The sequence below is a fragment of the Syzygium oleosum genome, unplaced genomic scaffold (genome assembly GCF_021117445.2).
Source record: "Syzygium oleosum isolate NSW1041296 unplaced genomic scaffold, Sole_v2.1 Sole_v2.20, whole genome shotgun sequence".
NCBI classification, from domain to species: Eukaryota; Viridiplantae; Streptophyta; class Magnoliopsida; order Myrtales; family Myrtaceae; genus Syzygium; species Syzygium oleosum.
This window is the reverse complement of record NW_026607504.1, coordinates 1,923,151-2,048,570: the sequence shown is the minus strand read 5'-3', so window position 1 is coordinate 2,048,570 and position 125,420 is coordinate 1,923,151. Positions and strand designations below refer to the sequence as shown.

The 125,420-nt window shown below is 41.6% G+C and overlaps 9 protein-coding genes, 2 long non-coding RNA genes and 1 pseudogene across 12 annotated transcripts; 4 read left to right on the top strand and 8 right to left on the bottom strand.

Annotated features, from left to right (window-relative positions):
- Positions 1-12,695: 12,695 nt before the first annotated feature.
- On the top strand, positions 12,696-18,060 carry LOC115684031 (lysM domain receptor-like kinase 3). The gene is made up of 11 exons (XM_030608719.2): positions 12,696-13,804; positions 14,430-14,507; positions 15,029-15,328; positions 15,712-15,857; positions 15,950-16,039; positions 16,134-16,239; positions 16,453-16,604; positions 16,696-16,793; positions 16,870-17,017; positions 17,264-17,371; positions 17,592-18,060. Exons 1-11 carry the CDS (start codon positions 13,210-13,212, stop codon positions 17,754-17,756), a joined length of 1,986 nt encoding a protein of 661 aa, XP_030464579.1. The 5' UTR covers positions 12,696-13,209; the 3' UTR covers positions 17,757-18,060.
- Positions 18,061-18,189: 129 nt separating this feature from the next.
- Positions 18,190-20,203, bottom strand: LOC115684033 (clavaminate synthase-like protein At3g21360). Its single transcript, XM_030608720.2, has 3 exons — positions 19,689-20,203; positions 19,009-19,262; positions 18,190-18,735 (listed from the first exon to the last, which is right to left on the bottom strand). The coding sequence occupies exons 1-3, from the start codon at positions 20,055-20,057 to the stop codon at positions 18,375-18,377; spliced, it is 984 nt and encodes a 327-aa protein (XP_030464580.1). The 5' UTR covers positions 20,058-20,203; the 3' UTR covers positions 18,190-18,374.
- A 615-nt stretch (positions 20,204-20,818) lies between these two features.
- LOC115684044 (uncharacterized) lies at positions 20,819-23,628 on the top strand. Its single transcript, XM_030608736.2, has 4 exons — positions 20,819-21,133; positions 21,890-22,000; positions 22,085-23,027; positions 23,124-23,628. Exons 1-4 carry the CDS (start codon positions 20,837-20,839, stop codon positions 23,375-23,377), a joined length of 1,605 nt encoding a protein of 534 aa, XP_030464596.1. The 5' UTR covers positions 20,819-20,836; the 3' UTR covers positions 23,378-23,628.
- An 893-nt stretch (positions 23,629-24,521) lies between these two features.
- LOC115684045 (transcription factor MYBS3-like) lies at positions 24,522-27,782 on the bottom strand. Its single transcript, XM_030608737.2, has 3 exons — positions 27,300-27,782; positions 25,661-25,869; positions 24,522-25,289 (listed from the first exon to the last, which is right to left on the bottom strand). Exons 1-3 carry the CDS (start codon positions 27,670-27,672, stop codon positions 24,765-24,767), a joined length of 1,107 nt encoding a protein of 368 aa, XP_030464597.1. The 5' UTR covers positions 27,673-27,782; the 3' UTR covers positions 24,522-24,764.
- A 2,623-nt stretch (positions 27,783-30,405) lies between these two features.
- Positions 30,406-36,932, bottom strand: LOC115684043 (NADP-dependent malic enzyme-like). Its single transcript, XM_030608735.2, has 20 exons — positions 36,612-36,932; positions 35,865-36,163; positions 34,632-34,752; positions 34,428-34,502; positions 34,059-34,210; positions 33,841-33,946; positions 33,629-33,694; positions 33,314-33,409; positions 33,139-33,210; positions 32,979-33,062; positions 32,800-32,898; positions 32,388-32,435; positions 32,220-32,273; positions 32,014-32,112; positions 31,778-31,867; positions 31,609-31,686; positions 31,366-31,440; positions 31,190-31,280; positions 30,949-31,077; positions 30,406-30,854 (listed from the first exon to the last, which is right to left on the bottom strand). The coding sequence occupies exons 1-20, from the start codon at positions 36,639-36,641 to the stop codon at positions 30,766-30,768; spliced, it is 1,953 nt and encodes a 650-aa protein (XP_030464595.1). The 5' UTR covers positions 36,642-36,932; the 3' UTR covers positions 30,406-30,765.
- A 6,074-nt stretch (positions 36,933-43,006) lies between these two features.
- LOC115684052 (ABC transporter G family member 35-like) lies at positions 43,007-91,176 on the bottom strand. Of its 2 annotated transcripts, none has more exons than XM_030608747.2 (23): positions 91,056-91,176; positions 90,409-90,849; positions 89,223-89,432; positions 89,004-89,088; positions 88,731-88,890; positions 88,518-88,594; positions 88,346-88,399; positions 87,561-87,651; positions 87,046-87,347; positions 86,135-86,733; positions 85,398-85,558; positions 85,165-85,274; positions 84,761-84,911; positions 84,489-84,647; positions 84,227-84,402; positions 83,780-84,112; positions 83,390-83,680; positions 83,214-83,297; positions 82,974-83,107; positions 82,647-82,874; positions 82,381-82,552; positions 82,039-82,293; positions 43,007-43,581 (listed from the first exon to the last, which is right to left on the bottom strand). In XM_030608747.2, the coding sequence occupies exons 2-23, from the start codon at positions 90,804-90,806 to the stop codon at positions 43,312-43,314; spliced, it is 4,500 nt and encodes a 1,499-aa protein (XP_030464607.2). In that variant the 5' UTR covers positions 90,807-90,849; positions 91,056-91,176; the 3' UTR covers positions 43,007-43,311. The 2 variants fall into 2 exon arrangements, with proteins under 2 accessions (XP_030464607.2, XP_030464606.2); XM_030608746.2 differs by lacking the exon at positions 43,007-43,581 and adding an exon at positions 81,309-81,939.
- Positions 55,348-65,284, bottom strand: LOC115684053 (ABC transporter G family member 29-like; annotated as a pseudogene).
- A 7,858-nt stretch (positions 91,177-99,034) lies between the features above and the next one.
- LOC130140635 (pyridoxal 5'-phosphate synthase-like subunit PDX1.2) lies at positions 99,035-99,865 on the bottom strand. Its single transcript, XM_056320556.1, has one exon. The coding sequence runs from the start codon at positions 99,863-99,865 to the stop codon at positions 99,035-99,037; it is 831 nt and encodes a 276-aa protein (XP_056176531.1).
- Positions 99,866-101,911: 2,046 nt separating this feature from the next.
- Positions 101,912-102,671, top strand: LOC130140643 (uncharacterized). The gene is made up of 3 exons (XR_008818638.1): positions 101,912-102,074; positions 102,225-102,319; positions 102,404-102,671. It is a non-coding gene; the product is annotated as an uncharacterized LOC130140643 (long non-coding RNA).
- A 7,046-nt stretch (positions 102,672-109,717) lies between these two features.
- Positions 109,718-110,548, bottom strand: LOC115683997 (pyridoxal 5'-phosphate synthase-like subunit PDX1.2). Its single transcript, XM_030608674.1, has one exon. The coding sequence runs from the start codon at positions 110,546-110,548 to the stop codon at positions 109,718-109,720; it is 831 nt and encodes a 276-aa protein (XP_030464534.1).
- A 2,065-nt stretch (positions 110,549-112,613) lies between these two features.
- LOC115683998 (uncharacterized) lies at positions 112,614-113,373 on the top strand. Its single transcript, XR_008818639.1, has 3 exons — positions 112,614-112,776; positions 112,927-113,021; positions 113,106-113,373. It is a non-coding gene; the product is annotated as an uncharacterized LOC115683998 (long non-coding RNA).
- A 2,582-nt stretch (positions 113,374-115,955) lies between these two features.
- On the bottom strand, positions 115,956-116,942 carry LOC115684105 (pyridoxal 5'-phosphate synthase-like subunit PDX1.2). The gene is made up of 2 exons (XM_030608808.2): positions 116,823-116,942; positions 115,956-116,746 (listed from the first exon to the last, which is right to left on the bottom strand). The coding sequence occupies exon 2, from the start codon at positions 116,724-116,726 to the stop codon at positions 115,956-115,958; it is 771 nt and encodes a 256-aa protein (XP_030464668.1). The 5' UTR covers positions 116,727-116,746; positions 116,823-116,942.
- Between the last annotated feature and the right edge of the window lie 8,478 nt (positions 116,943-125,420).

The window sequence follows — 125,420 nt, the reverse complement described above, 5'->3', positions numbered from 1 at the left end:
TTGACTTAGGATCTCTGGTCGGCCATTAAGATTCGCTGAGGGTAATATTCTCAAAGTATGATTCGAAACTTTCTGACTAGAGATTGAGAGATGATACGTGTTAGAAACCTCATCGTGCTAAATTACTTGGTAATTTAGTGGTCGCCAGGGTACGACTGAATTCAATCAGACAACGAATGGCACGAAAAGACGTGGCGAGAGAAATTTCGTCGCATTTCAATTGTTTGATGACTTTGGGGGCAGGAATTGAAGGATGGATGTTGTGAAATTTCCAACACACACTTTAAGAAAGTTCAGGTAGATTACAGAAAACAAATGTGAACGAACGAACATAAAAAATTCTCGAGTTTAATTTATAGGGTGAAATGAAAAATATCAAAAGGTGCGGGATGGTCAATGTAACTCGCTCCATAGTCTAAAGAGTTAAAGTGCATGTGGACCCGAAATCTTAGAAAACAAACTAGGAGTGCAATCGATGCCATGATATCAAATAGATTCTCATGTTCTATGAATCTGCCTCGCATTGGCATACCATATGTCGTAGCAAGAAATTAACTATTTTAAAGTGGGAAAAGAATTCTTGATTTGATAACTCCTGAGGACCCTTTGTCGAGATTTTCTCGTTAGTTATTGGTCAAGAATGAGACTAGTCCACGGTGCATCGGTGCGTTTTCCTTTTCCAATAGCTTTCAACATTCGATGACCCGAGTTCAATCATCATTTCTAAAGCTCTTTTCCTCATCTCGAATCATATGAATGGAGGAGGGTTTTGAAGTTTCTAAAACCGTGATGATTAGGGTTTTAAGGACGGTCTTCTTGCATATTCCAACTTCAATCATGACGTAGGTACGACCGGGGAGTCAAGATCACATTGAAAGCGTGAGAAATCACCCTCCCTATCTTGGGTTAACAAAGGAATCATCCACGCAAGGATGATGCAGGATGATCAAAAAGTGTGGATCAGTTGTCGTATTTCTTAATCAAGCATGCTAATGCAAGATTACTGGTTGTGTGACAAAACTAGGTTAACCCTTATCTTGTCATGCCGCAATAATCTATATAGAGATTTCGTATGGGACTTTGTCAGAAAAGGTCATGTTAGAAGAAGGTTCTAACCCCCATCCATCCATCTCGAGATTATAAAATGTTTTAAGTGTTAATTGATTGGTGTGTAGCAAGACTTTTGTTGTGCTAATCTTTAAAGCTGATTAAGATCATTCACAATCTTCATGATGCAATAAACTTAAAAGTCCATCTCCTTCTTTACACTTCATTAATAGAAACCTTTTGCCCTCATGCATGACATTCTTTTCTGAGTGACACCTCCATCTACTCATCAACCATCGCTATTTATTGCTGATTAAGGGTACGTTGCTCACGTGAGCGAAATAAAAACATTCCCGTCTTCCATCATCGGGTTTATATCGAGTTTAGCATGCTCAATTTCCTCCACGGCCCTCTTTTCTCTCTCTCTCTCGTGTCGTCGAACGACAATATCCCGTCGTCGCGAAACGAAAGAAAGAAGAAGGAAAATCGAAGAAGTGAGATATGTAGTTGATGCTTGTGAACATGGAGAGCTACAGCGAGGTCGGCATTGGAGACAAATTGGAGAATCTGTCGATGTTGTATGTGGGGATATGATTCAAAAGGAGCCCATCACACATCACTTCCCCCTCTCTGATCGAAATTGGAAAGTGCTCCTTGTCAAGTCCACCAATCTAGTCTTGGCAAGAAAAAGCCCTTATGCCCGGAATCACCCAAATGTGAACACTTCATGCGCCGCGAAAGCCAAGACATCTTACTATTTCCATGAGGTTCATATTTTGTACCTTTGGCCAAACGATAATGCCATTTGAGGGGTGAAAAAGCCACATGCCTAGGTCCACCTCTTCTGTTTGCTGCAGGATTGATCTTGTCTTCATCGCCAATCTCTTTCTAACCCTTGAATCTCGCTCCCGATTCGATGTTTTCTTGGGGGAAATATTGGTTAGTGCATTCAAAGCATGACGTTTCGATTCATCGTGCTAAACAGTAAATAGTAGTGAATACGGTCGTCGTTGCTCAATAGAAATGAAGAATTGCGTAACCACTTGATATACTTGTGGGGATTAGCTTGAGAACCCACTTGCAAACCCTTGAAAAAATGGATTTTGAGGTCGAAAGAGGCCTCGGTCGAGTTCTGCCAAGATGATGAGATTTAGTAGGGCTCTAAACGTTCCAACATCACATTTATGAACTCCATAACTGCATTCAGATAGGGAGATTATTACCACTCTAATTAACAACAGTATGCGAATTCTAATTTTCGAGCTTGCTCTTTGGATCTGTGTTTATTTGAACCCTCTTAAAAAACTTATCCGCAGCCACATCCGTTTCGAAATTTTCACGTTTTCATCTTAGCCCATTCTGTAAAACGGATTGTTCATCGTTTACCTACCGTATTAGCCAAATAGAATATAAACGACGAGAAGAATTGCTTCCATTCCCATTCATTAGTAGAAATCAAGAAGTTGTTGATCAAGATATAACCCTAGCACAAAGTTTTTGGTTATCACGTCCTGGAGCCTTGATTACACAACTTGATGTCCACCAAGAGCAAAGGCAGAACACAAAGGAGACCCAAACGAAAGTCACAAGAAAAGGGCACTACACCAAGCCTCGGTGATGAAGAAGAGGGGGGGGGGTCCCAATCTGGCAACTTTCCTTAAAATCGAAACGTGGGCAATTTAATGTGGACAATGAATTGGAATGTCATTGGGACAGTCTCAATGTCCCCAACTAGCGAAGAGATATAGATGTCCTTCTCAACTATTGCAATCCCAACCACCCATATAAGCATTGACAAAAAGAAAACTCTCTTACATCAACTACTACCATCTTTGGTGTTTTGACCCCACCCCTTGTGCTCTTTGGGTCCTAAAGTAAAAGCTCTTGAGGACCCTCTCTATGCTTTAAAGCAAAAAAGCTCACCCCCAAGCACTAGTTTTCTTGGTCAATCTTGAAGGGCGATTTCTAGTCCCTATGTGGATGAAACACGTAAAGATTTCATAGACCATAGAGTACGCAACCTATCCGTTTAAAGGGTTTGACTGTTCTTAGTCCGGCGACCTCATCGAATTGTTTGTTACTTTCTATGTGAGCATGCATTGGCCATCACCTCACATTATTTGGAGCAGATATATCTATATATAACCTGTTTATATGAGAGGCTGATCCGTTTAAATGGAACGATTAAGTTATTTAGACGCTAGATGAGTGAGAACTTGTGACGGGTTGTTGTGTGTTTGTGACAGTTGCAAAATACACAAAAAACTACGGATCAATATGATCCTATACATAGAGCCGGAAGAATGAGGATCAAGATGAGTTATACTCAGATATACACAATATAACACTCAAGGAGTTTCAAGGAAATGAAACATAACCTTGATATGACGACATGAACCAAAATCGACTCGTTTTCAAAAACAAAATTCCACATTACAAACGCCAAGATCGGTTATTTCGAACGGTTTAGCGAAACATATCGAAAAGCACTCTGTTTTAGCTTGGACATATCTCTGAGATCTAGGAGAGGCAAAGCCATCCAATTCGACGAAAAGAAAAATCTCCATATCAATATCCGAAATGCTTGTGCATGGCCAGTCCCGTGCCAGCAAAATCAACAATGTCATCAATACTCATTCAACGCGTTTTTTGCCCATGTTGCCACGTTTCGCTAGTCTTCCAACGTTAGAAATTGGGTTTGGGTTGTGCTCTTGATTGAATACTTGGGCCTAACAAAGGCCTCTCCTATTGGGCCTTTCGTCTCATCTTACTTTAAAACTCAGAGATATCCATCGCCTGTCATCTTCGTTTTGAACTACTTCTCCATCTGTATTAATGAAAGATTAATAGGCACACACACGCACACACTTGAGTATGTCCATACCACTTTCCTAAACAAGTCATCTGCTGTCGGCAACATCGCCCATGAACATCGTCCCCTACTTAATTCCTGCGTAACGATCAATCAATAACTAAAGAATCGACCTACATCGGCGATAGAGTTTAATGAGCTCCTCGAATGCATGCGCCTGATGGAATGATGCAAAACCTTGGGGACCAAGATCAATTATGAAGGTCTAGAAATGAGGTGATGATGCGCAGAAGTTGACAACGGGGAGGAGAAAAGGAGAAAAGGGCATCTTTTGCAGTCTCTTAAGAGATTGAAATCATTAATTATCCCTCAATTATGGAAGCCGTGCAAAAGCTTCCTCTTTTATTTTACCAACTATGGTCTCGAGGAATGTCATCAATGTCATAATTGAATTAGGGGGAGGGTCCACCGGAGATGCGACTTAGGTGTTTAGAATGGATATGGCTCATTAGCATGCAAATGGATTAGCCCTAGAAAGAGAGCTATGATGTTAGATCAATGTCGAGGACTCTTGTAAAAAGCACAGAAAGTGTAGACATAGGTTGAAGTGATTTTTGGGTTTTCAAATGTAGCCTTTTTCCTATGCTAAAGCTTGGTCTCCCCCTCGATTCTCGCGATTTAGGTGGTGTGCCGAAGAAGTCGTGGAAAGTGCGGAACCGACACCGACGTGGTTGAGTAGATTTCGCGATGGGTTGCTGGTAACTGGAAAAAAAGAAGTAGATAAAATGTAAGTAAATAGCTCGAATGAGAGTTGGTAACTCGAACTTAATTAGTATTTACTTGACTGAAGTTTTTAAGTCACTCTACAATTTAGGTTTATTATTTAAACAAGAGTTGGTAAATTCAAAAAGTCGATAAGTAAATTCAAAATGTCAGTAAATTATGCAAATAAAAATTGGTAAGCTGGTACAAAAATCGGTAAAGGTCATAATATAAAAATTGGTAATTTCATAAAGTATTGGATTTCACCAGCAAATTACCTGAAAGAAAAAGTCATCGGTATTTTCGTTCAGCAAAAAAAAAAACCCCGTAATTTTAGGCATGGGACAGAGTTTTAGTAATAGACATGTTGTCAATAATGAGAGTTTTGGTTACATTTATAGAGCAAGAAATAAATCACGTGCCAGAGTTCCAAAATTAGTAGGGAAATTGTCAAATTAGTCCTAAACTTATTATATGAATGCCAATTCAAATTTAAACTGTTAGATTTTGTCAATTCAGCTCTAAATCTTTACACGAAATTTCATTATAGCCCCTCTGGCCAATTTTTACCAGAAATTATTGACGTAGTAGCGTATCGCATAGGACAGTCAGAGATAACTAGACCATGGTATTTCTGGCGAAAATTGATCAGAAGAACTGTATTGGAATTCTCTCTAAAATTTAGGGCTAAATTTACAAAATCAAAAAGTTTAAAACTGAATTGACATCCGCATAATAGGTTCGAGACCGATTGGATAATTTTCCTCAAAATTAGCAATAAAGGATATAGAGTTTTCCCAAGTAAGCCAGCTATTTTGGCCTCGAAAATGCCCCAAAAAAAAAAGAGAGAGAGAAGAAATTGTTAGAAATTGGATCATGTCAAGCTAGTAATATATTGCAAACATACTAGCCATACACGCAATGGGCAATGGGCAATGGGGTTGGACACAACATGGTTGCCCCGCAAATCCAGTCTGGATGCGGGTCTACCAATCACTATATAAAAAATCACACAATAAAAAAGAAAGGAATATCATTAGAAGAAGATTTAATCAGCTATATATTATATAGTTCGAGCAGCCTGTCATACGGATAAAATCGCAAATTTTAGCATACTATAATTAGAGAAAGCTTTTTTTTTTTAATGTAACGAAAAAATTCGATAATAAATAAAGAACGAATAAGAGAGTTTTGGGGACATGCACGCGCGGAGCCGACGTGGGGACTCGGGGCCCCACGTGTCCCGGCCGAGCCTTTTGGGTGTTATTGAAAAGGTTAAACGAGATTAGGTTTTCTAATTATGGAAGTTTATGGCACATAATACTTACTCCCTCGTCCTTCCTCCTACTCCAACTAATGTGAAGTGTCCGGCATTATTTTTATAATAATAATAATAACAATAATAATTGTGATTTGTAACAATAATTATTCATAATTATTGACCTAAGCTTAGGTGGTTTTGGGCAATGGCAGCAGAAATCATGGTTTGTCAGGTTTTATGCGAGCTCATCTCGTGATTAAAATTAGGTCAAGGTCCACCAACCAAGCCAAAAAGATCAAATAGGTGAAGGTCCAAAGACTATAATTTCGTTTCTTTTTACGATGTGAATGAACCAAGCAAGCGGCGAACCAGGATGCGGACGTCGACAGTGATGACATCGTTTTGCTCCGGCGTCTCGTCTGCTCCATAATGAGCATCGTGCGAATCACGGGGCGGTGACGGAAGCCTTGCGCGAGGAAAAGAAGGGGCCTTCTCGATACCCGTTTGTTTGTACGTCCGTTGTTTGCAGGCGCGATTGCTAAACGAGATTGATCCGGCGGATCATAGCTTAACATAGTGAGATACGTACAGTCAAAATGCATTGTACCACACCACTAATTAGATTCTTAACCTACAATCTCACTGCATTATTCAAGATGCTCTCTCTCTCTCTCTCTCTTCAAGATGGCAACATTGCTTCCACAGACCACCACCACCACCTCCCTTATGAGAAAGAACTCTGGAGCTCATCTGACAAGAAAATTCTCCCTGCCTCAGTTAAAAAAAACTGTACGGACTTGGACCACGAGGCGTAAAAATGAAGTCGGGTATTATCGGAGTTGGGACAAGAAAAAAAAAATTTTGACCCAAAAAAGGAGGATGGGGCGTGCAGGCACCGGCACATTAAAATAAGGAAACACACGAGTGCAGCTCATCCAGATCGCTGTATCGGTGGCTTTGGCCCTAGACTAAGAATAAGATCTTCGGGCATAACCCGTGAATTAGAACGGTAAAGAAAAGGGGCATGTCTATGAGTAATTATAATCATCACTGCCTGACAGAGAAGACCTGTGCCTGAAACAGAGGAGAGAGAGAGAGATTAAGGAGAGAGAGATCAAGGGTTTAAGATTAATGAATGTGGATTAATCAAGAGCTAATTAAAGCGAAAAAGGATGGCTTTCTGGGGGGGTGGGGAGAGGGTAGGTTTTGGCGTTTCCTCCAGGTATGTTTAGATCTCTGTGTGTTTGCGTGTGTGTGTGTCTACTACCGAGGGACAAAATTATCATAGTTATCTTTTACAGTTGTCTCCCAGTCCCCACACGTGCGGTCCCACCCCCCTCCTCCCGTCAAAATTTCCCCGAGTCTCCGATTTTTCTCCACCATTTCCACGCCGCTTCAATCCATCGGTCTACCAACGGGGGAAACGAGGCAGCGAGGAATTGAAAAATCTTTGCGAGGCAACGTAGGGTATGTTGAATTAATTTCCCGGCAATCCCAGTCCTACTAACCGTAGGGTATTCAATGTGTTCGACGATGCCGTGTAGATCTTTTTGATTGTTTTTTTTTTTTGATAATGACATCGATGGCCCTTGAATCTTGGCTCTGTGTGCGATGTGGTCCCTGTACTTTTTAATTTATTTGATATGATCTACGAACTTTGGCTTCATGTGCGATGCAGTCCCCGAACTTCTAATATGTTCAATGTGGTTTATGAAATTTTGATACATGCTCGTATCATTCATGTATTAAATTAAACATGTACCAAAATTTTATGAGCCACATTGAACATGTAACATCCCCAATCTGGACCGAGATAACCAAAGGAAATGGCTATGGAATCAGTGGGCGGACCGAACCGAGGGTTGGTCATGGATCGGCTGGTCTGGTAAGAAGGGTATTTAAAAGATCGGTCATGGTTCAATCGAAGGATCGTTCATAGATCGGCTAAGGGATCGCCAATGAAATGACTTCCTGATTATGCAAGTCGATTAGAGTGATTTGACTATGGATCAACCATTCGACCATAAAGGTCGGTAGTGGGACGATCCCGGGCGGCCGTGGATCGACGTCGTGCAGACGTGTATCGATCGCGGGTGATTCCGCTTGACCATGCACCGGTCACGAGCGACCCTAGACCGACTTCGTTGAGTTCAATTCCACGCGACTACATGACAACGGAGGGTCAACTATGAATCATTGATGCTCGAACATGGATCGGTCACGAATCAGTTATGGATCGTTACGTTGAATTGGGTAAGCCATGGACAGGCCATGTGCTAGGCCTTGCGCCCGGCCATGCACCAGCTGTGTGCCCGTAAGTTAGGCCACGGGCTGGCCTTGTACTTGTCCGTGTGCCGACCATTGTGCTTTACCTTTGTGCTGGGCTTTGTGCCCATGGGTTCCGGTCCGAACCTAGTTTTGTGCTCGCCAGACTTGACCACGGGCCGTGCATTGTGCCGTTCATGAGCCAATGCGTACGTCTGATCTATGAATCAATCCCTCATCCATGCATCTCGTCTATACGCACGGCACGCTGCTCGTGTGGCCCGGCTTTGCGCTGGCACGCCATCCGTGTGGCCCGGTGTTATGCTCATGCACTCGGCTCAATGCCTATGCAGCAGGCCGTGTGCCCGTGTGGCCCGGCCGTGTGCTAGGCCTCGTGCTTGGTCAGTTTGGCTGGTCCGGCCTTGTGCCATTCAGCCTGGTCTTTGGCTCGGTTATGTCCAATCACACTCGGACATATTTTTACACCTAACCTTGGTTCCAAATGGGATGGTTAATCGTTGATGGCAATTGAAACCCCTAATTACCTTAGTTCCTTATTAAGTCAAGTTTTAGTGAAAATAGGGTGTTCAAAGAAAGATATGCCATTAGAATTAGCAAGGACCTCAATTATTGAGTGTTAATGATAGGGTCACATGATTCACGCCTATAATACTTCTTGGGACAAGAAGGCAAGTTGATTTAGTCAAGTCCATGGCTTTATTAGAAACTTACATTGCAAGTTAGCTTAGATAACTTACCTTGCAAGTTGGCTTGGTTAACTTACCTTACAAGTTGGCTTGGATAACTTACATTGAAAGTTGGCTAATTTCTCTAGCAAGTTGGCAAGAGGCATATAAATAGAGGAGCCTTCTCTTGCATTTTCACCTCTTTGGCTCACCATTCCACCATCACCTCTCTCTCTCTCTCTCTCTCTCTCTCTCTCTCTCTCTCTCTCTCTCTCTCTTACACCCTCACTCTCTCTTGGCCACTCTCTCTTTCTCGGTCGCACCCTTGCCCGCGCCCATGCCCGTGCCGCACCGTGTCCTTGCCATAACCTTGTCGCTCGGCTCACCCCTAGGCCACACTCAGCCACAATCTTTGAGAGTAGTACATAGACCTACTAAACTTTGGTTAGGGCGATGTGTGTACGTTGGTTGAACGGGTCATGTTCTTGTTGTGTTTGTATGGTATAGTAAGTAGACCTACTAAACTTTGGTTAAGGCAATGTGTTACGTTGGTTGAACGAGTCATGTTCTTGTTGTGCTTGTGTAATATAGTAAGTAGATTTACTAAACCTTGGCTAGAGTGTCGTGTTTCGTTGTTAGACGAGTCATATTCTTGTTGTGCTTGTGTGGTATAGTAAGTAGACTTACTAAACCTTGGCTACGGTGTCGTGTTACGTTGTTAGGCGAGTCGTATTCTTGTTGGACTTGCTTGATTTCCGTTGTTTGTGGAATGTTTGTTATAGCTTGCCCTGCATGTTTATGCATTTTGTAAGGTTTGCTCATGTATAAATGCACGCCCCGGGCCATGGATGAATCTCGCTTGGTTCATATCAGTGTCGAGGTGTGTCAGAACGAGCCTTGCTTGGAAGGTCGATATTGAGGCGTACCGATCCAAGCCTTGCTTGGTGTAGGTCAGCGCCATGACCGGTCGGTTCAGACCACGAGCTTAGTTTCGTGCCCGGCATGACTTAAGACTTTAGATGCAACATGGGATGATACACACTTTATGTGAAGTACTCAAGTTGGTATGATGCTTGTTGGCATGGTCGCACGAGGGAAAAGAATAGCCGTCGCTTTTGATTGGGGACGTTGCCCAATGGATTTCGGATGAATAGCCATCGCCCTTGATTAGGAGACGTTGCCTGATTAAGTTCGAATGAAAAGCTATCAGCCTCGGATTAGGGGACGTTGCTCGGAGAATTTCCGAAAGAACCCTACCAACGGTTGAGATAATGAATCTCTCGTGTGCATGCTTTTGGTTGAGATGTTGTTGCTTGAATAGAATGACAAGTTGAGATCATCTTATGCGCAAAAACGAGTGTGTTTGAAGCATATTTGCTATTGATCTGCTATCAATTGATGTGGCTATGACATGTGCTTAGTTTGATGGTGATGTGTCCTCCGATCCGGAGTTTAATGAGTTTTACTTACCGAGTCCTTAACTCACTCTGTTATTTTTTAGATTTATAGGCATGGAAGTCTCATACCAGTTTTGGGAGCTGTAGTCGTGCTAGAGGAGATAGGAATTTCCTCTAGCCTACGCGGATACATGTAATATGTTGAAAAGGGAAAAAGGCCCGTAGAAAGGGGTTTGTAGAATACACTCATGTAATAAATATGCCATCCTGTAAATATAAGGTTTGCTCATGGTGTTTGTCTTAACCCCATTGTTTGTTTGATTGTCCTGAGTTTATGCTTCCGCTTGTTTGTAACGATAAGATAAAATTGAATGGGACGTCATGCTCTTAATGAGAAGATAAAAGAAACGGGACGGTGACGCGCCTATAACGTCGCATTAATAACCCCGAGGTGAGGATGTGACAGAACAAATTAGAAATTTGGGGACCGCATAGCACATTTGGCATAGTTCGAATATCATATTGAACAAATTAAAAGTCCATGGATTACATTACATATTTGACAAAATTTAAATGACCATTTATCTCATTATCCCTTGTTTTTTTATTTGGTAGATTGATCTACTCAGAAAAGTCACGAGTTAAGTCTATCCGAGTCCACCGTCCATAAGTTTTTTTGTGAATGCTGAAGAATGAAATTCCCGCGTTAAGATTCAGATGAAGACCATCGAGATTTAGGTTTGAATTTACATGCAAAATGAACTTTTCAAACCAAATACAACATTTATCGATCGGAAAAGGGACGAGAAAAGAGCTGGCACGCTCGGTTTCCCATCTAGACGTCCCGCTCTTTAATTTTTGCAAGATGACGCATGACTTTGAGATGCTATCAGGACATAGAATGAACTCGTTAATTTCGCTCGAACGTAAAGTCACATTCGAAAGAAGAAAGAACACACGACTCTTGTAAATCGAAAAGAAAAATAAAAACCATTTTCCAACAAAATAACGGTTTCTTTTTTCCTTATTAAGCAAGAAATATATTTTTACTCAGTTTTTGGCCCTTCCCTCCCTCTCTCTTAACGGTTGACAAATGGGTGTTTATCAGACAAATCAAACAACCTTAACCTTATGTTTTTTGCTCCTAGTACTACTCAAGTAGTTGTAGTAGCAAGTAGTAGTAGACTAGTAGTACTTTGCTAGTGTTGTGGTGTCGGTTACCGGGGAGTCGCGACCTTTTCGGTCAACGTCTTTTTCTTGCCCTTCTTGCCTGACCCGCGAATTCAACGATTAATCGGCAAACATCGTGGGGGCACTTGGCGCCATATTCAAATGGGCCCCAACCGTCCTCTCTCTTCTTTTTTATTTTTTTTAATTTTTTAATCTTATTATTTGATTTTCGGTATTATATATTATTTATTTTCGCAATTCGTGCACCCACTTTTCCCAAAAACCGCTATCGGCCACACCCACCCTTAAACTACTACTTTTCGATCCCACGAAATTTCCCAAGATGTAACCCCCCGCAATGATGAGAAAATAATCTTTTTTTTTTTTTATAAATTAATTTTTCCAAATTTTGAAATTCTTTTTCCCCTTCCCCTATCTCTATTTCCATATCGAGAAAGATGCTTTCTCTCCTATTCTTGCTCTCTTGCTCAGAAGAAGACCTTTCTAAATTGTAGATTTAACAGAGAGCTTACCCCTTTTTTTCTCTTTTCCCTTGACTCAAATAAAGAAATCCCGTCGTTTTTAAAATGACGTTTTTCTCGTGTTTGTGCGCGATAAATCGCGTCGAAAATGAAAATATGTTTTCATTGGGCATGCTCAACAAGAACTCCTTATTTACAAATGACTCATAACGGGGCTTTTTTTCTTATGTGGGAAGAGGAGATTGTTCTTGTTCATTCAAAGACCAGTTGCTGTTTTGGTCGGTAAAGATCCAATCTTACAATTTTTTTTTTGCAGTGGCCATATATTATGATGCGAAAAATTTAAAAAAAAATTTGTCCTTCATTCTTTTTAATACCATTTTTCTTCGCTCCGAATAATATGATGTGGAAAAAAAGGAAAAAAAAAACAGAGATATTTGGAAAATGCTAGGCTGGAGAGAGTGAGATCCGGGGGGGTCAGGACAGCAAATGGGACCTGTAATCAAAGCCTCTTCTGCATAACTTGTGGGCAACGGAACTTCTCCAAGCACCTCCCGTTGAAATCCATCGCCCCCTCCCCCCAAGAAAAGATAAATTAAAGAAAGATTTGTTTTTTTTTTGTTTTTGCTAATTTCCAACATCACAAATTCCACAATCAAGAGACTTTAGGAGAAAGAAATTTCAAGAAATGGGTCATATGATCAAGACGGTGGGCAGATTGCTAAAACCAGCACGAAGAGGTCACGGAAATATCTGTGCCGCGCAATGTGTCCTCGTCTCTTCTCCAAAGTTACCCATGTCGCTTTCCCTTTTTCCACTGTCGTGTGCTGCGAACAGTTTCGGCAGAGTTGGAGAGAGAGAGAGAGAGGAAGAGAAAAGCGAAAAGAAAATGAAAGGAAGTGCTCTGCTCTCTGTGCTCTCCTTATGAGTCTCTTCTTCATTCCTTTCTTCCTTCTGTGTCCTTCCGCAAATCCAAAAGCCTCTCACCCAACAGGACTCCTCTCTTGTTTTGGCAAAATCTGCATTCGGAGACCCCGCTCTTTCTATGCTTCGTCTTCCCCGTTTCTTCTTGTTTTCTTGCTGTGGTTTCTGGGTTTCGCCCCTCCCCTGCTTCTTGATTCTTGATTGTGTGAGTCTCTCTGGAAGCTCCTGAAAAACCCACCAAGTTTCAGCTTCGGCTTCTCAGTTTCACTTCCAGCTTCTTGCTTCTCCTCTCGCATGTCGTTCGCTTCTTCGCTGTCCCTGTGAAAATTCGCCTCAAATTTCATGCATCGCATTCGCGAAGTTCGCATTTTTCACCAGACTTAGCTTCCCACCCATCAAAAGCATGGATTTTTCGCAGACACGTCTTCTGATTCCCCTCCTCTGCTTGCTTCTCTTCATTGATCCTCTCTGCTCGTACCCGACACCCATGAACTGTACGGACACATCTCGGTTGTGCGCATCGTTTCTAGCCTTCAAGCCCGAGCAGAATGAGACCCTCGGCGTCATCCAGTCCATGTTCGACGTATTGCCGGCGGACGTAACCGTGGAAAACTCCAATCTTGACTACGTATTCATAAGAAAGAACTGTTCTTGCTTGTCCACGACGAGGAAATACGCCACCACCACCACCTACACCTTGAAATCCGATGAAGGGTATGTTTACGACACCGTGATCGAGGCCTACGACGGGCTTGCGCTCTTGCCGAATTCGACGCGGAGAGCGAAGGCTGGCGCGGTCGTGTCTCTGAGGTTGTTCTGTGGGTGTTCGAGTGGCCTGTGGAATTACTTAATGAGTTACGTGTTGAAGGAAGGGGATAGTGTGGAGTCATTAGCCAGTAGGTTTGGTGTGAGCATGGATAGCATTGAGCAAGTGAATGGGATTAGTGACCCAGATAATGTCACTGTCGGTGATCTCTACTATATACCCCTCAATTCAGGTAATTTCTTGTGTTTCCATCTGATTTTGGTTCTGAAGCATGAGGGAAAGGGGAGGTGTGGTTTAGTGAACTGTTTTGGGACACGGTTATGTTGTTGTGTTTTGAGTACGTGACGACATCTGCTGCCTAACGTTTGCGCATTCGATTGGGGAAATTGACTTTAATTTGCGGATAGTTGCCATCCGGTGGGATGAATACGAGTCGTAGTCATGTTCTTGGCCAATTTCCAAATTCTGAAGTTGTCTTTTTCGCCTTAAGTTTCTTGCCAATGTTTCAAGCTTTTGATCGGTAGTAGTAGCATTTAATTCCAGTTTGAAGTCCTGGTTCGTAGGTTATACCAACACAGTGTCAAATTACTTTGAGCTAAACACAATGTATTGACACTTTTACAGCCTGAGCTAATGTGTTTGAAGATGTTGCCTTATCTCTCAATGTTGCCTTATCCCAGATAGATGATTTCAGGGCCTAAGTAATCTGATTGGCTGTATTAAGTAAGATCCACGTGTGATTTTCTGGTTGGGATTTTGATTTGTTTCCAGTCTTTGGTTATGCAGTGAAAATTTCACACTGTACACCTTATGATTGCTCTTCGTTGTTAACTTCATCGTTTGATTCAACGCTGCAGTTCCTGGCGAGCCTTATCCTTTGGAGAATGATGTTACTCCAGCCCCTGCTCCAGCACCATCTGTGGACAGCATTTCAGGTGTGTATAACTTATCTGAGTTCCAAGTATTGGGCTGCATGTAGGTAGCTATTCCGTGTTTCCTTTTCCTCGTTCCTCTATTTGTGAACATGGGAGCATAAATATAGGGATGGATCACTTAGAACTGGATTTATTCAAAGTAATTTTTGTGCACGATGCTGAATTTTTTTTTGGCATAGATTATCTTCACATGGTCCAAATAAATTTGCAATTGACACAAAAGCATTGTATAAATTTCTGGAAGTAACCTCTTCTCCTTCATGAATAGATATGCTTGATATTAGTGTCAACTTTGTTCTTTTTCCATTTTGAGGAAGAGGATCAGAATTCTGCTGTGGAAGCAACCATGAATTGTTCACTCTATTTGGTCTTACAGGGGGAGCTTCCTCTTTCTGCTGTTATCTTTCTTACGGCATTCCCTTTACATGCATATCACACTGATTTCTTTCCGAAGTCAACGTCTGTCTTCGGGCTTCATAGATACAAAAATTTTGATGTGATTACCTCCTATTTGTTTGCAGATAGTAAAGAGAATCACAAGGCTCATGTCCCATACCGCTGGATAATAGGGAGTTTGGGGATTGGCCTTGCTGTTATTGTAGTATGCGCGGTTGTTTTCCTGTCATTGAGGTCATCAAGCTGCTTTACTGAACCCCGGGGAAACCGTGGAAAGGATCATGATGAAAAAAGTCCACATAAGTTTCACATCCTTCGGAACCCAAGTTTCCTTTGTGGTTCGGGAAGATATATCTGCTGCAAACCAGGGGATTGGAGGCAAACCAATGGTGAACCCAGTAGTCACCCGATAAATATTCCAAAAGGTACAGCACTCTCAGTCGCCTCTGTAGCCTTCCCCTTAGATTACCCCTAGAGCTGAACACCATTAAAGTGCTTGCACTTTCTCTAGATTTCTTTGGAACTTTAGCACATAAATTTGCAAAATATGATAATGCTGAAAGTAGTCTCCACCTTCTTCCCCAGTTTCAATGAAATTGGTGCCGCAAGTAACTTGCTATTCTCTCAGCTTCAACTGCCCAATTGGATGGTGTGGATTGGAGACTTTTCTTTTATATAAATTATTGGAACCGTTTTTTTTCTCTATTGCACTAAGTTTGCTCAAGCAATTATTTTGCCCATACCTTCTTCAAGCGTTTGTGGTATTCTTTTCCATTCATATGCTAAGGTGCTTCTCTGTATTTTGCAGTTCTGGGAGCTGATGCGTTTGATGTTGAGAAGCCTGTAGTTTTCAGTTATGAAGATGTCACGTTCTCAGCTGATGGATTCTCTGACGCTAGCCTTCTTGGCCATGGCACATATGGTTCTGTCTATCACGGAGTCTTGCATGACCAGGTACACAACCACCTAATCTTAATAGCAAATGTTTTCACTCACAGGGTAATGTTCTTTACCCGAGAGCTTTCTTGTTTGCTAAATTATTTTAGGAAGTTGCAATCAAAAGAATGACTGCCACAAATACGAAAGAATTTCTGGCGGAGATGAAGGTTTTATGCAAAGTCCATCATGCAAATTTGGTAAGGTCCTTTTCTTCATCGAAATAAGGAAACAAAATTTCCTGTCCTAATCTTGTTCATCGGTTTGAAGATGGCGCCGCTTTGGTTTCTGCAGGTGGAGTTGATTGGTTACGCAGCCACCAATAATGAGTTATTCCTTATTTATGAGTATTCGCAGAAGGGTACACTGAAGAATCACTTACATGACCCACAAAGCAAAGGTAACATTCTGCTTGATGCTTTGTGCTTGTGCATGCGCTTCATTGGGTACTTTCTGCTTGATAATATATTCTTGTCAATTCTGTCGACCGTACTTGGAGAAGGAAGTATAATATTTGGTTCTTGTTCATTCCGATGTGCTAAATATGTTCTTACATGTTTCAGCTGAGACCAGTCTGTTTGAGTTTTTGATGATGTGCAAATACTGTTGCTAGGTCATACTTCTCTTTCATGGATTATGAGGGTACAGATTGCGCTTGATGCTGCTAGAGGTCTAGAATACATTCATGAGCATGCTAAGAATCATTATGTTCATCGAGATATCAAGACGAACAACATCTTACTTGATGGTTCCTTTAGGGCGAAGGTATTTTTTGTTTTTTGACTTTCTTAATGAGATCCCATTGGTCATTTGATGTACCTTGCTGACTTAAGCGCTTTCCTCTTGCTTCCGTTAGATTTCAGATTTCGGTTTGGCTAAGCTTGTTGGAAAAACAGGCGAAGGAGAAGCCACAGTCACAAAAGTTGTTGGCACATTTGGTTACTTGGCTCCGGAGTAAGATGTCAAACTTTTATGTGGCCACCCTGTCCATCCTTAGTCAGCTGTGTGTTAATTTTGCTGGTGGTTTTAGGTATTTGAGTAATGGCCTTGCCACTACCAAGAGCGACGTATACGCATTTGGTGTTGTCCTTTTCGAGATCATATCTGGAAAGGAGGCCACAATACGCACTGAAGGCACAGGGACAAAAAGTACGGAAAGACGTTCACTGGTGTCCATAGTAAGTTCTCATGGAAAGTTCTCCGGCACATATCCGATCTCGATATACAGTCTGTTCAATCTTAGATTATATTATATACTTGAATAGAGATTTTTTGCTTCTTTCTGAAATTGGTCTCAAGTCATCATTCTGTTGGCTTGCCCATTGGGCACGACTCTATGTATGCAGAAATGTCAAATAGTGCTCTGCAGAAGGAAAGAAAGATGACCTTGAATTGTACTAATCATATTGCTAACACAACTGCAGATGTTAGCAGCTCTTAGGAACTCACCAGACTCCATGAACATGTCAAGTATGAAAGACTGCATCGATCCCAATCTGATGGATTTGTATCCCCACGATTGTGTATACAAGGTAATTTGTAGTTGCCTTGCGATCTTTATACAAGTTCTTTATCGGGCATTACTAGCGCACGAATAGTGTAAAGCTATGAAGCATCACCGTGACATCACTAGATCACTATGCATGGTCTGGAAAAGAATTCAAGTTCTTTTTGCGTCTAACTAGGCTCTCAAACTTCAAACAATGGAGGTGATGGTTTCTTATAGAAACTTTTGGTGGGCTCTTTTATTAGATGGCCATGTTGGCGAAGCATTGCGTGGAAGACGATCCCATCCTGAGGCCAGACATGAAGCAAGTCGTGATTACCCTCTCTCAAATCCTCTTGTCATCGGTGGAGTGGGAAGCTACTCTTGCTGGTAACAGCCAAGTGTTCAGTGGCCTCGTCCAAGGAAGATAGTGAGGGTTCAAAAAGTCTCTCGTTCCCATGGCGTAAGGGCGCCTCTCGTGACTTATTCTAGCGGTGTGTATACAAAATGCGGATATGCACGGTTGTTTCTATACGTCCTATCGTTCGTTCTTGCCAGTCTTACTTTTTTCTTTATCTAGGTGCGTTGTCATCCGGAAGTATAAATCTTTTTTGGCACGAAAATTAGTTCTAGTGTAAATTGTTACTGTGAAGTGAGGACGAATTGCCCTGCTTATTTTTCCAGCAAGCTGTTTTGTTTTGTTGATGTGAATATTCACTATCAACCGAGTTCAAATATGGTTCTCGACCCACTTTGCCATCTCTACTTAATGTGGATTCTCGCATCCTCAGATTACTTCCAGACAGAAACAGTGCTTGGGGATTCATTTAGTTAAAAGTTAACATTAACGTGCAGTTTTGAGGATTGAAGGAAGATGCCGATATGTTTATTGTAGATCCACTATGTGCAAGTCTCAAGTGATGATCATATGCACCAATCATCATGGCTGAGATCAGGGATTTGACCATACACTAGAATTATCCAGTTGATGTACTATATAGCTCATACTCACCACCTCTCTATCCCAGTGTGATAGCCTAGTGCTTGATTTACTTGCAAAGTGAAGCTAACACACGGCGTGGCGGATCAAACGACCTCCGAGAATGAAGGACGGCCCAGTTGTCCAGCAGCAAGACGTCGCCTTTCTTCCAGGGAATCGCGACGCACTCTTCTTCGAGGATATTGAGACAGTCGAGAACCACGTCGCGGGGCAAGGGATTGCCGTCGCCGAACGTCACTGCCTTGACGGGGTCGTTCCTCGCGTCTTTCCAGCCGGTGTACGCCGCCACCATGCTGTTGAACCAGATCTTGCGGTTCCGTGACTCATCGAGTTTGATTGCCGGGATAGGACCCATGATCGTCTTCACGCTGTCTTCTGTCCACTCCAGCTTCATACCCAACCGAGCAGCCCTGGCAAAATGTTTTATGAGAGGTCAAAATGAGAATGTCTCGTTAAACCATTGCTGCAAAACATGTCCAGATCAAGAAGGTTACTGAAAGTGACGCATTTTAAATACAAGAGAGACCAACGATCAAGGTAACAACCACCCAGATCACTCTCCACAAAATTTTAGAAAACAAACGATACGCGACGAACTCGTGATACAATCTCAATGGCCGCTCGATTAGTCGCCGAGTCGAATCATGTCTGCACAGCCATGAAAGCTCTATGTCGGCACAAACCTTTTCTCGGCTAAGCTCTTGTCATCGGTCAAGAACGTCGATTTCCATCCGCGGCCGATCGGGGAGGAGGGATCGTCCTCTTCCCCTAGTACCCGAGTGTAGATCAATCCGTGCTCTTCCAGCTGCTGCACGAAATCCGGGTACTTCTCTCTCATCCTCTCGTAGACGACATGGCTGAGCACAATAGGCGTCTCCCCGCCGCTCCCCGGTTCGACCTCGCAGAAGAAGAAAAGCTTGGATGGGAATTCAGGAACCTGTTGATGATGATCGGATCGACCCATTAAACAAGGAAGGAACTAATACTACTGAACATTAACAGAGGATCAGGGGACTAAGAACTTTCCATGCTACAGAAATAGCAACAACATAACAACATCATAGTAATTGGAACAAGAACAAAGAGGAAAATCGATAAGCATGGTGACGATTCTAGCTGTTCAGAGCAACTAGAATGTTTCCACAAAAGTCTACACTCGAATTACAGAGCACTCAATGAAATCTACACTCGAATTACACTGAAACTGGAAGCGAAAATACCTCGCCATGATCAAACATGTCAATCCAAGAACTGCAAAAGTCACAGACCCAGTGATTTACAACTTGGGAGCAAAACAATGGTGGAGAGAGAGAGAGAGAGAGAGAGAGAGAGAGAGAGAGAGAGACAGAGAGAGTGCCCTTGCCTGAGCCATCTCATGGTGGAAGGGGATCTTCTGATCGGGCGGCGACTCGTTGGCCGTGAAGACCCGCCCCACGACGTTGGTCCTCGGGGCGGCTCCCCCGACGTACGGCAGCTCCTCGTACCCGAACGCCCCGACCACGTCGTTGAAGTCGGAAGCGGAGCTCACCGGGAAGCCCCGGAGCAGCAGGGCCCCGGCCTCATGGATCAGGGACTCGAGGTACGGCTTCTGGGTCTCGATGGCTCGGGTCAGGAGCGGCAGCGAAGGTCGGATCCCGGCGCTCGGAGCCAGGACCGAAGGGAAGAGGACGCCGCCGCCGCACGGTCTCTGGTGCGGCAGGCGGGCCTCCGCGAAAAGGGTCGTCTCCGCCATGGTCGGAGGGGGGGGGCTCGGGCTTCGTTTCTGGTTCGCGATTCTTTGATCGAGGATGACGAGGAAGTAGGAGAAGGTGGTCTGCGCGCGCCTGCCCGGCCGCCGTTTGTCGGGAAGCGTCGGGCTTTCTTCTCCTCTTCCCCCCCACCTGGACGGGTTCTGCGACCAGGTTCAGAAATTTCCGGCGGTTCCGTCTGGGATCCGGCGATCATGGGCTCGAGCAGAACTCGGCCCATGATCTCGGCCCAATCCAAAGAAAATTAGCCAAATTTCAAAGAAAATAACACAAATGATTCACGAAATTTGGCCCAACGTGCAATGTCGTTCCTGAACTTTTAACTCGTTCGATATAATCTTTGAACTTTAACCCGATTTGCAATATAATCTCGGAACTTTTAATTTATTTAATATGATTCCTAGATTGTTGGTACATATTCAATTGAGTCTCTGGACTATATGAAGATGTTCGATGATGTTCTTAAACTTTGATTGATGGAAGGATGGCCTTAAATGTTTTTACATAGTTTAAGGATTAAATTGAATATTTACTAAAAGTTCGAAGATCAAATTGAACAAATCAAATATTCATGTTGCACATTAAACTAAAATTCATGGATCATGTTAAACAAGTTAAAAAAGTTTAGATACGATATTTTAGATTTGGCTAAAGTTTAAACACCATTTGTGTAATTATCCAAAATTTAAATGCAATATTTGCCCGCCTATTCGAGAACCGAAACTGGAATTCGAAAAAAGCAGAGAGAGAGAGAGAGAGAGAGATGCAGCGATGCCGAGGGCGATCTGGAAGGAAGGCGTTGAAGGAACTACCCAACAACAACTGCACCAATGGCTGCGCCGCCGCCGCCGGCGATTGCGCGAAGAGCGCCGGAGCGAAGCGCGGATCCAAATCATCGGCGGACCAGAGTGAGAAACCGCTCCCTCCGTCCGCCGCGCCCATGGGAATCGACAATCGCAGCATCGAGGACGAAGTGCGAGAAGAAGGCGACGGCGGCGACGACGACTCGCTCGACCGGTTGCTGCTTGTCCAGTCCGATATCTCCGGCGTCGTGCATCAGGTAATGTCGGGATGAGAAAGGTGATTCCTGTTCCTTGGCCTTTTCGTTGTGGCTCCGGGAAACCCTAGGAGTTTGGCTATGATCGATTCGGGTTCGGTCGGAAGCGGTTTTTGGAGCTGTTCGTTGGTTGGATTGGAATTTTTTCCTGTAATCGGTGTCGGTGTCGATTGCTGTCGGGTCTCACTGTGTGGCGATAGGACCGGAAGAAAGTAGACCGGAAGTTCGCGGTGGAATCGAGTGGCGTGAGATGATGAAAATAGGCTGCTTTGTGCAGGCTCTTCAGTTGTGATTAGTCTTCAAGGTCTCAACACCAAAACAACGCCATTTACGTTTTCTGAGTATATGAGGAGGATGGCAATGCGAGGTTCGGATTTGCCGGGCGCTGAATTGTCAGGGGGGGGTGAGGGTGGAACTTGCAGTGTGATGAATTTGCTTGAGCTCTAGATGAAATCTGCAGTGGAGTATAGTCATAGGATTGATTCAAGTTCATGATCATCAAGCCAATTTTGGTGATGTTCCACTGGAATGTTTATGAACCATTTCGCTGCTTCACCTGAAAACTGTACTTATCAGCAATTTTTTTCCCTTTTCTTATGGAGAACTTCATAGGGATGTTCACGTTGGTTTTCTCCATTGACAGTCAGGATATAGCCAACCGAGTGATGAGTTTTTCATATAAAAGTATACTATGCCATATCCATTATTAGACTCTCTTCCTTTTGGTAATTAATGATCATGTTCAATGCTTTCTTCCAGATCGATGAACTTGTAGCCCAAGCATTCAAACTCAAAGAAATGAGCAAGCACGGAAAAAAAGAAGTCGAGTCTTTGGCACTCTTCCTGTCTGAAATGCTGTCTTCATTGAAGGTCTGATTGTCGAGGTTTCTTATGGTAGAATTCTGTTGGTATACTGTATTCCCCAATTAAGCTGCTGATAATATTTGTCTGCAGCCATGGCCTTCCAGATTGCAGAAGGCTTTCTCCAGTCCTCCCATTGAGCTTACGAATGTGGTCGAACCGTCTCCTGCAGTCTTAGCTTCTCCTGTCCAAGACGATGAAAGCATTGTGATTCAAAGTCCAGAGCAAGACAAAATGGATTCGCTGATTTCTCCTTCTCCCCTTGTATCCTGGCGCGCTAATTGTACAGTTGAAAGAGGTCGGCAAGTGTTCATGCTCACACCTTTGCCAATATCAAGAGCATTGTCATCCAAATGCCAGGAATCATCTAGATCTCTACTGGAGAAGATAACTTCGGCCGCTGCTCCACCACCTTCCCTCACTCTAACTCAAGAAATTAAAGACGACTCGCTGATAGATGTGGCTATATATCCAACGCCAAATAAACCCTTTGATACTCTTGTGAGGAGGAAGGACAACACTGAAGAGCTGGGTTTTGCTTCTCCAATGGTGCTGTCAAAGAGGGACTGCTCCTTGCTCATGATGACGCCTTGCTTTAAAGGGTCACCACCAAAGTCCTGTTCATTGCTCGAACCCATCTCTGAATCTTCTCACTGGGGAAATGTGAATGTCCGTAAGTCTACTCCGTTTCCTGTGGGAGTCAATAAGTACAGTGAGTCAGAATTGTCGGAATCCTCCGGAGATGGAGCTTCAGATGGTCTGGCCACAAGGTATCCAGAGCTTCTGGGGATACGACAGGCTATTAAACTGGGAATTGGGAAGGAGAAAAAGGCGTCTTCGCCAGATTGGTTTATGTCTCCCCCCAAGTCTTGTATTTTGATGGAGCCCCTCGATGAGAAACAGCTGACTATTGCAACCACTAATAGCCAGTTCACAAAAAGCATACCTGTTCTGGCCCAGCAAGCTGACTCTCCCTTATCACAAGGAAATGCTGTTCTAGAAAGCCATCGAGCAATTGAGAAATCTAGAAAGCAAGGTTTGTGTCTTATGAACTCTTCTAAAAAATGATCATAGTAGCACAGGCAATGTGCCTATATGAAAATGTATGGAATGACTTTTTTCTTTTTTGCAGAACCAGTTGGCGGTACCATGGCACTCATTGAAAATACTCCAGTTTGGAAGGAACCGGAGAGTATCCGGATGGGCAAAAGACCAGGCGAAAACACGCTTAAGAGAGAACTGTGGACGAAGTTTGAAGCGGCATCTGCATATGGTTTCCGGGTCAACAGCTCGGCACTGTTAGAGACAGAAGGGATAGGATTTCTTGATAGATTAGATGAGGTTTCCCTTGATGGAGGAAGTCCAGCTCCGCAGGCCTTCAGCTGACATAAAGTATCCCTGGAAATTTTGACTTGTAAATTGGGTATCTGTATTCTATTGCTTTGATGGCCTTACCGGGAGATTTTATGCCTCCACAGCATCAAACCCCGAGGTGAGAAAACACAAGAGAGGAAGAGAATAGCCATGTATCTGCTGTCTCAGATTTTGCTCGTGCTGTATCTTGCAGGTTTCTTTGTCAACATATGGGACGCGTAACTTGTTTTCTGTTTCATGTACAATTTTCGATAGTTTGATCAGTCATGGTGGCATTTTCTTTTGGGTGCCCCAAGAGAAGTATTATCACTGTTGCAAATAGTCGAAGGTATTGCAGTTGATGGGCAGATAGGAAAATGTAGCGGTTCTTGAATACTTATATTTAACTCGTTCGGCAAAAGCAAAACCGTGCAAAAAGCTCTAGTTGGAAAGATGTAGATGGAGATGTATCCCGTTGAGTACCCTGTAGCGTCTGTTCCCATGAATGTTCTGTCTTGACATAGCATTTCTCATGATTCTCCCAACATTAGTTTTCGCTTTTCTTAACTGTGTAAGGAACGAGTTGGGGATTCCTCTAGAAACGCGGTCATGTTCTCAGTAAGCTGATCTGATTCGTTCCAATTACTACGATACAATCCTCAAGACGACGAGGCTGTCAGTTTCTTTCTTTCTTGGCCTTCAATCTGCAGGCTCATTGGATGCTCAAGTTCTGTTTGGCCTCAAATCTAGCTCATGCTTCTGCAAGATGATATATCCTCTCCGTTCTATAGCTATTGAAGAGCTGCAAGTGACTGTTAAGGAGCTGTAAACAGAAAATAAATTATAGAAAAAAGGCAAAATAAAGAGGTTCTAGCCAAATTACAAAATTGGAAAGAAAACAGAGGGCAGATTAGCCTATTATCTCAGATCACAACCTTACTGACTTGTTTCTGGGAAAACAAAAGAATGCTTTTGTTCATTGGAGTTCAAATTCTGCCCGAAACTTGTGGTGATATAAGTAATCAAGTTCGTGAAATTGTTTATATTAGGTAGAATCATCGTGGTGGGAAGATTCATTTGATTTTAATGATTCGAACTCCCAGTCGACTTTAATGCGTACTAGCCGCTAAATTTGCCCCCAAAGAATGAAGGGAAAAAAAAAGAAAGGAGCAGAGGATTAACGAGCACAAACATGATGGATCCAAATTAGAGTCTGGATGTAAATCAGTCAAAATAAGAGCATACATGATTACAGATGAATAGAATAAATATGAATTACAATCTATCTATGCTTATCTAACAACTGGGGCTCTAAGGACCATAAAGCATAATGTTAAGGAAAACAAGCTGTTTAAAGAAGGGACAAGATGACAAAGGGTTCTTCCCCTTAAGAGCCTAAGTACCATGCCCTTTCTGAAAATCAAACTGCTTGGATTGGATTGTTCTTGCTCTTGCTTAAATCTGGTGAAGCAACCGGGTTAGCATGAAAAGCTGATTGGCGCGAGGGCTCACCAAGCAATTTCAAAGAGAGAGTTGGACAATCCCTGGAGCCGTTCTCGGTCTCTAAAAGACTCAGCTGAGACATACCAACTAGTTCATCTACATTGACGGGCTCCTTAGGAAGCAAGGGAATTGGCTTCAGGACCTGATGATGACATATCTCTGCAGTCTTATTTTCCACAGAGGTTTTATTCGATGGCCAGATTGAAAGAGGTACTTGCTTGTAATAAGTTGGGAAATGTTCAGGAATCGTAGACGGAAACACGATAGGCGCCATTGCAGTTTTGGCAACATCTTTAGATGTTTCATGAGAAGAGGTTTCCATTGGCTTAGATTCTGAGGCCAGCGAGAGATCCAGCGAAGGCATTAAATCTGGTCGATCAGTATCTCTTGCAAAAGGAGGAGGCAAGGTTGTTTCTTTGGGTATTAGTGGACGATCAGTGGCCTAAAATCACAAAATAGATTAATCAGGAAAGGCGCAGCATCAAGTACCGTAAAATAACAACATTAATAGACAGAAAGTAAACGAGACAAGTCAACCTTGAAAGGTAACAGACCAAGCTATTAGTAAAGTTTCTCCCAGGTGCCTTCATAATTTCTATTGGTTGAATTTTTAAGGACACATACATACTGATGAATTCACTTTTGCTATCGAGATATCTTCGCAAAAGCACTTCTTCGCCATTTGTCCCCTATGGGGTTATTAATTGACAGAGCAAGATGTGCTTCACTGAGTTAGTGCCAAACATCGGAAACGCCTTAATTGTCCGTGGAATACATGGAAAAAGTGGGCATGTTGTAGAAGGAAAAGCATACCATATCTGGAGCCATGTCAAAAAGGCTGGAGCGTCTCTTTCTACGGCTAGCAGTAGTCTGCCGAATGAAGTACTTCTGGGCATGGCTAGCCACTTGAGTAGGAGTTCTCGATGTAACATAACTGCGCGCTATACCACGCCAGTCTCCTTTACCTAGTTTCTGCAGACCAATCAAAAAAAGCCGGTGTTCCTCCTCTGTCCAAGGGACACCTAGAAACCAAATCCAACATGGTTCAGATGTTACACAATACTTCACCTAATGCCGCTATTTAAAAACTTTTGACCAAAAAGAAAGTTTATTCACAATCAAGCAGGTCATAGCATGTAGCAATACCAAAAATTAGCCTTGCAGATTCAATAAGGATGGCATCTTGAAGAACGCTTAATTGATAATAAAATGACAGGTAATGGATTATAGCTATTACTGCAGTTACAAAAGGATGTTCTAAATGACAATATATAGAATGGATCATGTAGTTGTCAGCTTTTTTTTTCCTGCTATTAACTACCAAAAGAAACAGAATAAGATGGACATCAAGTCAATAAACCAGCTTGTATGAGCAGTCAAGCATGACTCAACGAAGAATAGGCGAAAATTAATCCACGAAACAAAGATAAGCTGTTTCTGACACCAAGTTTAATATACAGCATCCCCGGAAAGTAGTCTCAGCTTTGTTTTTCTGAATACCATGTGCTCTCTGCTCTCAGTTTTCTCACTAATGTCATCCCACTTTGAAAGACTTAGACGTTGGTTTCAATTTTAATCCTCACATTGACTAACCTTAGAATACCGGATTTTCTCCGACTGCAACAACCAGGACGCAACAAGAATCAAATGGTCCAAGAAACTTAAATCTCCGGGACAATAGGTGACAGAATGCGGTCAAAATGGAATATCTGCGATTGACTTTCCCCCTAGGCCACTCATTCAGCAATCCAAATTGCTGCTCGACTCGGGAATGAGATCGAGAGCCGCCTTCATAAAATCTAATAAACCGTGCACGATTTCTTAACATCTATGAAAACACTAAGAAAGGGATCATTATAGACGTAAACAAAATTCTCCTCTCTTTTGCCTTTACCAACAGAAATGAAGAAAAGGACCGAAAAAAAGCAGAGCTGTCGGCGCAAGAAAACAAGCTGAAAAAACCTCGTGCACTACATCGAAAACACAGAACTAGTACGCTATTATAACGCAAACGATAGGCGACGATGACAAAACCATCACATCGACCCAAAAAATGGAGAATACGATATTCCCTCTGCAACATCAAGCGATTTCTCTGTTCTTTCTTGTTTTTTTTTTTTTTCTTTCGTTTGTGATGCGTAAAAATGTGATCTTTAATCTCACCACCACAAGTTGTTTACCATAAACCACCCAAAGGCCAAAGAGACAACATGAACAAGCCAATCAATTCGCATATACACGCTATTCCGGAACGTAAAAATTACATTTTTAGCGCAAGTTTTAGAAGAGAAAAAAATATTCCGTCTGCCTCGACCTCAAATTTACGTGGCGGGCATCTCAGCATACACTCTGATGCTGATAAACTACACATGGAAAGCGCGGCTTCCATCGCCAAATCGAACGAAAACGTGAACGAGGCAAGCCGCATAACATCAGGCCAGAAAGCGAATACCTTTCTTCCTCTCCCCACGGCGATTGGACGCGCAAGCGCCCCGCGCGGGATCATCGGACAAGCAACCGTCCGGGTCGCGGTGGTGATGGTGGCGGTGGCGGCGGTCGGACGACGGCGGCGGCGGCAGAGGGGGGGGAGGCGGAGGCGACCCGGCGGTCGGCGACGGCGACGGCGACGAGGAGAAGGAGGAGGAGGAGAGGAGGTGCGACGAGAGGCTGCTGGTGCTCGCGCTCTTCTTGATGATCGACCCGTCCGTCAGCCTCACCCCGAAGAGCTTCACCCCGCCGCCGCCGCCCCCGCCGCCAACGCCGCGGGCGGGGCAGGTGCGGGAGTTGTGGCCGTTGTTGCTGCAGTGGGAGCACCGCCGCGCCATGGCGGCGAGCGCCTCGACCCGACCCGACCCGAACCCGGCCCGTTCGCCCGCGGATGGGAAGGATGGAGCAATTTCTGCGATCGAAGGCACAGCGGAGAGAGAGAGAGAGAGAGAGAGAGAGGGAGTGTAGAAAAACGCGGGGGGGAGGTTCGTTAAAGAGGATGAAGCGGGGTGGGGTGGCGAAATGACCGTTTTGGGCTTCGGCGCCGCTCCTCTTCGGCTCGCTCCCGGAGCGTCTTTTGGGCGGGGGTAGTTTCGGTGTTTCGCGCGCGCGGGGGGACGCTGCTTCGGTGTTTTAAGACTCTTTTTTTTTGCGCATTTTTATCGTTCCCAACGGACGGGAAAAAATATAAAAAAAAGCAATCATTAGTTTGAAACTTTTTCAAAAGATCCATTTTTTTTTATAAAAAAAAAAGGTGTGTTTATTTCGAGTAAAGGAGAACGCTTTCTATGGAAAATCGTTTTCGGAGGAGATGTTTCGATTTTTCGTTTTTTGGCTTGAAAACTTGCTGGGAAAAAGCCAAAGGCAAACAATTCCATTTTAGCAGAACGAGTCCAACTTCCATTTCAACACGGGTATCACGTCGCCTATCGATTGACATCGGAGCGGTCCGGGATCCTTTCTCCCCCCAAATCGTCCTACCTTTTCGATTGGTTAATTGAATGTGCATTTGAATCAAAAGGATTATAACGCGCTTTTTACAAGAAAAATGCGACATTTTCCCATCAAGATGGAACCAAATTTGACCCCCTACCCCCCCCCCCTAAAGAGAATAAGATTTCGTTTGGTATCGTGGAATTTTTCAGTCGCGTCCTTCCATCGAAATCAAATCGACGTCCTTCCAAGTGGGCACGTTGCTTTTCCACAAACATCGCGCCACGTGGAGGGACGCCGGGGGGGCCCCACGCCTGCTTTCGTGGGGTTTGAGGAAGATCTTAGTCGCGCGCCGCCCGCCGTACACGTGTCCGGGGGTGGGGGCCCCCCTTGCCGCCAATCGCGATCCGCGCTTTTCCTCATCCCACAAAGGAATAATGAAATCTAATCTGCTCCTCCAATTTTTGTCCTCATCCTTGACAAAGATGTCCTTTTCCCTTCCGTAGATCCGATTTATAATAGGAACCTTAATTTGTACCCCCAAAAAAAATAAAAAAAACAAAAAAAGATTGGACCCTTCAGATTATCTAAAGACATTGGTATAGAAAGCACGTGAAGACATACGAGTTTGCTTTTTGGTCGAAAAAGACCTATGATTGAAATGCCTAAGATGGTTCTGAGGGACTGATCTTTTGCCGGTCACAAACCCTTTGAACGGTCGTCGGCAAGAGCCTCGCGAATCTTGCCGCATTGCTTGTCGTACCCGTTTTCCACGCGTCGCCGCCCTCGATCGGTACATCTGGAAGCACGGCGTTCCTGATTTTCGCTGGCCCTGAAAGTACGTCGTCGGAAATTGGGAAAATAATCTGGATCGATATTGCTCCAACTGCAAAAATGGGCAGCGCTGGTTGTTAAAATCCGACGGGCAAGACATGTAAGCTCACGTGCAAATATAGTGCCGAATACCCACTTCCTCGTTGCATGGGAAGGCGAATGGATCGATACACATGTGAAATGATGTCAGTTATTTTTAGGGAAAAGTGCCGAATATCCAGTTTCTCATTTCATATGAAAGTGAATAGGTTTATGATTTTTCTGACACATTTTCTCTCTATTTTTATCTACAGCCGATAAATTCTTTATCATTTTTAAATGTCTAGTTGAAGATTATGGAGTCATTTAATATGTCAAACATCAATCCTGTAAAACCAAATTTGTTGCATCCAAAGATATCAAATTGCGCATGTGGAGAACGAGTCGCGAGATGAGGGACTGGGGGAAGCCAAGTCAAACATGGCTCCGGATATTCCGTTATCTCTTATCTCCAAAGATAAAACCATAAAGCTGCCCACTTTGGTTTATCTCTTTGCCCGAAAAGAACAGAAGATAATATAAAATAAAAAAGACATTATCTCGAATGTTATCTTCGCTGTAATTTCTGAAAGCGACACCTTTCTTTTTCAAGATTTTGCTAAAATTTTAAAAAAAAGAAGAAAAAGAAAAAGAAAAGAAGATTTAAACGATGAATATCGTGGAAATTTAGTATTGCATGCAGCAGCCAAATTGCATGGCGTTTCACACCTCTCTTTCTCTCTCTCTCTCTCTCTCTCTCTCACGTGCACGCATCAGTTCGGACAAACCCTTTTCTTCTTGGCTTTTCGTGATCTCAACCCAATCGAATCTTTGTACGTTCCTGCATGATTTTTACACGGCATCTGGTCGTGCTTTGGGAGGATGCGTTTCTTAGCAAAGTCAATAATAGCCAGCTCCCACATTGTGAAGCCTGAGGGACCGCAAGTCTTGGCTTGGCTTGGCTTGGCTTTGGATTTCGCTATCTTTTCAGTCGTGTAATGCGCAGACCGTCCGTTTTTACCGGGCCCCCGGGGAATTCGGCACGACAGAATTACCGGGCAACACCCGATCGTCGATCGGAGAAGAATTTGATCTAGGAGGTGAGGATTAGCTCGTCGTCTCCCGAGGCTACGAGACGGGGGCGCGACCAAGGCATTAACAACCATTAAAATCATTATTATATCTCCAAGTTGCAACATGACTAAGGCATGAGGTTTCGTTGGGCGCAAGGTAAGCGGACAAGGGATGCTGTCCTGACGAAACATTCACAGCAAGAACAAGCGACGGATGAAATCATCTTCAGGCATGAAGGTTGTCAGAACTGTCTCCATATTGAACTGATCCAGCCCAAAAGCTCCAACAATATTTGAGATTGGTTCTTGGTCAGGTCTGGGAAACTTTTAACATAAAAAAGTAACATCACACAAGCCCTGAACTTTCCCCCACTCAGATATAGTTATGATCCCTCTTTCATCTTTCCCTATTGTATGGCCTAAATTCTTCCACTTTCTATTCGTAGAACATCTCTCCTAGGTAGTGACAGGGTATAAATAAGCAATGAGGCGAACACAAAACAGAAAGATTGATAAAGTACTATGCTCCAATAGCAAACATGAAGCGGCAAAACTTCGGCATTTCTCGCAGGTTCACCGATAATTTCGGTAGGCGGGGCTGTACATGCAGCTCTCCGCATACTTCACCAGATCATCCGGTTGAGGAAGGCGAGTTGCCAAACCTGAAAATGATTTATCCTCCAATAAGTTCACGATGACGAATTAGTGCAATTATGAAAAATTCTAGGTATTTACTAATACGTAAAGAGCGCTCACCCAGTTCGTAAGCTTTGGCAGCCACCTTGGCCGCAATATGCGCGGAAATCTTTCTGATATTAGCGAAAGGTGGGTATATGAGTCCCTTGTCATAATTTTCCTGACTCACCTCTGCAGCCAGGGCCTCAGCTGTTCCCAAGGAAAAAAGAGACTCAGAAAAGAAGACAGCTACAGAAATTGAGGATTCGAAAAACGTGCATTTGAAATTGCAAGTACAGAACGCTGAGATAAGAGCACTCACAGGCAGCCAAAAGCATATCATCGTGAACTCGAATTGCGCCAGACATTATCAAGCCCAGCCCAAGTCCAGGAAAGATATAAGCATTATTTGCCTAAAGAAGAGAAATATCACAAACGAGTCAGCCTTTTCATGATCTCATGCATCTGTACGTGACAGTCAGTTTACATGAATCAAACCTGGCCAGGGACGAAAACCTTCCCTCCATACTCAACAGGAGCAAACGGGCTTCCACTTGCAAAGATAGCACGGCCCTGCAGGTAATCAGGGGGTAACATGAACAGTCATATTCGATCCATCGTAGCACGAATTGACATATACTTGTCAGTTGATAAAGAATCACATTATGGACCAGAAGGGAAAAATTGAGATAAATGATAGGAGTGTAGACTTTGATATAAAAGTTGTGTTTTTCAAGTTACCTGACTCCATGTGTATGCATCTTCTGCCGTACATTCTGATTGTGAAGTCGGGTTTGAAAGAGCAAGAATTATTGGTTTCTGCAGTCACCCATATGATTAAATTTCAGCCACTCATGTTTACAGAGAAGATCCTTCAATTACAAATGAATATACACAGATTAGAAATTACCTGATTTATAGCGGCCATGGCCTCAACCACTTCTTTGGTGAAAGTTCTTCCCACTCCAGATGTTCCAATCAGCACAGTTGGCTTGATTGACTGACGAGGTCGAAGAAGTGAGGTGAGTAAAAAATCCCTTTATAGATAAAGGACCATTTCCAACCACACATATATGCATTTATTTTGTGTGTGTGTGTGTGTTTGTGTGAGAGAGAGAGAGAGAGAGAGTGAGAGTGAGAGCACACTTTAACAGCATCCACGAGTTCCTTAATGGGTTCATGCTCATGAGCCCAGGGCTTCTTGAAGTGCTGCAGAGACTCCTTGCGGGAGTAAACAATCAATCCCTGAGAAATTATTCATCACTATGTCAGCTCATAGCCAATTGACAGGACTAAAGAATAACTAAAAGCAACTTAGTTCACATGATAAGTGAAATGATGTGTTTCACTACCTTTGAGTCGACAAGCCATATGTTCTTACGAGTCTCTTCCAAAGGAGCACCTGTCTGCATATAGCACAGTGAATAAACCGCAGCAATTTAGAATTGTTTTCTGTCCAAAAACCTCAAATCAAGATTTGAAAGAATATATGGATAAATAATTCGATCTAGAGGATAAACCTGTTTTGACATCTCAAGGGCTATGAGTTCTGCTATTCCAGTACCAGCCTGCAAGCACAATCAATCAGGCTGAGACAGTTGGACTACATGGGATAAAATGATACAACTAGATTAGAAAACGTGTGGTATGCTTTTTCCCTCCCTTTGGTAGATAAAATTGTTCAAATAGTGCCGCAAATATGCTAAATCCCAAATAGTGGACGCTCAAGAGGAATCATCTAGACTAATAGCTAGCAGGTATCCATACGAAAACAGTCACATTGTGAGAAAAAGGGGTTCCATTCCTTTCCCTAGGGCAGCTTAACCAGCGTTTGTCTAATCTCTTTTGTCAATTGCTCCAGGATGTCCTTTCACTCAACAATTAGAAGGGCGACAAACAAAACAAAGTGTGATAGCACAGGTGGGATCCAACCTCTCCAGCTCCCAGGAATAAGAACCTATGATCAGCTAATGTTCCGCCAACTAGTTTTTGAGCTGCAACAAGCCCAGCAAGGACCACTGATGCCGTTCCCTGTAGAGAAAAGAAATTATAAGCACAGAATTAAGGCATTTTCGACAAATTCCTCAATATCACCATGTTATGTCCGTTACCTGAATGTCATCATTGAAAACGAGATGAGTTGTGCCATACTTCTCGAGTAAATCAAATGCATTATGGTTTGCGAAGTCTTCAAACTGCAATACATTTAACAGAATCAGAGAACTGAACAGGCTTCACAGATCAAAGTACTGCTAAATTCCGCAGCACAACCTGGATGAGGACTTTTTCCCCGTAGTTCTGCTTGACTGCAGTCATGAATTCATGTAGAAGTTCAGCATACTCCTACGGAAATGAAAGGCCAGCATCAGTCAGTAAAACAGTGTGACATATTATGATAACCAAACTCCAAGTAGGTCAAAGAAAGCAATCGAAACAATTTAGAAACCTGTCCAGTAGCCCTCCTCTGCCTGAGCCCAATGTAGAACTCGTCGTTCAACAGTTTCTCATTGTTTGTCCCCACATCAATGGTTACAGGCAAGCACTGTGCAGGAAGGTACATGGTAACGATTTCAACTAATAGGAGATTGAATCAAAATCAAAGAGATTGCACGCAAAAGGAGGAAAAAAGTATTTTATTCCAGTGGAAGTACAAGGAGTGAATACAATGTCACAATAAGCATTAGCAAGTAACTATATCCAACTGGATGAAATTTTGATTAAGATTCTTTTCCAGACAATTTATGATTCAGGGGCAACTTACAGCTGAAGGACGGACTCCTCCAAGAGCAGTGTATAATGAAAGCTTTCCCACTGGTATCCCCATTCCCTGAGAAGTGCATATTTGAATAATTATGAATCATGTGGGTTCTCAGAAAGAGAGATTTTGTTCACTAAATTATATGGTTTAGTTACACGTCCACCACCAAACTTATTAAGAGTTGCCCCAACAAAGATGGTAGATATGTGTTATACCTGACAACCAAGATCTCCGAGTCCCAAGATCCGCTCACCATCAGTCACAACTATAACCTGAATACTCCTCTCTGGCCAATTCTTTAAAACCTCAAGAATCCTCCCCCTAGCAAAAGATAACCCGCCGCCATTCAGCACTTTCACAGAATGCCAACGTAATATGCACCAGGAATACTTAAGAACCCTCGAAATAAAGTGACACCGACAGTTAAGCTCACTTTTCTTTCAAGCTAATAAACAGGCCCTGAGGACGCCTGAAGATGCTCCCATATTTTTGGCAAGCTTCACCAACAGTTGGAGTGTAGACAACAGGCAGTAGCTCCTCGACATTTTCTACGAGAAGCTTGTAAAATAATCTTTCATTCATTTCCTGCGAAGGCGGTAAATTTCCAAGCATTAACTATCTGTTTCATCACAGCACTACTCCATCAGGAAACCACTTTCATTTGGTATTGGGAAAGTTGTGTATGAAGAAGATTTAAGGCATTTAATTATAAACCAATAATTCAATTTTGGAAATTGAGTTTGTTCCGAATTAGTTTTTAGCTATTTTAAAAGTTAAAAACTGAATATAGGTGGACAATTACCTGAAGATCCATCATGGCCATGTACTTCTGCAAGGGAACTTGATATTGGCGAATGTTGTGCATCATTTTCTTCACCTGGCGAGTAGAATAGGCAGACAAAAAATAAAGTGAAATGCAAGGTAATAAATAAATCTGTCAACAGTAGTGAGAAAAAACATTTAACATTGCAAATATTGTTGGCAATGATAAGGCTTATCTGATAACCTGAAGATCCTGAGAAACAACTGTTGGAGGGAGGAGGCCACGCAGATAGTGTGCATCCCTCTCTTTCTCAGAGAAGGCCAGTCCTTTATTATGGTGTGGATCTCGCAACAAACTATATCCACTGAACCCAAAAGATGGGGAAAAAAGTATATCAATATAAAGCCGAAGGAAAACAAGGAATGTCGAGCAATGAATCACAAATGACCATACAACTTCAGGAAGGAACTATGATTATAGTCAAAAGACCAGCAAACTACAGAAAAGTGACTTGGAAGGGTTACCACAATTCAAAGGAAAGAATGAATGAATAAAATCTCAGACAGTATTAAGCAATTAAGAATTTTACAACTCTCAACAACCCTAACCAATTTTACCACGAGTTATTCCAGTACGTTCTTGTAAGATCATAATAATATTTTTTTTCACGAAAATTGACCAGCTAGGAATGTTGACAGCCATGGAGTCACCAATCAATCGACTTCTCAGACCGTCATACATACTCAAATGGCATTATAAAAGGAAACCAATACAAGACAATCAACCGCATTAAATTGGGTGGTGAAATTGAACATTCATGACTCCAAAGAACTAATATACCATGTCAGAAGAAAAAATATGTTTGCTAGAGCTAGGTATTGAATTTATCATATGGTAAGAGCCAATGTACAAACTTAGCTACCAATCTACCTGCTTTCAGAAAAGGAAAGCGGAAACTAATCGAAACACATTTAACCAAAAAAAAAAAAAAAAACTAATCGAAACATTAAAGAACAGCAAAAGGAAAAGAAGTTTTATATGATATATGGCAGTGTAATCCATACATGAATCATATTAGTGGAAAGAAACATGGAACTCAAGCCTAGGAGCCTAAAATCATAAAGGCATTCAAAACGAGACAAAACAGCGCTGAACACCTTATCCCGAAACAGGATAACTACAGAACACTTTAAAGTCTCCTATCATTCCACCACATCATCCCATTTAAAGAGAAAACGAAAGATAACATCTGAATAAGGCTTCAATAAAAGAAGAATTTTATGAAATAGCCATACAAAAAATGAAGTTCAAATCCAAGCCACTCTTTTTTTTTTAATTCCTTCAAATATAATTTACGATGCAAAGGCCAAAGCAACAAAACCATCAATCTACAACCTTTTAACATGAAAGACCAATCACACGACAAATAACACATGTATATCAGGGTAAGAAAAGAAATGCAAACTTCTGCAATACCTAGCCACAGACACAGCCCAGGGAGTCACGAGCTGATCCTCCGTGGCGCTATCTTCACCGTACACGTCCTTGACGCCGCCGCCGACGGTGGAATCGGGGTCGACCCTGACGTGCGAAGGCGGAGCATGGTCCTTCATTTCCTTCAACGTGCTCTCCACCAAAGCGCTGCCGCTTCGTTCGCTGGTTGCCCTCCCTTTCTGATCCTGATTTGAGCGCGAAGCAACCACCTTCACGTAAGCTGGGGGAGGTCTTCTCTGTCTCTGGGCATTTATACCCGACCCATTAACGCCTGCGTTGCTCTGTAACGAAAGAACCAGCAACAAATCATTTAAAATTTCGTAGGAAATTTTCAATTGTGGCAATTAAAGAGGATGAATTAGGCGCTGAAATATCGACGCAAATCCCCCAGAACTTGCGCAATGCAGAAGAAGAGGGGACAAAACAGCGAAGGAACTCATGTTTCGTGAAAACCGATGTGGATGAAAACATTCGACGCGAGGAAAAAAGTTTCAAGAAATCTTCGAAAGGAGCTTGCGATATACGAGTCGAAGCAGCTGACGAGACCCAAGAAAAAAAACACAAGAAAACCAAATACGTCGTGACGAGAAATGTTCGAACTTTACTCAAAGATTGCAAAGAGAAAGCGGACCCAGATACGAAAATCCACCGAAGATCGGAACTTGATGCGGGAAAGAGGCAGGCAAGATGAAGAAATGGGGGAATGGGATAACCGGACGAACGAATTACCAGGAAAGAGGTGCGGTTCAAGGAGATCATGATGGAATAGCTGTCGGAAGAGTAGAGAGTCTTCCGCTTCCAAGCAAACGTATGCGCGAGAGAGAGAAGCCGGCGAAAGAGGAAGAATGAAAGAAAGGGTCTCGCTCCCCTCCACCTTTGGGCACAGCCCCCTCTCGCCCCGCTCTCTCTCTCTCTCTCTCTCTCTCTCCTGAATCGGGTGGTGACTGGTGAGGGAAGAGGGAGATGCGAGTTTGGTAAGAAAGCAAGGGCTGTTATACGCGGCTACCTCCATTCCATTTTATATTCATTTCATTCGTTTCTCGTTTCCAGGAAGCCGCTTTGTCTGTCCTTGGCGCTCGGAAATGTTTATGTTATTACCAGCTCCATCGATCCGCATGTTTTTTGACGATCACGAGCTACGCTTGAACTTTTGAGCAAAGGGATGTTCCCAAAATCACAACTTTTTGGGGGCCCCCGTAAAAAATTGTGTGACGCAAGCTTGGGAGATTCATGGCTCCAACAATGCATTGGTTTTACAAGTCGATTCATGTCAAATTCCACGTAAAAATCAATCTCTTGGGTCGGTTTTTTCGTTTGGATACGTCATCGAGACTTGGAGAACGTTTAGTATACTTCATTAAGCGCGCATTAAGCTTGGAAGTCAAACTCGATCGAGCTCGTGTAGGCTTTTCTAAGAGAGTCGAGTCGAGTAATTACAATTTATGCTATCGGTTGGATTGCCATTTTTCTTATGTTTCTTTTTGTTTTCGTGTTTTGCATTGGGCCATGCAATTAGGTCAATTAGTTTTGACAAAGAGTGGAACTTGAATTGCACTCTTAAATGTTTGCAAAATGTGGAGAAGGTGTATCCTTTTTCAAGCAGATGATGCATCTGCCTAGAAAGGGTCAATTTGCAAGTTAGCATGTTGTCAGTTGAGTTTTAGCGACAATTTGACAATATGCAATCGCTTTGCTATAACAAGATCAACTTACCATATTATATATATTAAAACTCAACTGTGAAATCTGTGAAATCGATTTTTTTTGTTGCAATTTAGTCTTTTTGCAGCGAAAAATTCTCTTTGAGATTGATAAATCAGAAGGTCCGTTTCCAACTTGCTGGACATTCCAACGATTTGGGAGCATATAAAATGTAGTGACGCAAAATAATATGCTAGGATCATTTTTTTTATCCTTTTCTTTTATTGTCATTACCTGGTGTCTCGATCCGTATTAATTTTTATTTTCGCAATCTTTATTCACTTATCGAATTCAGAAATTCACTTATATATTTTTTTCGGCCACCTTCTTTTATATGGTGGGAGTTTGTTCTTGTTTTCTCCAGCATTGTTGAGATCTCTCTCTGTCTCTCTCTAAGGAAGATTATCCTGGATTTTGTCAATAAGTTGAGCATGATGTCTCAACCGGTATCCGTTGGATTAAGACCGCAATCGGACAATGACCGGTTCACATGAATTCGATAGGAGATTTCTGATTTTTCCCTTTTCGAAAAATAAATTTCGAGAGCTGTCAATGCGCGAGAGTTTGCATCGAAGACCTTGTCTTTTATGTAGAATTTCAATTCGACCTCTCTGTGATCACCAGATTTCCTCGGCTATTTATTATGCACAGGCCAGGCATTAACTTTGGAACAAAAAATACATCATCCCGAGCACCAAAATTACAAATCATATGTGTTTTTTTTAGTATTACAAAGTATATTTAGATTAATTTATGAGATTTTTTTTTGGAAATTATGTGATAAGTAGATTTTTACCCTGTCATTTAGGAAATTCATTTTATAAATCAGTCATACAATATATGGTACTATTATATTGAAGGAGGCTTATGAATTATCTATTTTCGAATGCACTTGGTATATTTACTTTTCTTAGATAATGCAATTATTATTTGGGGAAAGAACGAGGCCATTGGAGGACTTTCTCTTTCCACTTTCAAATGAACATAATATCACGCCTCACGCACGAGATAACATATGCAATGCTTAATATCACATTTCGTAAATCGAAGGTGCTCGCGCGCATACAGCTAGTAGATATCGAAGTTCCTAAAAAATAAAGTCGAGAATTAAATCTCGGGTAAAACAAAGTCCCTGCATGGCCGCCATTTACAAGATAGAAAAGTTTGCAATCATGATTTTTTTTCTTTGGGCAGGAGAGTAGCGATGTGAATTTTAAATGTGAGATACGTGCTATATAAAAGTAGGAGATTTGTTAGGTAACTATTCAGAGATATTAGAAACAAAACACATTTACTCGTTACTTTTTTTATATCGGAAATAAGGATATATTAGTCATTTGAAGAGTGGACATCAAATTTGGAAGTAGGTTTCATGTGTAGAATTGAGAGATGCAAGAAACTTATGACTCAAACTAGTCTAATAATCTGTCACTTCAAGGCAATGGGAAAAGGCTGTGATTGGCCTCAATTTGAAATTAAAAATGGCAATAAATCAAGAAAATGCAAAGTTTCCTTTTCCCACTATTGCAATTATATCTCCATGACTATGCTGGCAAGTAATGCAAGGTCCACAACTCAAGAGATCCCACCGACAACACGTTGTGCACTCCTCCCCTCTTTGTAGTCCCTACAAAGCATGTCAATAATGGTGAGCACTAGTGACCATCCAAATTTTTCCGACAGTTAGGACAATAACATGACAAGCATTTGCATTGAGCAATTACATGTGCTTGTGGTTGTGGCGGATTTGCTTGTACAAAGGGTCATGTTAACGAGTATTCCGAGATGTCGATAGGCATGTGGTCTTACTGGTGAAGGGATTAAGAGGGTAGGGCCGGAGAATATCATGTCTAGGGTTTGATCCGCGTAAGCACCGCACACACATGTGTATAGAAGAGGGAAGTGAGACAAAAAAAAACGAGTATTCTCAGATCATATGTTAATAAAAATTCATATAAAAAAGAGAGTAAAAAATGACCTCTTTACTTTTTCTAAATAATTCAAGTATTGCATGTTAATCTTTATACTCGGAAAGCTTTTCAGTGTTTCGCGTCATATGAGAATCATTAAAAAATGTGCGCGCTGGAACATATATAAAAATGAAAAGTAAAACTGATGAGATGGGTTTCTTTAATGATAATAATTTGATAGATGCACCAAAACGTGTTTTTCCATGAACGTGGACTTGTTCCAAGATTGGTGAGATTTTGATTGTTTCTTGGTTGGCGAAATTAGTGGTTGGTTGAGGGTAGGTGAGGTGACATCTATAGCTCAAGGGGAAAAGAAAAAAATGATGATCAAATGGGAAATGCTCCATCATCTTGGTCAACCAATTACATCTCTCCTTTTGTTCATAACCTTTAAGAGCCACTCTCTTGATGGCATCAATTTACGTTCCAAGTTTTTCTAGGTGATGCTACTACAAATCGACACGTGTCATCTGAACGTCGTTTACGCCATGTCGATGGTGATTTTCCGCGTACGTTTTATTTGTATGCGTGTCGTCTGGAAAGCAAGCGCTATATTGTCAAAGGCGTAATTCTATCAAAAGCACTTATCTGAAAAGAATGAAGTGACGTGTACATAAAAATGGATGTTAACAACTAATTAATTATGGTTATTTGAGAAAAATTATCCAAAAAGTCATAAATATATTGTACGATGATCAATTCAGTCTCGAATCTTTCAATTATATCACTTTAGTCCTAAACCTTTTTACAATTTGCAATATAGTCCTTCCGGGCACTTTTGGCCGGGAATTGCTTGCATATTTTCGACGGGAAAATCAATCAACCAGTCATAGATCTATTATACGAATGCTAATTCATTCCCAAACTTTCCAATTTGATTGTCCGTCCTATCGACCATTGCCGACAAAAATTGACCGGAAGGATTGTATTTTGGCCGGGAATCGCTTGCATATTTTCATCGGGAAAATCAACCAATCAGTCATAGACCTATTATACGGGTGCTAATTTTTTCCTGAACTTTCCAATTTGATTGTCCGTGCTACCGACCATTGCCGACAAAAATTGACCGGAAGGACTGTATTGGAATTTTGCACAAATGTTAATGACTCAATCGGTAAAATTGAAAAAGTTTAGGATCGAATTGGCATCGGTACAATAAGTTCAGGACCGATTGGACAATTTCCCCTAGTTTCGCCAAAAGAGAACAAGACACAGAATCTGCAAATTATATCCGGAAAGTGGTCCAAGTTTGGTGGTCATACACCAAGAAATTTGAAGCTAAGGATAAAGATTTAAGTAAGAGAGAGAGAGAGAGAGAGAGAGAGAGGCATATCCAGCGGGGGTGGTGGAAGGAGAGCCGCGTCGACTCGCTGCGTCTCGCGGAAAAAGAAATAATAATTAATATTAATGTTATTAGGGTTTGGTCCAAAAAATGTGCGTCCATTTTCTATTGCTATTGGCAACCACCACACGCTTTGCTTTTGCATTAATTGACCTCACCAATTTTGCGGACCCTTTCCCTCTCTTATTTTCCCCTATTTATAATTAAAAGAATATTTCGATTTTCAAAGTGCCGATTAAAACATCGCCACGAATAAATCGATGTATGAAAAATTATGAGTTTATTATTAATTACTTTTCTTGATAAGTTACCTTAGAAGCATTTTTAGCGAAGTGGGATTTCTCTTTTGAAATTCCAATGTAATGAATCTACAAAACAAAAATTTAGAAAATGTCCCACCGCGTTAATTTTTATCAATAGTGGAAGGCTTAAAAATGTTCGAAGTGAAATAAAAATCATCTTACAAAATGTTATAAGAAAAACATAGTGAGAATCGGTCCAAACAGCAGCACGTCACAGTTTTTAAATGAATAGTCGAGCTTTCTTCATTTCTTATTGTTTTGGGAAAAAGCCACAAAAAAACCTAAACTATATTCACTATAATACATTTACCTTGAATTTTTTTTGTAATATTAAAAATCCAAAATTATACCCACTGTGACATATTTACCCTAAACTTTTTCTTATGACATAAAAGACTTTAAACTTGTATAGATGATTTTTCAGTCAAAGTCTAAAGTCACGTGGACACATGTCAATATATTTGCTTTTTGGCATCCATGTGGGCAAATTAATTTTGATGGTGGATAAATGTGTTACACGGGTACAAATTTGATAATTTTGGTGTCACGGAAAATTGTTTAGAGTAAATATATCATGGTGGCCATGATTTAGAGTTTTTTTTGTGACTTTTGCTTTTTTTTTTTTGCTCAGTCTTCGTTTCTTTTTCATTTTCTGGTTTTTTGATGTTTCAATTCAATTTTTACTGAAAAGGATTGGTATTGAAAAGTCAATGGAGGTATCCACGTCCACAAGATGCCATGACCCACTTTTGGATTAATAGACGTCGATCATATTTTTCAACAGTTTTGTCGCAATTATCATATTTTCTTTTCCTCTGAATTTTCCTGATTCTTCTTACACGCCAGAATTTTCATGGAAACCGAATAGGAAAATGACGTAAACAATTTCCGAACTTTGGTCAAATATTTAATGTGATCCTTAAATTTTTAATTTTTTCAATATAGTCTCTAAATTTTAATCAAATGTTAATTTGTTCAATGTGGTCCCTAGACTTTTGGTACATGTTTAATTTAGTCCCTGAACTATATGAAAATGTTCAATGTAGTCTTTCCATTAATTCAAGTTCAGGGACTACATTGAACATTTTCATATAGTTCAGGGGCTAAATTGAATATGTACCAAAAGTCCAGGGACCACATTGAACAAATTAAAAGTTCAGGGACTAAATTAAACATTAGGCTAAAGTTTAGGGACTACATTGAACAAATTGAAAGTTTATGGGGCCAAAGTTCAGAGACTATTTGTGTCATTATCCCAAACTGAATCTCGACTTTTCCAAAAAGAAAAGAAGAGTTCCATCAATATGATACTAGGAAGATCTTGCAACTGCAGCTATGAAGTTCCCTCACAGCGCAACTATGATCCTTGCAAGTTAGACCCATTTATTCAAGCTTGTCTGATTAATGTCCTTCTACATTTTTCTTTTTAATTTTTGCTAAAATGGGATTAAGAACACATTCCAAAGGTTGCATTCAATCTGCTGATCTTACGAGCCTTGCGATTGTAAGTTAGCGAAAGTCGGCGTTCTCTGTTTTTCGCCGCTGTTCCGAAACGAGGTTTGATTGCTCTAGTAATTCATTTTTGGTTTCTCATACCACTCTTTTGCAAGTTTTTTTTATCCCTGCATTGAATGGAGGCTACATCCTCTCCTTGCTAGGCTCTTGAAGTCAACAAGAAGCAACGATGTATAATTTAAGGATTGGTGTTTTCCTCCATCATATCCAAAAACAAAAAAAGAAAAACACATGGAGATTGAAAACAGAAAGAGGACTTGCCCAGAGATTTTCAAGGCAATGAAATCACATCCAGGGCCGAATTTTAAGGGGGGATGATGATGCATTGTACAGTATTTCATCGCACTTAAATCAGCTCTACTTCAGTTACTTGTTCTGCAAATGGTCTTTACAGTTGCGTTTTTTCCTCTATACTTGCTAGCTTTACGTACTAATCATGTATCTGTAGCCAGCACCAGATGCCGTAGCCTGGTCTTTCTCTAGAAATCAATCAGTCCCACGCACAATCTTGACACGCCGCGTTTTGTGCCGATGTTTTTATGCGTACACAATGATCAGAGCAAGAGCTTGGCTTCATCTTCAAGAGCATCATCATAGCCTCATCTCGTCTGGAAGTTGAGTGCTTTGATGCAAAAAGCAAACAAGCTGGCAAAGAAGACTGCGAAAGCAACCAGGACTCCAGCAACAGGTCCCATGAAGTTTGGGTCATACCCTAAAGTTTCTTTAACGTATTGCTTAATGGGTATTTCACCTTGGCCAGGGACTTGGATCTTGTGCTCGACGTCACCATACTGTGATACTATGCATCCATACACGGTCCATGCCACGGGACAGATCCAGTAGTACCACACCCACCATTTCGGTATCCTCTGAAAAAGAATTGAGAACTTACGTCGTGCGTGGAAACATATGACCGGATGGTCGTAAGGGAGTTGAGATTCTGAGGACTAAAAAAAACTCACTGGTTTTGGGATGAAGAATCCAGAGAAAAGATTGAAAAGAGCATAGAAAGCGCCCGCGAAGATGGCCGCGACTTGCAGGTTGGGCGTGAGTGAGACTGTCATCATGCCGTAGTATGTGAAGTAGAGGAAGGAGAAGAAGCAGACGAAGAAGAACCAGAAGAATTTTGCCACTGTCCACTCGAAGCATACCATTGCATACACAATCACCGTGTAATATGTGGTCTGAAAGAGCACATACGGCACTTCGCATATCACCTGCACATAGCGAATCGCTAAAGTTTAATGAATCGAGTGGAAGATGTATCGGGATAAAGAAATGAGGCATAGCATGGCAATTAATTCCCACCTGTGCAAGCGCATAAGGCAGAGCAGAATACATTCCAGCCGCTCTTTCTCGATAAAACACGGTTCTCTCGACAGCTATCACGGGTTGTACAGTCGCACAATTATTAATGCCGACAAACAAGACCGTAGCGTACATAGCTCCAATAATCATGGCCAGATCAGACAGATTGTCCCTGGAAATGTGACATAATGCAGCAAGCATGAATTGGATGGAAAGAGCGAATTTTAACCTCTATGTTTTATGAAAAACCATGTCGCTGAAAGTTCACCCGGTAGGACAAGGAGGCACGTACCTTCTGGTGCCAACCCTCCAGAAAAGTGTCCCAACCATCAGGGCACATGCTAATGTGAAAACTAATCTCACAAGGTTATAATCAGGACTTCTCCAATAAGTCCACCATTGTTTCCAAAGACAAGATTTGAATTGTCCCCATGAGGACTGCGAGTATTGCGTCGGGAAGTACAGATCCTTCGCTCCTGGAGGCGGCATACTCAGCTCCTTCACTAGTTCCTTGTTCCTCCTGCACAAAGGCATAGAATGTTAGCAGGTCAGCGACAAACTTTTCATTGACTACATGAAAAGATTTAGTTTGATCTCAAGTCTCGGAACTTTACTTACTTAAACAAGGATGACGATTTGTAATGCTCAGCAAAGTCCATCTTGAGCCGTATTTCAGCTGCTATTGAGCTCACCTCGAGCATCCATGTTGCGGGATTGAGCTTCTCCTTGATTTTTGGGACTCCGGGAATTGACTGAAATAAGCAAAAAAGGAGAGTGAGACCAGATTTTTCTGCCTTGTCTTGTCAATACGTATCATTCCGGATCCGTTAAAAGGAATTTGTATAAGTGTACAAGATTAGTACCTCAAAGTATTCAATGACCTTGTGGGAATTCTGACCCAGGGGTCCGGAATATATCACTTGCCCTCCTCTCTTCATCAACAGCAGCTGAAGCAAAAGTAACCAATAAATTTTAGGAACTTCTATAAGTCATTGCTTGCTTGTACAGGAAGAAAGGGAAAAAAAGTTTCATATTAGTTACCTCATCAAAGGATTCAAAGATGTCAATGCTAGGCTGGTGAATCGTGCATACCACAGTCCGACCAGTATCCACTGTGTTCCTCACCGTTCTCATAACAATGGCAGCGGCTCGTGCATCAAGACCTGATGTTGGCTCATCCATGAATATTATGGATGGATTAGCAACAAGCTCTACTGCTATAGTCAATCTTTTCCTTTGTTCTGTCGATAAACCCGTACATCCTGGAAGACCAACTAGTGCATCCTTGAGATTATCCAATTCTACCAATTCCATCACTTCATCGACAAAAATCTGACAGCACAAACATTTCAAGATAAAATCATCAAGTGTCACTGACTTCTTTGTATTGTTCTTCCAGTCTTTCTATCAAAACTTGAATAAATAGGCGAAAGGCAGAAAATGAGTGTATTCATACCATTTTTTCTTCTTTCCCAATGTCTTTTGGTAGACGTAGGAAAGCCGAGTAGATTAAAGACTCTCTCACGGTGACTTGTGGCGAGTGAATATCATTTTGTTCACAGTATCCTGAAATTCGGGAAAAGGTTTCTTGTTTCTTGGGATATCCCGAAATTCTGATGTCGCCTTCAATGTAGCCACTCGTCTTCCGCCCAGCTAAAACATCCATTAACGTAGTCTTTCCAGCTCCGCTTACTCCCATTAGTGCAGTCAACACTCCAGGTCTAAATGCACCTGTTACTTCCCTGAGTAACTGGAGTTTGTTATCCATGACCCCTTGTTCCTTCATTTCCTGTTGAATAAAGCTTACAGCAATGAGTGCTTGAGTAGCTTTCACCATCTCAAATCACTATACGTTGATGTGATGTTGACTTAAAAAAAGCAGGAAAGCTAGGGATTACGTACCAGAGGCATGTCTACATAATAATTTACGCTATCGAAGGACATTGCTAGAGGAGTGAAAGGCAGAACCATTCCTCTCTTCGCAGCAACAACTCTTGCCAATTCAAGTTTGGAATCTGCATTTCTGCTCAGGCCACTGGCATTTGTTCGGCTACTCATCCTTCGGAGTTCCATGCCTCCTGAAAGATTCAGAAGCAAATGCTCATATCAAAACCAGTAACATTTTCTCGGGATGGAGTAATTTGTCCTCTGTTTTTGTTTACTTGTGTTCTTGCTATCGACCGTAGATAAGGGCCCGCTAAAAGATTCTCTCATAATCGAAGAAAGTCTCCTCATTCGAGATTCATCCTTCAATTCTGATTGTTCGTCCTCTTCATCTTTGGCTGCTTCTTCAGATACTGTAGCTTGAGGTTTACCGATGGCTGCAGTACCATGTATATCATTAAACAAGAGAGTTAAAAAGTTGATGCCCTCTTAGGGAGCATGTCAGGGGAAATGAAACTCAGTACTTTTTACATTTTGAGCTAGAGCTTACGATTTAGGTACGTGATCGCGAGGGTAAAGAGCACATTGAAGAGAATTACGAATCCAGTAAGAGCTGCTGCACCAATCCAATACCAATTCTCATTGGAGAGACCATAGGTCTTGAGCACTGCCAAACCTAAAGTCGTATTACCGCTGCTAGCCTGTAAGACAACTGATTATTTGTTGGTTTCTTGTAAAGGAAAAAAAAGGAACAAAAAGATGTGTATGTCTCCTATTTCATAGGACAAGTTTGACAGTGATAAATGCTGTCTTTGGTCATGCTTCTTTTTAACTTATGTTAATTAAGTACGCAAAAACCATAAAAATATGAAGCATAAGCAGAACAAAATGTCAGTCAAATTGCTATAATGACACAGAACTAACAGCAGGCCCTGAAATGCTAATTCAACAGAATATGGGAGGACAGTACGAGATTTACCGGTTTATTCATCCAACGAGGAGCAAACATCTCATTCACAGCCAGGGCATTGAAAGCATAAGTTAAAGGCGATGCCCAGTAACCCCACTTCCACCAACGAGGTATACTACCTGCCACATCCGAACAAGCTCTTAGTTCTCTTCTATTGCACTACCCTGCTTGCTAAGTACTAGTGGGAGCACCATTCCCTTAACTGAGTATATTATGTCCTTTCCCTTTTAGGGAACACTTACCTTGAGGAATAATGAAACCTCCAAGCATAAAAACGAGGAGGAGCATTAAATTACCGCCTGAACTAGCAATAACCATGGTCCTACAAGTGCCTGCAATGAACCGAAATAGCCCAGCAGCCATTTGTTGGATCAAGAATATCAATAGAAGTTGCTTGAAGAACCTGCATGTAGTAAAACCACAGTATGGTCCCTCAGTACATACTTTGAGGCGTCATTCCTTGAAGTCTACCGTGATTAATGAAGTTCATCATTGTGCAGTTAGATTTAGGGTTATGCAATATTTCCTTAATCAAGGAAAGAATTGCGGCTATCTCTAATAAAGATTCAAATTGGGCAATACATAGCCGTGACTTCACTGAGTAACTGCAACCCAATGCAAAGTCTGCCTGCTTTACTAGTAAACAGTATCGAATTTCAGGTAATTGATACATTCTAGCAGGAAAAGTGACACTAAGCGATTCTTCGAAACTAAGTGACCGAAGCAATTTTCCTCAATCGAGAAGAAGCTCTTGAGAAATATCATTTCTTTGATGGCTAAAACTGAGAGAGAAACTAGTTTATTAGATTGAATGATTAGTAGACTTTTTCGTGGTAGATTGTGAAGAGTCAAGTCAGGAAGGACATTGCAAACTCCCCCAGAACTTTAGGGCGCGCAAAGCAATTGACCCTTGCAACTTATGGTGATATGGTTAGGTTTCCTTGTGATGCTTCTGCAACTTCGGCTCACATACCTGCTAGCTTCAGGTGCGAATCCCTCGGAATAGTACGTAATGGCCATCCAAATGATGGACTCCAACACGGACATGGGAATTGTGAGCAAGAAATTGGGCAATGTGAAGGTCCAAGGAGGGTGAAACAGAAGGTCTCTGTGCTTGTAGAAAACTGGAAGCCTTATTATAGCCATGCCCAGCTCAATAAAACCATTGAACGTGTTGATGAGCAACGAGAACAGGAGAGCGCCAATATACAGTTGCCCATCCGTTTCATTCTGAGTGTGCATCCTGCTCCTGATGAACACCGTCGACGCAATGACTGCAACGATAATCATCTGGACAGTCTTGAAAATGTACACGAATGCGTTTTTGTTTATCATCAACCATTCCTTGTCGAAACAGGCCTTAACTAGCTCCATCATAGGGACCGAGTATTTTGTGAAGACTAGAGCCGCTTGGTGATTCCTGCTCCTATCGAACGGGATGGAGATCTCGTTGTCGAGCCTCATGCCGACATGAAATTGCTCGAATCTATTTGCGAACTGGCTAACTGATATGTACTTGTATGGTTTGGTTTTGTCTGCCCAGTATTGCTCTTGGTCCTTTCTTGAGGTAACCTGTTGTAGTGGCACACATCAAGCTAGACCATCAGATTCATAGGGGCGATGATATCAGACACGACGTGATGACATCACTTTACCTAATATACACATTTTAAAAGCAGCCTGAGTCTAACACAGTTTGAACGCGTTTAACACTAATTCACATGAAATTCCTAGACACTGACCTGACCTGACCGATAATCATTCTACCATATAACGACACTCAAAGTTGGAGAACACAACGTACGAAAATCTATTAAATTAAGCATCCCATTATTGCTGATTTTTTTTACCTCTTGCAAGAAATCAGCAGCACCCTTTCTCTCAGGGCACCTGAACCCACATTGCTCAAAGAACTTGAGAATGTGTTCTCGTGGTCCCTGGTACACAATCTGGCCTTCTGATAAGAGAATGATATCGTCAAACAAATCGAATGTCTCTGGTGCAGGTTGCAGCAATGACATCAAGATTGTGGCATCAGTGAGATGTGCCACTTGTTGCAGGCATTTCACAATTTGGTATGTCGTCGAACTGTCAAGGCCAGTTGATATGTCATCCATGAACAATGTTTTTGTAGGCCCAACAATCATCTCTCCTGTATTTACATGAATTTGAGCATATTCGTTACTTCTTCCAACGAGGCTTGTCGTTTAAGTTTAACATTGCCTCATGGAAATTATCTTTTCGCACGGCACGCTCACAGTAAAAGTGTCATGACTACTTATTCAAGCTCTGTAAATATGGACATGCAGTCGATAACTACAAGGACTTATAACTAAGAGATGCTAAAAGTAAAACCTGTTGTTACTCTTTTCTTCTGTCCACCGGATATCCCACGCTGCATTTCGTCTCCGACAATCGTATCTCGACATATGTCGAGCCCTAAGATCTGTTTCATTTATTAATGGAAAAAAGAAACAAAAAGAAAAAGAAAAAGAAAAAGAGATAGACATAGTGAGACCGGAAGAGGCCACTTATGCAGAGAAACTGATCAGTAGTACTGAGGGTTCATCAACTTTAACAATTCCTTCGGAGTAAGGCTGACTCAGTTTCTGACTGCACATTTGATTTGAAAAAAAGTCAAAAGTCTCCGAAGTTTTACCATGATGAACATGTTCTTGATTACCAATTTGCTGGAAATTTTAACAAACGGGAAATTGAATCTTCCAAAAGGAAGGTGAGAAAGAGAAAATAACATAAATTTACGTTTTTATCTTGTTGGTGGACAGGTTCATAATCGACTTAGTTTAAATGTCTGTATATACCAACAAAAAATCTAGAATCCAATAAAACGGCTTGGCCGGCTTGCAAGTAAACATTCAACAAAGTCGAGAAATTCAGGAAAAAAGGAGACTGTGCTTCCAACAAGCATAAATCCAAAATTTCCCAGAAAGTGATGTGCATAATTAACGTTTTACTTACCTTCAAGGTGTAATCTGTAATTAAGCTGCTCTCAACACCTTCAATGGCTGTTGCCTGTAAGTGAAATTAATCATTCAATCATCAAGAATCACTAATTTTGTAATATGAAAAGGAAGTGACCTGGCAATCAAAACAAGTTCAAGAAGAGATATTGAACTCAATTACCTTCATGAAAAGATCAACCTCCGGCTCTGGGAAAATCCCAGCATCTTTTTCCCTCTTTGCAAGCTCAGAGAGCAGCTCTGTGACAGCAAGACCAATTATACTTGTGTTTGATTACTAATTTACTTATGGTTCACATATATTTAAACATATTAATAATTTGATAGTTATTTGATAAAATCAAAATTACCATATCTAGTTCCAACCCCTTGGCACCTTGCAGAGAAATCTAGGGTTTCTTTCACGGTCAACACACCCAAATGCACATCATTTTGGCTGATATATGCAGATGTCTTTTGGGGCACAAATTCATTAAGCCTGTACCCATTGTATGATATTTCTCCTTTAACCTGCTCAATCAGGACAATTTCACAAATTACATTTCAGACTCACATTTATTCCATTAATCAATTGGTAAATCCTCACTAGGGTTATGATCTGAGATCAGTCCTATACCTTCAAGGTTGGGTCCAATTTTCCTGCAAGAGCCAGCAAAAGGGTGGTCTTCCCTGAGGATGGTGGGCCTAATAGAAGGGCCATCCTGTAATTAATTCATAACAAATGTTAAACCAAGAAATTTGAGTTTCAAATACCGATCCAGACTGATTAATTAAATCCTAACAATAATTTCCCTAATTGAAACGAATTCTTTTTTGGGGGGTGTCCTTGGTTCACCTTGATGGCTTGACAATGCCAGAGACATCTTTGAGGATGGCGAGTTTTGTCCTCTTGGCCCGTCTAATCCCAACCAAGCCAAGAGCTGATTCAGCAATGTTTAGGGCAACATTGTTGAGTGTTGGAAGAGCTCTGCTTCCAATGTGACAATCTGCTTCCACATATAGATGCTCAAATCGCACCTCCACCGTCGGAAGTTGGATACCCACCCTGCAAGAAATCATCCAAATCAACTCAATTACGAGATAAATATTCAACTATAATTCACATCAATTCATGATTAATTAGTTGGCTGAGTTGACTAATTCTTGTCCCTAGGAGGCTAGTCCTTATCAGCTGACCTTGTCAACTGTCAACATGGTGGGATGTCAGTCATTGAATAATATACAAATTAATCGGCAACATATACATCAATAGTTGTGTGTGGAGAAGCATGACTCAACCTTAGCTATAAATCACAATGTACAAATCTTTAAAATATTCTCATGAGTTAATGAAGAAGGCAATGCGTGCCACTTTCTCGTCCTTTTTTAACCCCAACATAAGTGCTTGTATTAAACACTTGTTTTCTTGTTTTTGGTTGATTTCGTTGTCGGTTTGTTGGGGAAAAAATAGACAAGTTGAAAATGCAAAGGTAATATGGCCTAGAAAGTCGAGTATTATTACACAGATCATCAGTCCTGATATGCACATGAGTTGATAAAGAAGGCAATGCATGTCGCTCTCATCTTTTTTGACCCCCACCACAGATCCAGCAATCCTAATAAGTACATGAGCTGTTTGCATTTGCAATCAACACTAGCAGCATGGCAATAAATAACCAAAACCTAAGTCAACGATATGAGTTATCAAATCAGCGGGTTGGTGATGATCATGAGGCTGGCCATTTTTTCTGCTCATGTTCATCTGCATTGCTGGAAGATACCACTAAATGAAAAAAAAAAGATTGTTATAATTCTTCAGGATTTATTTTATTCAATGTCTACTATGGTTACATATTCTTCATGGAAAAAAACCGAAGAAAAAGAAATTGAGAAAGAACCCATGTAATTGCAAGACATTGTTCCCAGACAACCTCATTGTTATTTATCATTTAAAAAGCATCGCCGAGAAAACAAGGGCCAAAATATTTGGTGAAGCATTTTATTTGCATCCAATTTGAAAATGAAAGTGAAACTTACTTGTCAATCCTGTTTCTAAGCTTCACCAAGAACCTCTCATTATCTTCTTCAGCCACTTTGAAGATCCTATCAATGAACTGTTGCCTATCATTCAGGTCCATCTTCCTCACATCCAGCACAAACTTCTGTTCGTGGTTGTGCTCATCGGTCTCAACGAAAGTTTGGAAGATGCTTGTCCGTAGCCGGTCGTACGTTGGCAATCTCTCGATCGCGGCCCATTTGAGAGCTTCTTCATCTTCATTGATGCCGCTTGTCCGACTCGATTGCCTAGCACCAGCGAACATGTCCAATCCCCAGTTAGTCTTGCTCCTGCTCCTGCTTAGGCTCCGGCTCATGTTTTGGCTCGTTTGCCTCCAGGATCGCACTCGTTCGAATCCCTCCATATTTCCTGGAACTGTTCCTCGTATTCTAATTCTTATTCTTGCTCTGTATGAAGTAAATGGTAGCAAGATCTTGACGCAAAATTCTCATATGTTCACTTCAAAAGTCTGAATGAATAGACAGAAAACCAAATGAGTCATGCTTAGTGCTGCTAGTGCTCGGTCGAAGCTCGTGAAAGAAAGAAAGCATGCATATTAGCAAAACCATTTTCATTACGTAGTTTCCCAACGAAAATAGAAAAGAAAGAAGAAGAAGAAGCAGAAACGTTCACCTCAAATTCTCAAGAAGAGTTTTCGAGGCCAAGGCACTTCCCCATAAATCAAAACAAGCCTCCTTGTTCTTCTTCAATCTTCTTTAGAGGGAGAGAGAGAGAGAGAGACCAAATGATGGAGGCCTGGAGAACTAATGCATGTGAACATACAAGCGGCATCCTTGATGATTCTTCGTGTACATATACACAAATGATCAATAATGATCAAGTCCTTGACCAAAAGGTAGGTAGGGGTTAGAGTATTCCTCGAATGATATTTCCGGTTTTCTTAAGCCAGATGAAGTAGGTGACCTCGCATGGTCATTGGTATACGTTGACATGTCCTGGAGGTGTCTGGTGCGGCAGAGGGAAACTAGTATTATAAGCTCAACGTTTCATCAAGTTCATATATTCTACTCAAGGAAGTGTATACATAAAAGCCTCCATCTTTGCCAGTGGGCATCATTAGAGACAATAATATCTGGACAAACATATCTCGATGAACATGTATATGGAGGTTAAATAATAATTAAAAAGAACATAATTAAGCTGGTTAATCTCTTCTGACCAAAAAAAAAAAAAGCTGGTTAATCTCTCACCTTCGACATCTAATTATGCTAAGGCTCCAAATAATCTAGTAACAAGTCGTTCGGTTTTTGATTGCGACATGTTCCAACATCCCATCCTTCATGCTAAGGCCGATCCCACATTATTCATGGTGTTGGCTCAAACTGTACTTTGTTTGATTCTGCTTCGCCTGCTAATAACCTTGTTGGAATCGTGCTAAGAAGTCGTATAGCAGAAACGTTAATCATCGTTCCCGAATCTATTCAAATTAAAGTCTAATGCTTCTTTAGTGCTTGTTCTTTCCTGTATTTTCCAAATCTGGGTGATGGATCGCGAATTTAACGCACCTAGTGCCAAATATCCGGCCAAAAAGACCTAGTTATTCCCGTGATTAGATTGTCGTGCCAACTGAGATTTCCTAATGTGTTACGGTCAACCCACAACCGGATGATGGAGGGAACAAAGATGGCGACTTAGTGACAACTGAAGCCGGCGAAAGACTCCTCTTAGATAATCTGAATCTCTCTTGTAATAAACAAGATTAGGGAGGCTAATCATAAGTAATTAAAGCAAAACAGCGGAGGACATCATGCCTTACTCGGGTCTTTATTAGAATTATGGGTTGCGCATATTCGAATAATCGTCGGTAGATCAAAGCAAATATCGGCATATTTCCTACGATAATTTGATCGATAGAGTGTATCTAAAGCATTAAGGAAAAATATACGTGCATCCTCGCCTTTACAGGTCTAGTTATCCCTCTTGTTTTTCTCTGACAGATGAATAGGTTCTGGAACACATAGTAACTCCAGTTAGCCCTGTAGATTTATGAAGTGTATATGTCTATATAATGAATTATTATCTTAAACTAATGGTGTCTGACTTCATTGACGATGTTACGTAATTCCGTAATTACTAGAAAGATACTTACACAAAAGCAATTCTAATTTCCGAGGTTTGAAAATCCTTATCCATTTTTCATTTCTTATGCAGTTACCCACGGAATGCATGCAATACAAACTAGTTAGAGGAAAAATTACCAGAAAAGTCCTAAATCTATTGCATTTGTGTCAATTTAGTCCTAATCTTTTTGACGATTCTTCAATTTAGTCATTTCGGTCAATTTTGGCTGGAAATTATTGATGTGGACGCCGAGAGCGCCATATAGGACGGTTAGCGCTGATATAGACATTTTTTTTAGTAGTTTTTGAAATTTTTAATGTTTTTTATTTTTATTTTTCTTTCTTTCTTTTCTTTTTTTTCTACGAAGTCTAGCAAGGGTCACTAGCCGGCCCTCGCTGGTCATAGGCGAGGGTAGCTGGCCCTTGCTTGCGGTCGGGGAGGATCAACCAGCCCTCGCCTGTAACCAGAGAGGGTCGGTTGGAGACCATCGTTAGGCTTAGAAGAAAAAAAAAAGGAAATGAAATAAGAGAAGAAAATAATAAAAAATCAGAAAATTTTTATAAAAATTGTCTATGTCAGCGCCAGCTATATCACATAGGACGCCCGATGTCCACGTTAGCAATTTATGGTCAAAATTGGCATTCATCAAAAAGTTTGTGACTAAATTGGCTAAATTGAAGGATTATGATTGAACTGGCACAAACGTAATAGGTTTAGAACTATTCTGGTAATTTCCCCCTAAATTAGATGTATGAGATCAAAACTAGTATTAACTGTTGTTCAATACGATAGATGTTGCTCAAGTCTACTTTAAACTGCGATGGATTTCTATGGCAAAAAATGAAAAAAATGTGAGATGAGCAAGCAAATTTTTTCATTCGCGTAACATGCAGTTTTTCCACAGTTTTGTTGCAATTATCATATTGTTTCTCTGAATTTTCCTGATCCTTACATGCCGAAACTTTCATGGCACATGAATATTGACCTTTTCAAAAAGGAAACAGAGTGAGGGAATCCATTAATATGATACTAGGAAGATGTTGCTACTACATCTATAAAGTTCGCCCAGAAAGCAACTATAATCTCTTCAAATTTGACCAATTATGCAAGTTTGTCCAAATACACGTCGCTCTACATTTGCGCAGTATCCTCGAACCTTGCTAACTTCTACGTTTTTCGACCCAAAAAAAAAAAAATTCTATGTTTTTCTATGTATCTGAAGCCTGTACCGTATACCGTAGCCTAATCTTTCTCTCAAAATCAATCAATGCCTTGCAGAACCTTCCCGGGCTGCATTTCGTGCCCATTTTTTACATGTACACAACGATCAGAGCAAGTGCTTGCCTTCATCTTCAAGAGCATCATCATAGCCTCATCATCTCATTTGGAAGTTGAGTGCTTTGATGCAATAAGCAAACTTGAAGGCAAAGAAGACCGTGAAAGCAACCAGGACTCCAGCAACAGGTACCATGAAGTTTGGGTCATACCCAAACGTGTCTTGAATGTATTTCTTGATGGGTACTTCATCTTGTCCAGTGACTTGGATATTGTGCTCGACATCACCATACTGTGACACTATGAATCCATACACGGTCCATGACACGGGGCAGATCCAGTAGTACCATACCCACCATTTCGGTATCCTCTGAAAAGAATGGAGAACAAATGGTTGTCCTGTGCGATAAGTATGACCAGATGGTCGTAAAAGAGTTAAACCTTTGAGGACTAAAAGGAACCCACTGGTCTATAAATGAAGAATCTGAAGAAAAGATTGAAAAGACCATAGAAAGTGGCGGCGAAGATGGTGGCTACTTGCTGGTTGGGCGTGAGGGAGACTGTCATCATGCCGTAGCATGTGAAGTAGAGAAAGGAGAAGAAGCAGATGAAGAAGAACCAGAAGAATTTTGCCACTGTCCACTCGAAGCAGATCATTGCATACACAATCACCGTGTAATATGTGGTCTGAAAGAGCACATATGGCAATTCGCATATCACCTACACAGAGGCAAATTAAATTTTAACGAATTGAGTGAAGATGTATCGCCAATAAAGAATTGAGGTATAACTTAGTTGTTGATTCTCACCTGTGCCATTGCGTAAGGCAAAGCCGAATACATTCCCGCCGATCTTTCTTGATAAAACATGGTTCTCTCAACAGCTATCACAGGTTGTCCGGTCGAACAATTATTAATGCCTACAAACAAGACCGCAGCGTACATAGCTCCAATAATCATGGTCAGATCAGACTGATCTTCCCTGGAAAGTGACATAATGAAGCAGGCATAAATTGGATGAAATATTGATTTTAACCTCACTGTTCTATGAAAAAGCACATTGCCGAAAGTTTACTCACTAGGACATGGAGGCACGTACCTTCTGGTGCCAACCCTCCAGAAAATTGTACCCACCATTAGGGCACACGCTAATGTGAAAAAGTATCTCACAAGGTTATAGTCAGGACTTCTCCAATAAGTCCACCATTGTTTCCACAGACAAGATTTGAACTGTCCCCATGAGGACTGCGAGTATTGCGTTGGGAAATACAGATCCTTGGTTCCTGGAGGCGGCGTACTCTGCTCCTTCACTAGTTCCTTGTTCCTCCTGCACAAAGGCATATAATTTTAGCAGGTCAGCAACAAAGTTTTCATTGACAACATGGAAAGGATTGTACTTCACTTACTTAAACAAGGATGACAATCTGTAATGCTCAGCAAAGTCCATCTTGAGCCGCATTTCAGCTGCTATCGAGCTCACCTCGAGCATCCATGTTGCCGGATTGTACTTTTCCTTGATTTTCAGGACTCCGGGAATAGACTAAAATTAGTAAAAAGGATAGTGACACCAGATGTTTCTACCTGTCTTGTCCATATGTATCACACCAGATGTGTAAAAAGAAATTTGTGTAAGTGTACAACATTGGTACCTCAAAGGATTCAATGACCGTGTGGGAAAATTGACTGAGGGGTCCAGAATATGTCACTTGCCCTCCTGTCTTCATCAGCAGTAGCTGAAGCAAAGGTAAACCAGTTAAATACGTGAACTTTTATTGGTCATTGCTTGCTTGTACAGGAAGAAAGCAACAAGAGTTTCAAATTAGTTACCTCATCAAATGCTTCGAAGATGTCAATGCTAGGCTGGTGAATCGTGCAGACTACGGTCCGACCAGTATCCACCGTGTTCCTCACAGTCCTCATGACAGTGGCAGCGGCTCGTGCATCAAGACCTGATGTTGGCTCATCCATGAATATTATGGATGGATTAGTGACAAGCTCTACTGCTATAGTCAATCTTTTCCTTTGTTCTGTCGATAGACCCATAATTCCTGGAAGACCAACTAGTGCTTCCTTGAGATTATCCAATTCTACGAATTCCATCACTTCATTGACAAAAATCTGGTGGCACGACAATTTCAAGATAAACTTACTAAATTTCATCGACATCTAATTATCATTCTTAGAGTCTTTCTATCACAACTTGAATAAATAGGCGAAGGCCATAATATAAAATAAACTCATACCATTTTTCTTCTTTCCTGAATTCTTCTGGTAGACGTAGGACAGCTGAGTAGATTAAAGACTCTCTCATGGTGACTTGTGGTGAGTGGATATCATTTTGTTCACAGTATCCTGAAATTCTGGCGAAGGTTTCTTGTTTCTTGGGAAATCCCAAAATTCTGATGTCGCCTTCAATGTAGCCATCCGTCTTCCGCCCTGCTAAAACATCCATTAAGGTAGTCTTTGCAGCTCCGCTTACTCCCATTAGTGCAGTCAACACTCCAGGTCTGAATGCACCTGTTACTTCCCTGAGTAACTGGAGTTTGTCATCCAGGACCCCTTGTTCCTTCATTTTCTGTTGTATAAAGCTCACACATTGAGTACTTGAGTAGCTTCGCCATCTCAAATCACTATAGATTATGTGATGTTGACTTAAGACAAGCACGAAAGGTACAGATTACATACCGCAGGCATGTCTACATAATAATTTACACTATCAAAGGACATTGCTAGAGGAGCGAAAGGCAGAACCATTCCTCTCTTTGCAGCAACACCTCTTTGCGATCCAAGACAGGAATCTGCATTTCTGCTCAGGCCATTGGCGTTTGTTTGGCTGCTCATCCATCCGAGCTCCATGCCTCCTGAAATATTCAGATGCAAATGCTCATATCACAACCAGTAACATTTTCTCGGGAAGGAGTACTTTTCTGTCTGAAGTTTTATTTACTTGTATTGCTCCCATCGAATGTAGATAAGGGCCCACTAAAAGACTCTCTCATAATCGAAGAAAGTTTCTTCATTCTAGAGTTGTCCTTTGATTCTGATTGCTCGTCCTCCTCATCTTTGTCTGTTTCTTCAGATATTGCAGCTTGAGGTTTTCCGAGGGCTGCAGTATTATGCATTTTATTAAACAAAAGACTAAAAAAGTTGACACCCTCTGAGAGAGTTATGTCAGGGGAAACGAAAGTCAGAACGTTTTACGTTTTGAGCTAGAGTTTACGATTTAGGTACGTAAGGGCAAGGGTATGGAGCACATTCAAGAGGATTACGAATCCAATAAGAGCTGATGCACCAATCCAATATCAATTCTCATTGGAGAGACCATAGGTCTTGAGCACTGCCAAACCTAAAGTCGAATTACCACTGCTAGCCTGCAAGACAACTGATTATTTGTTGGTTTCTTGTAAAGATGAAAAAGGAAATTAAAGATGTACATGTCCCTATTTCACAGGACAAGAAGTTCGACAGTGATAAATGCTGTACTTTGGTCGTGCTTCTTTTAACACATGTGAATTAACTACGGAAAAAGCTTAAAACTATGAAACATAAGTTGAACAAAATGTCTCAGTCAAATTGCTGTAATTACACCAAACTAATAGCATTTCCGGGCCCGCTATTAGTTCTGTGTAATTACAGCAATTTGACTGATAGCAGGACCGTAAATGCTAATTCAACGGAACATGGGAGGACAGCAGGAGATTTACCAGTTTATTCATCCAACGAGGGGCAAACATCTCATTCACAGCAATGGCATTGAAAGCATAAGTTAAGGGCGATGCCCAGTAACCCCACTTCCACCAACTAGGTATATTACCTGCAACATCCGAACAAGCTCTCAGCTCTCTGCTATTGCTCCACCTTGCTTGCAAAGTACTAGTCAGCACCTATACTTTTAATGAGTCCTTTTTCTTTTATGGAACACTTACCTCGAGGAATAATGAAACCTCCAAGCAAAAACACGAGGAGAAGCATTAAAGCACCACCTGTGTTAGCGATGATCACGGTCCTACAAGCACCTGATATGAAATGAAATAGCCCAGCAGCCATTTGTTGGATTAAGAATATCAATTGGAGTTGCTTGAAGAACCTGCAAGTAGTAAAACCACAGTATGGTCATTCAGTACATTATTTTGAGGCGTCATTCCTTGAAGTCTACTGTGATTAATGAATTTTATCATTGTGCGGTAAGATGGTCAATTGCAATTTTGCCTTAAGTAAGGAAAGAATTGCAGCAATCACCAATAAAATTCAACTTTAGCTATATATGGCAGCGACGTCCCTGAGTAACTGCAAATCAATAGAAAGTCTGTCTGCTTTATTAATTAACAGAAACAATTTCAGGTAAGATGATACATTCTAGCAGGAAAAGCGACACTGAACAATTCTTCCAAACTCAGTGACCTGAGCTATTTTCCTTGATCAAGAAGAAGCTCTTGAGAATTATCATTCTTTTGATGGCTAAAACTGAGTGAGAACCTAGCTTCTTAGATCGAATGATCTGTTGACTTTTTGGGGGTAGATTGTGAAGAGCCAAAGTCAGGAAGGACATTGCCAACTCCCCCAAAACTTTAAAGCGGGCAAGAGGCAATTGACCCTTGCAACTTATAGTGATATCGTTAAGGCTCCGTGTGATGCTTCTGCAACTTCAGCTCACATACCTGCTTGCTTCAGGTGCAAATCCCATGGAATAGTACGTGATGACCATCCAAACGACGGACTCAATCATGGACATGGGAATCATGAGCAAGAAATTAGGCAATGTGAAGGTCCGAGGTGGGTAAAACAGAAGGTCTCTCTGCTTATAGAAAACCGGAAGCCTAGTAATAGCCATGCTCAGCTCAGCAAAACCATTGAACATGTTGATGATCATCGAGAACAGGAGAGCGCCAATATACAGTTGCCCATCCATTTCATTCTGAGTGTGCATCCTACTCCTGATGAACACCGTCGACCCAATGACTGCCAAGATAATGCTCTGGACGGTCTTGAAAATGTACACAAATGCATTTTTCTTTATCAGCAGCCATTCCTTGTCAAAACAGGCCTTAACAAGCTCTATCATAGGGACTGAGTATTTCGTAAAGACTAGAGCCACTTGGTGATTCCTGCTCCTATCAAATGGGATGGAGAGCTGCTTGTCGAGCCTCATGCCGACATGAAATTGCTTGAATCTGTTGGCGAACTCACCGACTGATATGTGCCTGTACGGTTTGGTTTTGTCTGCCCAGTATTGCTCTTGGTCCTTTCTCGAGGTAACCTGTGGTAGTAGCACCCATCAAGCTAGACTGTCAGATTCATAGGGGGGACTGTATCAGATACGACTTGATAACTTAGCTGTCACCTAATATACAGATTTAAAAGCAGCCTAAGTCTAGCACAGTTTGAACACGTTTAACACTAATTCACATGAAGATCCTACACACCGACCTGGCCTGACTAATGATCATTCTACCATATAATGACACTCAAAGTTAAAGCACAAAATGCACCAAAAGCTATAATATTAAGCATCCCATTGTTGCTGACTTTTTCTTTTTTTACCTCTCGCAAGAAATCAGCAGTATCCTTTCTCTCAGGGCACCTGACCCGCATTGCTCGAAGAACTCGATGACGTGTTCTCATGGTCCTTGGTACACAATCTGGCCTTCTGATAAGAGAATGATACCGTCAAACAAATCGAATGTCCCCGGTGCTGGTTGCAGCAACGACATCAAGATTGTGGCATCAGTGAGATGTGCCACTTGTTGCAGGCATTTCACAATTTGGTATGTTGTCGAACTGTCAAGGCCGGTTGATATCTCATCCATGAACAATGTTTTTGTAGGCCCAACAATCATCTCTCCTGTATTTACATGAATTTGAGCATATTAGTTACTTCTTCCATAATGATCTTACAAGGCTTGTCATTAGTTTGACATTGCCTCACCCACAGTAAAATTGTCATGACTTCTTATTCAGGCTCTATAAACACGGACATAGAGTCGATAATTAGAAGGATATTTACTAAGAGAAGCTAAAAGCAAAACCTGTCGTTACTCTCTTCTTCTGTCCACCGGATATCCCACGCTGCATTTCATCTCCGACAATCATATCTCGACATATGTCGAGCCCGAAGATCTGTTTCATATATTAACGGAAAAAAGAAACAAAAAAACAGAGACATAGTGAGATTGGAAGAGGCCATTTATGTAGAGAAATTCATCAGTACTATTGAGGATTCATCAACTTTAACAATTCCTGCGGATTAAGGCAGAGTCTTTTTCTGAGTGCACTTAATAAGTAGTCTCCAAAGGTATATCATGATGAACACGTTCATGGTCAGCAATTTGCTATGAATTTTAACAAACAGGAAAATGAACCTTCCAAAACCAAGGTGAGAGAGTGGAGGACATAAATTCACTTATTTTCATGTGGATGGACAGATTGATAATCTAGTTGGTTCAAATGTCTTATAAACCAACAAAAAGGTCTAGAATCATATAAAAGAGCTTGGCCATATTGAAGAATAGTTATCAATATTAGTAAGTAGTTAGTAGGTGGTCATAAATAAGGTAATTAGGGTTTTCGGGTGTCTTTCATTTTTTCTAAATAGAGCCATATACGTACTCTTTTATTTAGTCAATTGCGTAAAAGTGTAATCTTTACCGATTCTCTCTCCCTCTTTCTTAATGATCCTAGAATATTTACCGGCCAACTTGCAAGTAAACACTCGACCAATTGAAGAAATTCAGGAAAAAAAGAAGACTTTGCTTCCAACTAGCATAAAATTTCAAAATTTGCCAAAAAGTGACGTGCATACTCAACGTTTCTCTTACCTTCATGGTGTAATCTGTAATTAAACTGCTCTCAACACCTTTCATGGCTGGGGCCTGTGAGTGAAATTAATAATTCAATCATCAATTATCAAGAATTTCTTAATATTAAAATGCGGTGACCACGGGATTAAAATTAGTTCGAAAACTAAAGAGATATTGAAACTCATTACCTTCATGAAAAGATCAACCTCCGGCTCTGGGAAAATCGCAGCATCTTTTTCCCTCTTTGCAAGCTCAGAGAGCAGCTGTGTGACAGTAAAGATCAATTATACTGTGTTTGATTACTAAAATACAATAATGGGTCAGATATATCTAAACATACTTTTTAAAGAAAAAGAATACATTAATAATTCAACAATTACTTGATAAAATCAAAATTACCATATATAGTTCCAACTCCTTGGCACCTTGCAGAGAAATCTAAGGTTTCTTTCACGGTCAACACACCCAAATGCACATCATTTTGGCTGATATATGCAGATGTCTTTTGTGGCACAAATTCATTGAGCCTGTACCCATTGTATGATATTTCCCCTGCAACCTGCTCAATCATGACAATTTCACAAATTACTTTTCAGCCTCGCCTTTATTATACTAATTATTTAGTAAATCCTTAATAGGGTCATGAAATTTTATCCGAGTTCAGTCCTATAGACCTTCAAGGTTGGGTCCAATCTTCCTGCCAGAGCCAGCAAAAGGGTAGTCTTCCCTGGGGATGGTGGGCCTAATAGAAGGGTCATCCTGTAATTAAGTCATGAAAATTGTCCAATCAAGACATTATTGTTTTAAAAACACAATCCGAACGGATTAATTAAATCCCAATAATAATTTCCCCACTTAAGAAGAAATTTTTTTGGGGGGTGTCTTTGGTTCACCTTGATGGCTTGACAATGCCAGAGACATCTTTGAGGATGGTGAGTTTTCTCCTCTTGGCCCGTCTAATCCCAGCCAAACCAAGAGCTGATTCAGCAATGTTTAGGGCAACATTGGTGAGTGTTGGAAGAGCTCTGCTTCCAATGTAACAATCTGCTTCCACAATTAGATGCTGAAACCTCACCTCCACCGTCGGAAGTTGGATAACTACCCTGCAAAAAATCATCCAAATCAACTCAATTACAAGACAAATATTCAACTATTATTCACATCAATTCATGATTAATTAGTTGGCTGAGTTGACTAATTCTTGTCCCTAGGAGGCCAGTCCTTGTCAGCTGACCTTGTCAACTATCAACATGGTGGGATGTCAGTCATTGAATAATATACAAATTAATCGGCGACATATACATCAATAAGTTGTGTATGGAGAAGCATGACTCAAACTTAGCTAAATCACAATGTACAAATCTTTAAAATATTCACATGAGTTAATGAAGAAGGCAATGCATGTCACTTTCTTGTCCTTTTTTTAACCCTAACAGAAGTGCTTGTATTAAACGCTTGTTTTCTGTTTTTTTGGTTGATTTCGCTGTCGGTTTGTTGGGGAAAATATAGACGGGCTGAAAATGCAAAAGGACATATGGCCTAGAAACTTTCTTTACAGAAGAAAATATCAACTTTTAGTTATTATGAACAAGTAAGAGACTTAGTCAATGAGAGTTGACTGGTGAATAGCAGAAGTCATCGATGAAACAAACAATCAACAGCTTGATGAGTAGCGACACTTTTTAGGAAATTTAAGCTCTTTTAGATAAATGTCGACAATTTGAAGAGTATCGACAACCAAGGAAGTTATTGACAACAAACGTCGCTTATCTAGGATGAAGTCATCGACATCGATATTGACGTGTATCTGTGTAGTAGCGATATTTTCGGATATTTGAGCTTCATGTTGTAACTTCTTGTAACCGCTCATAAAATGACGAAATTATTCATTTGAATCTAGTAACCACGTGGAGATGAGAAGTCGTGGCAATATGAAGACATGGAACCTAAAGTTCCAGAGATGTGAAGGGTTGGCTAAAACTTCTGAAGAAGCTGATGGGCAATTATGTTGTGAACAATATAAATACTAGTGTTTGTGTACCGTAGAACAAACAAATATGTTATCTTTCAATTTCTACACTGCATTTCCAGATTCGCGTCATCGATTAAATTCCGACGTGTTTTTTAGCTATAGTTTCTAGATCCTCATTGTCGATCAAATTCTGCCGTGTAACTTTGCTGTAGTTCTTGGGTGCCTTGTCGTCGATTAACTTCGGGTGTTGTATCTTTACGTTTTTGGGCTTTGTCATCTATTAAATTCCGGCACAGTTTGTGTACGATTAGTTTTGTTTGAAATGAAGTTATCGGTTCCCTTGTCTACCTATAATATTTTTTGTCTAGAATTGCCACATAACCAGTCTCCTTTGATAAAAATCGACCAATGTATTTCGGTAAAAGTATTTCGTCACGGGATTGAATTCCGACATAACAGTACTGTTACACAGATCAGCAGTCCTGATATGCATATGAGTTAATAAAGAAGGCAATGCATGCCACTCTGCTGTTTTTCCCCCCACCACAGATCCAGTAGTCCTGATATGTATATGACCTACTTGCATGCACAATCAACACGAACAGCATGGTAATAAAAAACCAAACATTGAGTCAACGATATGCGTTATCAAATCAGAGGTTGGTGGTGCTCATGAGGTTGGCCATTCTTTTGCACGTTTGCACATGTTCATCTACATTGCTGGAAGAGATAACTAAATGAAAAAGAATATAGTTATGACTCGTCACGATATATCTCTTACAAAGAAAGAGAATGAGATTGAGCCCATGTCATTGCAAGACATGGTTCCAGACAACCTCATCGTCATTTATCATCAGTGAAACCCGGCTGAGAAAACTAGGGCCAAAATATCTCGTGAAGCATTTCATTTGCATCCAATTTGAAAATGAAAGTGAACTTACCTGTCAATCCTGTTTCTAAGCTTCCTCAAGAACCTCTCATTATCTTCTTCAGCCACTTTGAAGATCCTATCGTTGAACTGTTGGCTATCATTCAGGTCCATCTTCCTCGCATCCACAGCCAACTTCTGTTGTACGTCGGCAATCCCTCAATTGCAGCCCCTTTGAGAGCTTCTTCGTCTTCATCGATGCGGCTCATCCCACTTGATTGCCTAGCACCAGCGAACACGTTATCGATGCCCCGGTTAGTCTTGCTCCTGCTCCTACTTAAGCTCCAGCTCATGTTTTGGCTTGTTTGCCTCTACGATCGCGCTCGTTTGAATCCCTCCATATCTCCTAGAGCTATTCCTCGCCTTCTAGTTCTTTTATTCTTGTTCTGTATCAAGTAAATGGTAGCAAAATCATGATGCAAAATTCTAATTAAGAGCCAATATGCTAACTTCAAAAGTTTGAATGAATAGACAGATGACCAAATGAGTCGTGCTTAGTGCAGCTAGTGCTCAGTCGAAGCTCATGAAAGAAAGAAAGCATGCATATTAGCAAAACCATTTTCATTACGTAGTTTCCCAAAGAAAATAGAAAAGAAAAAAGAAGAAGAAGAAGAAGAAACACGCACCTCAAATTCTCAAGAAGAGCTTATGACGCCAAGGCACTGTCTCATAGATTAAAACAAAGCTTCTTCTTCTTCCTCTTCTTCTTTAGAGAGAGAGAGAGAGAGAGAGAGAGAGAGTAAATGATGGAGGTCTAGAGAACTTGTTGGATCAATAAGAAGATCACTTAATACAAATCAAGCTCACACGACAGAAACAATACGTAAAACAGAGGAGATTATGAAAGTGGAGGACTTTTATTCAGCGCACTTTTTGAAAATACAAAATAGCAATAAATAGAATTCACAAAACGTAAAATCAGCAACTAAGCCAGATATGGCTCCTAAGAATCTGCTAACAATCTGATTTATTGTTGACTACGTAACTAGCTAACTGCCTCCTAAAAGCAAGGAACTCAGCTTTGAATCATTTCTTAACATCCCCCCTTGATTCAAAGTTGGTTAAACCAAGTTGACTTCTAAGTTCTTCAAACCTCCCACATGATAAAGCTTTAGTTAACACATCAGCTACCTGCTCTTCTGTCCCACAAAAATCCAGCTTAACTTCATCTCTAGCTACCAGCTCCCTCAAAAAATGATGCTTAATCTCTATGTGCTTGGATCGACCATGGAAGACTGGATTTCGACTCAAAGCTATGGCTGAAGCACTATCACACTTTATAACAGTGGCCTCTACTTGTTCCTGACCCAGCTCAGTCAAGACCTTCCTCAACCAAATTGCCTCACAAGCTGCTCCTGCTCCAGCTATATATTCAGCTTCACAAGTGGACAAGGCAACTGTTGTCTGCTTCTTAGAACTCCATGCTACTGCTCCTGAGCCCAAGGTGAAGCAGTAACCGGATGTGCTTCTTCTATCTTCAACGCATCCAGCCCAATCACTGTCTGTATACCCCAGCAACTTCAATTCAGACCCTTGCTTGTATAAAATTCCAAGATCAGTAGTACCAGCAACATACTTAAGAATCCTCTTTACTGCTCCTAAGTGATGTTGTGAAGGATTATGCATGAACCTCGATACAACACCTACAGGAAAGGCTATATCTGGCCTAGTACGAGTCAGATAAGTAAGCCCTCCTACAGGACTCCTAAACATGCTTCCATCAGCTGCTGGTGAACCATCCTCCATCTGCAACTTCTTGTTCATATTCATAGGGGTTGTAGACCATTTGCAGTTGCTCATGTTGAATTTGTTGAGCATATCTTTTGCATACTTTCTCTGGGTTATGAATATGCCACCTTCCATTTGCTGAACTTCAATTCCCAAAAAATAATGAAGAAGGCCTAGATCCGTCATCTCAAATCTACTCTTCATTGCTTGCTTAAAGTCTGAAATTGCAGTAGCATTTGACCCATAATATACCATATCATCCACATAAATACACACCACCAACAGATCTTTGACTCCATTTCTCTTCACATACAACGTTGGTTCGCTGCAACTTCTCACAAAGCCACACTCCATGAAATATTCATGGATTTTCAGGTACCATGCTCTTGGTGCCTGTTTTAAACCATATAGAGCCTTGTGAAGTTTGTGCACTTTGTCCTTCTTTTCCTTCACAACAAATCCTTCAGGTTGTGTGACAAATACCTCTTCCATTAACTCACCATTAAGAAAGGCAGATTTGACATCAAACTGATACACCTTCCATCTCATATGAGCTGCTAACGCCAGGACTAATCTTACTGTTTCAAATCTGGCTACAGGTGAAAACGTCTCCTCTACATCTACACTTGGGATCTGTGAGTACCCTTTGGCCACCAACCTTGCCTTGTGCTTATGAATTCTCCCATCCGCATGAAACTTTGTCTTGAAAATCCACTTTAACCCAATTGGTTGTTTTCCTTGTGGCAAATTCGTAAGTTCCCATGTGTGATTCCTCTCAATAGCTTCTAACTCTTCCTTCATTACATCTTCCCATTCTTTTATACCAACTGCATCTTCATAAGAGCCCGGATCAGCTGTAAAGAGAGCAAATGTGCAAGACTCAAAGATTTCCCTCAAGGAGCGCACCTTTTGTGGAGGTGTCTCTTCTGAACTGGAAGTTGCTGCTTCTTCGATTCTTCTTGAGCTTCTTGTGGTCATCCTTCTTGGTGGTGTTTCATCTGAACTCGTTGTATCCGAGCTTATTGAAGATCCACCTGCACCTACGCTGCTGTGTGCATGTGCACTTTCTGACTGAGTTTCATGCTCCTCATCTTCGGTACCTTCTTCATCCATCAGGTGTATCACTTCCCTCTTCTCCTTTCCCTTCCAATTCCATCCTTCCTCCTCATTGAACTTCACATTTCTACTAATGAACACTTTTTTAGTTACAGGATTGTACAATCGGTATGCTTTACTTTCTGTACAATACCCAATGAACACACACTTTTCTGATTTTTCATCCAACTTCTTTCTATCCTGCTGATTTTTCATAGCATATGCCACACATCCAAAAATTCTCAAATGACTAACAGTAGGTTTAAAGCCATACCACATTTCAAATGGGGTCTTCTTTGTCACTGCCTTGGTTGGGGATACGTTGAGAATGTAGACAGCAACGTGAACTGCCTCTGCCCAAAAGAGATTAGGCATGTCTCTCGATTTCAGCAAGACCCTGGCCATCTCCACCACTGTTCTATTTTTCCTCTCCACCACACCATTTTGTTCTGGTGTATAAGGTGCTGTAAGTTGCCTCTTTATGCCTGCTTCTTCACAAAATGATTGAATTCTGTGGAAAGAAATTCACCTCCCCTATCTGATCTTATCCCTTTGATATTTTTCCCACTTTGCTTCTCAACAAAAGCTTTAAACTTCTTAAATGTTTCAAGCGCTTTAGACTTAACTTTGAGGCAGAAAACCCAACTCATTCTACTAAAATCATCAATCAACATCATGAAATACTTACTTCCACCCAATGAGGTTGTACTCATTGGTCCACAAAGATCCATGTGCACCAGCTCCAATACGTCGGTGGCTCTCCAGGCTTCTTCTTTTGGAAAGGATTTCTTGCTGTGTTTTGCAAAAATACATTCCTCGCACTGCTTGTATTTGTCACCTATCGTTGGCATCCCACTGACCATTTCATCTATTGACAGCTCCTTCATACTCCTATAATTCAGGTGGCCGTATCTCATGTGTCATAGTTCTGAGGAATTGATTGCTACCATACTGAGCTCTTCTACTGCTGTAACCTCAAAAGGAAACATAAGATTTTCTGTCATTGCTACTCGAGCCACCAGTTGTCCTCCTTCTTTGTCTCTAATGGTGCAAGTGTTGTTGTCAAAGAGAACTATAAATCCTGACTTCAGCAATTGGCCTACACTCAACAGGTTGTGAGCCAATTGCGGTGCGTACAAGACATCCCTGATCAGCTTGCTTCTTCCTTGATGTGTCTTGATAAGTATTGTGCCTTTTCCCTCCACCTGAATTTTGTAGTTGTTCCCAAGACTGATCATTCGTTTCTGAGACTCATCCAAGTCCTTGAACATTTCTTTCACTCCGGTTATGTGATTGGAGCAACCACTGTCCACAAACCAAATGGACCTCTTGTTCTGTGTTGTCTCCTCATGTGCCATAAACAGGTAACACTCTTCTTCCTCCTCTTCTTGTTCCTCAGCATCAGCAAATTCTGCCTGGTTAACCTTAACCTTGCAATCTTTTGCAAGATGTCCCACTCTGTTACAATTGAAGCATCTTCTCGTTTCTTGTTGTGCGTTTCTGCCTCTGCCTCTGCCTCGCGTCCCACTTCTTCCGTTTCCTCTCCCTGAGCTTCCTGATCCTCTCCAATTTCCTCTTGAATTGCAGTTAGCTTGGAACGCCCTTTCATCAATTCTCTCTTCAGCTCTGTTGATTCTATCTTCATGAGCAAGAAGAGAACCCATCAAGGCATCGACAGACATGGTTGTTAAGTCTTGTGATTCCTCAATTGCTGCCACTACATGATCAAATCTTGTTGTCAAGCTTCTGAGTATTTTGCAAACAATGGTTTCATCTGAGATCTCTTCTCCATACGATCTCATTTGATTTACCACTGTCATGCCTCTTGAAAAGAAATCTTGAATGGACTCTCCACCATTCATCTGCAATGTCTCAAAATTTCTCCTCAAGGTTTGCAGCTTCACTGCCTTGACCTTGGTTGTCCCCTGAAACTCATTTCTCAAAGCTTCCCATGCTTCTTTTGCTGTTTCCGCGGTTGAAACTCTAGAGAAGACAGTTTCATGCAGCCCCTGTTGGATAAAAAAAAGAGCTTTGGCGTCTCTTTTTTTCAGCTCCCGCATTCTGCCGTCTTCTTCATTCTTTGGCACACCATCTTCCACAATCTCCCATAGGTCTTGAGACCTAAAGAGAGTCTTCATCTTAATACTCCAAAACTCATAGTTTTCACCCTTGAAAATGGGTATCATCGATTGCTGCGAGTTAGATCCATTTGCTGCCATGTTGATTTGCAGTAGAGACCTTCAACCTGGCTCTGATACCACAATGTTGGATCAATAAGAAGATCACTTAATACAAATCAAGCTCACACGACAGAAACAATACGTAAAACAGAGGAGATTATGAAAGTGGAGGACTTTTATTCAGCGCACTTTTTGAGAATACAAAATAGCAATAAATAGAATTCACAAAACGTAAAATCAGCAACTAAGCCAAATATGGCTCCTAAGAATCTGCTAACAATCTGATTTATTGTTGACTACGTAACTAGCTAACTGCCTCCTAAAAGCAAGGAACTCAGCTTTGAATCATTTCTTAACAGAACTAACGCAAGTGAACATGCAAGCGGCATCCTTTATATCTAGTCCTTAGCACTCACACGTCTTGGCTTCTTTACGATCTGAATCGTCTTCAACCTTTCACTGTCAAGCTTTTTCATGAAACCCACTACTCGAGCTTCAGCATTCTCTCTTACCACCCTGAAATGTTTGTCTCTTGGTTTACCAGCCTCCGAAAATTTGAACGAAAAGTATCTGACAAAAAGACGAGTTATCCTCGTGATTAGATCATCGTGTAAACTGAGATTTCCTAAAGTGTTATGGTCGTCCCACGACGGGACGATGGAGGGAACAAAGATGGCAACTTAAGGTGCGTTTGGCGACCATTCTGTTTTTGAAAATAATTTCTGTTCAAAAAATGATTCTTTTTTATTCCGTGCTTGGGAATAATGTAACAGCCCGAATTTCGACGTAATTCCGGGATCAATAAAATTGACAATATTTCGCATTTCATTTTAGCAAGTCTCGCCCAGAGCTGATTACTCTCGGGATACTAACCAATGGGGTATGGCTAACTAGGAAACGGTACGTGGACCAGGGACTCGACAGTGAACGGGACACCGATCTCGAGATACGATGAGTGAATATTTTGGGCCAACGTGGGCCGATCTTAGGAAAGGTGATGGATTTGGTTTGGCCAAGGCCAACGATGTACAATCGGATCGCAGGTGATTCTGCAAGACCGAAAGTGCACGTGGCCAACCAGTCCTGAACCTGAACCGAACGATCGTGATATTTGGAACTAATGATAATTTCTCATTCTCTCAATGATCGGGACCGTCGTAATTCGAATAACCCTAGGTCGATACGCGTATGTCCTAAACAGCCGCCCGTTAGCCAGAGACCCTGAAATTGAAACTCGAGCGAGTTTTGATCACGAAATTGGGCCCGGATTTCGATGTCGATTTTCGAAGGCTTAAGAGATTATTTTTGGGAATCTGACGTCATATTACGCTGGCCACACACGTTTGGAGTTAGTACGAGTAAAAAGTGGAATTTCGGTCCGGGGGTGAAAAATTACGGTTTTGCCCCTGGGCTGTTTTCGGGTCCGAATTTTTGGGAAATTTTTGGGATAAGTAACTGTGGTTATCAGCTGCATTATTGGCACCAAAGACCCAATTGCCCCTCAATTATTTAAGCCTATCTCTTTAGAACCGTTAGATTAGGGGCGTTTTGGTCATTTTTCACGGATCGGCGACATGTGGCACTTTGGGCTGCTTTATTTGACCAAGTTGGACTGTTTTCTCTCTCCTCAGCCCTCCCTCACGGCAGAACCAGCCCCCACCAGCAGCTTCTCTTCCATTTTCCTCTCTTTTTCTCCATTTTCTCTCTTGGTTTTGGCTTCGCCGGAGTTTGCCGCCGGCCACCGGATTGCCGCCGCCGACCGCCGTGCCCCGCCGTCGACCACATAGTCCCCCGGCTTCAGCCTCGCCCCTGTCCAGGCCTTTTCTCTCTCCCTTTCTCTCTCTTTCTCCCTCTTTTTCTCTTTCCCGTCCGGCAAAAAGGGTCGCCGGAGCTTCGCCGGAGCTCGGATCGGTGTTCCGTCACCACCCGGCCCGTCCCGGCCTCGCCGTGCGTCGCCATCCCGGCCACATGCATGCGGTGTCCGTACGTGCACTGTTCATCGCGTCCCGTACGGATCACTGTTCATCTCGACCGTACGACCGTCGCGGCCGTCACTGGCCACCGTTTTCCGCCCGTCCGTACAAGTCCGTACCGCCCGTGAACAGTACCGTGAACAGTGCGCGTGAACAGTATGCCCCGGGAATTCCGCCGCCGGTTTCACTGTTCATCAGTGATCGGCCGCCGTTCCTCGTCGTCGTGATCTTGGATTAAGTGAGTAAAATTCCTAAACCCGGATTAGGACTGTTAGTGCATTTTTCTGGACTGGTTTAGGTATTATCGGTACAATTTGGACTGGCTTAGATAGTATCAGTGTGTATTTCAGACTGGGTTGAGGACGGATTGGTAGAAATTATCATTGGGAAATTTAGTGGATTAAAGAGAATTATTTGGGGAGATTAATTGGATTAAATGACCAATTTAGGAGCCCGTTGGAAAATTACCGGGTATGTCCGGGTAGACTGATTGTACGTCAATTGTGCTTAATTGTGGTTGATTTCGTACTGCTATGTCGTATGTTGTGTGGCTGATTTTGTGGAGTGTGATTGGCCATTGTTTGGTTTACAATGAATTGCTGATTTGTGAATCGCACGTTAGGCCACACGGTATTAATTGGGCCAATTAAGCACGTGTTGTGACATTGGGTGTCTGAATTATGTTGGTGCTCGTGGTGCATTGCATTGCATAACATGGACACGCATTGCGTATGCCAAGAGTGAGGCATGTGATGAAATTGTGCGAGAATGCGTGTCTGTCACGAGCATGTGATCACCTAAAATACCCTGAAGCGTTATACACTGGGTTCAGATAATAATGAGTTGTGTGATCACCTAAGGACCTTTGGGTCATGACCTTCGGGTCGATACCGTCCTCATGCACTTTGAAGCAGGACGATGCCCGGTACGTCCGGAAGACGACCATCCTCATGCACTTTGAAGTAGGCTCTGGTTCGTAAGGAGATCAGTGTTGCGCCTCATGCACTTTGAAGCAGGCTAGAGACACTGGGCCAGATCGGTTGCTGCGCCTCATGCACTTTGAAGCAGGCTAGACGCACCGGGCCGTGAAAAATTGATGACTCGAGTCGTAATAAATAATAAATTGGGCGATTGCCAGTGTGCCAGTGTGGGCCAGTGGGCCGGGAAATACACGTGACATGTCGACGACATTTGCATGCATGAACATGCATGGACTGGCATGCGAGTGTGTGAGCCTCGGTACACGAGTATATGATTGGCGTACATGTGATAATGTGTGCCACGTACGTGCCATGATTATTATATATTGAACTGCCTAACTTGCAGGGTCGGAGGATTAATTGATTATTATTGCACTATGGTTTCACTTATTTATTTTCCGGTCAGGAGATTGCATGCTAGCCTAGTCTAGGTTTAGGGGTTGAACTCACTGAGATTCGTCTCACGGTTGTGTAAACCGAAACATTTCAGACCCCCAGCCGTAGGATGCCGAGGAGAGCGCCTCTTTTTGGTATACCGCAATTCATCCAGCGGTCATCTAGTGTGCACCTTTGTGGGGATGGACCTGCAGCCATGGTCGAGGAAGCTGAGGAGCCCGAAGTGATATACGCTGACCCCTTTTTACTGAGTGGCTGCTGACTGTGTGTTTTCTCGTCCGTTGTCTAAATGAATTTTGTAAAAAGTTTCCTATGGTAATACTAGTATACATATTTTCAGAGGTGCTGTTTGCTGGTTGTACTACCTTGGTCTCATGTGTTTTATTGTCAGGGTGTATATATATATATTTATATACGTGCTTCCGCTTGTGCATGATCTCTGTTTGGGGTTTGGGTCGGCGACGCTTCCTGGGAGCGTTGCACCTTAATCGACCGTGACGGGATGTTGCGCTTCGTGGGGTACGGGGCGTGACAAATAATTTCTAAGTATTTGAAGGTGTTTGATAACCGCCCAAAATTTCTATTATTCGAATAGAAAAAAAACAGAAAAACATTTGGTAACTGCACAAAATTTCCTTTTATTAATAATATTTTGAATTTTTTAACATTTCTTTCTTTTTTTTCTTCTTCTTCCCTTTCCTTGGCCATGGCCAGGTCGCCGGTGCCGGCAACCGGTCATAGGCCAAGGCTGGCGAGGGCGTCGCGGCCCTCGCTGGCTCCGACAAGGGTCCAACCTTCGCCCTCGCCAGCCCTGGCTTGTGGCCGATCGCCGGTGGCCGACGACTAGCCACAGGCCAGGAAGAAGAAGATGAAGAAAACCAAGAAGAAGAAGAAGAAATTTCTTTTCCATTTCTGATTCTTGTTCCCATAATCAAGAAGCAATTTTTTTTGCTTCTTGATTCTATTCCAAAACTGATTCTAGGAACAAATTTTTGTAAATTTGTGCCTAGGAAAAATTTTTTTTTGAACGGATTTATGTTCCAAAACTGATTTTGGGAACAAAAGAATAGAAATAGTTATCGTTTGACCGGTTGCCAAACGCGCCCTTAGTGACGAGTGATGTCACGCCCCGTACCCCACGAAGCGGTAACATCCCACTCAAAGGTCGATTTGTTTGTGTGCGACGTCCCAGGAAGCGTCGCCGACCCAACGCCCAAATAGAGAGTAAAGCACAAGCGGAAGTAATAAATAATGGCAAAAGTACACCACAAGTGCCATAACTTGTGTACGGCGATCACTTTGGTGCCATAACTTTTTTTCGAATCACTTTGGTGCCAACTTTTTTGAAAATCGATCACTTTAGTGCCAATGCTGACGTGGCTCGCCAGAAATCCGATGTGGCGCTGACACGGCTTGTCGGAGAGGTCCAGTCAGCATTAAAAACAAAAAACGACGCCGTTTAGCCCCTGACGTGTATTTTTTTAAAATATTATATTTAATTAATTAATTAATTAATTTTTAAAAAAAAAGCCCTGCAGCAGCGGCGAGGGAGCCCTTGCCGATGCTGCCGCCAAGCCACCACCGCCGGGAAGGGCCGGCGGTGGTGGGCACAGTGGTCGGCGAGGGTCGCCGGTCCCTGGCCGGGGCCTGACAACCCTCGCCGACCCTCGCCTCGCCCGGTGAGGGCCGGATCCGGCGAGGCGAGGCCGCGCCTCGCCGTCTCGACCCGGGCGACGGCGAGGTCGGCCTCGCCTCGCCGGGCGAGGCGAGACCTCGCCGTCGCGACCCGGGCGACGGCGAGATCTCGCCTCGCCCGGCCGAGGCGAGGCCGACCTCGCCGTCGCTCGGGTCGAGACGGCGAGGTGCGGCTCGCTCGCTGGGCGAGGCGAGACCTTGCCGTCGCGACCCGGCGACGGCGAGGTCTCGCCTCGCCGGATCCGCCCGCCGGCGAGGCAAGGGTCGCCGGGCCCGGCCAAGGGCCGGCGACCCTCGCCGACCACTGTGCCCACCACCGCTGGCCCTTCCCGGCGGTGGTGGCCTGGCGACTGCAGCGGCGAGGGCTCCCTCGCCGCTGCTGCAACACCTTTTTTGTTTTTGTTTTTTTTTTGTTTTTGTTTTTTTTTAATTATTTTAATTATTATTATTTTTCTAAAAATTAAAAAATTCGAAAAAAAGCCACGTAATTTTCATCGTGTACAAGTCAGACCATTTTTTTTAATATAAATGCCATGTCAGCTTTTTGGCCGGAGTCACTAAAATGATCGATTTTCCTCCGACTTGGCACCAAAGTGATCCGAAAAAAAGTTATGGCACCAAAGTGATCGCCGTACACAAGTTATGACACTTGTGGTGTACTTTTGCCAATAAATAATAAACCCTGACCGAATATACATGAGCCAAGGATAACCAAATAAGTAACCAACATAGATGAAAACATACTTGCACTTTACATTGCTATTGAAAACTTCTTTACAAACATCCATACACAATCATGAAAAGATACAAGTCCACACCTATACGATCAGCATGCCACGGGGTCAAAAAGGGAAGTGGCTAGGGAGGTTAGACTGACTCAAAGAGAGGGCTACAGTAAAAAAGTTACCAGCCCTCACTACTAGCTACGGCTCAAGATAAACCTAGGGTTCCCACTCAGGGTCGGAAGATCCAGTAGTGTCATCCGATGGCTCCTCGAAAGGATTCTCTGAAGACTCGGACGGTTCAGAATCCATATCTTCGGCTTGGGCTCGCTCGTCTTCAGAGTCCTGCTCTAACTCTGGAACTAGGTAGAGATCGTTGTCCACTCCCAGCCTTCGTCAAATCCTATCTCCACGTCTGACCCTACCTCAGCTACCTCTCCATGGTCTTCATCAGAATCCAGATCCATGTCCTCCAGCTCGTCTTCTTCCTCGGCAACTTGGTCTTGGTCTTCAGCTATCACCTGTGGCTCCTGTGGCTCCCCATCCATAGGCTCATCAACGCCATCTACATCGTAAACATCCTGAGGATTGATCACCTCGCCATCCGCATATATGGGTTCCATCAATCCATTTTGACCGATTGGCGCATCAAAAGTCCTAAGGGATTGCCCTAGGTTTCCGTCGGCATCTCTTAGGCACCAAGCCACATACTCCTGAGTCTGATGAAAATACTCTCCCACGTTTACAAACACCATAGATCGGTATCTTACATAAGATTCCCCATTTCCTGCGGGGTATGTACTTGTATACTGATGTATATATACAGGTATTCCAAAAAGCGGCGGATTCGGCATTCTTATGGCTGGGGGTCTAAAAATGTGGGTTATTACAACCGTGAGACGAATTTCAATGAGTATAACCCTTAAACCTAGATTAAGCTAACATGCAATCTCCTGACAGGCAAAACAACATAATACGCAAATAATAACCTGGGCCCTCGGGCCCAGATAGAACATAGGAATTTCCCTGCAGGTTAGGCAGTTTATTAAATGTCCTCAAGATACGTGCGCGAATACAATGATCACACATGCGCCACACATATACCCACAGTATTCATCTCGCATGCCGGGTCATGCATTCTATGCATACAATGTCAATGTCATGCTATGCTCTCATTTCGATTCACCTAGCATACTGTCTCAATTATTTATTACGACTCGAGTCAACGCCACTTCCGGCCCGGTGCGTCTAGCCTGCTTCAAAGTGCATGAGGCGCAACACCGATCTGGCCCAGTGTCTCTAGCTTGCTTCAAAGTGCATGAGGCGCAACACTGATCTCCTTACGAACCAGAGCCCGCGTAAAACGCATCAGGATGGTCGTCTTCCGGACGAACCGGGCATCGTCCTGCTGCAAAGTGCATGAGGACGGCATACCCCGCGTAACACGCATCAGGGCGAATTGTGATCACACATACATACACTGCCAATTATTATCTGAACCCCGCGTAAAACGCATCAGGGCATAATTAGTGATCACATGCTCATGGCAGGCACGCATTCTCACACAATTACATTACACGCCTCATTCTCGACATTCGAAATGCGTGACCATGCAATGCAGTACAATACACCATGAGCAACAACAATTTCAGGCATCCGGTCAAATTCATGCCATCAATTGGCCAATCACACTCCGCAATGGTCGGCCACTCAGTCACACGACATGGCATTAGTCAATTCCCACAATTGGGCACAGCAATCAACAAGTCGTTCAGCCCGGGCATACCCGGCAGTCCAGTCACTTAATCCTCAACTAAACCATGCTCACCCAATAAATCACCAATATTATTCTAGTAATATACCTCATCAAATGGTGCTCTAATTTTTGTCCCAATATATACCGACAATACTCAACCCAGTCCAGAAAATGCACTATCAGTCCTAATTTGGATTTAGGAAATACACTCACTTAATTCTAGACCACGACGACGCGAAACGAGCGGCCGATTGCCGGTGAACAGCGAAATCAGCGGCGGCGTTTCAGAGGCGGTGACGGCGGCCGGCGGCGTACGGACGGGCGTACGGACGGCGGTACGGACTGTACGAAACATCGTACGGTTCTGTACGAACGCCGTACGGACTTGTACGGACAGTGGCCGATGAGGTGGCGATGGCTGGCGTGGCGGCTGTACGGACGCCATACGGACGGCCGTACGGGGACGGCGTACGGGCGGCCGGAGAGGGAGAGAAAAAGAGAGAGAAGTAGGGGTCGGGATGAGGGTGATGTTGATGAGGTGAGGTTAGGCGAGGCAGCAGCTCCGGCGGACGGCGGCGGCACGGCGACGGTCCGGCGAGCTCCAGCCGGGAGGATGAACCGAGAGAGAGAGAGAGAGAGAGAGAGAGAGAGAGAGAGAGAGAGAGAGAGAGAGAGAGAGAGTTCGGGAGAGGAGAGAGAGGGAAAACCAGCCAGAATGAGGAAGAGAGAGAGAGAGAGGTCTGGTCCAAGATGGTCAAAAAGATCAACCAAATTGCGCCACGTGTCGCAATCCTAGACGATTTGACCAAAATGCCCTTGATCCAACGGTTCTAAAGAGATAGGATCAAATAATTGAGGGGCAATATAGTCTTTGGCCCCTAATAATTGAGATAATTCCAAATTTATTTAATTCCCTTGATTACCAAAATTTTCGGAATTAATTTTTGGCCTAGGGGCAAAATGGTCATTTTTCCGGCCCCGGGGCGAAATTCCAATTTTTGGCTATATCAACCCCAAATGAATGTGGCCAACATAATATGGCGTCGGAATCGCGAAAATAGCTTCTTAAGCCCTTGAAAATCGACTGCCAAGTTCTGGGAATAAAATAATATTATTTTTCACTTTCGAGCCAAAATTCCAATTTTTGACCGAAACCACTCTAAATGTGCATGGCCACCCCAAAATGACCTTGGCCGCGAAAAATGACCTCATACGGGCACAAAAATCAACATCGGCACCCAGAGGGGCAAAATCGTAATTTTTGACTTCCGGGTCGAAATTCCATTTTTTGACCGGACTAACTCCAAACGTATGTGGCCAGTATAATATGACGTCAGAATCGTGAAAATAGTCATGCAAGCCTTCGAAAATCGGTATCAAAGTCCGGGTCCAATTTCGTGACCAAAACTCGCTCGATTTCCAATTTCAGGATCTCTCACTAACGGGCGGCTGTCTAGAGGTTACGCGTATCGACTTAGGGTTATCCGAGTCATGACGGTCCTGATCATTGAGAGAATGAGAAATTATCACCAATCCTAGAGGTCACGATCGTCCGGTTTAAGTTTAGGACTGGTTGGCCACGTGCACTCTCGGTCATGCAGAATCACCTGCGATCAGATTGTACATCGTTGGCCTTTGCCGAACCAAATCCGTTACTTTTCCTAAGATCGATCCACATTGGTTCATAATATTCTCTCATCATTTCTCGTGATCGGTGTCCGCTTCGCGATCAGATCCTTGGTCCACGTACCGCTTTCTAATTAGCCTTACCCTATTGGTTAGTATCCCGAGAGTGATCAGCTCTGGGCAAGACTTACTAAAATGAAATGCGAAATATTGTCAATTTTATTGATCCCGGAATTACATCGAAATTTGGGCTGTTACAAGTGAAGCCGGCAAAAGAGTCCTCTAGATAATCCAACCTCTCTTGTAAAACAAAATTAGGAAGGTCAATCATAAGTAAAGCAAAAACGGCTGAGGACACATCATGCCGTACTCGGGTAATCATATGCACCTTTTGGTTCATTGAAGATGACGCAAAGACTAATGCTAAGTAGATGGAATATACAGAGAAAGAGAGAGAGCATGCTCTCCTAAAAACCGTGCAATGTATGGGCAGGGGATCCCATTTCATCTTGATCTTTATTAATTAGAATTATGTGTTGCGCATAGTCAAATAATCGTCGGTAGAGTAAAGCAAATATCCGCGTATTTCGTACACTAATTTGATCGGTAGAGTGTATCTGAAGCATTACAAAGAAATATACGTATATCATCGCCTTTCGATATATCTCTCTTGTTTGTCTTTGACAGATGAATAGGTTTTGGAACATATAGTAACTCCAGTTAGCCCTGTAGATTTGTGAAGTGTATATGTCATTCAATGAATTATTATCTTAAATTAGTGGTGTCTAACTTCATTGACGATGTTACTTAATTGTGTAAATCATTAAGGAAAAATGATACAAACAGTTCCCGAACTTTGGTTTAATATGCAATGTGGTCCATGAATTTTTAATTTTTTTACTGTGATTTCTAAACTTTTAGTACATATTCAATTTAGTCTCTGAACAATATGAAAATTTTCAATATAGTCCTTCCATTAATTCAAGTTCAGGGACTACATTGAACATTTTCATATAATTCAGGGACTAAATTGAATATGTACTAAAAGTCCATGAACCATATTGAACAAATTAAAAGTTCGGAGACCAAATTGAACATTAGGCTAATGTTCAAGGATTATATTAAATAAATTAAAAGTCCAAGGACCAAATTGTACATTGAGTCAAAGTTCAAGGACTATTTGTGTCATTAATCATTAAAGTAGAGAAAGATACTCACACAAAAGCAATTCTAACTTCCGAGGTTTGAAAATCGTTATCCATTTTTCATTTCTTGTGTAGTTACCCACGCAATGCATGCAATACGAACTAAAGAGAGGGAAAATTACCAAAAAAATCTGAACTTATTGTATTTGTGTCAATTTAATTGCAAGCCTTTCAATTTAGCCAATTTAATCCTTCATTTTTTGACGATTTGCCAATTTTTTCATTCCGGCCAATTTTGGTTGGAAATCACCAATGTGGACGCTAGCAATGCCATGTAGGATAGCCGGTGTTGACATAAACAATTTTTTATAATTTTTTAATTAATTTTTTATTTTTATTTTTCGTTCTTTCTTTTCTTTTTTTTCTACGAGGGCTGGCGAGGGTCATTAGCTGGCCCTCGTTGGTTGGGGGCGAGGTTCTCCGCCCTCATCCAAATCTAGCGAGAGTTCGGCCCTCGCCTGTGGTCGACAAGGATTGGCCAGAGAACCTTGCTAGGACTAAAAGAAAAAAAAAGGAAAAGAAATAAAACTAGAGAAGAAAAAATTATAAAAGATTTGTAAAATTTTTGTACAAATTATAAAAATTGTCCACATCAACGCCTATGTCATGAAAGATGGCCAATGTCCACATCAGCAATTTCCTGTCAAAATTGGCAAATCGTCAACATGTTTAGAACTAAATTGGCCAAATTGAAAGGTATATGACTAAATTAGCATAAGTGAATAGGTTCAAATTTTTTTTAATTATTTCCCTTAAATTAGATGTATGAGATTAAAGCTAGTATTGGGTTAACATGATCCTTGTGTTATTCAATTCGATAGATCTTGCTCAAGTCTACTTTGAATTGCGATCGATTTCTATGGCAAAAAATGAAAAGAAAAAGTGAGAGGGGCAAGCAATTTTTTTATTCGGGTACCATGCAATTTTCCACAAGTTTGTTGCAATTATCAAAATGTTTCTCTGAATTTTTCTGATTCTTACATGCCAGAACTGTCGTGGAACATGAATATTGACCTTTCCAAAAAGGAAAAAGAGTGGGGGAATCCATTAACATGATAGTAAGAAGATGTAGCTACTACATCTATAAAGTTCGCTTAGAAAGCAACTATCATCTCTTCAAATTAGACCAATTATGCAAGTTTGTCCAAATACACGTCGCTCTACATTTGCGCAGTATCCTCTAGCCTTGCTAACTTCTACGTTTTTCTATGTATCCGAAGCCTGTACCGTATACCGTTTGTCTAATCTCTCTCAAAATCAATCAATGCACTACAGAACCTCACCGGGCTGCATTTCGCGCTGATTCTTTTACATGTACACGATGATCAGAGCAAGTGCTTGCCTTCATCTTCAAGTGCATCATCATAGCCTCATCTCATTTGGAAGTTGAGTGCTTTGATGCAATAAGCAAACATGAAGGCAAAGAAGAAAGTGAAAGCAACCAGGACTCCAGCAACAGGTCCCATGAAGTTTGGGTCATACCCAAAGGTTTCTTGAATGTATTGCTTGATGGGTACTTCACCTTGGCCAGGGACTTGGATCTTGTGCTCGATGTCACCATACTGTGATACTATGCATCCATACACGGTCCACGCCACGGGACAGATCCAGTAGTACCACACCCACCATTTCGGTATCCTCTGAAAAAGAATTGAGAACAAATTGTTATGTCCTGTGCGATAAGTATGACCAGATGGTCGTAAAAGAGTTAGAAACTTTGAGGACTGAAAGGAACCCACTGGTCTTGGGATGAAGAATCCGGAGAAAAGATTGAAAAGACCATAGAAAGCGGCGGCGAAGATGGCGGCTACTTGCTGGTTGGGCGTGAGGGAGACTGTCATCATGCCATAGTATGTGAAGTAGAGAAAGGAGAAGAAGCAGATGAAGAAGAACCAGAAGAATTTTGCCACTGTCCACTCGAAGCAGACCATTGCATACACTATCACCGTGTAATATGTGGTCTGAAAGAGCACATATGGCACTTCGCATATCACCTGCACATAGCGAATCGCTAAAGTTTAGTGAATTGGAAGACGTATCACGACAAAGAACTGAGGTATAACTAAGTAATTTATTCTCACCTGTGCAAGTGCGTAAGGCAGAGCAGAATACATTCCAGCAGCTCTTTCTCGATAAAACACGGTTCTCTCGACAGCTATCACGGGTTGTACAGTCGAACAATTATTAATGCCGACAAATAAGACGGCAGCGTACATAGCTCCAATGATCATGGTCAGATCATTCTGATTATCCCTGGAATTGGATGAAAGATTGAAGTTTAGCCTCGATGTTCTATGAAAAACCACAATGCAGAAATCAGCTCCATATAGGACATGGAGGCACGTACCTTCTGGTGCCGACCCTCCAGAAAATTGTCCCTACCATTAGGGCACATGCTAATGTGAAGAAGTATCTCACAAGGTTATAGTCGGGACTTCTCCAATAAGTCCACCATTGTTTCCATAGACAAGATTTGAACTGTCCCCATGAGGACTGCGAGTATTGCGTTGGGAAATACAGATCCTTCGCTCCTGGAGGTGGCGTACTCAGCTCCCTCACCAGTTCCTTGTTCCTCCTGCACAAACGCATGTAAGGTTAGCAGTCAGCAACAAAGTTTTGAATGAACAACATGAAAAGGATTTAGTTTGATCTCAAGTCTCGGCACTTCACTTACTTGGACAAGGATGATGATTTGTAATGCACAGCAAAGTCCATCTTCAGCCGTATTTCAGCTGCTATCGAACTCACCTCAAGCATCCACGTTGCGGGATTGTACTTCTCCTTGATTTTCGGGACTCCAGGAATAGACTGAAATTTAGTAAAAAGGAGCATGAGACCAGAGGTTTCTGCCTTGTCAATATGTACCAGTCCAGATGTGTAAAAAGAAATTTGTGCAAGTATACAAGATTAGTACCTCAAAGTATTCGACGACCTTGTGGGAATTCCGACCCAGTGGTCCGTAATATATCACTTGCCCTCCTCTCTTCATTAGCAGCAGCTGAAGCAAAGGTAATCCAGTTAAATATGTGAACTTTTATTAGTCATTGCTTGCTTGTAGGATGAAAGGAACAGAAGTTTCAAATTAGTTACCTCATCAAAGGCTTCGAAGATGTCGATGCTAGGCTGGTGAATCGTGCAGACCACAGTCCGACCAGTATCCACTGTGTTTCTCACTGCCCTCATAACAATAGCGGCAGCTCGTGCATCAAGACCTGATGTTGGCTCATCCATGAATATAATGGATGGATTAGCGACAAGCTCTACAGCTATAGTCAATCTTTTCCTTTGTTCTGTCGATAAACCCGTAATTCCTGGAAGACCAACTAGTGCATCCTTGAGATTATCTAATTCTACCAATTCCATCACTTCATCGACAAAAATCTGCCAGCACAACAATTGCAAGATAGAATTACTAAATGTCAGTCTTTCTGTCACAACTTGAATAAATAGGTGAATGGCCGAAATAGAATGTACTCATACCATTTTTTCTTCTTTCCCAACTTCTTTTGGTAGACGTAGGAAAGCTGAGTAGATTAAAGATTCCCTCACAGTGACTTGTGGCGAGTGAATATCGTTTTGCTCACAGTATCCAGAAATTCTGGCGAAGGTTTCTTGTTTCTTGGGAAATCCCGAAATCCTGATGTCGCCTTCCACATAGCCACCCGTCTTCCGCCCCGCTAAAACATCCATTAAGGTAGTCTTTCCAGCTCCGCTTACTCCCATTAGTGCAGTCAACACTCCAGGTCTAAATGCACCCGTTACTTCCCTGAGTAACTGAAGCTTGTCATCCGTGACCCCTTGTTCCTTCATTTCCTGTTGAATAAAGCTCAGAACATTTGAGTTCTTGACTAGCTCTCACCATCTCAAATCACAATAGATTATGTGATGTTGACTTAAGACGAGCACTAAAAGGTAAAGATTACATACCGGAGGCATGTCTACATAATAATTTACGCTATCAAAAGACATTGCTAGAGGAGTGAAAGGCAGAACCATTCCTCTTTTCACAGCAACGCCTCTTGCTGATTCAAGAATGGAATCGGCATTTCTGCTCAGGCCATTGGCATTTGTTCGGCTACTCATCCTTCGGAGCTCCATGCCTCCTGAAAGATTCGGAAGCAAATGCTCATATCAAAACCGGTAACATTTTCACTGTAAGGAGTAATTTGTCCTATGTAGTTTTATTTACTTGTGTTGTTCCCATCGAATGTAGATAAGGGCCCACTAAAAGACTCTCTCATAATTGAAGAAAGTCTCCTCATTCTAGATTTGTCCTTCAATTCTGATTGTTCGTCCTCCTCATCTTTGTCTGCTTCTTCAGATATTGTAGCTTGAGGTTTTCCAAGTGCTGCAGTTTCATGCATCTTATTAAACAAGAGACTAACAAAATCGACACCCTCGGAGGAAGTATGTCCGGGGAACCAAAACTTGGAATTTTTAATGCATTGAGCTAGAGCTTACGATTTAGGTACGTGAGTGCAAGGGTATAGAGAACATTCAAGAGAATTATGAATCCAATAAGTGCTGATGCACCAATCCAATACCAATTCTCATTGGAGAGACCATAGTTCTTGAGCACTGCCAAACCCGTAGTTGTATTACTGCTGGTAGCCTGTAAGACAACCGATTATTTCTTGTAAAGATTAAAAAGGAACAAAAGATGTATTGTCCCCTAATACATAGTACACGTTTGACAGTTAGAAATGCTATACTTTAGTTGTGTTCATTCTAACACAAGTCAATTAAGTAGGCAAAAAGCTTAAAACAATGAAATATCTGTAGAACAAAATGTCTCAGTCAAATTGCTGTAATGACACATAGCAGGCCTAATTCAAGAGAACATGGGGGGACAATAGGAGATTTACCGGTTCATTCGTCCAACGAGGAGCAAACATCTCATTCACAGCTATGGCATTGAAAGCATAAGTTAAAGGCGATGCCCAGTGACCCCACTTCCACCAACGAGGTATATTACCTGCCACATCCAAACTAGCTTTTAGCTCTCTGCTATTACTCCACCTTGCTTGCTAAGTACAAGTGAGCACCTATTCTTTTAACAAGTAGTCTATGCGTCCTTTTCCTTTTATGGAACACTTACTTAGAGGAATAATGAAACCTCCAAGCAAAAACACGAGGAGAAGCATTAAAGCACCGCCCGTACTAGCAATGATCACAGTCCTACAAGTGCCTGCAATGAATCGAAATAGCCCAGCAGCCATTTGTTGGATCAAGAATATCAATAGAAGTTGCTTGAAGAACCTGCAAGTAGTAAAACCACAGAATGATCATTCGGTCCATTACTTTGAAGCGTCATTCCTTAGAGTCTACCATGATTAACGAAGTTCATCATTGTGCAGTAACATTTAGGGTCAATTGTAATTTTGCCTTAAGTAAGGAAAGAATTGCAGCTATCTACAATAATGATTCAACTTGTGCAATATATGGCCGTGACGTCCCAGAGTAACTGCAAACCAATACAAAGTCTGTCTGCTTTATCGATTAACAGTGAGGAATTTCAGTTAAAACAATACATTCTTGCAGGAAAAGCGACACTAAGCAATTCTTCCAAACTAAGTTACCGAAGCTATTTTGGTCAATCAAGAAGAAGCTCTTGAGAAATATCATTACTTGGAGGGCTAAAACATAGAGAGAAACTTGCTTATTAGATTGAATGATTTGTAGACTTTTTGGGGGTAGATTGTGAAGAGCCAAAGTCAGGAAAGACATTGAACTCCACCAAAACTTTAGGGTGGGCAAGAAGCAATTGACCCTTGCAACTTATGGTGATATCGTTGAAGGATCCTTGGGATGCTTCAGCAACTTCAGTTCACATACCTGCTAGCTTCAGGTGCAAATCCCATGGAATAGTACGTAATGACCAGCCAAACCGCAGACTCCATCACGGACATGGGAATCGCAAGCAAGAAATTAGGCAACGTGAAGGTCCAAGGAGGGTGAAACAGAAGGTCTCTCTGCTTGTAGAAAACCGGAAGCCTCTGAATAGCCATGCTCAGCTCAGCAAAACCATTGAACATGTTGATGATCATCGAGAACAGGAGAGCGCCGATATACAGTTGCCCATCCATTTCGGTCTTAGTGTGCATCCTGCTCCTGATGAACACTGTCGACCCAATGACCGCCATGATAATGATCTGGATGGTCTTGAAAACGTACACAAATGCGTTTTTCTTTATCAGCAGCCATTCCTTGTCAAAACAGGTTTTAACTAGCTCCATCATAGGGACAGAGTATTTCGTGAAGGCTAGAGCCGCTTGGTGATTCCTGCTCCTATCAAATGGGATGGAGAGCTCGTTGTCGAGCCTCATGCCGACATGAAATTGCTTGAATCTGTTGGCGAACTCCCTGACTGATATGTACCTGTACGGTTTGGTTTTGTCCGCCCAGTATTGCTCTTGGTCCTTTCTCGAGGTAACCTGTTGTAGTAGCACACATCAAGCTAGACCATCAGATTCATAGGGGTGACGATATCAGACACGACGTGATAACATTGGTTTACATAATATACAGATTTAAAAGCAGCCTAAAGTCTAGCACAGTTTGAATGTGTTTTTTTTTTTTTTTTGGTAAGGTCACAGTTTGAATGTGTTTAACTCTAATTTAAATGAAATTCCTAGAATCCGACCTGACCTGCCCAATGATAATTCTACCAAATAATGACACTCAAAGTTGGAACAAAATGCAGCAAAACTATCAAATTAAGCACCCCATTATTGCTTTTTTTTTACCTCTTGCAAGAAATCAGCAGTACCCTTTCTCTCAGGGCACCTGAAACCGCATCGCTCGAAGAACTCGAGAACATGTTCTCGTGGTCCCTGGTACACAATATGGCCTTCTGATAAGAGAATGATATCGTCAAACAAATCAAACGTCTCCGGTGCAGGTTGCAGCAACGACATTAAGATTGTGGCATCAGTGAGATGTGCCACTTGTTGTAGGCATTTCACAATTTGGAATGTCGTTGAACTATCAAGGCCAGTTGATATCTCATCCATGAACAATGTTTTTGTAGGCCCAACAATCATCTCTCCTGTATTTACATGAATTTAAGCATATTTGTTACTTCTTCCATAATGATCTTACAAGGCTAGTCGTTTAACTGTAAAATTGCCTCATTAAAGTCTATCTTTTCACCCAACATGCTCACTGTAAAACTTTGATGACTTCTTATTCGAGCTCTATAAATATGGACATGGAGTTGATAATTAGAAGGATTTTTAGTAAGAGATGTTAAAAGTAAAACCTGTTGTTACTCTTTTCTTCTGTCCACCAGATATCCCACGCTGCATTTCGTCTCCGACAATCGTATCTCGACATATGTCAAGCCCTAAGATCTGTTTCATATATTAATGGAAAGAAGAAAAAAAAAAGGGATAGACATAGTGAGATCGGAAGAGGCCACTTTATGTAGAGAAACTGATGAGTACTATTGAGGGTTCATCAACTTTAACAATTCCTGTGGATTGAGGCAGATTCGGTTTCTGATTGCACGTACGCTAAGTCAAATGTCTCCAAAGGTATTTCATGTTGAACATGTTTATGATTACCAATTTGCTGGGAATTTTAACAGGAAAATGAATCTTCCAAAACCACGGTGAGAAAGTGAAAAGGACATAAATTCACTTATTTTCATGTTGGTGGACAGATTGATAATCTAGTTGGTTCAAATGTCTGTATAAACCAACAAAAAGGTCTAGAATCAAATAAACAATCTGGGCCACGTTGAAGGATGGTTATAAAAATCAGCAAGTAGTTAGTAGGTGGTCATAAATAGGGTGATTAGGGTCTTTAGATATCTTTCATGCTCTATAAATAGAATACTCTTTTATTAAGTTAATTGAGTAAAGATGTAATCTTTATCCATTCTCTCCCTCTCTTTTGAGAATCCTAGAATATTTACAAGCCTACTTGCAAATAAACACTCGACCAAGTGAAGAAATTCAGGAAAAAAAGAAGACTCTGCTTCCAACTAGCATTAAAATTCAAAATTTGCCAGAAAGTGACGTGCATACTAAACGTTTCACTTACCTTCAAGGTGTAATCTGTAATTAAACTGCTCTCAACACCTTTCATGGCCGTGGCCTGTGAGTGAAATTAATAATTCAATCATCAAGGATCAAGAAATTTTTTTTATACTAAAATGCAATGACCAGGAAATCAAGATTAGTTCAAAAACTAAGGAGATATTGAACTTCATTACCTTCATGAAAAGATCAACCTCCGGCTCTGGAAAAATCCCAGCATCCTTTTCCCTGTTGGCAAGCTCAGAGAGGAGATCTGTGACAGTAAAGACCAATTATACTTGTGTTTGATTACTAAAATATAATAACGCGTCATATGCATTTAAACATAATTTTTAAAGTAAAAAGAATAAATCAATAATTGAACAATTATTTGATAAAATCAAAATTACCATATCTAGTTCCAACTCCTTGGCACCTTGCAGAGAAATCTAGGGTTTCTTTCACGGTCAACACACCCAAATGCACATCATTTTGGCTGATATATGCAGATGTCTTTTGTGGCACAAATTCATTGAGCTTGTACCCATTGTATGATAGTTCCCCTGCAACCTGCTCAATCATGACAATTTCACAAATTACGTTTCATCCTCACCTTTATTATACTAATTAATTAGTAAATCCTTAATAGGGTCAAGAAATTTTATCCGAGTTCAGTCCTAGACCTTCAAGGTTGGGTCCAATCTTCCTGCCAGAGCCAGCAAAAGGGTAGTCTTCCCTGAGGATGGCGGGCCTAATAGAAGGGTCATCCTGTAATTAAGTCATAACAAATGTCCAACCAAGACATTATTGTTTTAAAAACACAATCCGAACTGATTAATTAAATCCTAACAATAATCTCCCTACTTAAGAAGAAATTTTTTTGGGGGGTGTCTTTGGTTCACCTTGATGGCTTGACAATGCCAGAGACATCTTTAAGAATGGTGAGTCTTGTCCTTTTGGCCCGGCTAATCCCAACCAAACCAAGAACTGAATCAGCAACGTTTAGGGCAACATTGGTGAGTGTTGGAAGAGCTCTGCTTCCTATGTGACAATCTGCTTCCACATACAGATGTTCAAATCTCACCTCCACCTTCGGAAGTTGGATACCTACCCTGCAAATAATCATCCAAACCGGAACATTCAACTATAATTCACATTAATTCATGATTAATTAATTGGTTGAGTTGACTAGTTGTTGTCCTCATGAGCCTCCCTCCTTATTAACTGACCTTGTCAACAAGGCGGCATGTCAACCATTGAATTATAAACAAAATTAATCGGCGGCACATATATCAACAAGTTAGATATGGAGAAGCGTGACTCAGCCTTACCTAAATGACAGTGTACAAATATTTAAAATATTCACATGAAATTAATAAAGAATGTAATGCATGTTGTTAGGCTATCTAACTCATCTAAATGTCATAGACAAGCCATGTCGGATACGGAGTAGGATTCTGATGCCTTGTTAGAATTTTTAATCTAAAAGTTTAAGCTAATAATAATAGATTGAGGTAAATCACATGTATATAAAAAGTATATAAAGCCTACAAATAAACGATGTAGGACACTTTTATGCACGCCACTTTCTCCTTCGTTTTTCTCTCCTACCCGGATCCATCAATCCTCAAACGCATATGAGCTATATACATTCACAATGGAAGCAAACAACATGGCAATAAAAAACCTAAAATTGAGTCAACGATATGAGTTATTTTTTCTTTGGTCAAAGCAACGATATGAGTTGTCGAATCAGAGGGTTGGTGGTGCTCACGAGGCTGGCCATTTTCTTTGCTCATGTTCATCTACATTGCTCGAAGATATCACTAAATAATAATAAAATATTGTTATAATTCATCATGATAAATTTTTATGCAATGTCTACTATGGTTACGTATCTTCATGGCAAAAATGAAGAAAACGAAAATGAGAAAGAACCCATGTAATTGCATGGCATTGTTTCCAGACATTGTTATTTATCATTAGTAAAAATGGCTGAGAAAACTAGGGCAAAGTTTAAATTAGAGTAAAATGGCAAGTATTTGAAGCATTTTATTTGCATCCAATTAAAATTGAAAGTGAACTTACTTATTAATCCTGTTTCTGAACTTCCTCAAGAACCTCTCATTATCTTCTTCAGCCACTTGGAAGATCCTATCAATGAACTGCTGCCTATCATTCAGGTCCATCTTCCTCACATCCACCACCATCTTCTGTTCACGGTTCTGCTCGTCATTCTCGACGAAAGTTTGGAAGATGCTCGTCCGTAGCCGGTCGTACGTCGGCAATCTCTCAATTGCAGCCCATTTGAGAGCCTCTTCGTCTTCGTCGATGCGGCTCGTCCGTCTCGATTGCCTAGAGCCCGCGAACACGTCTTCCATGCCCCAGTTAGTCCTGCTCATGCTCCTGCTCATGCTCCTGCTTATGCTCCGGCTCATGTTTTGGCTCCTTTGCTTCCACGACCGCGCCCGTTCATATCCCTCCATTTCCTAGCACTGTTCCTCTTCTTCTTATATTCTTATTCTTGTTCTGTATCAAGTCAATGGTTGCAAAATCTTCATGGACAAATTCTAATTAATAGACCAAGCTGGTATGTTAACTTTAAATTTTGAATGAACACACATATGGCAAAATGAGTCATGCTTAGTGCTGCTAGTGCAAAGTTGAAGCTCATGAAAGAAAGCAAGCGTGCATATCAGCAAAACCATTGTAAATAAAATAACAGAAACGTTCACCTCAAATTCTTGAGAAGAGCTTATGAGGCCAAGGCGCTGCTCAAAGATCAAAACGAAGCTATTTCTTCTTCTTTAGAGAGAGAGAGAGAGAGAGAGAGAGAGAGAGAGAGAGAGAGAGAGAGAGAGAGAGAGAGAGATGGAGATGACGGAGGTCTATAAACTAACGCGACTATATATTATGCAAGAGGCGCCCTATATGCATTCACATGTATAAATGACCAATGAAAGTATGTGATACTCAGTACTTCACGCCTTGGCTTGATCAACGATTTCCGTTAGAGAGACCATGTCCATTCCTTGCATTAGCAAGCAATGTTTTCATCCTTTGACCCAAATGTAGTTAGGTGGGGGGGGGTGGTTTGGGTGGTGTGGTGGTAGAGTAGTCCTCAAATGATATTCTTACTGGGCCAAAGCAACCATGTGATGTCACTTGATTTGGTCCAAGCGTGATTTGTCTAGGAGATGTTTGGTGAGCCAGAGGTAAAACAATATTATAACCTTGACAAGGTCAAATGTTGCATTCAGAAGACTGTATAAAGAAAGTGCCTCCATCTTTACCAACTTCAGTAGGCCATCATTCATGAATGAGGACGGTGATATGGTGGCATGATAAGAGACGACATTACTTGGTCAAACATGTTTCCATGATTACGTAAAAACCTACATTTATGTTGGAATTTTGTTCCTAATCGATATAGTTTTGCTTCCCAATTTGTTCAATCCGCAAAACAAAAATGAAGAGCCGGGTGATGGATTGTGAATTCAATATGCTATGCTCCAAATCCGTCTGATGAATTATCCAGCAAAAAGTGAGTTATTCCTGTAATTAGGTCATCGTGTAAGCCGGGACGACCTGGCTTATCATGGCCGACCCATGACCGAACGATCACGGGGACGAAGATGGCCAACTTAATGACAAGAGAACCCAGCTAAAGAATCCTCTAAATCATCCAAATTAGGGGGGGGGGGGTGTGTGTGTCGGGGGGTGTTAATAAACAAGATAAGCGGGATTAATAATAAGTAAAACCCGTGCCATGCACATTGTCGTATATTCGTTGCTAGAATAAAGCAAACATTCGTGTATTCGTACACTCATTTGATCGGTAGAGTTCATCTAACACGTCAAGTGATCGCTGTTGTTTGTCCTCAACAAATGAATAGGTTTTGGAACACATCATAACTTTAATGGGAAAAGTGCCAAAAAAGTCCTAAACCTTTTTTTATGCCAATTCAGTCCTAAACCTTTTTATGGTGCCAATTTAGTCCTAAACTTTTTGTATTGGTGCCAATTCAGTCCTAAACCTTTTATTTTTGTGCCAATTCAGTCATTCTGGTCAATTTTGGCAGGATTTTGCTGACGTGGATGCTGACCGGCCGGCGGCCGATCACTGGCGCTGACGTGGACAACTTTAATAATATTTTAATATTTTTTTGAATATTTATTTTTTTCTTTTCTTTTCTTTTTCCTCCCCCTCCCCTCCCTCCTTCCTCCAGCCGGTCCCCGGACCGGCGACCGGCCAAAGGCCAGAAGCCAGCGAGGTCGAGCCTCACCGGCGGCTGGGCGAGGCACAACCTCGCCAGCTCCGGTGAGGTCGGGCCTCGCCCAGCCATGGCGAGGCTGGCTTTCGCCGTCGCTGGCAAGGGCAAGCCTCGCCATGGCGCCGGCCTCTGGCCTCTAGCCGGTCGCCGGTCCAGTGACCGGCTAGAGGAAGGAGGGAGGGGAGCAAAAAAAAAAAAGAAAAGAAATAAAGAAATAAAAATTCAAAAAAATATTAAAATATTATTAAAGTTATCCACGTCAGCGCCATTGACCGGCCGGCCAACGTCCACATCAGCAAAATCTGGCCAAAATTGGCCGGAAGGACTGAATTGGCACCAAAAAAAGCTTTAGGACTAAATTGACACCAATGCAAAAGGTTTAGGACTTTTTTGGCACTTTTCCCTAACTTTAATTAGCCCTATCATTTATAGAGTGCATATACTATACATGAATAATCATCTTAAGCTAATGGTGTCTAACTTCATTGACGATAAAAGTTAGTTATAGAATACATGAAGTTGAGAAAGAGACTTACACGAATGCAATTCTAACTTCCGAGGTTTAAACATCCTTTATCTATTTTCCATTTCTTACGTGAGATCAAAGCTAGCACTAAGTTAACATGACCATGGCAAATGTTGGCACCCATTGGTTGTTTCTGAATTGATTGATTCCCTACTCTCCTAAACGGTATTAACAATCTTTGCAGGCTCTTCTCGAAGATCATGACTAAGTAAATCCATGCTGATGTATATTTGACATTAACACCTCCACTTTCTGTGTTTTTTAAGTGAGAGACTGACCAAACATAACCCATCTTCTTCTGTCTAAGGGGTTCTCTTGCTGAATTTGCAATTTCCAGTGTCAAAAGTAACATCAACGACAAGTCTAATGGCTCCTCTTACCTAAAGAGTAGCGGCTTATGATCTCACTATGCAATTATCTGCTATCGGATTTCCTCTGGTGAATGGGGTATGCGAATCGCCACGGATTCAGGATATTTATAAAGCTCTAATAAGAGTATGCTTTTAACAGGAAAAAATGTGATCCGCTAGCCAACTTAGACGGAGTTGATGGAGTGCCTTGATAGCATCAACTTGACAAGTTTTTGGACTCAATTGTAACTTTTGCAATAAGTTTTAATACTCTTTAGATGCACTTATTCGTAAATAAATCTACATGTCTCTTCCATCTTTTTTGAACTGAGGAGTGCTTGGAGTCGGTCAATTTCAGTAGGATGTTTTTTTCTTCTTCCAAGCTTAGCACTAGGAAAAGGGGATGCATGCTATGTTAGTATTGTGGATCCGGAGAAGGCAACGGTTTCCCGATCTCGGCCACGACTTAAAATGAGAATTCAATCAGGTCCTTTTCTCTTTCTCACCTTCCTCTTGGAAGATTCTTTTTCCTTTTTGTAAAGATTCCCAGCATATTGGTAGTCGAGAACATGTTCATCATGATATACCTTAGGAGACACTGGACCTTTTTTAAAATAGTATGTGCAATCAGAAACTGAATCAGCCTTTATCCGCAGGAATTGTTCAAAATTGATGAACCGTCAATAGTACTGATCAGTTTCTCTTTATAAGTGGCCTCTTCCAATCTCACTATGTCTATCTAACTTTTCTTTCTTTTTGGTTTCTTTTTTCCGTTAATATATGAAACAGATCTTAGGGCTCAATATATGTCGAGATACGATTGTCGGAGTCGAAATGCAGTGTGGGATATCTGGTGGACAGAAGAAAAGTAATAACAGATTTTACGTTTGGCATCTCTTAGTAAAAATCCTTGTAAATATCAACTCATGTCCATTTTTATAGAGCTTCAATAAGAAGTCGTGACACTTTTATTGCGAGCCTGCCGTGCAAAAAGATAAATTTCCATGAGGCAATGTTAAACTTAAACAACAAGACTTTTAAGATCATTATGGAAGAAGTAACAAATATGCTCAAATTCATGTAAATACAGGAGAGATGATTGTTAGGCCTACAAAAACATTGTTCATGGATGGGATATCAACCGGCCTTGACAGTTCGACAACATACCAAATTGTGAAATGCCCGCAACAAGTGGCACATCTCACTAATGCCACAATCTTGATGTCATTGCTGCAATCTGTGCCGGAGCTATTCGATTTGTTTGACGATATCATTCTCTTATCAGAAGGCCAGATTGTGTGCCAGGGACCACGAGAACATGCCTCTAGTTCTTCGAGCGATGCGGGATCAGGTGTCCTGAGACAAAGGGTGCCGCTGATTTCTTGCAAGAGGGAAAAAGGGAAATGAGCAATGATGGGATGCTTAGTTTAATAGCTTTTGCCGCATTGTGTGCTCCAACTTTGAGTTTCATTATATGGTGGAATGATCGTTGGTCAGGTCAGGTCGGTGTTAAGAAATTTCACGTGAATTACTGGTAAATCTGTTCAAACTGTGCTAGACTTAGGCTGCTTTTAAAATCTGTATATTAGGTACAAGTGATGTTATCACGTCATGTGTGGTATCGTCACCCCTATGAATCTGACGGTCTGGCTTGATTTGTGCTACTACAACAGGTTACCTCGAGAAAGGACCAAGAGCAGTACTAGGCAGACAAAACCAAACCGTAGAGGTACATATCAGTCAGCGAGTTCGTGAACAGATTTAAGCAATTTCATTTCGGCATGAAATTCGACAACAAGCTCTCCATCCCGTTCGATAGGAGCAGGAATCACCTATCTAGTCTTCACGAAATACTCGGTCCCTATGATGGAGCTAGTTAAGGCTTGTTTCGACAAGGAACCGCAGCTCATAAAGAAAAATGCGTCCCTGTGCATTTTGACGACCGTCCAGATCATTATCGTGGCAGTCATTGTTTCCATGGTGTTCATCAGGAGCAGGATGCGCTCTCAGAACGAAATGGATGGGCAACAGTATATTGGCGCTCTTCTGTTCTTGATGATCATCAACGAGTTCAATGGTTTTCCTGAGCTGAGCATGGCTATTACGAGATTTAAGTTTTGTACGAGCAGATAGACAACCTCCTTGGACCTTCACATTACCTAATTTCTTGCTGATGGTCATCATGTGCTATTCCATGGGATTTGCACTCAAAGTTAAAGTTGCAGAAGCATCACAGAGCCTTAGCAATATCACCATAAGTTGCAAGGGTCAATTGCTTGTTGCCTGCCCTAAAGTTTTGGGGGAGTTTGCAATGTCCTTCCTGACTTTGGCTCTTCACAGTCTATCCAAAAGAAGTCTACAGATCATTCAATCTAATAAGCTAGTTTCTCACTCAGTTTTAGCCATCAAAGAAATGACATTTCTCAAGAGCTTCTTCCTGATAAAGGAAAATAGCTTAGGTCACTTGGTTCGGAAGAATCGCTTACTGTCGTTTTTCCTGCTAGAAGGTATCGCTTTACCTGGAATTCATCACTGTTAGTTAATAGAACAGGCAGACTTTGTATTGGTTTGCAGTTACTTGGGAACGTCACGGCCATATATTGCAAAAGTTGAATCTTCATTGGAGATAGCTGCAATTCTTTCCTTACCTAAGCCAAAATTGCAATTGACCCTGAATCTTACTGCACAATGATGAACTTCGTTAATCACGGTAGACTACAAGGAATGGCGCCTCAAAGTAATGTACTGAATGACCATCCTGTGGTTTTACTACTTGCAGGTTCTTCAAGCAACTTCTGTTGATATTCTTGATCCAACAAATGGCTGCTGGGCTATTTCGATTCCTTGCAGGGGCTTGTAGGACCGTGATCATCGCCAGACAATTTTTGAAATATAAATTTGAAAATTGACATAGACTTCTCAATCAGTCAAATATTCATGTTTCTTTATGTATGCATCTTAGATTCTGTCCAATCGTGATAAAGCAGAAAATAAAACTGTGAAATTTCTCTAGGCTTTTCAAGATGTCTATCTATAATAACATAATATTATAACTAGAAATTCTAATTAATCATGATAACGAGATTACCATTTGAGAGACACATGGAATCAGATCGTAATCTATGTGTATTGATGAATTATACGTGAGCCAATTTATAAGCTTTTCAGGATGGTTATCTATGATAACATAATATTACAATAGGAATTATAATGAATCCGGATAACTAGATTACCATTTGAGAGATACACAGAATCCAAATTGTAATCCATGTATATTAATGAATTATACATGAGCCGTATAGGCTTTACCAGGCCCACGTTCTTTCTACTCCCTTATTGGCTCCCGACACCCTCCCTACATATTTAATTGATTATGTTATCCCTTGGGGGTCCTACACTTGAATTACAATGATTTTTTTACCTTTTTTCTTCTTTTTCCTTTTGTTTCAATTTTTCTAGAGACGGAAGTACCCATGTTCCTCTCAAATAACATTTATTAAGATTAAATGCTGGTCCATTCTGGATTTAATATTATTTCTTGCCTTCTTTTCTTCTTTTTTGGTTTCTTCCTTTTCTTTCTCCATTTGGAACAAATTGGCGTCACTCTTTTCCAAAAAAAAAATTATTTAGTAGATAGCTAACTAATTATTATGTTTTCGACAAAAAAAGTAATTATTATGTTAACGAGTTGTACATTCTCTTTTTTTGTACTAGGAAACTATTATTAAAATAATAACCTAAGCACAAATAAAAAGAATCATCTACCAATTTTGAGTACGCATTTCGTTAATTTTAACTTTAATATGCGTCATTAGGATGTAGTTTGTGTATTTTAACTGCTCTACTTACATTTTATGAAGTGAATCTAATAGTCCAATGTTTAATTATTTTTATGTAATCATAGCATGATGTTTTAAAAGATACTTTTAAAAATAAGTAAAAATATGACAAAGTTAAGTGCATAAAAAATTCTAAAGATCCATTATTATCGTGCAAATGCAAAAGAAAATGCTCCCTAAATCATTATTACATATAATACCATATTTGTCTTGGTTACGTGGTATAGTTAGTTGTTGAAAAGAAATTATGGCCGTTGTAATGGCATTATACAACCCATTCAAACCATTTGCAAATATATTTTTTTGTCAATTCCAAATGCATCAGCATTTTCATAAAATCATCAATGAAAAGAAAATTACCCTCAAAATACAAATATACTGCAATAATAAGAAGTTGCATATGCAACTTAACAAAAGATATTGTCTATGGCTCCCCTAAAAAAGTTTACTCTCTCGGAATTTTATTTTTTACTTGAATCAAATAATAAAGTTTTTTAATTACATCAATAAGAGAGTCATTAATCACTTAACACTATATATATGAAGGAATAATTTTCAATGTTATAGTGCGAGAAGCTCCAAATGAACTTGTTGACATGATTAATTATCATTGTCCATTCACAATTTCATCATCGATAGATACATTTAAGCAATTTGGGTTTCCTTGAATATTGTCTTCCATAAAAAAAAAATACAATGACAGATGAGTAAATTGTGTATAATGCATTCATCAATCACAATATTCAATCTTTGAGTAAATTCTCGTAAATTTGTACCGAAAATCGAAGTGGAAAAATTCACGATTATGAGGATTATCAAGCAAAATAAAGTTAATAATTGGTGGAATAAGTTTAGAAGAAGAAAAACATGAACAAAACTTTAAAATGTAATGAATGCGGAAGAAGCAACTAGGGTGAAAAAAAATTGTTTGAAATAAAGTGGGTAATTTTTGTCTTTTAATAAAATTGAAACAAAAGAAAAAGAAGAAAAAATTGTAAGAAATAATCTTAAATCGAGAGTGGGACCCATAAGAGATAATATAGTCAATTCAATGTAACAAGAGGACTGTCAAGAGCTAATAATGGAGTGAAAATAGCGCAAGCCTTACAGAATTGCCGTTTTAGTAACATATCACGAGATTTCGATTTAGGAGATATATAGATTTAGGGAATATTTCTAACAAATCGAAATGGTGGAATTGATTCGGATTTAAATTTAAGCAATTGAGGTTCCAGAATCAATATATATATATATATATATATATATATATATAATTAGGTAATATTACAATTTACAGAACGATTTACGGAAGGAGGGTAATATTTACGGGTTATTCCGTGGCCAAAGAACCACCGGTCCATGACAGATATATATATATATATATATTATGTTTCCGTCTTCAAGATAAAAATGCGTGTAGTCTTTAAATAATTCAACAAAAAAGCATAGTTATTTAAGAAGTGACTACTTGAATAATATATAGGGCACGGGTAGCTCAAAGCTAAGGGCCATGCCCGAGCTCGAGCAAAATACATAGAGAGATATCAAAATAGAAATTCTGAAAGTTACTGTAAAATAAAATCAACATATTAGAGTGCGAAAAGCAGCTCCCTTATGTTTTTTTTTTTTTTTGTAATTTTGCCTTAAATTAATTTAACTACTCTTCAACGAATAACTATGGTGTAAGATTGATTTGGGACAACTGCATGTGAAAACAGCTCCTCATCAAACGCCTTGATCCGCCGTGGATCCTTTCTCAGCCGTGGACTGATTAGTTTCCCCAAGTCCACCGTCCCTGCGGGAGTCGAGCACTCCTATTATATTCTCAATTTCCTTGAGCGGATACTCGGTATCGAAGATCTCCGAGCCCACAAACACACCGTCGCAGCCCAATTGCATGAGCAGTAACGCATCGTCCGCGGTCGAGATTCCTCCCGCAGCAAAAGTCGGGACCGGAAGCCTCCCCAGTCTCTTGGTCTCCACCAAGAGATCAAACGGCGCGTCGATCCTTGCAGAGAAGTGGCGGAGCGCGCACCCATTCATGTCTCTCAGAGACTCAACATCGCGCATCACGGACCTCAGATTGTTCACGGTCTTAGCAATATGGCCTGTTCTCGAGGTCTCTCCCTGAATCCTAATCATCACCGCACCTTCTCCGACTCTCCTTAACGCCTCGCCGAGGTTTTGACAACCGCAAACGCAAGGAATTCCGAGCTCATGCTTGTTCAAGAAGTTTTTCTCGTCGGCGACACTGAGAAGCTCGCTCTCGTCGATGAACTGACATCCGATCGATTCCAATGCATCTGCCTCAGGAGTATGCCCAATGCGAACCCTAGCCATCACCGAAATTGGTGAGAGGCAGTTCATGATTTTCATGATCAAATTGCTGTATGAAGTGCATCGGCCGCCCGACGGAGACGGCGTCGCCACGAGGACGCAGCGAGCCCCGGCGAATTTGGCGAGGAGGGCCTCATCGTAATCCCTGACTTCGATAATGGCGCTTCCGCAAAGCTTTGACCGAGCAACTAAGACCTTGGTCTCCAAGGATGGCGACATGGTTCTCTGAGTTAAGAAGAATAATATGCCAAAGACAGAAATATGGAATTTTATGTAGGTTTCCACTCATCATACTGAAGAGCCCTATTTATAGATTTTATGATATGAATATCTAAGATAATAGATCAATCAAGATTTGCACAATCAAAATGAGATATATGCGCAATCTTGAGCGATGGAATCAATAGAATTATCATAAATATCATATAGAATTATCCTAATTATCGGATTCAACGGTTAATATGCTTTACTTTTAGAATCATTAATTGTCCATATGTACATGTGGGGGGCAAAATTCCAAAAAGGACCTGCAGTGTCATTATTTTCTCAAATAAAGGCCTGAAGTGGACATTATTTCAAATAAGAGCCTAAAGTGGCCAAGATAGTTTCAAATAAAGGTCTAACCCCACTGGCCGGCTCAATATTCCTGCCGGTGAAGGATATTTTCGACCAAAGAAAATTTTAACATAAATTCTAATTAAATTAGATTAAAAATTAGAAAATCTGAAAAATTAAAAATAAGATAAATACAGGAGAGAGGGCTGGGTTTTTTTTTTTTGTGGTGTTTTCGTCTTCTTCTTTTTTATGTTTTAGCCTTTTTCTTTTTTGATTTTGCCTTTTCTATAGAAAGAAAAAGACAGAAAAAGGAAAAAAGAAAAAAAAACAGGAAAGAAAATCAAAAAAGTAAAGGACGCAGGTTTTTCTTTGATACCGACATGACCACTTTAGGCAAAAGCCCTTATTTGAAATTTTCCCTAGGTGAGGGAGCGTGATGGTAATCTTTTTGGAAAGAAGCAAAGGCAAGTTAGTCACAGTTGGCATGCCCAAATAGCTTTCGAGCTGGTGCGCTCTCAAAGTGTTACTCTTCTTGGGTTGCAATGAAATTCATTATGGATCTCATTAACAAGGTATCGACAATTATTTATTCTTGATAAAATAACAAAAATGATCCCTTAATTTTAGCCCGATGTGTAATGTCGTCTTTAAATTTTTATTTGTTTACTATGATTTATAAACTTTAGCCCATTGTATAATGTCGTCCCTAAGTTCTCAATTAGTTCAATGTAATCCTTAAACTTTTGATACATACTCAATCTAGTCCCTGGATTATATGAAAATATTCAATATTGTCCCTGAACTCGAATTAATGGAAAGACAGTATTGATCATTTTTATATAGTCTCGAGACCAACTTGAATATGTATCAAAAGTCCGGGGATCATATTGAACAAATTAAAAGTTCAAAGACGACATTGCATATTGGATTAAAGTTTAAAAACTATATTAAACAAATTAAAAGTTCACGGATCACGTTATATATTGGATTAACGTTTATGGGCCATTTGTGTTATTGTCCCTTAATTCTTCACGTAACTTTTTTTGCCACTTATCTCACGACGAGAATAGCTCGAGTGAGATGGTTGATTAGAGGACTTTGCCTTGTACTTCTTTGAGTACTCTATGTAACTACTAAGTTTAGGGTTCTAAATTTTTCACACGGGTAAATAATAATTTCTCTGTTAATACTCACAAGAGGCAACTACTTCATCATGAATAAAAACTACTCGAGAACAATAATTGTGAACACATTGGAAGATTTGGGATAAGTGCATATGTATAAGTGCGTGTGCGCATGTGCATATATATCCCCTGCGTGAAAGCCAGGGCATATTAGCTGCTCTCCCCGCCCCCTTCCTTAATCTGAATATATTTCCTGAGCTCTTCTGGGGTTGGGAATGGCATAAATAGCTGTAAATAACCGGTCCATTTCCTTTGTTTCGTGGCTTTCGGTTTCTTATATATGTAGCTGCCGCAGTCATCAATTTTTATTTTATGGATATTTCCGGGTTGCCTCGTCCGGGAAATGCTCAGCTTCTGGTTTTGGAAGAGCTCTCTTTAGTTAGAAGATCACGTGCAATTGTGTGGACTTGAGATCATTCATTCCTTTTACATTGCTTTTGTCTTTGCAACTTAATTAGGACTCTGGTTGCTATGGTGGTGGTGGTTGTGGTGGTGGAGGCCAGGGATGAAGAATGTATCTGAGTGCCCAGAGGGGCTATATCGGAGGGAATGAGTTCTACATGGAGCTTCCAACACCCCCCACAAATTCAAGGTCATCAAGCCAGAGAAAGAATGGGGTGAACTCCCCAAGCGAGTCCAGTCCTTGGCTCCTGGATCTACACTCCTTTGATGCCGAACTTCTTCCTGAGGTGGGCTTTCCATCATCCGTAAAAATGTTGCACTTCACTGGGGGCTTTGATTTTTGCCTAAGAGCTTAGTTACATCTTGCATCATTAGTTATTACAGTAAGTTCGGGGTACTCTTTTCTAAAATATCCTCTTGTAACATTGTATTGGCAGAAATTGCTCGAGTATTGAGATAAGAATTGGTCGCTTTCACATCGCACCTCTTTGAATTATCAATCCAGTTATCTCAGACGCGGTGCCATAATGATGTAAAACTTTCGAACTGGGAGATTATACTTGGAAGACTATCATTTCAATTGAACAATTTCATCGTGTGTTCATCATTGGAACAGATGCCAGTTTCTAGCCTTCAGGATGGCCCTCCTATATATCTCATCCTCGTCGTAGAAGCTTTGATGATTCCTAACCATACATGCGAAACAACAAACAGGCTGGCAGAGCCCGTGCCCCTCCCGAGAATAACCAGTCGAAAGGTTTTGCTGCAGACGAGGATAAAGCTAGTTCTGTTGCAAAGATCAAAGTTGTGGTGTGTCTTCAACTCATTTTATCTATTTCCTCTATTTGGAGCCAAACCAATTTGTAGCACCTGTAAATATATGCTAGACGATAGGATTATTGCAAGTTGACAAAGTTCATATTTGCTTTTCTAGGCTAGAACATTGTTCTTGACTCTTCCACTGTATCTCGTTCGTGTAATATTTTCTGCAGGAAGCGGAAAAACTTACCCTACGAAACCATTGCCCCTTAAAGCATCGCGTGACGTTGAGGTTGATGAACCACACGTACCGCAACCAGGGCTTTCAACTATTTGTCAGCTTCTTCGAAATATACGGAGGAAAACTATTTGATCTTCTGAGCGATCGGAAGTAAGCTCCATTTGTTCTTCTGCTGATTTATCTTGCATTTCTGGAATAAAAATATCCTTAAAGAGTTAATAGCTTTGCTTATACTTTTGCTGGAAACTCTGTTGAAAGCGGATGGGAGGCAGCAAGTATGCATGGTAGGTTTACAGGAGTACAAAATATCTGATGTGGAGACAATCGAAGAACTGATTGAGAAAGGAAGTGCGACTAGAAAAATCGTCCCGATCTCAAGCCATACTTCAGCTTGCCATCAAGAGGTCAATTGATGGCAGTGAGTCAAAACCTCCCCGTGTTGTGGGCAAGCTCTACTTCATTGATCTCGCAGGAAGTGGACGTGGTGCTGATACTGCCGACAACGACAAACAGACAAGGTAGTTTACCCTCTGTTTCATGCCACATGTTAAGATGTCCTCTCCTTTAGACAATTATTATCAAGTCATTGAGCGTGTATGGACACAGAAAAGTGACATCGCTCAACTAGTCTATCACATTAACGCAATATATGTGATATTCAGATGGCATGAAATGATGATCGAATAAAAGTCGATATTTGAATCGTTGCACCAATTGTTAAAGAGCGGCTAAAAATCTCAAATTACATTCGAAGAACCAAATCCAATGGGAATGGCGACTGTCTACTAAATAATAATAAAAGATTGTTATAATTCATCATGATCAATTTTTATGCAATGTCTACTATGGTTACGTATCTTCATGGCAAAAATGAAGAAAAAGAAAATGAGAAAGAACCCATGTAATTGCATGACACTGTTTCCGGACATTGTTATTTATCATTAGTAAAAATGGCTGAGAAAACTAGGGCGAAGTTTAAATTAGAGTAAAATGGCAAGTATTTGAAGCATTTTATTTGCATCCAATTAAAATTGAAAGTGAACTTACTTATTAATCCTGTTTCTGAACTTCCTCAAGAACCTCTCATTATCTTCTTCAGCCACTTGGAAGATCCTATCAATGAACTACTGCCTTTCATTCAGGTCCATCTTCTTCACATCCACCACCATCTTCTGTTCACGGTTCTGCTCGTCATTCTCGACGAAAGTTTGGAAGATGCTCGTCCGTAGCCGGTCGTATGTCGGCAATCTCTCAATTGCAGCCCATTTGAGAGCCTCTTCGTCTTCGTCGATGCAGCTCGTCCGTCTCGATTGCCTAGAGCCCGCGAACACGTCTTCCATGCCCCAGTTAGTCCTGCTCATGCTCCTGCTTATGCTCCGGCTCATGTTTTGGCTCCTTTGCTTCCACGACCGCGCCCGTTCATATCCCTCCATATTTCCTAGCACTGTTCCTCTTCTTCTTATATTCTTATTCTTGTTCTGTATCAAGTCAATGGTAGCAAAATCTTCATGGACAAATTCTAATTAATAGACCAAGCTGGTATGTTAACTTTAAATTTTGAATGAACACACATATGGCAAAATGAGTCATGCTTAGTGCTGCTAGTGCAAAGTTGAAGCTCATGAAAGAAAGCAAGCGTGCATATCAGCAAAACCATTGTAAATAAAATAACAGAAACCTTCACCTCAAATTCTTGAGAAGAGCTTATGAGGCCAAGGCGCTGCTCAAAGATCAAAACGAAGCTATTTCTTCTTCTTTAGAGAGAGAGAGAGAGAGAGAGAGAGATGGAGATGACGGAGGTCTATAAACTAACGCGACTATATATTATGCAAGAGGCGCCCTTTATGCATTCACATGTATAAATGACCAATGAAAGTATGTGATACTCAGTACTTACACGCCTTGGCTTGATCAATGATTTCCGTTAGCGAGAGAGACCATGTCCATTCCTTGCATTAGCAAGCAATGTTTTCATCCTTTGACCCAAATGTAGGTACGTGGGGGGGGGTGGGTGGGGTGTAGAGTAGTCCTCAAATGATATTCCTGGTTTACTGGGCCAAAGCAACCATGTGATGTCACTTGATTTGGTCCAAGCGTGATTTGTCTAGGAGATGTTTGGTGAGCCAGAGGTAAAACAATATTATAACCTTGACAAGGTCAAATGTTGCATTCAGAAGACTGTATAAAGAAAGTGCCTCCATCTTTACCAACTTCAGTAGGCCATCATTCATGAATGAGGACGGTGATATGGTGGCATGATAAGAGACGACATTACTTGGTCAAACATGTTTCCATGATTACGTAAAAACCTACATTTATGTTGGAATTTTGTTCCTAATCGATATAGTTTTGCTTCCCAATTTGTTCAATCCGCAAAACAAAAATGAAGAGCCGGGTGATGGATTGTGAATTCAATATGCTATGCTCCAAATCCGTCTGATGAATTATCCAGCAAAAAGTGAGTTATTCCTGTAATTAGGTCATCGTGTAAGCCGGGAGGACCTGGCTTATCATGGCCAACCCATGACCGAACGATCACGGGGACGAAGATGGCCAACTTAATGACAAGAGAACCCAGCTAAAGAATCCTCTAAATCATCCAAATTAGGGTAGGGGGGGGTGTGTCGGGGGGTGTTAATAAACAAGATAAGCGGGATTAATAATAAGTAAAACCCGTGCCATGCACATTGTCGTATATTCGTTGCTAGAATAAAGCAAACATTCGTGTATTCGTACACTAATTTGATCGGTAGAGTTCATCTAGAAGTCGTGACACTTTTATTGCGAGCCTGCCGTGCAAAAAGATAAATTTCCATGAGGCAATGTTAAACTTAAACAACAAGACTTTTAAGATCATTATGGAAGAAGTAACAAATATGCTCAAATTCATGTAAATACAGGAGAGATGATTGTTAGGCCTACAAAAACATTGTTCATGGATGGGATATCAACCGGCCTTGACAGTTCGACAACATACCAAATTGTGAAATGCCCGCAACAAGTGGCACATCTCACTAATGCCACAATCTTGATGTCATTGCTGCAATCTGTGCCGGAGCTATTCGATTTGTTTGACGATATCATTCTCTTATCAGAAGGCCAGATTGTGTGCCAGGGACCACGAGAACATGCCTCTAGTTCTTCGAGCGATGCGGGATCAGGTGTCCTGAGACAAAGGGTGCCGCTGATTTCTTGCAAGAGGGAAAAAGGGAAATGAGCAATGATGGGATGCTTAGTTTAATAGCTTTTGCCGCATTGTGTGCTCCAACTTTGAGTTTCATTATATGGTGGAATGATCGTTGGTCAGGTCAGGTCGGTGTTAAGAAATTTCACGTGAATTACTGGTAAATCTGTTCAAACTGTGCTAGACTTAGGCTGCTTTTAAAATCTGTATATTAGGTACAAGTGATGTTATCACGTCATGTGTGGTATCGTCACCCCTATGAATCTGACGGTCTGGCTTGATTTGTGCTACTACAACAGGTTACCTCGAGAAAGGACCAAGAGCAGTACTAGGCAGACAAAACCAAACCGTAGAGGTACATATCAGTCAGCGAGTTCGTGAACAGATTTAAGCAATTTCATTTCGGCATGAAATTCGACAACAAGCTCTCCATCCCGTTCGATAGGAGCAGGAATCACCTATCTAGTCTTCACGAAATACTCGGTCCCTATGATGGAGCTAGTTAAGGCTTGTTTCGACAAGGAACCGCAGCTCATAAAGAAAAATGCGTCCCTGTGCATTTTGACGACCGTCCAGATCATTATCGTGGCAGTCATTGTTTCCATGGTGTTCATCAGGAGCAGGATGCGCTCTCAGAACGAAATGGATGGGCAACAGTATATTGGCGCTCTCCTGTTCTTGATGATCATCAACGAGTTCAATGGTTTTCCTGAGCTGAGCATGGCTATTACGAGATTTAAGTTTTCTACGAGCAGATAGACAACCTCCTTGGACCTTCACATTACCTAATTTCTTGCTGATGGTCATCATGTGCTATTCCATGGGATTTGCACTCAAAGCTAAAGTTGCAGAAGCATCACAGAGCCTTAGCAATATCACCATAAGTTGCAAGGGTCAATTGCTTGTTGCCTGCCCTAAAGTTTTGGGGGAGTTTGCAATGTCCTTCCTGACTTTGGCTCTTCACAGTCTATCCCCAAGAAGTCTACAGATCATTCAATCTAATAAGCTAGTTTCTCACTCAGTTTTAGCCATCAAAGAAATGACATTTCTCAAGAGCTTCTTCCTGATAAAGGAAAATAGCTTAGGTCACTTGGTTCGGAAGAATCGCTTACTGTCGCTTTTCCTACTAGAAGGTATCGCTTTACCTGGAATTCATCACTGTTAGTTAATAGAACAGGCAGACTTTGTATTGGTTTGCAGTTACTTGGGGACGTCACGGCCATATATTGCAAAAGTTGAATCTTCATTGGGGATAGCTGCAATTCTTTCCTTACCTAAGCCAAAATTGCAATTGACCCTGAATCTTACTGCACAATGATGAACTTCGTTAATCACGGTAGACTACAAGGAATGGCGCCTCAAAGTAATGTACTGAATGACCATCCTGTGGTTTTACTACTTGCAGGTTCTTCAAGCAACTTCTGTTGATATTCTTGATCCAACAAATGGCTGCTGGGCTATTTCGATCCAAATTGTAATCCATGTATATTAATGAATTATACATGAGCCGTATAGGCTTTACCAGGCCCACGTTCTTTCTACTCCCTTATTGGCTCCCGACACCCTCCCTACATATTTAATTGATTATGTTATCCCTTGGGGGTCCTACACTTGAATTACAATGATTTTTTTACCTTTTTTCTTCTTTTTCCTTTTGTTTCAATTTTTCTAGAGACGGAAGTACCCATGTTCCTCTCAAATAACATTTATTAAGATTAAATGCTGGTCCATTCTTGATTTAATATTATTTCTTGCCTTCTTTTCTTCTTTTTTGGTTTCTTCCTTTTCTTTCTCCATTTGGAACAAATTGGCGTCACTCTTTTCCAAAAAAAAAATTATTTAGTAGATAGCTAACTAATTATTATGTTTTCGACAAAAAAAGTAATTATTATGTTAACGAGTTGTACATTCTCTTTTTTTGTACTAGGAAACTATTATTAAAATAATAACCTAAGCACAAATAAAAAGCATCATCTACCAATTTTGAGTACGCATTTCGTTAATTTTAACTTTAATATGCGTCATTAGGATGTAGTTTGTGTATTTTAACTGCTCTACTTACATTTTATGAAGTGAATCTAATAGTCCAATGTTTAATTATTTTTATGCCATCATAGCATGATGTTTTAAAAGATACTTTAAAAAAAAAAAAGTAAAAATATGACAGAGTTGAGTACATAAATAAATTCTAAACATCCATTATTATCATGCAAATGCAAAAGAAAATGCTCCCTAAAACATTATTACATATAATGCTGACTATATCTGTCTTGGTTACTTCGTATAATTAGCTGTTGAAAAAAAATTATGGCCATTGTAACGGCATTATAAGACAACCCATTCAAACCATTTGCAAACACATTTTTTGGTCAATTCCAAATGCATTAGCATTTTCACAAAATCCTCAATGAAAAGAAAATTATCCTCCAAATACAAATATACTGCAATAATAACTAGTTGCGAATGCAACTTAACAAAAGATATTGTGTGTGGCTCCCCTCAAAAAGGTTACTCTCTCGGAAAAAAACTATTTTACTTGAATCAGATAATAAAAGTTTTTTTAATTACATCAATAAGAGAGTCATTAATCACTTAACATTATATATATAAAGGAATAACTTTCAATGTTATAGTGCGAGAAGCTCCAAATGAACTTGTTGACGTGATTAATTGTCATTCTCCATTTACAATTTCATCATCGATAGATACATTTAAACAATTTGGGTGTTCTTCCATATTGTCTTCCATAAAAACAATACAATGAAAGATGAGTAAATATTGTATAATGCATTCATCGAACACAATATTCAATCTATGAGTAAATTCTCGTAAATTTGTACCGAAAATCGAAGTTGAAAAATTCACGATTGTGAGGCAAAATAAAGTTAATAATTGGCTGAATAAGTTTAGAAGAAGACAAACATGAACAAAGATTTAGAATGTAATGAACGCGGAAGAAGCGGCCAGGGTGAAAAAAAATTGTTTGAAAGAAAGTGGGTAATTTTGTCTTTTCATAAAATTGAAACAAAAGAAAAAGACGAACAAATGTATTGAGAGTGGGACCCGCAATGGATAATATAATCAATTCAATGTGATAAGGGGGCATCAGGAGCCAATAAAGAGATGTGTAGTCAACTCAATATTATAAGGTGTCAGGCAAGCCTTACAGAATTGTTATTTTAGTAACATATCACGAGATTTCGATTTAGGAGATATATAGATTTAGGGAATATTTCTAACAAATCGAAATGGTGGAATTGATTCGGATTTAAATTTAAGCAATTAAGGTTCCAGAATCAATATATATAGAATTAGGTAATATTACAATTTACAGAACGATTTACAGAAGGATACGAGGGTTGGTGAACGACTAGCCAGACACCGTAAGGGCTATTCCGTGGCCAAAGAATCACCCTTCCGTCTTCAAGATAAAAATGGGTGTAGTCTTTAAATAATTAAACAAAAAAGCATAGTTATTTAAGAAGTGACTACTTGAATAATATATACGGCGCGGGTAGCTCGAAGCTAAGGGCCATGCCCGAGCGCGAGCAAAATACATAGAGAGATATCAAAATAGAAATTCTGAAAGTTACTGTAAAATAAAGTCAACATATTAGAGTGCGAAAAGCAGCTCCCTTATGTTTTTTTTTTTTGTAATTTTGCCTTAAATTAATTTAACTACTCTTCAACAAATAACTATGGTGTAAGATTGATTTGGGACAAATGCATGTGAAAACAGCTCCTCATCAAACGCCTTGATCCGCCGTGGATCCTTTCTCAGCCGTGGACTGATTAGTTTCCCCAAATCCACCGTCCCCGCGGGAGTCGAGCACTCCTATTATATTCTCAATTTCCTTGAGCGGATACTCGGTATCGAAGATCTCCGAGCCCACAAACACACCGTCGCAGCCCAATTGCATGAGCAGTAACGCATCGTCCGCGGTCGAGATTCCTCCCGCAGCAAAAGTCGGGACCGGAAGCCTCCCCTGTCTCTTGGTCTCCACCAAGAGATCAAACGGCGCGTCGATCCTTGCAGAGAAGTGGCGGAGCGCGCACCCATTCATGTCTCTCAGAGACTCAACATCGCGCATCACGGACCTCAGATTGTTCACGGTCTTAGCAATATGGCCTGTTCTCGAGGTCTCTCCCTGAATCCTAATCATCACCGCACCTTCTCCGACTCTCCTTAACGCCTCGCCGAGGTTTTGACAACCGCAAACGCAAGGAATTCCGAGCTCATGCTTGTTCAAGAAGTTTTTCTCGTCGGCGACACTGAGAAGCTCGCTCTCGTCGATGAACTGACATCCGATCGATTCCAATGCATCTGCCTCAGGAGTATGCCCAATGCGAACCCTAGCCATCACCGAAATTGGTGAGAGGCAGTTCATGATTTTCATGATCAAATTGCTGTATGAAGTGCATCGGCCGCCCGACGGAGACGGCGTCGCCACGAGGACGCAGCGAGCCCCGGCGAATTTGGCGAGGAGGGCCTCATCGTAATCCCTGACTTCGATAATGGCGCTTCCGCAAAGCTTTGACCGAGCAACTAAGACCTTGGTCTCCAAGGATGGCGACATGGTTCTCTGAGTTAAGAAGAATAATATGCCAAAGACAGAAATATGGAATTTTATGTAGGTTTCCACTCATCATACTGAAGAGCCCTATTTATAGATTTTATGATATGAATATCTAAGATAATAGATCAATCAAGATTTGCACAATCAAAATGAGATATATGCGCAATCTTGAGCGATGGAATCAATAGAATTATCATAAATATCATATAGAATTATCCTAATTATCGGATTCAACGGTTAATATGCTTTACTTTTAGAATCATTAATTGTCCATATGTACATGTGGGGGGCAAAATTCCAAATAAGGACCTGCAGTGTCATTATTTTCTCAAATAAAGGCCTGAAGTGGACATTATTTCAAATAAGAGCCTAAAGTGGCCAAGATAGTTTCAAATAAGGGTCTAACCCCACTGGCCGGCTCAATATTCCTGCCGGTGAAGGATATTTTCGACCAAAGAAAATTTTAACATAAATTCTAATTAAATTAGATTAAAAATTAGAAAAGCTGAAAAATTAAAAATAAGATAAATACAGGCGAGAGGGCTGGGTTTATTTTTTTTTTTGTGTGGTGTTTTCGTCTTCTTCTTTTTTATGTTTTAGCCTTTTTCTTTTTTGATTTTGCCTCTTCTATAGAAAGAAAAAGACAGAAAAAGGAAAAAAGAAAAAAAAACAGGAAAGAAAATCAAAAAAGTAAAGGACGCAGGTTTTTCTTTGATACCGACATGACCACTTTAGGCAAAAGCCCTTATTTGAAATTTTCCCTAGGTGAGGGAGCGTGATGGTAATCTTTTTGGAAAGAAGCAAAGGCAAGTTAGTCGGTTGACAAATAACAGTTGGCATGCCTAAATAGCTTTCGAGCTGGTGCGCTCTCAAAGTGTTACTCTTCTTGGGTTGCAATGAAATTCATTATGGATCTCATTAACAAGGTATCGACAATTATTTATTCTTGATAAAATAACAAAAATGATCCCTTAATTTTAGCCCGATGTGTAATGTCGTCTCTAAATTTTTAATTTGTTTACTATGATTTATAAACTTTAGCCCATTGTATAATGTCGTCCCTAAGTTCTCAATTAGTTCAATGTAATCCTTAAACTTTTGATACATACTCAATCTAGTCCCTGGATTATATGAAAATATTCAATATTGTCCCTGAACTCGAATTAATGGAAAGACAGTATTGATCATTTTTATATAGTCTCGAGACCAACTTGAATATGTATCAAAAGTCCGGGGATCATATTGAACAAATTAAAAGTTCAAAGACGACATTGCATATTGGATTAAAGTTTAAAAACTATATTAAACAAATTAAAAGTTCACGGATCACGTTATATATTGGATTAACGTTTATGGGCCATTTGTGTTATTGTCCCTTAATTCTTCACGTAACTTTTTTTGCCACTTATCTCACGACGAGAATAGCTCGAGTGAGATGGTTGATTAGAGGACTTTGCCTTGTACTTCTTTGAGTACTCTATGTAACTACTAAGTTTAGGGTTCTAAATTTTTCACACGGGTAAATAATAATTTCTCTGTTAATACTCACAAGAGGCAACTACTTCATCATGAATAAAAACTACTCGAGAACAATAATTGTGAACACATTGGAAGATTTGGGATAAGTGCATATGTATAAGTGCGTGTGCGCATGTGCATATATATCCCCTGCGTGAAAGCCAGGGCATATTAGCTGCTCTCCCCGCCCCCTTCCTTAATCTGAATATATTTCCTGAGCTCTTCTGGGGTTGGGAATGGCATAAATAGCTGTAAATAACCGGTCCATTTCCTTTGTTTCGTGGCTTTCGGTTTCTTATATATGTAGCTGCCGCAGTCATCAATTTTTATTTTATGGATATTTCCGGGTTGCCTCGTCCGGGAAATGCTCAGCTTCTGGTTTTGGAAGAGCTCTCTTTAGTTAGAAGATCACGTGCAATTGTGTGGACTTGAGATCATTCATTCCTTTTACATTGCTTTTGTCTTTGCAACTTAATTAGGACTCTGGTTGCTATGGTGGTGGTGGTTGTGGTGGTGGAGGCCAGGGATGAAGAATGTATCTGAGTGCCCAGAGGGGCTATATCGGAGGGAATGAGTTCTACATGGAGCTTCCAACACCCCCCACAAATTCAAGGTCATCAAGCCAGAGAAAGAATGGGGTGAACTCCCCAAGCGAGTCCAGTCCTTGGCTCCTGGATCTACACTCCTTTGATGCCGAACTTCTTCCTGAGGTGGGCTTTCCATCATCCGTAAAAATGTTGCACTTCACTGGGGGCTTTGATTTTTGCCTAAGAGCTTAGTTACATCTTGCATCATTAGTTATTACAGTAAGTTCGGGGTACTCTTTTCTAAAATATCCTCTTGTAACATTGTATTGGCAGAAATTGCTCGAGTATTGAGATAAGAATTGGTCGCTTTCACATCGCACCTCTTTGAATTATCAATCCAGTTATCTCAGACGCGGTGCCATAATGATGTAAAACTTTCGAACTGGGAGATTATACTTGGAAGACTATCATTTCAATTGAACAATTTCATCGTGTGTTCATCATTGGAACAGATGCCAGTTTCTAGCCTTCAGGATGGCCCTCCTATATATCTCATCCTCGTCGTAGAAGCTTTGATGATTCCTAACCATACATGCGAAACAACAAACAGGCTGGCAGAGCCCGTGCCCCTCCCGAGAATAACCAGTCGAAAGGTTTTGCTGCAGACGAGGATAAAGCTAGTTCTGTTGCAAAGATCAAAGTTGTGGTGTGTCTTCAACTCATTTTATCTATTTCCTCTATTTGGAGCCAAACCAATTTGTAGCACCTGTAAATATATGCTAGACGATAGGATTATTGCAAGTTGACAAAGTTCATATTTGCTTTTCTAGGCTAGAACATTGTTCTTGACTCTTCCACTGTATCTCGTTCGTGTAATATTTTCTGCAGGAAGCGGAAAAACTTACCCTACGAAACCATTGCCCCTTAAAGCATCGCGTGACGTTGAGGTTGATGAACCACACGTACCGCAACCAGGGCTTTCAACTATTTGTCAGCTTCTTCGAAATATACGGAGGAAAACTATTTGATCTTCTGAGCGATCGGAAGTAAGCTCCATTTGTTCTTCTGCTGATTTATCTTGCATTTCTGGAATAAAAATATCCTTAAAGAGTTAATAGCTTTGCTTATACTTTTGCTGGAAACTCTGTTGAAAGCGGATGGGAGGCAGCAAGTATGCATGGTAGGTTTACAGGAGTACAAAATATCTGATGTGGAGACAATCGAAGAACTGATTGAGAAAGGAAGTGCGACTAGAAAAATCGTCCCGATCTCAAGCCATACTTCAGCTTGCCATCAAGAGGTCAATTGATGGCAGTGAGTCAAAACCTCCCCGTGTTGTGGGCAAGCTCTACTTCATTGATCTCGCAGGAAGTGGACGTGGTGCTGATACTGCCGACAACGACAAACAGACAAGGTAGTTTACCCTCTGTTTCATGCCACATGTTAAGATGTCCTCTCCTTTAGACAATTATTATCAAGTCATTGAGCGTGTATGGACACAGAAAAGTGACATCGCTCAACTAGTCTATCACATTAACGCAATATATGTGATATTCAGATGGCATGAAATGATGATCGAATAAAAGTCGATATTTGAATCGTTGCACCAATTGTTAAAGAGCGGCTAAAAATCTCAAATTACATTCGAAGAACCAAATCCAATGGGAATGGCGACTGTCCGACTACAAATTATTTAGGTCCATGTGTTGTATGTGTTTAATTTTCGGTGTCCTGTCGAATTGACTCTGCTCACGAGATCTATAGGTTATTTTTAGTGTGCTCGTTGAAGTGATTCGCCGTCACCAATGTAAAAATGCTTATGTTATATTCTCGCCATCCTATTTTGAGATAAAAGGAAAATACCGCCTGTTTATTAGCACTGTCCATCTGCCAAATTGTGGATAAACTTTTCTGATGTGATCATTGTGCTGGAGAATGTTGTTCCATTTCGTTGTTGTATTGGCTGCTTTAGACGTATGAGCAGAGTGGAAGGTGCAGAAACCAATAAGAGCCTACTCGCGCACAAGGAATCCATTAGAGCTCTGGACAATGACCGGGGTCATATTCCTTTCAGAGGCAGCAAATGAACCGAAGTTCTCAGGGAATCCTTTGTCGGCACCTCTTGCACTGTCACGATATCCTGCATTACTCCAAGTTCCGGTTCTTGTGAGCATGCTCTCAATACCTTAGGATATGCTGACAGTTAAAATATCTAAGCAGAGACTTGCGGCTTGTAAAGGTCATGCGGTTGTTTTCAATCGATTATAGCTTCCTACAAATTGTTCTCCAGGGAGAAGAGCCTCTCAAAAGGAAACAATCCTAAGAAGGATGTACTATCTTCAGCTACAAATCTGAAAGAATCAACTTCCTTACCTTTGTCATCTTTTGCATCAAATGCTTCCAACTTTGAGGAAGATATAATCACCTCTTGGCCAGAACAAACAGGAGGAGATGATTATGATGTGTCTGAAGAATTTTATAAACCAGAGAGAGCACAGTGGAAGAGGAACAATGGGAAAGTCGAGTCTTCGAATCGCACTGCTCCAGAAGAAAAACTACCGAAATCTAATTTCGACAAAGTGGAAGGACCAGCAGAGATCGGATGCTAATAACTCTCATTTTAGTGATGACTTGGACGCTCTGTCACAGGTAAGTGCACTGTAACAGTTATGCTCGACTACTGATAACAGTGCCTCCTCTATGGTCCAACCCATGATCCATATCACTCGTGTTTATCATTTCCAACTCTTTCATCCTCTTTGCCAGCACTAACCCTCCTGCATCTACTCTCTCTGTTTCCTCTGTTCTCGCAGACTATGAACCAACTACTTTCTTCTCCTTCTTCTCCTCCTCCTCCTTCTGTCTTTCCTCTCTCTCCTTCCATTTGTCACTTTCTCACCACTTCGTTTTTCTAGCCAGACATAGGACCACAGATTGCCTAGAAAAAATTTATCAATCACAGTTGCGTGGAATGGCTCCATGTGAATGCCATATGATCCAAAGGTGCAGGACGAAGATCATGCTTGAATCAAACTTACTTATTTTAGATGGCACATCTTGATCTTGTGCCAAAGAAAAGGGCAACGGTGTCGCAGTAAGTGGGGTATTAATGCTAGCCTTTACTGAAGAAGCAAAAAATATCCAGAGAAAACACTGAGCTTACTGATTGCTGCAACCAAACACACGAGCATCGTGCTAGAATCTTCGACGATTCTCGAACATTACATGCGAAACAACAAATTCGTAGCCAAACCAATTCTATACAGTTTCATCTATATGGGCAAATCTGTTGCCAAAAACCAGTCGATATATGCTAGAGTATCTAACCTATTTGGAGCCAAAGATACCTGTCAATCAACACGTCACACTTGCCAAGCATGCTGAACAGCATCCATGATTTTGGCCACCTTCATGTAGGCATTCGTCTCGTTAAGGATCTGCGAGTTTATGAAGACGCCGTCGCAGCCCAGGCGGATCATCAGCGCTGCGTCGGCCGTAGTGGCAATCCCTCCGGCAGCAAACTGTAGAACCGGAACCCTCCCCTGCCGCTTCGTCTCCAGCAAGAGATCTGGTGGAGCGGCTATCTTCCGCGCGTGCGCGCGGACCTGGGACTCGTTCATGCCGGCCAAATCACTGATCTCCCGGGAGATCGATCTGACGATCTTCACCGTGTCTGCGAACTGGACAGACCTATCCGATTTCCCCTGCATCCGGAGAATCTGAGCCCCTTCCTCCACCCTCCTCAAGCCCTCAGCAAGGCTTTTACAGCCGCAGACGAATGGAATCGAGAGCGCATGCTTGTCGATGAACGTTTCGTCGACGACGCCGAGGACCTCGTTCCCGTCGAGGAAATCAACCATTCCGAACTTTTGTATCTCCTCGGCTTCGGCAAAGTGGCCCACACGGACCTTCAGCATCAACGGAAGGGAAGCGATGGTGCTCCGGAGGTGGCTGATCAGAGAGTAATCGACCACCGCGTGGTCGACGGGAGGGGCGAACAAGACCGCGCTAGCATTGCCGCGTCCCACTTGCTCCGCCTGCTTCACACTCTCGACTTCGAAAATGGCGGCGCCGCGGAATGTCCCCTGCCTCACTTGGAACTTGGAACGGAGACGGAGCCTTTGGATATCCATGGAGGCGGCGACGGACGGACCTAGGGGACGAGACTTCGGTTTTTGAGGGAAGAGGAAACAGAGAGGGAAGAGGAGACTGCACCAAAGCGAGCTTACCTACGACTCCGGCGAAGGGCGGAGGCGACGGCGCCGGCGACGGCGGAGGGCTGCTCAGTCGCGGAGAGAGCGGATGCGACTTCGGTCGGGAGGGAGGGAGAGCGGAGCGGAGCGGAGAGGAGTGTGGAGAGTGTAGAGTGAGGAGGGAGGGAGGGAGGGAAAGAGGGAAGACAAGACTTTCGAACGCGTGGGACAGCTCACATCAACACGTGTCGTGCTGACACGACAGGAGTCTGTAACAGATTTTGATTTGTTCGAGAAACTTCCCACCGACTCCGGAGATATGATCGTCCGTTTGCTTCCTCACCCTCTCTGTCGGAGAAATGCCCTTCTTAAAATTATACAGTTGGTGACCGTCTGATCAATTTGATCAGACGGTCACATTTTACCACATTTATGAAGGCTTAAAGGCATAAGCCTTTAGTCAATGTTACGGACATTTTTTTATTTCCATTTTTTTTTGGGGGCAAAAAGATTAATGAAATTTAGTGCAAACAGGCTTGCGAGGTCTCTCCACTACTAATCATAACATCTTCCCGTCGCGCCGATATAAATTTGGAGTTTTTTATATCAAAAAAAAAAATTAAAGTAATTGTATCGGACATAATTCAAGATTTTTCATAACTCTTTCCCTTTTTATTTATTTTTTAAACAAGCGAAGCACGCTTGCTTGACTTGCTTGATTTGAATCAAGGGCGAATTCTCTTTGCTTCCCAATCTTTTTCATGAAATCGACTTTAAGAAGAAAGGGTCCTTAAATTGCCCAATGGCAAAAGAGTCGCGAGTTCAATTTACATAGCGAACGAATCTACTAAAGACTCGTGCTGTATTGCCTAATCGGGTCGTATTTTGTGTGGAGAGACTTCTTAACCGTCGGCATCTCGGTCGGGTTGCATCGGCAATATCACTAATTTTTTCGCACTTCAAATCGCGAGCGTCGGGAGAATAGTAATTAGAGGTTCAGATCAAACATTCTGTAGCGGGCGAGGGATCTTCGTCGTCATGCTCCCATTTGGCCCTTTTTTTCGCTTGTCAAACCATCTTGATTTACCGATTCCATTGTTATCCACTAAACTTAAAGAGAGCCACAAAACAATAAAAAGGTTCAAGGTTCCAGTCATTTGACTTAGCGTAATTCAGAGTGGTAAAAAATATCACACTTTACAAACGATATCCTGACCGCGTGATCCTCCACCTTGGCCCCCGGTCCCCACCCGCTCCTCCTAGTCAGCCCGTACATCCTGACCGTCCATTCCCCTCCTCCCCGTGCCGATCGCGGCCTTCACCAGCCTCGGCACCGCCTTCTTGTCGCCCCCACTCCGATGGGGCCCTCCCGCTCCAGCTCCTCCGCCAGCGCGTTGATCTCCTCCCCCATCCCCTGCCTCAGCAGGCGTAGAGGGAGAGCTCGACGGGCCGGTGCTCGGATCGGACGATGGCCAGGACGTGGAGGGCGAGGGCGCACCGGACCCGCCGGAGGAGCTCGCGGAGGGCGGCGAGGAGGTCGGACTTGAGGTAGTGCGTGAGGGAGCGGCGGAGGTGGGAGGGGAGGGCTGTGGCGGCCGATGCAGGGTCGGCCCAGTACGCGCGCTTGATGGACTAGACGGCCTGGATTGCCTCGGTGCTGAGGGTGCGGCCCTTCACGAGGCGCCCACAGTTGTCTCTGGGGCCGCACCTTACGGGAAGACGGCCGCCGCTGCCGCCGGCGGCAGGACAGGGTTTGCGCGGTGGCGAGTTGAGGGAAGTTGGGGATGGAGTGGAGAGAGAAGGTTGCGGTCACGGTGGTTTCAAGAATGTTGTTTACTCCATCTTCGTAATTAGCAAAGCCCAAACTTCCAACAGGCGCATCTCCTCCCTCCTCAAGAAAGAAGGCCAGATCCTGTCGATCGCCATGTCGAGTAACCTGATCTACATGGGATCCGAGCGGCACGTGATCAGGGTCTGGAAGCTACCGGAGCTTGTAGGGTGCGACCGGACCGAGGCCTCCATGGCGGTCGTGCCGGCAGTGTCAAACGACTGGGTTTACGCGGCGTTTTCCGACTTCGAGATTCGAGCGTGGCGGAGTGCTTGGGACGGGAGATCGAAGCATGTCCGGCTGGGGACGATACCGAAGACCGTGGGCTATGTCCGAAGCTACATCGCCGGGTAAGATACGATGGTAAATGCATGATATATCTCAATCTCTCCTGATATGCACGTTCTCGCGGACGTTGAGTATTTAGTATATTGCCTCGAGTCCATGACCGATATACCTCCCGCTTCAGCTCCTCCGCCAGCGCGTCGATCTCCTCCCCCAGCGCGTCGATCTCCTCCCCCATCCCCTGCCTCAGCAGCGCCGACGCCACGTCCGCGCAGAGGGAGAGCTCAACGGGCCGGTACTCGGATCGGACGACGACCAGGACGTGGAGGGCGAGGGCGCACCGTACCTGCCGGAGGAGCTCGCGGAGGACGGCGAGGAGGTCGGACTTGAGGAGGGGCGCGAGTGAGCGGGCGGAGGTGGGAGGGGAGGAAAAGGCCGTAGCAGATGCGGCGGGGTCGGCCCGGTACGCGCACTTGAGGAGGAACTAGATGGCCTGGATCGCCTCTCCATGGGCGGCACTGAGGTTGCAAAGGAGAGCCCAGAGATGGTCATCCTGGATGACAATTTCGCCTCTGGCGCGACTGTGCTGAGGTTGGGGCGGTGCGTCTACAGCAACATTCAAAAGTCCATCCAGTTTCAGCTCACGGTGAATGGGGCCGCCCTCGTCATCAACTTCGTTGCTGCTGTGTCCCTTAAGGCGATGTCCCTTTGACGGCGGTCCAGCTTCTTTGGGTGAACTTCGAGTATGGACACCCTGGGAGCATTGGCGATGGCCACCGAGCAACCCCCGCCTATTGGACGAACCGAGCCGCTTATCAACAGTGTCATGTGGAGGAATCTCACATCCCAGGCCTTGTACCAAGTTATCATCCTCCTGACCCTACAATTCAAGGGGAGTTCCATCCTTGGAGTGGACAAGAACGTGAGGGACACGATTATTTAACGCTTCATCCGCTGCCAGGTCTTCCACGTATTGAACGCCAGGAAGCTGGCGGACAAGAGTGTATTCAAAGGCATAAATAATAACAAGTTGTTCTTGGGCATCGTCAGCACGACCATAATTCTTCAGGTGGTGATGGTGGAGTTTCTGAGCAGGTTTGCCGACACCGAGAGGCTGGAACTCATATAAATGTCGTAGACAAGCCATGTCGGATATGGAGTAGGATTCCGACGCCTTGTTAGGATTTTTAATCCAAAAGTTTAAGCTAATAATAATAAGTGGAGGTAAATCACTTGTATATAAGAGTACATAAAGCCTATAAATAAGCGATGTAGAACACTTTTATGCACGCCACTTTCTCCTTCTTCTTTTTTCTCTCCTACCCGGATCCATCAATCCTCAAAACGCATATGAGCTATATGCATTCACAATGGAAGCAAACAACATGGCAATAAAAAACCTAAAATTGAGTCAACGATATGAGTTATTTTTTCTTTGGTCAAAGGAACGATATGAGTTGTCGAATCAGAGGGTTGGTGGTGCTCACGAGGCTGGCCATTTTCTTTGCTCATGTTCATCAACATTGCTGGATGATATCACTAAATAATAATAAAAGATTGTTATAATTCATCATGATCAATTTTTATGCAATATCTACTATGGTTACGTATCTTCATGGCAAAAATGAAGAAAAAGAAAATGAGAAAGAACCCATGTAATTGCATGACACTGTTTCCGGACATTGTTATTTATCATTAGTAAAAATGGCTGAGAAAACTATGGCGAAGTTTAAATTAGAGTAAAATGGCAAGTATTTGAAGCATTTTATTTGCATCCTATTAAAATTGAAAGTGAACTTACTTATTAATCCTGTTTCTGAACTTCCTCAAGAACCTCTCATTATCTTCTTCAGCCACTTGGAAGATCCTATCAATGAACTGCTGCCTATCATTCAGGTCCATCTTCTTCACATCCACCACCATCTTCTGTTCACGGTTCTGCTCGTCATTCTCGACGAAAGTTTGGAAGATGCTTGTCCGTAGCCGGTCGTACGTCGGCAATCTCTCGATTGCAGCCCATTTGAGAGCCTCTTCGTCTTCATCGATGCGGCTCGTCCGTCTCGATTGCCTAGAGCCCGCGAACACGTCTTCCATGCCCCAGTTAGTCCCGCTCATGCTCCTGCTCATGCTCCTGCTTATGCTTCGGCTCATGTTTTGGCTCCTTTGCTTCCACGACCGCGCCCGTTCATATCCCTCCATATTTCCTAGCACTGTTCCTCTTCTTCTTATATTCTTATTCTTGTTCTGTATCAAGTCAACAGTAGCAAAATCTTCATGGACAAATTCTAATTAATAGACAAAGCTGGTATGCTAACTTTAAATTTTGAAGGAACACACATATGACAAAATGAGTCATGCTTAGTGCTGCTAGTGCAAAGTTGAAGCTCATGAAAGAAAGCAAGCGTGCCTATCAGCAAAACCATTGTAAATAAAATAACAGAAATCTTCACCTCAAATTCTTGAGAAGAGCTTATGAGGCCAAGGCGCTGCTCAAAGATCAAAACGAAGCTACTTCTTCTTCTTTAGAGAGAGGGAGAGAGAGCGAGAGAGAGATGGAGATGATGGAGGTCTATAAACTAATGCGACTATATATTATGCAAGAGGCGCCCTTTATGCATTCACATGTATAAATGACCAATGAAAGTATGTGATACTCAGTACTTACACGCCTTGGCTTGATCAACGATTTCCGTTAGCGCGAGAGACTTTGCCCATTCCTTGCATTAGCAAGCAATGTTGCCGCCTAAAACTATTAAACGGGTCAATCCTTCATCCTTTGACCCAAATGTAGGTGGGGGCGTAGAATGGTCCTCAAATGATATGCCTGGTTTACTGGGCCAAAGCAACCACGTGATGTCACTTGGTTTGGTCCAAGCGTGATGTGTCTAGGAGATGTTTGGTGAGCCAGAGGTTAAACAATATTATAACCTTGACAAGGTCAAATGCTGCATTCAGAAGACTGTATAAAGAAAGTGCCTCCATCTTTACCAACTTCAGTAGGCCATCATTCATGAATGAGGACGGTGATATGGTGGCATGATAAGAGACGACATTACTTGGTCAAACATGTTTCCATGATTAGGTAAAAACCTACATTTATGTTGGAATTTTGCTCCTAATCGATAGAGTTTTTGATGCCGAAACGCGATAGAAAGATTGACTGAATAAGAAAATTCGACAGAAGAACAATTCATTCTCCAAGTATGATTATCAAATCAAAATATCCAAAGTCTGCTTAAAGGAAACCCTAAAACAAGCTTATATATCCCCAAACCAAGCCCTACTAGGATTAGTAAACATCAAAACGTAAAATTACGAAACTACCCTTTACTAAATTAACCCATAAAAAAATACTAAAAAACAGAAAAACCCATCTAAACGACCCCGAATCGCGAAAATCCATCATTAATCACGGCCAACGGCCGTGAGTATTTATCAGCACGCCGTTTCGCTTCAGCCCATCAAATTTGAGCTCAATCCGAGATTGTTGACTTCGAGCTCGTTAGTTCATCTAGTCGCATAACGGGTCCACCGATCCCCCTAGGTGCATCAGTTTTGCCTCCCCATTTGTTCAATCCGCAAAACAAAAATGAAGAGCTGGGTGATGGATTGTGAATTCAACATGCTATGCTCCAAATCCGTCTGATGAATTATCCAGCAAAAAGTGAGTTATTCCTGTAATTAGGTCATCGTGTAAGCCGGGACCTCCTGACGTATCATGGTCACCCCATGACCGAACGATCGCGGGGACAAAGATGGCCAACTTAATGACAAGAGAAACCCGGCTAAAGAATCCTCTAAATCATCCAAATTAGGGGGGGTTAATAAACAAGATTAGCGGGATTAATAATAAGTAAAACCCATGTCATGCACATTGTCGTATATTCGTTGCTAGAATAAAGCAAACATTCGTGTATTTCGTACACTCATTTGCTCGGTAGAGTTCATCTAACACGTCAAGTGATCGCTGTTGTTTGTCCTCGACAAATGAATAGGTTTTGGAACACATCATAACTTTAATTAGCCCTATCATTTATAGAGTGCATATACTATACATGAATAATCATTTAAGCTAATGGTGTCTAACTTCGTTGACGATAAAAGTTAGTTATAGAATACATGAAGTTGAGAAAGAGACTTACGCGAGTGCAATTCTAACTTCCGAGGTTTAAAAATCCTTTATCTATTTTCCAATTCTTACGTGAGATAAAAGCTAGCACTAAGTTAACATGACCATGGCAAATGTTGGCACCCATTGGTTGTTTCCGAATTGATTGATTCCCTACTCTCCTGAACGGTATTAACAATCTTTGCAGGCTCTTCTCGAAGATCATGAGTAAGTAAACCCACGTTGATGTATATTTGACATTAACACCTCCACTTTCTGTGTTTTTTAAGTGAGAGACTGACCAAACATAACCCATCTTCTTCTGTCTAAGGGGTTCTCTTGCTGAATTTGCAATTTCCAGTGTCAAAAGTAACATCAACGACAAGTCTAATGGCTCCTCTTACCTAAAGAGTAGCGGCGTATGATCTCACTATGCAATTATCTGCTATCGGATTTCCTCTGGTGAATGAGCGTATGCAAATCGCTATAGATTCAGGATATTTATAAAGCTCTAATAAGAGTGTGCTTTTAACAGGAAAAAATAGGGAAAAGTGCCAAAAAAGTCATAAATTTTTTGCATTGGTGCCAATTTAGCCCTAAACCTTTTTTTAGTGCCAATTCAGTTCTAAACCTTTTGCATTTGTGCCAATTTAGTTCTATTTTTTTTTGTGTCAATTCAGTCCTAAACCTTTTGTCTTTGTGCCAATTCAGTCCTTCCGGTCAATTTTGGCAGGATTTTGCTGACATGGACGACGGCCGGCCGGTGGCTGGCCACCGGTGCTAACGTGGACAACTTTAATAATATTTTAATATTTTTTTTGAATTTTTTTCTTTTTTTCTTTTCTTTTTTTTCCCCTCCCCTCCCTGTGGCCTCTGGACGGTCGCCGGTCCCGCGACCAGCTGGAAAAAGAAGGGAGGGGAGGGGGAAAAAACATAAAAGAAAAAAATTAATAAAAATTAAAAAATATATATTAAAATAGTATTAAAGTTGTCCACGTCAGCGCCGGTGATTGGCCGCCGGCCGACCAGCGTCCACGTCAACAAAATTAGGTCAAAATTGACTGGAAGGACTAAATTGACACAAAGACAAAAGGATTGGGACTGAATTGGCACAAATGCAAAAGGTTTAGGACTAAATTGGCACCATAAAAAGGTTTAAGACTGAATTGACACCAATGTAAAAGGTTTAGGACTGAATTGGCACCAAAAAAAGGTTTAAGACTAAGTTGGCACCAATGCAAAATGTTTAGGACTTTTTTGGCACTTTTCCCGGAAAAAATGTGTTCTGCTAGCCAACTTAGACGGAGTCGATGAAGTGCCTTGATAGCATCAACTTGATAAGTTTTAGAACTCAATTGCAACTTTTGCAATAAGTTTTAATACTCTTTAGATGCACTTATCCGTAAATAAATCTACATGTCTCTTCCATCTTTTTTGAACAGAGAGTGCTTGGAGTCGGTCAATTTTAGTAGGATGTTTTTTTCTTCTTCCAAGCTTAGCACTAGGAAAAGGGGATGCATGCTATGTTAGTATTGTGGATCCGGGGAAGGCAACGGTTTCCCGATCTCGGCCACGACTTACAATGAGAATTCAATCAGGTCCTTTTCTCTTTCTCACCTTCCTTTCGGAAGATTCTTTTTCCTTTTTGTAAAGATTCCCAGCATATTGGTAGTAGAGAACATGTTCATCATGATATACCTTAGGAGACACTGGACCTTTTTTAAAATAGTATGTGCAATCAGAAACTGAATCAGCCTTTATCCGCAGGAATTGTTCAAAATTGATGAACCCTCAATAGTACTGATCAGTTTCTCTATATAAGTGGCCTCTTCCAATCTCACTATGTCTATCAACTTTTCTTTCTTTTTGGTTTCTTTTTTCCGTTAATATATGAAACAGATCTTAGGGCTCAATATATGTCGAGATACGATTGTCGGAGTCGAAATGCAGCGTGGGATATCTGGTGGACAGAAGAAAAGTAATAACAGATTTTACGTTTGGCATCTCTTAGTAAAAATCCTTGTAAATATCAACTATTGTCCATTTTTATAGAGCTTCAATAAGAAGTCGTGACACTTTTACTGCAAGCCTGCCGTGCGAAAAGATAAATTTCCATGAGGCAATGTTAAACTTAAACAACAAGAACTTTAAGATCATTATGGAAGAAGTAACAAATATGCCCAAATTCATGTAAATACAGGAGAGATGATTGTTAGGCCTACAAAAACATTGTTCATGGATGGGATATCAACCGGCCTTGACAGTTCGACAGCATACCAAATTGTGAAATGCCCGCAACAAGTGGCACATCTCACTAATGCCACAATCTTGATGTCATTGCTGCAATCTGTGCCGGAGATATTCGATTTGTTTGACGATATCATTCTCTTATCAGAAGGCCAGATTGTGTGCC

Bases quoted from the DNA above. Each gene is read 5' to 3' on its own strand.
- LOC115684031 (XM_030608719.2), top strand. From the start codon at position 13,210: ATGGATTTTTCGCAGACACGTCTTCTGATTCCCCTCCTCTGCTTGCTT. The intron at 16,040-16,133 runs GTAAGGTCCTTT...TGGTTTCTGCAG, and splicing joins AAGTCCATCATGCAAATTTG to GTGGAGTTGATTGGTTACGC. The intron at 16,794-16,869 runs GTAAGATGTCAA...TGGTGGTTTTAG, and splicing joins TTTGGTTACTTGGCTCCGGA to GTATTTGAGTAATGGCCTTG.
- LOC115684033 (XM_030608720.2), bottom strand. From the start codon at position 20,057: ATGGCGGAGACGACCCTTTTCGCGGAGGCCCGCCTGCCGCACCAGAGA. The intron at 19,263-19,688 runs GCAAGGGCACTC...CATCATCAACAG, and splicing joins TCCACCATGAGATGGCTCAG to GTTCCTGAATTCCCATCCAA. The intron at 18,736-19,008 runs GTTTGTGCCGAC...ACATTTTGCCAG, and splicing joins AAGAGCTTAGCCGAGAAAAG to GGCTGCTCGGTTGGGTATGA.
- LOC115684044 (XM_030608736.2), top strand. From the start codon at position 20,837: ATGCAGCGATGCCGAGGGCGATCTGGAAGGAAGGCGTTGAAGGAACTA. The intron at 21,134-21,889 runs GTAATGTCGGGA...GCTTTCTTCCAG, and splicing joins TCTCCGGCGTCGTGCATCAG to ATCGATGAACTTGTAGCCCA. The intron at 23,028-23,123 runs GTTTGTGTCTTA...TCTTTTTTGCAG, and splicing joins TGAGAAATCTAGAAAGCAAG to AACCAGTTGGCGGTACCATG.
- LOC115684045 (XM_030608737.2), bottom strand. From the start codon at position 27,672: ATGGCGCGGCGGTGCTCCCACTGCAGCAACAACGGCCACAACTCCCGC. The intron at 25,870-27,299 runs GTATTCGCTTTC...TTTGGTTTCTAG, and splicing joins CCGTGGGGAGAGGAAGAAAG to GTGTCCCTTGGACAGAGGAG. The intron at 25,290-25,660 runs GTATGCTTTTCC...TTGTGATTTTAG, and splicing joins TTGACATGGCTCCAGATATG to GCCACTGATCGTCCACTAAT.
- LOC115684043 (XM_030608735.2), bottom strand. From the start codon at position 36,641: ATGATCTCCTTGAACCGCACCTCTTTCCTG. The intron at 34,753-35,864 runs GTATTGCAGAAG...TTTTGGGTTCAG, and splicing joins TGGGCTGTGTCTGTGGCTAG to TGGATATAGTTTGTTGCGAG. The intron at 33,063-33,138 runs GTTGTGCTGCGG...AATGTATTGCAG, and splicing joins GGGAAAAAGTCCTCATCCAG to TTTGAAGACTTCGCAAACCA.
- LOC115684052 (XM_030608747.2), bottom strand. From the start codon at position 90,806: ATGGAGGGATATGAACGGGCGCGGTCGTGGAAGCAAAGGAGCCAAAAC. The intron at 83,298-83,389 runs GTAACTAATTTG...CCTTTGCTTCAG, and splicing joins TCTTCGAAGCCTTTGATGAG to CTGCTGCTAATGAAGAGAGG. The intron at 82,875-82,973 runs GTAAGTGAAGTG...GCGTTTGTGCAG, and splicing joins AAATCATCATCCTTGTCCAA to GAGGAACAAGGAACTGGTGA.
- LOC130140635 (XM_056320556.1), bottom strand. From the start codon at position 99,865: ATGTCGCCATCCTTGGAGACCAAGGTCTTAGTTGCTCGGTCAAAGCTT.
- LOC115683997 (XM_030608674.1), bottom strand. From the start codon at position 110,548: ATGTCGCCATCCTTGGAGACCAAGGTCTTAGTTGCTCGGTCAAAGCTT.
- LOC115684105 (XM_030608808.2), bottom strand. From the start codon at position 116,726: ATGGATATCCAAAGGCTCCGTCTCCGTTCCAAGTTCCAAGTGAGGCAG.